Genomic DNA, 143204 nt, shown 5'->3' on the forward strand with positions numbered 1-143204 from the left:
TCTAAAAAGGTCAATTAGTTCACCAGATACAGAGTGTTTTGCACACCATGTTTTCAATTTTTTGAAAAATTTCAATTTTCAAAAGGCATTTCAGGGCACTTTCAGTAGGGCTGGAAGACCGAAAGGGTATGCATCGTGTAGGGAGACTTTCGAACTTTAAAATAACGGTGACAAACTTTAAAAAAGACAGTTAGTTTTAGAGATACAGGGTGTTTTGCGCGCCATATTATTAATTTTTTTGAAAATTTTTATAGAAAGTTTTGGGGCACTTCTAAAAGAGCTAGAAGATTGACAAGATATGCATCGTGTAGAGGAACTCTCGAACTTTAATATGGTGGTGACAAACTTTAAAAATGTCAATTTGTTTACTAGATACAGGGTGTTTTCTACACCATACTTACATACTTTACGAAGAATGCTACTTTTTAAAAACCCCTTTAGCATTTTCAGTGTTAGGAGGTTGATAAAGCTCTGTCAAAAGCAACGTGCCGAAACCAGGGATTGAACCAGTGACCTTTAGATCTTCAACCTAACGTTATTCCATACAAATCAGAAATTTCAAATTTTGAAATACATTTTAAATCAAAGACATTCAAATCATTTTGGTGTAATGCAGGATGGCACAAGGGTACAGCATGCTTTAAAATTTTTTTGAAAAATGCTGACTTTAGAAAGAAATATTAGGGCACTTTCAAAGGGTTTTGAAGGTTTTATGAATCTTGGAGAAAGTCTCTTAATGGACAATTGGAGGCTGAAAAACTGCAATATAATATAAGTGAATTAGTGGAAAGTGTATGCATTGTGTAGAAGAGGTCTCTAAAACAAAGATTATGAAACTGAAAGTAAATGTTTTCAAATTTTTTGAATAATACTATTTTTAATAGGTATTGTAGTACACTTCCAGAGGGTTTAGGGAGTTGAATGGCAGAATAATAAATGTAATACAGTGGAATCCCGGTAATCCGGACCCGGCTTGATCCGACTTGTAATTTGTCGGATTACAAGGTACTCTACTGTAAAAAATTCCGGACTGTAAGGGGTCTTAGTTCTCTATAATTAGACAAATTCGCTCAACCGACACACAAGATATATGATGTTTTCCACACCATATTCTTAGTTTAAACAATATAATCATTACTATCATCTCTACGTAAGGGTTTAGGTATTTTTGACTATCCGAAGTGTAGAAGGTTCTTCAAAGTACAATAAAGAAACTACCATGAAACACCTTAAATTGTCTAATTGGTTTAGGAGCTAAAAAGTGAATTGCACCAGTAGTTCCTAATATTTGCAAGAAGTAGCAATTTTGACATAAATGTTGAGTTTTTTTCATCCGTGCTTTCAAGACAGTCTAAAACTGTTACATTCTACGTACCTTCAAAGGTGTAAATCACGTTTTGCACACGCATTATCGTTTGCTTGTGCTTTCAGCGCATGCCTCCCTACAGACGCGCTTTTAAGGGTTGTAAATGACGTCATGGATGCTAAAATCAATATCGGTTTTCTGCTTCCACGCTTAAAGCGTAGGTGTCGCGCTTACGCAAGATCCGTGTCACTCGCGCGTGCATACAAACACCACCTCCATCGCAAGAGGGTGGCCGCGACGCAACGAGGACCTCGCCAGCGCGCAACAACCCCGCCCGCGCGCGCGCTCTCCAACTCTCACTCACACGCTGAAATTTCCCGTCATGTCCGTCGCGCATACAATCCGTGTGGTATCTTTCATAAAATAGTGCTGCAAAAAACTGTTTAATCGCAACATACAAACATTGTCTATAAATCGGTTCACGGGGGTGATTTAGTGCAAAGCATATCTGTGCGAATTTTGCGATGCCGGCGCCCTGGATTGCGGCGGGTGGCAATTGCGAGGTAATTCTGACATATTTACACACATACAGTCGCGTATTGTTTCAGTAGCAGAAATATTAAGTCCTGGCAAAATGGTTATGTGTTGTGTAGGTATAATAGTATATATGATATGGATTATCCTGCCAACGTTATGCCGAAAAATGTAAAACTGTTGCGTCTGAAGTGTTTCCTAAAGGTTAAACGATGTTTAATAATGTCAAATGTTACGCTTTATCATTACCAAATCCAAAATCATAATAATTGGCTACGGGTATACTTGACGCATCTTATTTTGATTGTCCTGAGGTTGAATCAGTAAACAAGGATTGTAAATGACAGCTACATATCCGTTTGACCTAGATATTTGCAGAAAAACAATGAACATATTAGCATAACTATATTTTATGTAAATTTTACGTTGTAACATGAATGTAACATGAAAATTTGTTTTAGGTGTTTTAATATGGAACATTTCGACGATGGTTAAGCATTTCAAACCAAAGTAAATACAAATCTAAAATATAACAATATGGAGGATAATTGTAAAGGACCTTTAATAATTGGTAAGTTTATTTATGATAATATTTTGCAAAGGTGATTATTCTCAAGATTTCAAACATATCTAAATCTTTATTTGTGCCTCAAGGCCAATTTTCTCCATCAAGTCTCTAATTCAGTTAGTTCAATGTATATCAACCATTTGCGTTGGCAGAAAATTTCTATTAACACATCAAATATGAAAAGAAAATTGTTGCGAGGTCAAACCTGATTAAACGGCAGATTGCTTGTTTTTTACAAATTCAATTTGAGTGAATGAAAAAATACGTTTTCTTAATATTTGTTGGCAAATGATGAAAATGATTAGAAACACGCCAAGTCTTTATAGTTATATAAATAAATGTAATTTACACGCACTTTTCATTTTGATTACACTTTGTTAATAATTCAAACATTCGGTTGTTAGCTTGAGGCAAGTTGCAAACATTGCGAAACACTCGTAATCAAAAGCCGTAAATTATAAATATACCCTCGCATGGGTCTAAATTAGTATAGAACATGCCACTAATGAAATGGCAGGTTTTATAAATTACTTCATTAGATTATTTTGCTGTAAGTGTTTTTCGCAAAAAAAAAACTAAAAAGAAAATTATGGTGTAATTTTACATATTTCTATACTGTTGGATTTAATTTTTGAAAGCATTCCGCATGAAGCACAAACTATGGCATCTCATTGCCATTGGTCTGTTTTATTTTCTGTCACATATCTAATTTTATAATGCATATCCGTGCACTTACTTCTTATACCAAAGGTCCTCACATCACAGCTAGACTGTTGTCTCCTTCCAACTTGAATACTTACGTTGCTACGATGAATATACACTGCATCAATAGCAGCACAACTCACAACATTAAGCCCAAGATATTTCAAACAAACATTCAACTCTTCACTCTCGCTGGTTTCTTTTGCCCCTGGAGTGTTCCCAGCAAGATCTATACATCTACACACATATACTATAGCCATGCATTGCTGCGTTTATATTTATATTACGTATCGTCGTGCGTATTACAACGAACATGCTGCATTTATATAATGTGTGTAGTTGGAAAACGCTGTTGGCGTTTGGTTAATCCACTGCACTTCGTATAAACATATTAAACATACTCAAGTAGAAAATATGTGATTGAGACGCTGTGAGAGTTGGTTATGATGCAATAGCATGCTTACCATGACGTCATATTTCATAACAAACGTCAAACATTCAACGCTGCCAGCAACTAAAATTTGAGTTTTTGAATGTTTGTCATAATTTAAACTCTCATCAAAGCAAAGTACATGAGAACAAAAGTAGTAGTAATAAATTGCTGTAATTGCTACAAGAGCATAAATAAATTGAATATTTTTAGAAGCTTCTGACAATTTTGATGGAATTACTAGTCTCATGTTTCATAATATACTTTTACTAGCTAACTAAAAGCTTTCTCTATCCAAGTTGATAAAATCAAGAAAGTTTTCTCAATGAAAAAAGCATTCCATTCAAGAAAATTTCCATCACACTAATCCACGCTTTTGTTCTTCTATTATTCTACACGCTCTATCTAACACTCCTTCTTGTTCCTGCCTCTCGACGTTTTTGTTTGTCACGAAGCAACGTACTACAGGCACATAGGATGCGCACGCGGTCATTAGAATGGATGAAACCGTAGACCTCCCACAATAACGTCCATTAGCACGCGCCTCAAAAATCTAAATTGATGCACGCGACGATGCAAGCTGCACCGCCATGCAACATGTAACATTTGTAACTTTTATAACCATCACTGAACGCCCATATGCGCAGAGATGGCATTCAAACGCGTTCATATTATCGCCCGTACACGCAGCTGACACAAAGATGGCACGAAGATGCAAAAGGAAACAAAAGAGTTGAATGTGAATTGATGAGCATGTAGCTTCATGCATGGAACATCAAATAAAAGTCACGCTTCACAAACTGTACGCGGATGCTTCTTAGGCAAATGTCACCAGTATTTGAAAAAGAAAAAACGTCATTATTATATTTTCGTAAAAGTTCAGCAGGATACAGAAAAGATCATAGAAAAACAAAAGCAGACGCATCTGTTCAGCTTTCATTTTCATTCATAACATTAGCAGCGCTATCTAAACAGACTTGAAACATTTATCTCTTCTTTTTAAAAGCTGTGCTTTCCTGCACTATGAAATTGATAAATGAAGTGGCACTTAGGAGCGATCATACAAAGTATTTTCTAAGGGTTTGCGATTGTTGCTGCAGAGAGAAAAGTGTTCGAAAACTCTCGCGCAGGAGTTTTCAAAAGCAGAATGTGGTGCTGATAAAAGTTGAGAAATCATTCCAGCATCCGCTTTGAGACTGCTCCCTTTTTTTGTCTAACACAAAACTGATGCGGTTTGAATGATTCAGTTTTTATCATCAAACGAACCAGCATCGACATAGGCATCCGACTGACGGATGTCTGTAAAGTTAAAATTGAGTTTGCTTCATTCGCTGAAAGTGAAAAATATTTCTGAACCATCGTGGGTGATGTGTTGTTGTTGAACTTGTGAATATATTTTTGCGACTCTATTTTCGTGAATTTTGACCTCCTCGCGACGCTTTGCTCTTTGCAACCACAAACTAAGCTTACGCGCTGCGGCTTCAAATGTGACTTCTCCGACTTCTGAAAGTTGTGCACATGTCGCTGCGCATGTTGGTGGACACATGCGAACATGAAATATAATTAGACTGCCTCTGCTGCGGCGGTTGCGGAGGCAGAAGGGAGCACGCAGCACTCGCTACTCGCCGGTCGAGCGCAATGAGAAGCAAAACGAAATAAAAGCGATGAAACTTATTTTAAGCCGCCGGCGAGCGCGCGCAAACGTGCCTCGCGACGAAAAGCTTCTCCACACGTTTCAGTAATGCGTGGGCAACCGCCATATTCGCGCATCATATCCCCAATTGCGTATAAATCATCAAAGCGTGCAAATCAATCAGAAAATTGATCGGAAAAAGTGTTCAGTGTGTGATACTGTGAGTTTAAGGTGACAGAGTGTAACCGATGTGCATTTGAAGGATTAAATCTGAATGTTTGAAAGTTGTTTGGATATTGTTTGTTTGGCGTCTCGCGTTGAGCGCGAGCGGCCATTTTGAAAACACCATGTTGTCTCCATTATACCAAACAAGCTACCATTCAGAGAAAACTCAGAATTCAAGATCCAAATTCAAGAATAACCCTTGCATAATCGATTTTGTCTGTAAAAATACAAAGGGAATTAAAAGTAAACAAGCGTTATGCAAGAGCTAATTTTGGAGGGACGCGAAGAAAGCAAAAGAAACAAAGACATACCCCACGCTTTCCCATAACTGCTATTAATATCTGTGTGAAAGAAGCGTGGAAAGTATGAACGCCGCCGGCAACAACCAATAACAACCCCAAATAACTTTTAACTACATTCCATATACACCATACAGCTATGCAGTCGTTCTAATTTAATCAGATCGCAGCAAACTTTCTCGAGCTTTCGACGACAAACGTTTGAGACGTGAATAATGCGCAACGTTTCGTCACCTTGTCAACCGACTAATCACATTACCGCATGTTCTTCATAACATTAAAAAACAACTCGACTTCCTTCTGCATTGAACTGACAACTCAATTTTTCAACTTTTTTATTTATGTCCGAATTAACTTGAAACATTTGTTAGAGGAATTAAAGTTATTAACTGCACTTTCTGTGCATCCCAAGTTCAGATGCTAGTTGACTCTTGTGACGTCATCACATTTATTGTCGGAATTATGACTCAAATCTCAAATTCCCATTTTCCTTGTCATGCAACCGCAATTCGGCAGTGTTTGCTTGTGAATGTTTGAATTTGATAGATGCAATGGGAGTGTGAGACTGATTATTGCGCATTGTTATATTATCAAGGGTTTCTGATAAGTTTTGCCGGTTGACACAGTTCCGTCACGCGAGGAAACCATAACCGCAGGAAGTGTTGCGTTGATGTGCGGCACTGAGAAACATTCGAGACATTCAAAACAGGCGACCATCGCAAAGACGGATACGGAGCGTAAGCGGTCCCCAACCGGACAGCTATGTCCTAGCGCCAGAGACATGCTCGTGGTGCTTTTGTGCTGCATGTTGAAGATCGCCGAAATGTCGGGCGGCATGGGCGGCGGCGGTGGAGACGCAGGTGTCGCCGCCACTGCTGCCTCCGTCGTCCGACAGAAAAGACGGTACAGACAGCGGAGGAGATTCCGAGGTGAGATATGATCAAATAATATTCTGTTAAAGCTAGTATAGAGCGGTATAATAGAGTTATATAAATGGGTAAATCCAAAATGGCGGAATAATTGAAGTAGAAAATTGCTAAATTTGCTAGAAAATCGTTTTTGCCAAAAACATTGCTCTGTGCTCGTATTTTACTTCGGATTTAGCTTATTTTCGACTCACTCGTGTGCTCGTAAATTTATTTTTCGTTTTTTGAAAGCTCGAAGTATTCGTTTGTTTACGCTGCCAACATTTATATTTTTTGCGGTACTCTGTGGGTTGGTTTTGCCTGCAAACTGCTTCTACAGTTTTGCGATGAGGCAGCAGTGGGAGCAAACGAGCAAAAATGCGTTTTGGCAATTCTCCTGCTTCATAAGTCGCATGCGGTTTGATATGGTATAGCAAATAAAACATGGCGGGTGAGAAGTAACGATGCTAGAGCCAAAACAAGCAAATTATTGCCGTATTTATCCCACTCGCTTGCCATCAGTGCGGGCAAGTGCTCAATGAGTGAGCAATTTATTTAATGGAAGCTAATTCGTGGGGCGCGTACCGCGATTACTCTAAAAGACCGCGTCAATCGTATAAAACCGGCAATAAACAACTGATTACGATAAAAAAACGCTCAAAATAGATGCTATAAAAATTACCAAAACAATTAATTATAGCAATACAAAACATCTGCAGCGAGGCGCAGGAAAACAAAGAAATGAATGAACGAAGAAGGAAATTTATGCAGTTTGTTTCAATTCATTTTCATCAGCGACATGGCGTCGCGCCTGTGAGTCTGCAACTTGTATTACGAGTCGTAAACATGCTTGCCTATAGTCGTGCCCAAGTTGTGGCGAAGTTAAATTTAAAATCATGCCGACTAGGAGGGAAATGCTCGAGTAGCGAACTTGGTAAACTGTAAACTAGAGAAAATCGTAAAGAAACTTGGCATGCGGCATATTTGCGCCGTTTTTTAAAGGTTTATCTTCGGTTCGGCGAATACGGCTCGTTACGTACTGTCGTTGTCGTAAATTCTCGAGCAACAATTGTGTGCAATTGTCGTTTCGCTTTTGTGCAGGTTTTCGGTAGGTATTGTCAGAAAATTCCACGTATTTACTCACTTTGTCACCGCATACAATCGTAAAAAATAAAATTCCAAAACCATAATTACTAATCTAAGAAACGGAACAGTTATTCAATTCTATATTCAATTCGTTGTCGAATTTTATAGTCGTGACTACTATCGGCACACGGAATAATTGATAAAATTTATGCGGATTAATTGAGGACAGCAACAGCTACTTGTACATGAATCGTCGGTCACGCTGCGAGGACACTAAAAACTATTATTGTTATTGTCTTTTCACTTGCGTTGTTATTAAATTTTTACTACTCTACCGGCGTCACCAATATGGAGCCTATTCCTAAGTCTAGACATTCAATAAAAAAGTGTTTAAACCCTGAAAACGGATACCGTTGATGGCCAAATTTTAATTCCAAAGGATTACCATATGCAGTGGTCTTACATAGACAAAGGGACAAAGAAGTTGAGATTTATTACCATTCGCCCACATGTCGTTCTTCGAAAGAAAATTAACGTATCGGCAACCCTCATTTGGTGATCAGTCTCACGAAGCAATCTTACATGAGAAAATCAAAAAAAGTAGTGTGGTAATGAGAAGTTCCTCCCACAGTTACAAGGGATCAACCCTTGTCGATGTTCAAGTTAAAATTTCACATGCTGCTAATGATTGTCGTGATGTCCCGACATAAGTCATTTATTTCGCGTAGGATTTATGGATTTGGAATGGCTTAACAAAGCCCTTTAACTTAGGGAAGTCGTTTATATTCTAGACTAATGATGAAAGTATTAATAGAAAAGTTAAAGTTAAAATTCGCGGATTGGGACAAAGTAAGGGGCCAAAAATTATTGATATTTTAAGTTTTCAGATATAAGATATGCGAAAAATATGTTTTCTTGGGAAAATACCCAATAAAGATTGATAAATTATGATGCAGATGTTTCTTTTTTACAACTTTTTGAATGTTGAGCAGTAAACTCCCCCAATCTTAATCTAAATCTAAACTAAACACTCGTTCTGCCACAGTATGCTGGTCATATGCTCTCACCCCTCGTTTAAAACGCACATTTCCAACCACTCTCCCCCATTATATTCAAGAACCCAGCATCAAACGCGCGATCGCACTTTTCTAAACCGCGCGTCTGTGCAAGCCATCATCACTAGGTGTGAATCGGCGGCTGCCGTTTCGCTTCTCCCCGTTTTTCGATCACTTTTGCAGGAGTCGCCGGCTCGCACCGCACTCTACGCTCGGCAACTCAGTCTGTCGGCGTCGTCGTCAGCAGTCGCACTCGCGTGTGGCGTGGGTGCAGGCGGAGCGCGTGTGTGCGCGCACTATCAAATTTAATTCGCCGATATGCCCAACTGATTCAACTACTCACGTCGTTATCGTGTTACGTGTGTGTCTCTGTGTGCGTCTACCTTACACCGAGTGCTTATTATTGTTATTATGTGTATTAGATTTCCCAACGTGAGTGTACACGTGCATTATTGTTAATAAACTACATTCATCGCGCAGTGGATTACAAAATTTGCGAGCACGAAACTAAAGTTTTCATTACGAACGACCACGAAGGATAATACCATCAGCCGAAGATGCTTTACAGTCGCAAATAGCGACGACGGTAAAATTTCATATTCGTAAAATTCGATGATTGTGAAACACGATAACAACTAGGTACTTAACATGCTAGAATAAAATTATTACTAATTCTCATTCGGATGATAAGTTAAGTTTTAGTTGTGACTAACATCATTATCAGTAGAATTTAAATTACACTAACGCGTTGGTAAAGTATAATGAAGATTTACATGATGCACAATTGTTATTTTCAACGGAAATTGATCAAATTAAAAGTTTAATCAGATTTTATCTGAAATTACCAGCGGAAATTGGGGATTAAGAATGACAGCACAATTTAATACTTAACGCAAAAATTAACAGTTGAATAAACCATGGTATCTATGTCAAAAATTACTGCTACAATTATGTAAGAATCAAATGACTTCGCTGAGTCATAAATTCCATAGAGCACATCGATTAACATCTTGCAAATGTTGCGGATTCCATTGTAGATGCATCATTATAATCGACAATAAAATATAAATAAACTCACGTACAGCGCAATGCAAAATGAAATTTGTGCGAATTTAAATCGTAATAAATGACGCAAATTCCCACAATTACTGCTCTAATTGCTTTTATAATTGGGCTTTAAAAACATATATAGTTTAAATTAATTCTGAAATGTATATAGATCTAGAAATGGAAAATAATTTATTTTATCATACGTGTCCATCTTGGATTTAATGAAATCCGTTAGAAAGCAATAAAATTATCTATTGTGGTTTTTCGTGTTATAAAAAAATATAACGATCGCAGTTGTGCGTATCACGAATTAGTCGTCGAGTAAAGCTAATTTGATTGCTTAAACAAAGGACACCGCACGTTGTAGTTAGTATAATTCGAGGAGAGCCAAAACGTTCCAAGCCTCCCAGGGCCAGACCAGACGATTATAAAAAGGCGAGCTGCTTACAGCTTATACGAGTACATACGCCGCAATGTCGAAAACTCATACGAGAAGCACGACAAAAGGGACGCCCGCTTTTATTTCGCGCGCATGTCGTGCATGTGTAAAAAGCTCACGTAATACGCGCATAATGTAAAATCTACAAGCCACATCTGCATGATGAGTTTTAGAAATAAAAGATGAAACTAGTATAAAAATCTTACAATTGAGAAACAAAAAATGCAATTTTTATTTGACTATGATTAACAAGTTTTGAGAAATTCGGCGAATAGGGTTGAAAAAGTGCCGTAAAACAGCAACCTAGTAAAACTGCTCAAGCGGCGAAACCTAAAACACTGTTTCAACACTGATACGAGATATGATGGGTTATGCAAATGCTGGACAAACGAAAACCGCGACGAAAGCGAACCTAGGCACAAAGCGCAGACAGAGTTGATACTGATGCTGCATTTTATTTTGCTGCGCAAATTTGCTAACACACACAATGGAATAACCGGGCACTACTATTGTGCACACATGTGTAAGTCCTTTGTATTTGACCCCTATGAAACGAACCCCAACGGAATTGAACACAATCGAAACACATGACTACAAGAAAGTTTTACTCCATCTTGTATCCATCCAATAAATTTTCTAAATTAATTTTTAAATTTTTAATTTTTAAATTGATTTTAAATCATTTTTTCGACAAAATATGAAGTGTTATTGAGAAAACAGAAAAGTGATGTGAGGATTATGTATGTAAATATATGGAGTTCAGAGGGTCGTCCACTCTTCTCATTATTCTTATTTTCTTTATCCCTTTATACCAAACCTTGTTCATCTTGAAAGCATTACTTTCAACATATTCCAATACTCAAGTGCCAGTGATATATTAACATTGAAGCCACCCTTGGCTCCGGCGCCCACTTGCGGCGAAGTCCGGAACGCACACAACATCCGCGACCTACAGCCCCCAGCGGAAGAGGCCGCATCCCAAGCCGACTAGCCACGAACACCGCCGACCAGACCGCGCTGAGGGTGCTCAGCAAGGGATGCTGAGCGACTCGGTCTCTTTACCATCAACATCGCTCGACGCCGCACGCACTTATCGACCTCTTCCGAGCATCATCAACAACCAAGCACAACCTACGCATCATTTTGGCGCAGCCGGTAGGATTCGAAGAGGTATGCAAAAATTCCATTATTGACCTACGATCCGGTAGAAGTACGCGCCCCAAGATGGCCGCTCTCGAAAAGTACGCGGGACGTAGAACCATGCAAGCCGAGTTATGGCTGAACCTGTTCGAAGTGGTTGTCTGCGGCAAAACAGATAACGAGAGGGTAGCCATGCTCATGGGCTATCTCGCGCACGACGCGCTATACTGGTACGCAGCGGACGTGGCCCCACGAATGGGCTCCATCACATGGGCGGAGGTCCGACACCAGTTAATCGCGCGGTTTGGCCGTCCAGTGCCCGTCCCGCTGGTGCAGGCTCAACGCCGCGTCCTAGAGCTCGCAGAATCACGCGAGTCGTGTTACAACAACAAGATGGGCTTTGGCGGCACGCCGCCGTCGCCGATGTCGCTCACCCCTGGTCCGCCGACCAATTTTCACATGTACCCACCACCGGTCGGCCACCACCTCAGCGACATGGGTCCGCCGCCCAGTATGGGCCCGCCTAACATGCCGCCGGCGACCAGCCCCCTTTTACAAAGTAACCATCCGCATGACGGTGGGCCGATGCCACCGCCTACCGCTACGCCCAACCCGCATCATCCGCTCACCGCTGGCCCGCCGCCACATGAGATGATGGATAACGACAGCCACCCTGTCGATGTCGACTCTCGCCAGCTCACGGTCCATCGACGGGCCCCTGGCCACCCTCGCCAGCTCACGGTCCATCGACGGGCCCCTGGCCACTCTCGCCAGCTCACGGTCCACCGTCGGACCCCTGGCCGACTACAACAAACCCACGACGTCGACGTCGGCCGCATCCCCGATGTGGCTCACCATATCCGCCTCGAGCCGGGTACCGTACCCGTCGCCCGCAGACCCTTCCGGCACTCCCAGCCAGATGCCGAAGCCGTCCGCGCCCAGGACACCACGGGCCCCATTAGGAGGTCCACGTCTCCACCCCACAATGTCGTCACCACTGGCTCCGATGGCACGCCGTTTGACGAGGGCTCACAGCCGTCGACCCTCCCCAGTGCTTCTGCGGCGTCCGGCGAGGATCCGCAGTGCACGACGCCCAAGCCCCGCAAGAACGACATGAGCCACTACAACCATCCCACGACGCCTCAGAGTACCGTGCCTTCTCTAGGTGTCGCGGGCATGAACTCGATGCACGAAGAATACGAGATCAGCAGTCCCAGCTGGTCGCGTACTCCTACATGTCCAGTATTTAAAACTCATCGGCCACCTCAGGAAACGTACCGTTCGAAGAAAACGGTTAGTCACGACAAGTTCTATGGAATGGACGACAATCCGGATCGCCGAAGATGGCTAGACAAGCTGCTCGCCTTTATGGAGGAGCGCCGCACGCCGATCACAACGTGTCCGACGGTCTCGAAGAACCCGCTCGACCTCTTCCGGCTGTACATGTTTGTGAAGCGACGTGTCCCCTGGCACCAACCCACGCGCCATAAGCTCACGGCTACGAGTAGTGGCCCCTACGTGGTTCTTCGGTCCCTAGGACCCACGCAATATCAATTGGAGAGGTTCTGCGTACGGACCTCACTTCGAGAGGGGGGAATGAAGCCACCCTTGGCTCCGGCGCCCACTTGCGGCGAAGTCCGGAACGCACACAACATCCGCGACCTACAGCCCCCAGCGGAAGAGGCCGCATCCCAAGCCGACTAGCCACGAACACCGCCGACCAGACCGCGCTGAGGGTGCTCAGCAAGGGATGCTGAGCGACTCGGTCTCTTTACCATCAACATCGCTCGACGCCGCACGCACTTATCGACCTCTTCCGAGCATCATCAACAACCAAGCACAACCTACGCATCAACATCATATAGGTTGATCGAATATCATCTTTCATAACATTCCATAACAAAAAAAAAAGAAGAATAGAAAAAGAATAATAAATGTATATAAACGTGAGCAACCATGACCCATGGCCACAAACGTGACATCGAGTTGTGTAACCAGTTTTAGATAAAATTCAAAGAATCACATCGATATGATGAAAGTGAACACATTCAGTATCTAAAATTTACATGCTCCGTATTGATATTGTTGATATATTGAATTAGTTCCGTTTTTTTATTGGATTCGATTCTGTATAACGTGATGCTATACCCAAAGAAAAACTTAAACTCGTTGATATGCATCGTTTGCTTTTCCGTTCGTTTTGCGCTGGCGCTTTCGAGTTTCCGCACGTTGAAGGAATCTTCCAGAATCGTGGGTGGAACTTTATCGTCTGGCCCAAACTAGGTCTGCCGGATTCAAGACGCTTCTAATAAAGCAAATTTTTGGCGAGAAACGTTTCGGGAATTTCTATCAACTATGTATCAATATGCGAAAAATACCCGAGAATAATAATACTTTTACTATGACAATTGCAATTCAACGAGTTGGTTTGTTGTTGAATTATTGGCAACATTTGGGAGAAGCTTAGATCACTTGGGAGATGCTTGCAAGCAAGGAAAAACATCAAAAATTCAACAGAGTTGGGATACAGGAAACCGACCTGAAGGGGCACATTCATTTCAATTTGCAACTAAGTTTCTACCAACATCCCACACGTTTTTTTTTTTCTACATAGGGGTTGATAATATGAGGCGAACAATTTATGACCTCTCCATTGCGATGAATCACTTGTCCAAATCTCAAGTTTGAATAATTTCTCGTTTTGTTTCTGCAATGCACAAAAAAAAAACACTCAGATAACCGAATGAGAAATTATTAGTGCGTAGCTGCAACTAATTGCCTGCGTTTTGTTCAATTTGTAAGCCTAGCATGCGCTAGAGTCTGCAGTCGAACATAAAATCAACAATACGATTATTTTTATACGTGCTTCCTCAACAATCAGCAATTAAACTGCTTTTAATGAATACCTATTTATAAATCGCAATCGTAGAATCTAAAACATAAAAAGAAAAAAAAAACAGTTCACGTTGTTGTACATATTCAATGTTTTATTACAGTTGCATATCAGTAGCAAAAATGGATGTAATTCGAAGCGTGACAAGACAAGTGTGCCACCGATCCTTCACTTTCTATATTCCAGCGCGCAAAAAATTATTTTTACTTTTTTGCCTTGGCTTTAACATTTTTGTGGCTCAACGCGAGTGTTTTCAGAATGACTCACAACGAAACCGAATTCTATTCTATTGTTGTAAACGCAACAAGATGTTAAGTCGAATAAATATGTTTCAGCATTAGTATTATAAATTCAACGAATGTAAAAGTGACTTTGAGCAATTAATCATTCCGCATTACAATATTAAAATTTTTATTTATAATTAAAATGATAAATTGACTTTACAAGCTTCTTGGGCTGTTTATTAGCGTAACTAATTTGACAAACAATATTTGAATGAGTATTATATATTCAAATCTATTTTCTATTTCTCTATTTTACTGATCAATTGCACGATTGAACTTTCTAAACATAAACGTAACAGATTTCGGAAGTGTAGGCAAATTTTTTTAAAGTAAATAATTAAAAATGACGTAAATGTGGTTAATGAGACGTTGTTATTACTTATAATTAAAATTATGTACTTATACCGCAAACGCCGTCTGCATTACAGTTACATGAGTTTACCATCGTTAGTGTCTATTTTCCGTTATCGGTATTTTTTGGTTTAGTTGGCAACTACCAAGCGGAATGCATTTATTAGCACAACAATGAGTTGGAATCAACGTGCGACCAGCGGCGCTCGCATTTAATAAATTTCTTCCTGGCCTTTCCATTCCGGTGCAATGAATCTCGGCAGCGCACGTGAACATTAATTACACTTTGTACGATGGTGCAACGGGCTTCCATTTTCCACCTCACCTGGAAATCGCCGCCAACGAGTCAAACGTGACGCTGATTAAACTAGAGCGTCTTGTAATTGAATAACGCTGCAATCTAACCTAGAATTGCAACTGCGAGCGGTGAATTTTCGCGACAACCTAACCTATACTGAACGTACAAGTACATGTACATGTACATTGTCCATACTAATTGACTTAACTGATTGCACTTAACGAAATAAAGCCGTAGATAATAAAATAAAGAAATCATGTTTAATGTTATTTATGCGCGAGTGTCGCATGTTGCGTATGGTGGAAAATGTTGGCAAGGAAATATAAATAAGCGTCACCTTAACGTTAGGTGCCGCTGGCACTTTGGTCTTATTATTTTACATACATTGTACATGAACGCGTATGCGTCGCGTAACTAATGTCAAGTTGCAGAGTTCGGGACGAATATAGAATCAGTCAACGGGGCGCATCCAACTTAGCTGTCAAATAAATTCGCAAATCAAGAAGAACATTTGTAGTTTGAGCAAAGTTGACGCGTAATTAAATAACAAACCAAAATGTTGAAAATACGTCAATGCTTTGAGTTGCGATACAAGTACCGAACATGTAAATAACAATAAAAAATAATAATTGATTAAACACTCGCTAATTACGTGTTAATAAATTAATTTTACATATTTAGAACTCGACACATAAAAGATCTATTTATCAAGGACGTTGTCGCGTCGTTTATAAACATTTAACGCGTGCGGACTTTCGTTGGAATTCTAACTGCCGCATAAATATACCGACATAACATATCCTCACTATTAGAACGACCGACAACAGACCACTGCCACATGATGGCGATGTTTCGAACAAGTTAAAGTGTATTTATTTTATCTTTTTACTTGGTATACCAGCAATCTGTTGGCGCCACCATTAGCAACATATCGATGTCTCTAAATTGCATGCTTCGTGCAGTTTAACGACGAACCGCTGGCGATTATCGGGACATGACTGATGTGATCAAACCCACGTGGGTATTGGTATTTAATTGTATCTTGAATCATGATTCGATTTTTTGACATTTAAATTATTAATAACCCATCGTACCCATCGTAAAATGTCGATGAAATGGCATACGAAAGAAAATGACTCGTCAAATGCCATTTTTGCTAATAATTTTCTATTGAAATGGCAAAATATGATCTAAAACTGCCTGGATTGAACTTTCCAATAATACAGGTGCACTTTATTATTGACATTTAACGACAAACCTAAAAATAGTTTTGTTACGCTCTAAATGCGGCACTTTCATTGTCTGTACAAAAACTTTTAATGACCTGAACAAACTGTCACTTATGTTTTGTGCGTTGTTGTATAAATATAGAAATTATCGACTAATTTTCGTGCAAATTATGCGTCAAATTTGGTACAAAATAAAAAATTGAGCAAATTTTCTTACGAAATATTAAACCAGCTCGCGTGCAACATTTTTGTGCCCATATTAAGAATCCCAGTACTCGTATAGCAGCTTGTTATGTTTAATTGTGTTGCGGTTTGGTGTTTCTGTGCCGGCAATGCCGTATTGGAACACTACACCGAAATAAACGCATGTGATGCAACCGATAGCATATCGATAATTTAAATTCTCATTTCGATCCGCTAACAGGACTTTGGCCGCTCGAAATCGTTCCAGGTTAATTTTGATTTGAACTGATTTTGTACGTAATAAACCGATTATAGCCTCGCTACTTATAAATAAATTTGTGGTTATGCTGTTTAACTACCTTTGCATGTACAAATAATATGAGCTACCGGCATTATTATTTGCTGAACAGCGTCGAAAAGGTAAAATTTACGAAAATAAAGTAAACGTGAAAAAAACACCGAATAGATGAACGAACGGTCATTGCCTCGAATGTTAACTAACTGGCATAACTTCTCATGTGAACTCACGTCAAACGTTTCTTTTGCTTCACTTTTAAAATTTAAATTTCAGGCAAAGCCGCACCGAGGATGAGTAGAGATGAGTGGAAGATTTTATAAATAGGTCGCGCCGGAATTTCGTTAATTATAGAAATTTATGTTAATCCACAACGCGCCGCAGCGTGCTTATTAGTGAACGTTGGAATAGGCAACAGGAAATTACTGCATTTTTTTGGCAAACAATATGCCGCTTGAAACACAAAAACTTCCAAAATTAAAACTTGTGTTTACTCTGCTATAAAGTTTAGATTGGGAATATTTTACATTTTCTGGTGGGTGATTTTTGTGTGGTTTAATTATAAATAAAGCCGCGAGCTTAATATCTGGTGTATCTTTGGCAAAGCTTATTAATTTGTTAATTCCAGCATGTGCGTGGAAATTTCGATGGGAACTCGAGCTAAATTTAACGTACTCAATCATCGACACGGGAAAATTTAACAAACTTTACATAACCTCGTTTGGAACACGTTCTGCTTTTGATTAATTTCATTTTAATTTCATTAAACCCTGCCTGAATAAATAAAAAGAAATTTATAACATTGGTTTTCACGTTGTAGTAAAATTACATATTTCGAAAACACGTCATTAATGTTTGTTTATTTTTTTGGCTACTGGGAAAAAATAAGAATCTAAAAATGTGAAAATATAAGCGTTGAAAAATTATACTTTGGCACTTTATCTTCGACGTTGGTTCATGCATTAAAAACATGATATATCTCACGTCAAGCTACAATTCTTGGCTGTAAAATGTAGTTTTTGGCAAAGCCTATACGCTCAGTGAAATTTGATTTACTTTTCGCCTCCGCTGCATTTTCATAAATTTATTTATTTTTATCCGTTTGCAAGCAAAACAATCACAAAAAATCAATAAATTTTTAAGTAGGTACACAAATTGTGTTATTTTCTGTTTCATAATTGCAATTAAACTTTATATGCTTTATTAAAATGTTCGATGATGGCAATGCGGCAACGCTTATTAAGTCGATTCAGCGACATTTACATATTTTTAAAGGCGCCGTAATGAGAGCCATGTCGACTCATTCGAACAGACAGACGCATTCGTTTAGTTAAATTTTAATCGAGCGCAAGTGCTCACATACGTATCATATACTCATGCGTATTCATTTCGTAAATTAATTTAATGTCCGAGCTAAAGTGGTGAAAAATACAGACGCACTCGAAGGATACGTACGGCATATGTTCACGAGACCATCGTAAATAAATGCAATTATACGCCGCATTTATTCGAATGCATAATTTATACGAATTTAATGTGTAATTATAAACAAGTAGGGGAAGGGATGGTATTATGGCCGGTTTTATTTCTTTACATTAAGTAAAACGTGCTTTTTTCGGAAAAATTAATTAAATTGGACGATAACTTTCGCTAGAGCAATAATATCATTAAAATATAAAGATATTTATATGTGAAATTAAATACTTCAGAGATTTATGGCAAAATAATCCATTTAAATTGATTAGTTTTCGAGAAATTCAATAAAATCTAAGAGTAAAACTGAATTTAGCTACGCGACTATAGAAAATCATCGATTCGCAACATTATTTTTCTGTGACTTATAAATTTTACTGTTCCTCGATATCATATAATTGTGAGAATTATTTATAGTCCATTTGGGAAGATTATTCACCGGATGCGACACCAAAATGAGACAAGAAGATGAACAATAATCTTTCCGGTGTAATTATAATTAATTTGTCACAGCTGAATATTACTCATGCCAAAGGTATAAATTTATACAAAGTGGTGATACGAATTTCAACAAAACTTTACAAAGCCGTAGATATTCTGCGATTTAATGAACACTTTGTACCTAAAACAGATTACAAAGATAGATCCCAAACAACATAAAACGCGGTTATAATAAATTCGTCCCGAGTTGTTAGAAGTTCGTAGTTGAACGATGTTCGGCATTGAAAGTGGCACTTTGTTAATGAAACGAAGCGCATACGCCAGCAGTGCGAATGTAATAAAACCAACGAAAATTAATGTGTAAATTCGTACCAAAAGTTTGTAACAATAACATCTGACCACTATAATTAAATATAAAAATATTTGTAATACTGTAAAAGTGCGAAAATAAAGATTTTTTATCTTTACTTCTTATTCACGCCGATGACTTCATGTTTCTCCTCATCGTGCGAAGTAATAAAAACAAGTTACGAGTTAAAACCACAAAAAAACGAGAACTGTCGAAAAAGAAACGATAAGACTTTCAAATATCCCAGCGATGCATCGATAAACCCGCGTATCCATTATTACAGTACACTTTTAATTAATATATCAATTCGTAATGACCACTTTTTGCCGTTGCTTCGAGCTCTGGCCAAGCTGGACCGGCAACTGGTTAGTAAGCAATTATCGTGGCGAGTTTTTTCGTCTTTTTTACAACCTCGCGGATAATTCAGTGATATTTTTACGGCGTCCAACGACTTTTTTTCACTTTATGCGGATGCTTCAAGTGATACGGTTTAAAGCGTGCAAGATAAAGCTGTTACTTGTTACCATCGTGAAAAAAAAGACACAAAATCATAAAATGTATGACCATAAAAATAATTTACCAAATTCTTAACGCGATCATTTTATTGACGTAATCGGTATTCATTTTTCTCAGTTTTGTAAAAAAAATAATTTTTGTTATATTACGACATGAGAAATTCCTAAAATGCTTGAGATTATTGTAGAAATCCAAAACACGCACGTGATAATACACGAAGAAGTTTATCTCATGAAATAACTGCATTATAATTTCTCCTCCTGCGTTTATTTCGTTGCGGATGGATTAGAACACGCCATAACTGAATATCGCAGCGAAATATCATATTAGATTGCTTTATATGGGTGTCTTAATTTATTGTTCCTTTATGAATTTAACAGTCGGGTGCTTAAGTGCCCGCCAGCTGCAGACGCGCGAGAGATGCTGATAAGATGTTTAAATACGGAAAAGGAATGCCATGCCTGACACATCACGAAAGCGAGAAAATACACATACTTGACTTACTAGGATTACAATCATCTAATATTTACTAAAGTGTGTATTACTTCTAGATAAGACAGTTTTGTTATCATGCATCAAGAGGTTTTCTATGAATTACGAATAAACTATTCATAAGAAATGATTTAATTCCAAGTTTAATTAACTCTATACGCAGATGTTGTTTGTTATTTAATCCGTTATATAAAGTATGATAATCGTTGAATTTTGGTGAATTAGGTAATTCAAAATTGGCCCATCGATACGCCCATGCAGAAAACTACCAGACGCAAATTACCTACTGAGAAGTCTTAGAGCGTGGGCAGGAAATTCGGCGAAGCAAAATGAATCGGCCCACAATGCGCACAAACAAAGCCGATTTAATTACACGCTGACAGCGAATGTAACGTTATTTTGGTTGTTTTATATAATACGTTTCTCTGGGGAACTAGTAAGATTTGTATCATGATTTTGCTTACGACAACGATCGCGTTTAATTAATGATAATGACAAAAAAAGTTGGTATTGTTATTCATCACTCGTCGGAAATGATGATGAAAAGAATATAATCGCGAAAAGTTGTTCGGTATCTTGATAATGAAGTCTTCCTGTGTGTTGGGTTGGTATTCGTGTGGCGCCAGACACAACATTCCTCGTTTTCATCAAAAACGCTCCAGGGAGACGTGCATCGAACAACGCCCTGATGCATTTTCGTCGTCTGCATTCTTTTTCACAGCCGGAAAGCCCCCCGAACAGAACAGCTTGATGTTTACTCTCCCTTTGGTCTTTTCCATGCCTATAGAAGGATATAACCAGTGATGGAAGAGCTTGTATAGTGCGAAAAATGCAGTTGAGGCGGCTGCGGCGGCGGCTTTGGCAAAAACACGCCTAGTGAGCTGTGCACACGAGAGAAATGCTGTGGTTGCCCCAGGCAACCATTGGGGGGCGGGTATCGATTTCGCTCTCTGTCTAGTCGGGGTGCATAACCGCCGCAGCCGCCTCCCATATTCTGGTTAGGCTAGGACCTAGAAAACTCATCTTAGACACGTCGCATGAGTCAACCTACTAAAATGCACTAATTTTATGACCAAGGGGGGAAAAAGACAAAACTCTCTTAATCGAGATTGAAAGTGTATGGAGACGTATAGGGGCGGCATACTCATGAATTAGATTACCAAGTGACTCGGTGATGACTCATCGGCGTTTCCAAATCGAGGGGTGGCGGATAAAACTTGACAAATTGCGAAATATTATATTAGATTGATGGATTTTTTGATTAATTAAAATGTCTAACAAGAGATTATTAAAAATATTTTTGTTAAAAATAGAACAAACCTTGAGAAATGTATACTTTAAAAACATTAATCCTACTAAAAACAAAACTTATAAATATTTATTGTTTTAACTTAAACTAAAAACCTATTTTCCACATTTTTTTCAATGCTACACATGTTAAAATCGAGAATAGCCAGAAACAAAACATCGTAAACATGATTACACAAATTGATCTCCAACACAATCAGAATTATTCGTAAAATAAACCGTTTTAAGTTCACACATTTCGTGTTTTTACGATTAGATTCGCCTTTAAGCACCGCGAAAACCATAAAGCAAACATGTAAACAACGCACGTATAACGCGACTATAGGAAAAGTCATCGAACACATATTACATCGTCCCGCAAATCGTCAACGTGCGAACAGCCGTGTGCGAAGAAAAAGCTTTTCCCCGTCGGCGAAAACAGTTCATTACGTGTTTATTGCACGTGCGCCGCGTGCGTCACGTCCATGTTTATGATCACAATACAAATTTATTTACTGGCCGCCAGGTCGCAAGAAACAATGTTCCTTGGGCGAGCGTGCGCATGCGCGTTGCGCCTATGGCTATATTAGGCGCATACGAAAGTCGTATCGGTCGTATCGTTCATTATCGAAAGCATCGACGGTCGCACATATAGGACAACACCTATGGACGTGTGTAATTGACGCATTATTTATTACGACTCGTCGTCGCTCACACGACGCGCGGAGATATCTCGTATCTGAACGTTTAATTTTCGCCCGCGTCGCGTGTTATTACGTGCGATACTTGTTTATTTCTTTTTACATTTACATACTCACATACTATTATTATCTTCGGTTGTAATTCGAGGTTTTGATAGGGTACAATTATGGTAAGCAGCCAAAGTTTTGAAAATTACAATTATACTGAGAAAATGTTAATAAATCTTTTTTATGGTGTTCTAAAAATAGAGATCAATAATTTAATATTATGAAAATATGCTTTTAAAAGTAAGAAAGTTCCAAAAGCAATTTTCTTCACGCAAACTGCAATAAAACGCGAGTGATAATAATGAAAAACAGCAGACAATAGCGGTGATCATAAAACCAGGATCAAACTCACATTAAACTACATTCAGACAAATACAATAAGCGTCTTTAACGCATATTTTCGCCGAGTTTTGCGTGAAAACCCAACGATAAGATATTACGGAAGATATTAAATTAACATTTCTATACACGAGCAGTTATTATATTACCGCACTCGCTTTTATATGAATTTATTGAGAATAAAAAAACACCGGAATAAAAAATGAACGATATCCATCAAGGTTGAATCAATTAAACCATAACACATAGTCAAGTTTTCATCAATTCATCAATAATTCGCCGTCGACAGGCTGAATGAAACCTATAAAAGTGCATATTCACGCGCGAATCATTACACACATCAAGCGTATCCATGACCTTCACAAAGTCAACTTAACTGTTTTTATATAGCTATTGAAACAAGCGACTGCACCTTAAATTGTGCGGTGTTAATCATCGTTTTCAAAACGAAATTGTGGAAAAGTGTATTCACGATTTTAACACGCAAGACCAAATTTGTAGTTGCCACATCCAATAATTATAAATCATTCGTTTCGATGCGGAATGATACAAGCGATTCCGAAGTGATTTAAAGCCCCATCTCTCGAAGAGATAAATGAGAAATGTATACCTAAAAGCAGCAAACAAAACGATCCAAACAAATGTATTCCTCGGCTGTGGTCATAAAGTTCGTAAACGAAATTTGGTCGCAACAAACAGCGCTTTATTATGATAATTTTATTTTTCCGATGCATAGAGCAACACAGGCGACCGCCTGCCTGCGCCTCCAAAAAGGGTTTAGGAGGTCAAGTGTTCCAACCATTCCTGTTATCCGTTCAAAGTTCAATTCTATACTCAACTATCAACAACAAAAATTCAAGTTTCAATTAGTTGCAATGAAATACTTGCACGTGCTACAACTTAACCAAGATAAAAATAAAATTGTGCATCATGTGAAACTATTCATTAAACAAACATAAACATAACTTATCTCTAGATTTATGCTTCTCGTGCTTTAGTGCTAATTAAATTGATCAAGTAGACTAACAAATTAATTACTTGCAGATTGCAGAGTGTGCTAACCGCGCATGACGTGTGCCCGCGATGCACACGTCGTAGAATTGACTAACAATCAACTAATTGTTGACGTTTAAACTACGCAAAATATTAAAACATAACGCAACACGCCATAAGCCGCGAAAGGAGTTGCAAAGCACAAACACTGCGCGCACGTTTTGCATATCAATGCGGTTATATGCTGGCTCATTGCGAAAAGCGCATCTGAATAAACATAAAGATGAAGGTGTTCGTTGGCGTCAAGGCGCCCCCGCATCCCTTTTACATCAAGGGCTTGGACAATTACAATTACAAGCATTATTACATGTTGAAAAAGCTGCGACGCATAGGTAACTATTAATATTGACAAGTTATTCTTCTATAAACTTCTATTTCCTATTTTTTTCGAGTGTATATTTTCTTTTATATTTTTATACCGCACAAAGATTATGTTATATTTTATTCATCCTGCTGATCTAGTTTCTTGATTCATGCACAAATAGCTGTTTTTATAATTTATGATCACGATTGTTATTTTTTCATATTGTTGAATTAGTTTACAGCTGCATATATCTTGATTTTCTGATGTTTTTATTGTGAATACTCATAATTATGTTGTATAATGTTGTATAAAACAGGCTCGGTGGGAATGTGATAGTGACACATTTTTATTTCCAACAATATAATATTGAATTGTGCATGTAAAGTAGGTTATTAATTGCAAATATGCATCGGTTGAGTTGCGGTACAAATACCGAACAACGCAATAACTTCAATTAACTCTTAAACACTACAAGCGGAAGTTTAATTTGCAATTATAATACTCTATTATGAAAATGTAACCCAGAGGAAGACAATGTAAATGTAGGCCTTTCTTCGGCGCTAAATTATCATACATTGCACTTGCACGATTTCAACATCAGCATCAGCATCAAAGTACCGATATCTCCGTTGCATGTAATTTAGAACATGTGTAATTTAAAAAAAACCAAACGGTGCAATTTAAATGTGACTATAAGTGTCATTGCTTACTTCCAATTTAAAAACTAACGACATCTAACGCAATATACTGTTATTCTATTACTTTCGATGATATACGGTGCAATTTGACCAAATTGAATTTCCGCGCTGCTTAAATTTAACGTCTTGTAAGTCCTTGTGAGTCGCGATCGCGTGAAACAACTGCATTCTTGCAATAAAGACGTGTTTTAAGTTATTTAAAGCTTTAAAAGCCGCACATACGCAGTAATAAGGTCGCTCGACGCGATGCGGTAACACGACAAGGATGTTTTATATTGCATCTGATATGTGCGTGTGTTCTTCGAATTCTTCGAGTTCTTTGCGACCCTTGCGTGCTTCATTTACGAGTTACGCCCGTACGTGTAATGTGCGTTGCGTGCCATTATTTACGTGAACAAATGAAATGTTTTAACCGAAAATTTAAACCAAAAATAAAAATTTTCAAAAACACTAAGACCACACATGTTACAAACAAAACGAATTTAATCTGTAAATAATAACATACGCGTGTCATTACGATTTGTAACTGTGGTAAGGCGTAAACTATCAGATTTCCATGCCAGATAATGCAATAACGCGAAAGTTTCAAGTTTTTAATCCGCGTGCACAACACCGCAAGAGGCAATCGTGGTTATTATGATGGTGATAATAATCGTAATCGCGAAATTGCTAAAGGCATGCACGCAAATTATGCATATTATGCACGCGACATGCGCAAGATTATGCGCAATGTGCAACTTTGTTATTTTTGACCAGTAAACTTTTTCTGCATTGCAGTTATTGCTGATATTCGATACTTTAATTGACACTTAATGTCAATTTATAAAAAAACACTAATCATCACTAATTTTAGTTGTTTTAAGTCCGAAATAAACGTTGTGGAAGTTTATACTCGACACAAATGTTCACAACGGACGTGAATAATTCGCAAATGACATCATTGTACTTCACGCAGAGGGTCAAACCATATTTAAAAAACAACGTCGATTAAATGTAGCCGGCAATTGACGAATGACGAGTGATAAAGGGAAGCAAAACGTGCAATAAACATTAATATCATAATAGCACGTCATAAATATCGTGCCCTATCGACATCGATGAACCGAAAGCAGTCCAACTAAAACTAGGATCATATCTCTATTCTTCAATTCTTCTAGCTTGTATCTATCTTCATTCTTTGTGCGATTCAATTCATTTTCTTGTCGCCTCTATTCTCGGCTACTCAACCGACGCCATTGTGCGCGCGCGCCCATTCAATTCAATTCAATATTTCATTTCGTCGTCGAATAAATTACACGCGTTAATGCCGTCTTGCGACTTACTTAAATTTACGCCGTCTTCCTGTCTACTGTTTCAGCCACGTGAGGAAGCACTCGAATAATAAGAGTAAGACATTTTTATTGTTTGCGCCGCGATTTGAATGCGTTTATAATGCGTGCGTTATGCATAATTACACATTGCACATGTGACTCATAAGTTGAACACACAATAAAAACGTTTCTTATATGACGAGCAAAGGTTCTGAACAAAAGATGTAAAGAATCACGTGGGTGCCGCCGAGTGCGACAATAATTGACTCATTAAATGTTACGACAAACGCGGCACACGACAACGGTGACAAAACAGGACAACAAATGACCGCCATTTTGTTTTTTTGTTGTGACTAGTTTCTTCTGAATAAAGATATGTTATGAAATCTTGGAGAATAATTTGGTTTGGGTGGTTGTTGATACAATATGTTGATGTTTTGTATCTTTATTAAAGTGTATGTGTGTTCTTCTAGGCAAAGGAGGCATGAACGATGTCGGATTGGGTCGGGGTCTGGCGCATAGCCCGGACTCCGACTGCAATAGCAACCATCCGGGCAGCGGGAGTGTGCTCAGCAACACCTCCTCACAGGACATCGACTTCATTCAGGACAACTCAGATTACCAATGGTTTATCGACTTTAGGTACATTTACTACTCACATAAAAATAAAATGGCAACAATCTTATTTTTGTGTTATTAGTTATAGGGATAATCACCATACAAGCATACTCTCATTGCCTGAGTCCTACGATGCAGGTGATATTGCCAACTATGAAGCCTTGGCGAAAAACATGGACGCCAATCTGGCCGAGGCGGATATTGAGTCCTTTCGAACTGAGGATATTCATGCCCTCCTCACGAACCTTCCGCCCATGTGCAGTGAACAACTAAGTCAAGAAGTACTACTTCCTTTTTATTACAAAACTGAAATAATAATTTTATTATTTTCTTATTTAGAGCCATAGACAAGGCGAAAGCTTTGCTAGCGTGTCCGGTTCCATGATGGGCAAATTTGATTTCGACAGTTCAAGCCCACATAGCAGTAGCCAGGACGATTCGGCCAACTCCACGTCGATGTCAATCTGCAAATCTGAATTACTCTTCTCGCCGGTGAAGGAAACACCCATGCCCGGAGCGAATTTCAGCGTAGATTCGCTGGATTGCGAGTATAATGATCACGACATCATGCTCACGTGCCAGGCGAATAAGGACAACTACACCATTGCCTTCGAGGGATCGATGACTATGTACTCAGAGGATAGCGACTATCATTTCGCAGATAAGAGTGATACGTCGGGAGGTGGTAGCACTCATTGGGCTGAATTAAAGCATCCGCTGCGCCATCTTAAGACCCAGGATGTTTCCATGACGCAATCGGACACTGGCTTCACGACGTGGAGTAAACTCAAGAAGCGCTGTTGTGAGAATCAACTAAGGCGTCATCCCTCCGGTAATAATAATCAGTCCGTGGACGCCCAACATGGCTTCTCTGATGCTGGCTTTAAGTCACAGAGTATGCCCAACTTGTATAAGCAAAAACTGCGTAGTAGTATCACCGCGCAGTACCAGCAATATGAACAGCAGCGACAGCAAAGAAGTCAGCATCTGAGTAACAGCTCGGTGAGTGTTTTGTATGTGCCTGTGGTGTTGACATAACTTAGTTTGTTTACGAAGAGATAAGTTCGCTTAATGACCAATTGAGTCAACAATGCGCGTTGTGCGTTTGCGCTGTGGCCGCAGAAATGAATTAAGTTTAATAAATATTTCATTTTAGGTGGAATGTTGCACGATTAAGCGTCGGCCGGTTAAAGTCTTCGATATTCAACATCAGGTGCACTCTAGCAGTGGCAACAGCATGTCGGATATGGCGACGAGTATCGACGCCAGCAGCAGTGCTGAATGTAAAGCTCCCAACTTTAATCTGGTCAAACTGTTTATGAAACAGAAGAGCATCAGTGCTGAAGGTACGTATTATTAAATTAAATTTTGTTTAAATTCCTTTGTATTTTATTATTGGTGTTGGTAAATATTGGGTGGATGATTGAATGTCTGATTTCGAATATTTAGGAATGTCGACAGGTTTAGATCATTCCTCATCGCAGAGTGACAACTGGCCGGCAAGTCAATCGGACGAGAGCAACATATCAAACGCTAATCATGCGCCTGGACCACCCAAAGAATGTTTTGAAGATAGTCTGCTGATGGACCAACGCCCACCGGAACCATTGCGAACGTATGAATCTATCTTAGAAGAAGAAGAATCTCGAACGGATGCTACTGATGCAATTGATGGTTCCATGCTAAGCAACAATAATGGTAGCATGGAATATGAGAAACGATTGAGGTCGAGATCAACTAGCACCAATGGTAATCCTCGTCGCAATAATTCAATATCCTCCTCTGGAGGTTCTGGCAGTTTCACAAAATCTGCCAAACTGAAGGTGCCCATTCATTTGATGAACAAGAGCATTCAAACCTCACAATTTGAAACAAAATCAGCCCCGTACAAATTAAACACCACTACAGCCCATGGTAAAGAACCCTACAGAGTTGTAGAGCCTTCATTTTTGAATAAGCTCAAACAAGAAGGTGAAGTCCATAAACCGGTATACATTTTGTATCCGAATTATGTATTGCCTGATTTGGACTTTCTGGAGAAGGAAGAAGTTGCAAAAGTGTTCTTGATGCCGCATAAGATGCAAAAGCCAGCACCCAAGTCGCGTCCATTCAGTTGCAATGACCTGGAAACATTGAAACGCAAAGGTTTTAATCATGTCCAAGATTGGGATTCGTTGAATTTCCTTCTGCCTGCTGAATGCAAACAGATCTTAAGCGACGTTCCCGAGATTGCTCATCATTTACGAACCCATGGAGCTCGTCCTGAAAAACCATCTTTTGCGAAATTGAAGCGTTCTTCAAGACCCGTGAGCTGCGATTGCACTGGCTATGAAAGAGCTGGGAGTGCTGAACGCACCAATATTTCCTCCAGTAGTAGTACTGGCACTGGCCCGAGTTCGGGATACAGAGGTTCGTCTTCTCAACTCAGCGAAAGCCAAAACTCTCCAGCGCCTCAGAATAATTTCAATCCCTTGTTTGTCTATCGTTACGATTCAGTGACGAGCAGCGAGGCGAGTTTGATGGGAAGTGAAAAGCGTTCGATAACCACTACAGCACCGTCTACCGCTCCTCCTCTACCAAAACGAGGCATCAGCCTCCCGGAGACGAAAGAAGTTGCCCCACCTAGACCTCCACTCCCAAGAGGAATACTCCGAAAAGGAATCGAGAATAAGTTGAAAGCCGGCCAGACTAAGCGTTACTCTATGTTTGAGATGAACGAGGACGATATCCTGAATGAAGTGCAAAATAAACGCCACTCACTGCAGGATGCGTACCTGCCTAGACACAAACGCCTCAGTGAGACGGAAGATGAAGGAGTGGATGCAGGCACCTCTAGTAGTAGTCTAGACGAACCCACGGCGTTCAGATCGCAATCGCCTCTGATTAAACACGACGTGCTTTTCCAAAATATCAGCACTGAGGAACTAGTGCAATTGGAGGAATTCCTGAAGATGAGTGGCATTTCAACGTCCGATTCTGATGATATTAATGAAGAATCCATGCTTCAACTGAGATCATACGTGAGCAAATTCCTCTCACTGAAGATCAACCAAGATCCAAACAGGAAATGTGTAAGTTTCGCTGAGAAAGTGAATGTCCTCCCGAAAGCGGTGCCCAACAATTCACCGAATGTTTCTGCTTTGCTGCAACAACGACATCAACATGGCAAGGCATTGGTTGATATGCCAATTTGTGAGGAAGGTGAATCAACACCGGAAATGTCCAACAGCCCAGCGCGTAAAAACTCCAAAGCAAGTTTAATTCAAGGCGTCTCCGATGCTGTCGAGAAAGTTATCCAACACTTTTCCGCAGCGACAAATCAGACCGAATTGAATCAGTTGGGTGACTCCCAGGTTAACCCGCAATGTGCGAAGGCTGCGTTAAATTACTTATGCCCCGCTCTTTATGCGGTGTTAAGCGATGGGTTGAAGCCCAACTTGGAGACATCATTTGGCGCAATTGGAAACTCTGTCTGGCAGGTAGTGGAAGCATCCGCGCAGCAAGGCCCGCTTACCAAAGCGCTCAATGAACTGGTAATGCGGATCAATGGCGAGGATGTCATCACTGAGGGTGTGGTCAAGTTCAATGCATTTGTGTTTGGCTTGCTGAATGTACGCTCCTTGGATGCTTGGTTTAGCTACATGAGGACACGAGAGAGTGTATTGAAGAAGCATTACGAAGCGGATTCGCTACTGTTGATGTCACATACTGGTGGGGCTAGTATCAGGCAGTTGCTTGATAGTTTGATCACTTCTCTGCAACCATTGGCACTGTTTCCGTTCCAGTTTGATTTACTGTTTGAGTATCGGCAATTACATGAGAGTCTGAAACGTATGGATTCGTATCATCAACCAACCAGTCCTGTACACAAATCATGGAAGCAAAACTCTTCTGAGTCTGATGAGTTGTCCACGGCGACAGCAATTCGTAAATATTCCTTTGACGGAAACAGCACAGATCCATCAGTGCCGGATTTACTCAACAACTCGGCAAATCACCGCTCGCGATCTGACAAACCTCGTCCACGGTCATGTATAGACCCTGGACTCCTATCAGCGAAACCCACATTCAAACTTGGTGAAGATGTGAATAGTGCTTTGAAAAAACGTTGGTCCGGTATCAACTTCTCATCAAAACTGTATGCTGCATACAATCGTTTGGGTAGTTTAGCAGCAGAGAATTCCGAAGATGAATACACCGACAGTTTGGAACAAAATGGAGGACAAGCAGCGGATGAGGTTACATTACCGCTTGATGGGCCAGAATCACTCGATTCGAATATTTCTGATGATAAACCGTTGAACGGGCGCAAGTTTAAGAAACTGCAGCGTCGTTGGGAGATGCTCAGTACGAAGGAGGTGTCACCGCCAGAAAGCCCCACACATACACCCAAATCCAAAATACCACGTCCGGTTATTTCACCGATTAAACCCTCTGGGATTCCTGTACCTGTATCACCAACTTACAAGGGTATCAAGGGTGTGGCAAAGAAGGTAACTTCTCCCAACGGGGCTGCCGCAGTGAAATCAAAACCTTTCGCACAAGCGAAAATCAACACGAATCTAGTCACAAGGAGTCCAGCTAAAAAGGGAATTAACCCTAGGTAAGCTTTCTGAATCACTCTATGATTTGCTTTTTAATTATGGGTTTATTAGGACGAGTAGGCTGGATCAAGTGGAAACAACCGAAGCAAGGAACATCACAAGGCCCAGCAGTTTGCCGTACAAACCAGCAACGGCAGTTGGCAAAAACAGCAAAATCACACCCCCAAGACGCGCGGTTTCTACATCAGTGAACCGAAAATCTGCGCAGAGTCACACACCAAAGTAAGCACACAAAAATAATCACGCTTGGATTGTTTTATATTTGGATTTACCATCTAGGGTCGTGCGAACGTTGTCGCACCGCCTGCCATCCGAAAGCGGGCACTTGTCATACAACGAGGGCGAAAAACTAAAAGTGGTGCTCGAAGTGGACGAGAAATGGCTGCTGTGCTGTCGCGGCACACAAAAAGGTCTCGTTCCGAAGGCGGCAGTGATAGCTGCCGATACGGGCCGCTTCTAATCGCCGCCCCAAGTAACAACCACCCATCGGATACGCCAAGTGCAAGTAAGTGCGCGACGTGTGCACGTGCGCGAACAGACTGGGAATTGTGATTCGCTAAGTTTAGGTTGTAGGTGACGTTTCGGTATTATCGATATAGATGATGCAGGAAAACCAACTACAGTTATTTAGCTCGTAAGCATGTACAACTTACTTCAACTAATCCATAAGTGAGCAAACAGCAAGTAATCGCTAACCACATAGTAGTCCATTGTATTTGAGCGACTGGTGCATTTTGCTTTTGTCGATAAGATACAAGGTATGACATTGTAATTCGTTGTAAAATATTTCAAACGAGAGAGCGGTCGATGGCGCACACGATTTTCAACAATTGATTATTTATTCTGGGTTCGTTTCATCACGACTTTTATTTATTTTACTGGTGGTGGTTTTTTCATGCACATTTTCAATCGCGGGCATTGCAAAAGCAAAACAAAATTGAAACAAATCACTCTTAATCAATCATGTCATATCGCCTTCATTCCTCATTAACTAGTGCAAACATCCTGGTGGTTTGTTTCAATTTTAATTGGATATTTGGTGCACTTTTTAGTATTATTATGGTACAAAAACGTGATAGCTGCTATTAACTAACACTCACCTTATCATTGATTACCATCCGGTTAGGTTGTACATATCTGCATGCTTTGAATACTAACATCTATGCGGCACTTCTATTTTATTATTTTGCACCGAATATTTGATTCCGGTATTTGTGTAGCGATACCGTTGGATTAAGTATGTGACACGTTGAAACCACCGTTCGCACAGAGCTGGAGACTCGATATTCTAGTAAATATCGTAGTATTCCTAAATCAGATTGTTTAAAACTCAAAATTGATCAAAGGCTCTAACAGCACTCACGTATTTCGTTAAAAACCGTTACAATAATGCAGGTTATATTTTGTTGAAAGTTGTTAAATGTTAAAATCGTGTTTATCGTGTTAATATCGGCAACTCTCCGTGCTTCTTGACTTAAAACATTTATATTTGGACATAATTGTGATAATTTATTCATTTCTATTATGATATTGATATTAATTGATATGTAAACTAAATATTCTAATGTATATTACCTCCTAAATCAGCCATTTACGACACTATTGTAACATTTGTGTAAAACTTGTATCATTTCTCGATCGACAAACTAAAAGGGCACATGAGTTGAAAGATTTGTGTGTGTATTTATGTAAATGAGGCCTTATTATTAAGTTTGGTCAGCGCAAACAGAGCAAACGAGCAGAAACCTGTGGTGAATAATGGAAGCAGATTTGTCTCGGCGACGGTCGACATTATTAGCTAATGCATACAAATTTTAGATAATCGTACTTTTAGCCTTATACAATAGATAGTAAAAACCTCTCTCTGACTGTGTGGGCTACCACGGATTACCAGCACACAATATACTACTGCTTAGTTTATTATTTATTGTGTACACTCGTAGTTTTGTTTGATTATTTCGTACTTCTGTTTGCGATTACAGACGTATTCTTGAGTTTTATCAATTGAATCATACAAATACCAATGGAACATTAAGATTATGACGAAAATGACTAATGTTATTATAAATAAATGTGTAAATAATTGCTTCAAACCATTATTGCATTGATAACTAATAAAATGATTAAAAAATCACCAGCATAATTTTTTTCCACAAATATTTGATTCTTTTTAGTGATTCAACGAAAAATAAAAAGCAATAAATTTATTTTCGTACATATTTGCTCCAATAAACGATTTTTAAATATATAAAACATCTGAAATAAAAACTAATGTCATAAATCAGGGGATATAAACTCTACATCCGAATTTGGAATCGACCGGCCTTGGTAATGTACTTGACGCCTTTAAAAGGTTTGTACTTCTCCCCGTACATATCCAATCGATGAACCTTAAGTCCACTTACAGCCATTTGATTGATCGTAAAGTGAACATTGATTGACGGATTGATTTCTGAAGTATTACTGCCGATCGCAATCGCCACACTGCCACGGATATTCGGCAGCTTCGTCACGTCGATTTTACCAATATCCCAGTGCAGAATTCTCGCAACCGGATCAAAGTTATACTTGCCCTGATTTGCGACGAGATTGCAGTTTAAAATCGCCTTTGGCATGAGTACTTCCAACTTAACACCTGACAAATTAAAAATAATCATTTAAAACGATAATTAATATATTTATAATTCGGTTTTACCTTCAACTGTTCTTCCCAATGTATGTTTGGGTCCCACTGTAATGTCAATACGCCCTTGCTCGCCAGTTTTAACGACAAAATTATGTCGTACGTAGATTGGTATTGCCACAACACTTTGGCTACTAATGTGATACGAAATAAGTCGGAAGTTACCATCGGGTGGAATAAACGAGAGGATTTTCTCGCCTTCCCAACGCTTGAACCTTACACATGGATGAAAACTAATGTCGTCAAATAATCGAGGGTTTATGAAAGACAAGGTGAGGTCAGGCATTCCACTCAATTTAATACAACAGTCAATATATCCTTGAATTTCGGCAAAGACTGTTGATCCTGTTTTATCAATAATGGCCTCAACTTCTTCAACAACATCGAAATAAGCCTCATTGTTGGTGTATTTTACACCAGTGCGACGCCATGGAATGTTAGACAGTTGCCCAGTTGGCAATGTACCACTTACACTGAAAATAATTGAATCACAATCCATGGAAACCTACTATTCACAACCAAAAGACAAAATAAACTTACTTTGATTTTCCAGTAACTGTATTAGCAATAGTTCTAAGCAAATTGGGTGGTTTTATCAGTTCCTTCAGAATATTACTTTCTGTAGCTAATGGATATCCATTATCTAACATTTCATCCAGCAACTCATAAACAACAACGTAATTTTCTTTGATAATAGTCTCAGTACAGTCATTAAAATAATCCTGTAAATAAATTATTAAAAAAACTACTGTTTAGTAGCTATAAATAGTGTCTTACTTGGAATGTATCTACAATACGATGTAAAAACTCCACTACAAATAGTGGTGGCATCTCCTCCATGCACACAGCAACAAAATGTACACCATTTCTTCTAATACTAATTAAATAGTGATGTGGTGTAGCAATAACCGGCGGGATATCTTGAGGATTCGCAATTTGTGCCTCCAGATAATAATCACATACTGATCTTGAGACTACACTCTTCCAATGTTTTTCAAGAAAAACATCTCTAAAATTTATTATGAAGAAATTTAATTAAAAATTAAAATTACTTATTTAGTAGGTAACTTACCCAGATGAATTGATCATAAATAAACTGTGTATCATCTTGATACAACTCAAAGCTTGATTTGTTTTAGACCGAATGAAGAGTTTGTCTTGTTTCTGTTCACTTATGGTTCACTTCAGTTCATTTCTTCCACGTACTGTAAGTTTAACCATAAATTGAAAATATCAAGTATTCGGGGGTATCCAACGTTGCCAGTTAATCAACAAGTTTTGAAATAATTCTCAAATACGTGACATTTATTATTATTACATAAATATAAATAGTTCATGCCAAAATGATGAAAAAATATCCCTTCGAAGAAAAATCAGAGGTAAATATTGGTTTTTGTAATAAATTTACTATATTTATATAAATAAATTCGCATTACTTACAGATATCATATCCGCAATTGTTTAGTGTTGAGGAAGGACGCCTAAAACTTCATTTTATTGCGTTCAATTTGCACTTTATTTTATTCGTTATACTTTGCAATCTATTAGCACTTTTCATCGCGTCATTCACTGTAAGCTAAATATTATAACTCACTTTATACTATAACCTCACAAATGAGCTTTTTAGTTGTTTTTTGAAGTGAATTCAACGTGGGTTTTATTCATAATTGAACTGGTTTGTTTCTTGGTAGCTGCAGGTGATGTAACACTAAGTCTGGTACACTATGTTACAAAGTCTTTAATAAGTTACCACTGTTATCAACGAGTCTCAATTGGTATAAAATTTATATAAAAACTTACTTTATAATATTATATGTTAATTGATTATTGTATTATTTGTATTGCAGTGTATTTAATTTGCATGATTATTATACTTCTGGCAACACTTGTGACTTTGGTAATTCCTAAAACAATTGTGCTTCTAAAATGGCTCCATTTGACCTTTACTATAGCACGCAGTATTTTAAAAAATGGATACATATTAAGTAATTTGACATAATAAGTAAAATACATTTAGAATACACTAAAAGTATATTAACAATTTAAGGGTTTTTTCTTCATAGTGGTGAAGCCATTGATTCACACATTCGAGTCATTATGGGAATATATATAGTGTGTGTCATTATGCTTATTCAATGGTTTGCTGCTTTGTGGTTCGAACAATGTGAAGTATGATTAATTTAGATTACTACTCTCTACGTTTTATTTACAATTATTTACAATTTTTAGCAATGTGTTGACTACTACATAACTACTGATACAGCACAATTCTCAAAATGGGAGAATTACATCACCAGTATATTCTTTGTGTTTGGGGGAATTACAAACGTAAGCTACGGTGGTGCACCGCTGACCAAAACAATCGAAAAGATCGTTTTAATCCTATTGGGTGTTATATCAATTGGCTTACTCAAAGGTGGAGCATATGCTAGCTTAACAGTGTTGCAAATCAATGCATTTTATTTGGATCGCTTAACCAAACATCACAGTAATTTTATAAGACACAATTTGGTGGGACCATCAGCAGTTATTGAAAACCTAAAATAATTATTCATTATGCTCCACAGACACGCAACCCTAATATATATTCCAATGATCTACAAGAGGAAGTCGAATTGTTTTTTGTAACTTATCTTCCGAAGATGATTTGTAGACAAGAACCGGAGTTACTCTTGCAGTTACCACGTGGTATCAAACTGCATATGAAGAAAGATATCTATCGAATGTATTTTAAGAACTCGTTTGTATTCAAACACATGCCGATAGAAATGATTGCTGAAATAGCTGATTCGATTACCATTCAAAGTTATCCGATTGGTTCAAAAATATGCGATGCTAATGGTATCTTGGGTAGAATGGTGTTTATCGCAGAAGGTAGCGTACGCATAATGGCGGCCAACGATGACGAGAACATTATTATGATATTATGTGTTGGATCATGTCTTGGTGGTTCTTTCTTATTTCTGCCTCGTAAACCAATTGTGTCAATGTATGCTGTGAGCTTTTGCACGGTGCACTGCATCACTTTTCGAGACTTCTGGCTAAAAAATGCTAAAATGCAGAATAGGAATAATTCTCTACATAAACACTTTCAAGATCAGCTACGTCTAGCTAGAAGAGATATTGAGTTTCGCAAACAGTTCAATTTGTAAGTATGATTTTAATTTAAGCTGTATTTAAGCAGAAAAACGACCAAAATTATGTAAAAAGTTAGCATTTATTGTTTGCGTTTTATAGGTTATGTATTATAGGTTATCTAATATATTCCGACGCCTTTTTAAAAAAAACAAACTCGTTTCTCTTCATATTTCTTCATAATCTTGTTTTTCCTGAAGTTAAAAGCAAAAATGTTATTTATTTAAATTGTTTCAGGCCGCAAGTGTCATTTCATGAAATTAAATCGAAGATACCGACTGAAATGCTCGTTTGGAATTGTAAACACGATGTACATTTAAAGGGCAACTACTTTTTAAATACGATAAAGATACGTTATGAAGACCGCACATTTTTGAAAACAACCGGATTAATGCGATTCCGTCCTGGTTCAGAGCTACTTAAATTCTGGACCATATTCATGATTGGATTAGTTCTAACTGTCATGCTTGTCTATCCAATTCTCATTATTTTTAATCCGTATCTCCACTATCCACCTTTGTTCCTAACTTTACAACTACTCGTTTTGATCTGTTACGCGTTGGATTTGTTTGTGGAATGCACAACTGGAATAATATCAGAACGCGGATACGAACTTGACATGAAACTGATTCTAAGGAAGAAATTTTCCTCCAAAATTTTTATTATAGACATTGTTGCAGCTATACCATTCGGATTCTGTCTATATATTTTGTTTCACACTGGTTTTTTGAAGATGAATATACTAATTTTCAAGTTATTGCAATGCCAGTGCCTTATCAAGGCTGTTAAGGTAGACACAATAAATTTATTTATTAATAATAATTAATAAGAATAATAACTTGGGATTGTTTTAGCTTCCATGTTATTTTCGCCGTTTGGGAAGGAATGGAAATTGTGACAGTATTTTTAAAATGGTGGTCTTACTTTTGTACTTGAATTATATCTGGATGTGTATTTACTATTTTATATTTTATGATAGGTATGTATTTTCAATCTTTTTGTGGAAATGGAAATTAATTTAGTAAATTATTTTTTAGCAAGGAAAGTAGTTGGATAACAGTCCTTCCGGGAAACTTAAAGGATTACCATAGACTGTTTATCATTTACACTTATACTCTAACTGTTTCTACTCTCTCCGATTGTTATCATCTCTCAAGCGTGACTGAAATGTATTTTATATTGTGGCTACAATTATTTGGTATTGTTTTCTACATTTATTTCTGGTCGTATGTCACTAGCTCCATTATTTTAAACACTAAATCCAGGTAAATAGAAAAAATCATGGTTTGAGTTGCCGTACAAGTATCGAGCATAATACAACAGTTCAATCCAAACTATTGATTATCTTTGTTTTTAGATTTGAATATTTTGAGCAAATCTATAACCTGAAAAAATATCTATCTATTTTAAAAGTCCCAAATATGATACAAAATCAAGTAAAATACTTCCTCACACAACAATGGTATTATTATTCAGGCAATGTGGAAAACCAATCCTTTGATTATCTATCAAGTAGGATCATTTATCAAGCAAAAACTCAAAGATACTTTGACATTCTAAAACAACAAGTAATTTTCTCACCTTTGCCAAAGCGAGCAATCAATGAACTAGCTGTGAAGTGTAAGCCTATTTTCTGTCCGACAAACAACAATTTTCTGACAAGAGGCGCTGTAGTTGAGCACATGTACATTATCGAAGAAGGAACCCTTGAAGAATCAATGTCTTATAAAGACTGGGTACGATACATCTGCTCGGGTGTTAACTTTTGTCTCATAGAAATGTTCCTGGAAAAACGCTCTCACTTGACTTACAAAGCAGTAACTGACGCGATAATTATATCAATCTCTAAAAAAGATATTGATGATGTTTTTTATAAGTGGAACAAGCCGTTGAGCCACCATCTGAAAACAACCGTGAATAAATTCGCGCAAAGTACAGAGGTATTCCGAATATTTAATGAAACATTCAAAGAAAAAGAAGAAAAAGTGGCAAAGACAAAGTTCAAGTCCTGGAAAACTTTTTCCAAACACAAAAAGAATAAAAGCTGCATTGATTACAATCGATCGTTAAAAAAGTCGTACCAATTGAGGATATGCAAATATTTCATGATGAGACGAACAATTTTACCGGATGGACAGTTTATAAAAAAGTACGAAATATGTTTCTCAGTTATCCTAATCTTTTCGATAATCGCGCATTCGTCAATGTTGCTAATAATGGACCTATCTCACTATTCGTTGTTTTTGTATATATTTTTCTTTATATTTGGACTGGTGGATATGTTCCTTAGATTTCACATGGCTTACTATAACGAACAAGGAATTCTTGTTACACATCCATGGTGCACGGCAAAAAATTACATTACAACAAGCTTTTTGATTGAATTAATCGCTCTGGCACCGGTTGATATCATTTTGCACTCTAGATCAACGATTCTTGATGAAGATAGAAGTCTATCAACAGATCATTACCTGAAGTTTATATTTTCGTTTAATAAACTGCTGTACCTTTATCGGTACAAAGGAATTTATTATCTAAGCAGTGGAAGTATACATTTGTTAGATGCTTATCGTATAGCAATGTGGGTGATTCCTTTGCTGGTAGTTTTCCTAAACGTTTTGACAATGACGTACTTCTATGTGAATTTGGATTTGAAGTTAAACTATAATGAAATAGAACGATCCTCGTGGTATTTTGATTACGACATACTGGAGTTAGGCAATATGTATATTGATGGCTTCTTTTGGGTTACTATGACAACATTGGGTTGCCTGCCTTTGCGTGCTGATACTTATCCCTGGATATTGCCCGAAATAATTATGATGTTTATTTGTCTTTTATTCGGACACATTGTACTGATGAAGGTTTTAATTCTGATTGTGAAAATTTACAATTGCAAGCACAGTGCCCTCTGGAATAATCTAGTACATTCTCAAGAATTAATAAAATATATGAAGAAAGCCAAGTTGAAAAGTATACTTGTAAAGTAAGAACTACACTTACACCAACAAGAAATGATCTTTAAAATAACCTTATTTGATATTTTTAGATGGACTATTGCCCATCTTGAGTATAACTGGAATCAAAAAGTTGGTGCGAAAGTTTCATTGATGAATAATTGTCATGGTGCCCTTCGAAATGCGTGCATGAATCACATCTATAGCAAGCTTTTCTTTAAAATGGACATTTTTAACGCTTATGCAAATACATTATCCAGTATACTTGGACCACACTTTAAATCTGAATATTTTGCCACCCAGGAAGCGATCATTGATTTCAGTGATATAATTCCCGATCTGTATATTGTTTATAGCGGTGAAATTTATGCTATGAACGCAACACGCACAATTCAAGAAGTTTTGCCCGCTGGAAGCATTTTTGGCAATTTTGATAACTGCAAGGCAACACGTTGTATGATGTATTTTATATCCAAGAATCCTGTCCACATTTTAAAAATTGACACTTTGCTGTTTTATCAGTTAATCGAGAATTGTGGCGGTCTTAAACAAGTAATACAACGACGCCTTGTCCAAGGCAATTTGGTAATGTACAAATATATTTTATTTGAAATAATGTAACTGTTGGTTATATTTTAGTCATACATCAAAAATGCACTAGATTCCGAATGTTTGCAAGAAGTGGTGCATGCATTAATAGAGAGCAACGTGCGAGAGTTGGTACAATTCGCATGGCAAAAGTATAATGTAAAAGTTATGCAACCAATTCGATGGTTTCTGGAATTTTGCTCATTTGCATCCGTATATTGGGTACTATATATTTATAGTTTCTCAAAGGATTCTCTGAAGTACATAATAATATTTTACACGTTTGACGCCCTATTTGCGCTCAATTGTATCCTGGTAAATTTAGAGAAAAGATTCAGTCATGGAGCTTCTAAACAGATTTTCCTACATTATATCCGTTATCATTTATTTTATATTGTCTTGGAATACTTCCACTTGAATTAATTCCGTACCTCACTGAAAATTACTACTGGATGAATTTATTCCGACTAAATCGTGTTCTGAGGTTAATCCAGTACCATTTTTTTATGAAGGAAGTGTTCAAATCTCTAAGAATTGACTTCTCACTATTAATTGTTGTGAGCAGCATTGCCAATATCTCTTTGTTTGTGCACATTTGCAGTTGTGTGGTGTATTTTTTCGCATGTCCGGATGGTATATGTACTCCAGAGTCCTGGTTGGTGATTAACGTTGACTCCGATGAGAACGAATATATAAGTTGTGTGTTTTATGCAATTTCGATTGTCACTCAATCTGGATTCTCGACATTATTTCCAATTTTGACGAAAGATCGATTGGCATGCGCTCTGATTGCTTTAATTGGTCGAATGTTGTTGTTTATAACAATTGGACAAATGTTTATGTCTTTTAGATTCCTCAAACAAAGTTATTTATTCTTCAGCTATAAATACATGCATTTAAAGAAATACCTTCAGTTTACAACAATATCATCTTCCATGATAAAAAATCTTTGCACGTACTTTAAAAATTTATACACACATCAGCACGGAAATCAGATACCAATTTTAATACCACAATTGCCATCGTACATGCAATGTGCATTGAAGAGTTTAATCTATGGTCAATATATATTTAATAATGTGGTAAGTATAATGAAAATGATATTGGTAAATATTGCTAATTTCAATTATTATTGTTTTAATAGATCTTTCAAGATTGTCATCATGATTTTCTCCGACAAATGATGTTATTCGCACGTCTTCAAACTTGTTTTCCAAATGATGTAATATGCCATGCTGGGGAGATTAACGAGACGATGTACTTTATAAAGGAAGGAATTGTTCAGATTTTCAATATATCTAAACCAAATGAAGAAACGTTAATTGATGAGTTAATTGCAGATGACTCTTTTGGTATTGTAAGTGTTTACAAAAGCGTTTAGTATCATTTTAATATAAATTGTATTTTATAGGTGCAAGGTTTGTTTAAGAACAAACCGCATTTGTTTACGTGTAAAGCAAAAACAGTTACAACTTTGCTTACGTTAGAAAAAAGAAAATGGGATCATTTACTAGTATTTTTTCCGTCGTCATCTTACGCTATTTATCACCAGTTTAATGTAAAATAAATCCCAAATGTATATTGTCAAATTGAATTATAACTGGCAACATTGTATAACTGAGCAAATAAATACAAACTCCCACTCTTGTGTCTAGATTTTGTTCTGATGTGGCTACACTCACCTACGTCAAATGTTAACCCGTTTATCAAAGCTGATAAGCTTGTAAACACCAGTAAATATTACATACGTGTATATTTTGGTATCGCAATGACATAAACCCCTCAAATTCTCACCAAAGACACGAAATCATTCGAAATGAAGCACGCGAGCTACGTATTTGCAATATTTGCAACGCTCTCATTTATTTTTATATCGGTAACGTGCCGGGATGGAAGCGTATTCCAAGACTCGGTGATGTATAACATCAATTGGCCAGGTGATAAAATCGACAACCTAGAGCTAGGCGATGAGTACATGACAGTGGTAAGCTCGCATCAAGAGCAGTACAAGTGTTACCTGCCCAATGTGAAGAGAAACTCTCACAGTGATGTAAAATATGAAGGTCCCAGTGTGGTAGATCTGCTGGAGCCACTACTCTTTGCCAAATTACCTTGTTCCTTCAGAATTGAGAGTTATTGGTCCTATGAAGTATGTCATGGCAGGTATGTGAGGCAGTATCACGAAGCTAGAGAGGGTAAAACAGTCAGGGTTCAAGAATTCAATCTTGGTAAATGGGATCCACCACAAATGCTTCATGTTCTGAATGAACTCAAGAAGAAAGAACCCACTGAAAATACACAAATTCCAACCAAGAAGATTGATGGATATAATCTGCCCTATATTGAGGTGACCATGGGCAATGGCACATTGTGTGAGTTGAATGATAATAAACCAAGGCAGACAACCATCTTTTATGTTTGCTATGTGCATGGCAGGAATGAGATATTTTCTTTCAAAGAGTCTTCAATTTGTACTTATGAAGTCATTGTACTCACACCATTACTATGTGCCCATCCTAAGTACAAGTCCTATGAGACTGGTGAGAATAACATCCATTGTATACCAGATGGCGACAGTCCAAAAAAACCACGCAATCTTTTGAAACTTAACTACGACAGCCGCAAGTTACGTGCGGCCGCGTTACAAGAACAAGTTCAGGTGGAATTCACGCCATTTGTACCAAAAGCCAGCGAGAAACTTCCACCGGAGACACCCGTGGATACTTCACCAGTTGAAAGCTTTCTTTCCGGGCGTAACTGTCTCGTAGGCGGTGCTGGTTGGTGGAAGTACGAGTTCTGCTACGGAAAGTCCGTGGAACAATATCATATTGAAAAAGATGGCAGCAAGACCTCGATTAACCTCGGTATATTCAACCTGGAGAAACACCTGGAGTGGATTGAAAGTCATCCACATAAGAGACCCAAACCTGTGGCGCAGCGCACACAACTGTCACATCATTACAGTGGTGGAAGCATTTGTGACAAGACCGGCAATGCCAGACAAACCGAAGTAAAACTAAAATGTCTTGAAAAAGCAAGCAGTCAGAACACAGTGTCGTTGTATTTATTGGAACCACGTTACTGCGAGTATATTTTGGGCGTTGAATCGCCTTTGATTTGTGATATTCTAGCCAGAGCTGATGAGAATGGACTCGTTGAAAGCGCCAATGATGAGGAAGTCACGATTAGAGTCTAGGGGGCATCATCATGTGATTTGGAACAAGTTTTGTTGAACATTATCTAGATTAATTCATCTTGATTTGAATCGTTATACTTGCGCAGAGAACGATTCTTTTTCAAATATGAGTAGGTAACTGTAATATTGTAATAAATTTATAATTTGAATCAATTTGTCCTAAATTTGTAGTATACCTGCATAATCTTCATCTGCTGAGTTGCTTTGACTTTCTTCATCCATTTTAACAATGTCCAAGTGTTGTTTGGTATTATAATGAGCTCCAGAATCCTTTTCATTGTAATTTAAAATAATTATTCGAGTATATTAACTAATATAATACCATTTACTTACCGATGGCGTGGAAAATATTTCTTTACCACTTTTATATGACTTCTTAGATATTACCTCTCCTTCCTCTGCAGTATCCTCCAGCTGCTTTATAAAATCTGCCTCTTGTGCATCCGCATTCGGAATAATGAGCAAACGTGTCTGGATAGTTTCAGACAATGATAACTTTTGAAGAGTTCTTGGTATCAACAACGGCGCAACAAACAATTCCTGCGTGGTGTAATCAGCAACAACACCTTCGATCAGAACAACATTGTCCATCATATCAGTGACATTGAAGACATTGCGACCGCATAAATTTGGAACAAAAGCACGTTCCAGATGTAATTTGATTTGTTGTGTGGTGTAAGACACATGCAATGGGAATTCCATTAAGATGGCGATTGCTAGATGAATAACCGAACTCTTCCACATGCGAGATGCCAAACCATTAATGGGATTGTTGTCTGATAACATTGCGTTCTTAATTACTTCTGCTGATAAAAAGTAAACGGAACTTGATGACACTGCGTGTATACGACAGTCACTGGGTCTGTTTGTGAGCATACACAGCTCACCAAGTGTGTTTCCCACAACAAGATCGTCTTCGAATGCAGTGTCAAAGCGTGTTGTATTCAAATTATCCACAATAGGTATGCACCCAAGAGGACTGGTAACAAAATCTTTAGGTGGTTTATATTTCAATCTTAGGACGCCGGCGACAACGATGTAAATGCCTAAATAGTGGCGGCCATGTTTGACTATAACTTCATCCGGTTCTAATTTGATGAGATGTGCTTTCTGGAGAAGCGAATCTACTACCGATTCATCGTCACTCATCCAAATAACTTCTTTAAAAATTGTTTTCGGTGAAGTTGTCTGAATAAACTTGATTCCGCGTAAGATTTTCTGCTTTATGAAAATTTCATCGTAGATAAAGGTGTATTCAATGTTATCAATGACACCGGTTACTTTGTATTCGTTTAGAGAGTCTTCCAATGCTGTTAGCGTCGTTCGAATTGCCTGTTTTGTTCTAACTGTGATTGCAATCCAAGGACGTTCTTTTTGTACAATCGCCATTTTTTGCATTAAGATAGTTTTTTCTGCGTTAATGCTCTTCCTGTATAGATCTCTGATAATCTTCAACTCGATTAATGTCGGCAAACTATCCAATATCTCATCGGCTGAATTTAGTACTGCTATGGCCAGATCATAATCCCAACAGAGCGAAGTGTCAATTTTACTATCAATACATTTAATGAGATATGGACAAACAAAAATCAATTTACTTGGAAGTTGCACCAAACGAATCACGGCCAAGAGTCTTAGCGGTGGAATGACATAATAGTACCACCAGTCATAAATATTAGACAAAGTCGCCAGTCTTAGATTGAATAACATCATGAGAAGAAGAAAAAAATCCACAATGTTGCGTTTACGCTTAAAATACGGCATGATTCCAGAGATTACTAGCCACACGACCGACAATCCAATCAGTTTAAATATTAAATCACATAGGAACAGCATAGTTATCAACACATGCATGGTGTGAATATTTTCTCTTGATTCTTCACTCTCGACTGCAATGGATACAACCGCATAGATGATAGTGACTACAAGCAGGACAGAGTCGTAGCAGATATGCATAGTCACGTAGAAGCAAAAGGTACCGCAGTTACTTTGCGATTGCTGATAAGGTTTATGAGCGTAGAACTTCGCCAATGCTTTGCGGAGGAACATCAACACTTTGTTCTTGTTTAGAAATCGATTTACGCTTAGCATTTGATTTTCCTTACTTGACTCAAACATTATATCGAGATAATGAATAAGTACCTCGAGGCTGTATTTATTGATGACGCCATTTTCATATTGTTTAACCATCGATATTTTTTTCGCTTTCAATATGTTGAAATCAGTCTCCCTTTGGGAAAAAAGTGAACATATATCTAATTATGCTTTAAATAAAATACTTACTTAAGTAAAATAACTAAATCCTCTTCAGTTGTATCTACAGCAAAGTCAACAACACAAGCGGGACATTTTTTACCATCAATCCAAATACTCTCATCGCGTGCTTTTTTTATTTCTTCGTATTGTGTCCGCTTTAATTTTTGATATGGATCCGGCAAAAACGTGTCTTCTTTCACCCGGTGCCAATTGCCCAACGCAAAAAATCGATTTTGCTTCAATATTTTCATCAACTCTGTGCGCTTCTCCATAATGAACCCCATGCAATTATTCATATTGTGTTTTCTCATGGAACTCATCTCCATGAACCCCAAAGAACGGACAATCACTCTTACTAAACCAGTGTTTACAAAGATACTCAAGAAACAGTACATCAGCAGTTCCATCATGCATCTCTTCGTATAGTCTTCTTTCATTCCGTTCGTGGCGCGAAGTAACTTCAACAAAAGATTTATGTTGATGCAGCCTTTAATGTCGCACCATCCCAAAACCAGCAAACATTTGATGTTCAATTCGTATGTCATCAGATTCAGCAAAGGACTCAAAACCAAAAACCTAAGCAGTCTTAAAAGTAATCCAGCGAAATAAATCAAAATAGTGCCGTATATGTCTTGGATTTGTAAATTATTGATGATATAGATTGTTAAAGTGACTGTGCAAACCATTAGCATTCCAACCTCCGCCGTATAATTCAAATAACCCCAGAAATATTTCAAACTTGCGATAACATCATCTGTGAACCGATGGCTTGACAACATAATAAAACAATTCAAGATTATAATGGCTATTGGTCCCGAACAACCTAATAACTTTTCACACAGAAAATATACAAAATAATTCATTCCCAATGTGGTGACAACTACATTCGCTGGATCATTGTACAACCATTTAAGAAGTGTCACCACAAATCTGCCGATAATGACTCCTACTGAACATCCGCCTCCGACTTGTCGCAGTGAAATGAATAGTACCTGTTTCCAGGAAATGACATATTTTCCTTGAATGCCAAGTAAAATATCGAACAGTCCACATACTGGCATCAGCAGCATGACTGATTCAGCCTCGAGCATTGTCCCAAGAATGCGGTGTTTGGTCATGTCCCGAAGGTGTAGGATTGCGGGCAGGGGATGAATTGGTATTGTTACCAAAGCCACGAGAATGCCATGGGTTAAGTTCCATTCTTTGTGCAGGATGTACGACAAAATGGAGCCGAGAGCCACCGAGCTGATTAGGGTTCCCAGAATAACTGAGGTAAGAACTTGCGGCAGGGACCGCAAGTAGGTGTAATGGTGGACACGAATCACCGTCGACGCAATAAATATGGGAATGTAAATGTGGAAGCACATGTCCGGGTTTAAATTCATTATGTCTTTCCACGAGTTCATGCCATCGATGGTAGTAAATATGGCGCCGATGAAGATGCCGATTACCAGCAGGAAAGCATTCTGTGAGACGTGAAGATTAAGTTGTCTTACCACGATGCGAACAGGAATGCTTAGCAACATGCAGCCTATGATCACAGGTATGATGAAAGATAATTCTTCTTCAGGATGATTCGTTGATTCAAACGATTTCTTAGACTCGGTCATTTTGAAAAATTTGTCAAATTGACATTGCGTATTTTATTATTCACGAGCGTGTATAATAGACAACTTGATGTCGAATGAAGGCGAAAAAGTACGAGGTTTTTAAACGCATGCGCAGCTCAGTTGTAGACAGCAGGCAATCGGAGAGAAGCTGCTGTGAAAGCTGCTGTAAATTTCTGTGGGTGATTTGCAGATTTACACATCTATGGATTCATAATACTCATGACACGGAGCATTGTTAGGTTTACGTGCTCGTAGACGGGTTTTAATGTAAAAAGCTTGTTATTTTGGGAAGTTATAAACGCGTCGCTTGTGCGTAGCTCGATCGTGATCCAAAATTAGCCCACGGAGGTTATGTGTGGTTTTAATGTCAAATTTGAATGTCATCCTTGCACGGTGAGATTGGCTTCGTGCAGCAGGATGATGATCTGCGGGCGGCAGTTTTGATGTGCCAGGGCTGCGATGGATCTCTGCGACCGTAGCGGTGATCCGGCGGCCTCATCGAGTGACGCGCGTGAGGACGAGATGAAACGCGCCACTGCGAAGTCGCTCATTGAGCGTTATTTCTATCAGCTGACGGACGGCTGCGGCAATCCGACCTGCGACAACAAACATTGCGCCTCCAGCGGTCAAGTGAGTGATGCCTTTGTGTCCTTAAATTGGTCCTGTTTATTCTATACGATTTTGTTTCAAGGTAACTACCCTTTCGCCAAATGAAGCGGCCGCTAAGGCGATTCAGTTATTCTCGGAAGAGGCACGCCTCTGCGACCCTCACCGTAACAAAATGCCGCGAACCAACTTTCTGTCCGCTGGCGATAACTCCGTGATCAGTTCTATACCATGTAATGATATGGCAGCTCCTATCAGCTTGAATGATTCAGCCAGAAGTAGTCAGACCAAACAGGACATCACCATGGGTATAAAATTTTTTGTTTATTTATTTACTATTAGTGATCTGTACAACTTTTACAGCTGAAGCAATTCCCTACCTTACTGAAGACTCCCTATATGAGATAATATCTGAGTGTGAATCAAGTGAAAACTATTCAAAACTAATAAGGACATTGGGAGAGGTGTTTAGTAGTATTGAATCCTTGGTGCGCAGTTTTCGACAGAGGGTTCTAAGCTCACCAATTGACGCGATACTAGACAAAACGGCCGGCGACCTAACAACACTTAAAAAGGAGGACGTGCGTTCACTGGAGGGCGAAAAAGACAAAGACGAAGATAGTTGTGTAAGCGCGATGTCTCCAGACTCGGCGGAGAATCAGCGCTTGCCTTTGGATTATGCCGGACTGCGTAGGTCCTACTCTGCGCTACTCGAACGTCTGCCGAGTAATATCACTGAGAGCGCAATGGTAAATGCGCTTGTCACACTCGCCGGATACTTGCAAATGGAACTGCAGAATCGCAACACAAAACTGTACTCAAATGACGACATTGTGCATGTGCTCACGATTATCTACGAAATTCCCGTGCTGGGTAACGGGGATTTCTTGGAGACGGCATTTCCGGCGCTATGCAGGGCTACAAAGTGGATAAATGTTGAAGTGCAAGCAAAACTTGCACAAATGTGGTCCAGCAGCAGGAATTCATCGTGTTTAAGTCTACTTTTGGAAAATTTGCAACAATTGGTCACGTTACGTGTTATTTTGACGCAATTTCATCCGGACTTTTGTGTTCAGGAGGAAAATGTTGTTACTGCTGCAACGAAACTTATGAAAGTAAGTGTTTGATGAATTATATGAGCTAGGATCAATTTATCTTTTGTTCTAGGTTGTGTACTATGCGAATATTCTAGCTGGTGTTTTAGAATCACCAATCCTACGCCAAAAACCGGACAAAAATTTATGGACTGACCCGGAAGATGAATTAGGTACGCATTATTTACATGATAATAAAAATTGTATTAACACTAACAAAATTTAAAATTATTAGCATTAGAGTTAGGCGTGCATCCATTGGACTGTCGCAAACCACTGATACCACTCACAGAGTTCTACAACGAGCCGCTCAGCGACGCCGTCGAAGTAGACAAAGACTTCTCCAACTACAAATCGCCCTCACCTAACAAGTTCAGTTTCCTTCTATATCCGTTCATATTAACGCCGGCCACAAAAGCACTCGGGCTTTACTACGACAACAGAATACGAATGTTTTCCGAGCGACGTTTCAGTTTCCTACAGAGTGTCTCTGGCAATCCTAGTAATCCATATCTAAAACTATGCGTCCGCCGGGATCATATCGTCGATGACGCGTTGGTGGAGCTAGAGATGGTCTCGATGGTAAATCCAATTGATTTAAAAAAGCAACTCGTTGTCGAGTTTCAAGGCGAGCAGGGTATCGACGAGGGTGGCGTCTCCAAGGAGTTCTTTCAGCTAGTCATCGAAGAAATTTTTAATCCTGATTACGGTATGTTTGTAACACAGCCGGAATCGCAAACCATGTGGTTCAATCCGATGAGCTTTGAAACCGAAGCACAGTTTACACTCATCGGCATCGTGCTCGGCCTGGCGATTTACAATAATGTTATTTTGGCTGTCAACTTTCCGTTGGTGCTGTATCGAAAGTTGATGGGAATCCTGGGCTCGTTTGAAGATTTACAAGACTGGAATCCAGTAAGTATAAAACCATGTTTCTAAGATATACAGATGTACATTCTTATTTTAATTTTTTTAACTAGACGTTATACAATAGTCTTAAACAATTGTTGGAATACCCCGATCCTGATTTGGAAGAGGTGTTCATGCAAACGTTTCGCGTCAGTTATCAAGACGTCTTCGGTAACTTGATGCACCATGATCTGGTAGAGTGTGGCGATTCAGTCAGCGTCACGCCGGAGAACAAATACGAGTTTGTTAAACTGTACGCGGACTACTTGCTGAACAAATCGGTTGACAAACAGTTTACAGCGTTCTACAAGGGCTTCCAAATGGTTACAGGCGAATCGCCGTTGGAGCAATTCTTCCGGCCTGAAGAAGTCGAGCTATTAATTTGTGGCAGCAAAGTAAGTAAAACGTAGTAATTTTTAAATCTCTTATTCTATTCAATTGTGTTTATGTCTAGAACTTCAACTTTGACGAATTGGAAGACGCAACCGAGTATGACGGCGGTTACACGCGTTTCACGATGATTGTCCGTAACTTTTGGCAGATTGTGCACGCATTTTCGAATGAAGACAAACGTAAACTACTGCAGTTTGCCACTGGCAGTGATCGCGTACCGATTGGCGGGCTCAGTAAGCTGAAACTGGTGATCGCGCGAAATGGCCCAGATTCGGATCGCCTACCAACGGCGCATACCTGCTTCAACGTACTACTCCTGCCGGAATACCTCACCAAACAGAAACTGAAAGACCGCCTGCTCAAAGCGATCAACTACTCGAAGGGCTTCGGAATGCTGTAGACTCCCTGGCCGGAAACAAGTAAGCTAAGCAAACCACAATGGAGAACAATGATTGCATCTTAAATAATTTTACTGAAAACAGAGAATTTATCAGCTGCAAATAAAACAAATTGGAATTCATCTATTTGCGAGGTGAGCAAATAAAGAACAAATCAAAACGATTTTGTGCGTCTACTTGCGCTTGTGTATAATATGTTTAGATAATTTAATAAAGATGTGTATGTAATTCATACGTTTCTAACATGGTGCGTGTACACGAGTTTACTTTCGCCTCTGCGCTGATCTGCCACCGCCGCCGCCACCGGATTTCTTACCCTTTTTACCTCTCTTGCCGTTTTGGCGAGACTTTTTCTTTTCTGCCAACTGACGCGCTTTGAGAATTTGATCAGTCGATTTCAGATCAGAGCGTTTATTCTTCATCATTTGTTTTTCATTGTGTCGAGCCCAATGTGTATTTGGCCTGCCTTTTAAGAAATCTAAAATAGTTCTTTAACCATAGTAATTAAATTAAATTTATTATTAAATATCTACCTTTAGGTTTCCTCACAGCCTGTTCAGTATTATCACCGTCATCATCTGAAGCTGCTTCACCTTGTTTAGTTTTATCCTTCCATTGTGAATACCTGTTGCTCTTATATGTAGCAGGAATCCACACGCCGGACTCTGTCTTGATTTTGCCTACCTTCGACTTGGACTGGTCCACAACAAACTTTTTCTTCTTTCTATCCCAGACTTTTGTTTGATTCGAGCGGCGCATTGCATCTTTTGTATCGGCGGTCAAGTCTAATTGGGCTTTTGATGCTTCTTGTTGGAAATTCACCGATAATCTACTCAAACCGTTAATAATTTAATAAAAACACTTATTTATCTTACACTCATTTTAATAACATACCCTTCTTCTGTATGTCGATCAGCAGGCTGATATGGAATATAATTATCATCCTTCTGCACTTCTTTTCTAGGTTTCTTAGCTTTCTGTTTATATAAATCATCGATTTTTCGTTTCTTAGGCACTACTATAGTCGCAAATGTATCTTCAATCTCTTCAGCATTACTTCCCTGCAGTGTAGACTCTGGTTTAATCTGTTGAGTTTTCTTTAGGTCACGTTTCTGATGATGAATTTCGATCTTTTCTTTATGAAACGCACGTTTTTTCTTCATCACTTGATAATCTTGCGATGTATTTTTACCACAAATTTCAAATATCGTCTAAAATATAGTTTAAAATAATATTTTAAATTTAAATTTATTTAAATCACTTACACCTTGTGGTCTGTATACTTTCATTCTATCAATAATATTTTCTCGATCGTTTTCTTCGTCATTACCATCTGATTGCCGAAAGATTGAATGCACTCCAACCGAATTAAGCGGTAATTCTTTAATACGTTTATTACTATCAGAAGACGCAGCAGGTCTCGAGCGTAAATATTGCTGATACGCATTTTCTGTAACTTTTTTCATGCTTGCAATGTCCATTCGCGTTTCGTGCAAAGTCAACAGCGCACTATGCTGTTCTTCAATCAAACTCTGTGGCATACGCCCGACTGACCCTTCTTTATTCGTGGGTAAAGTTAGTGATAATTCCTTATCCAAAAACAAGTGCAAATCTAGTAGGTAAGCATGTTCATCAGGTGAAACGAGTGAATAAGCTGTACCAGAACGACCAGCACGAGCACATCGACCTAAAATTCAACAAAAATTATAAAAGTTATATTTATTTTTAGTTCACTTCAAGTTATTTACCAACTCTATGAAGAAATAGTTTCGATTTGGCTGGAAAATTGAAGTTTATAACATTATCCAGCTGTGGGATGTCAATTCCTCTGGCTGCGACGTCTGTTACGACTAAAACTTGGCACTTCCCTTGACTAAACTTCGCTGCGTTAATTTTTCTAGCCGATGGATCCAAATTTGAGTAAATATATGTGTTACTAATGCCAAAATGATCAAGAATCATGTGCACATATTCAACATGATGTTTTGTAGCAGCAAAAACTAAAGTTTGTTGTTGTTCTTCAATATGTGACTTTAGTAATACTATAAGTGCGGCTAATTTTTCCTCTGGCCGACAAGTGATAAACCAAAGTTGTAAACCAGTAGGTAATTTACTCTCAACGTCCAATCTATCAATAAATAATTGTTATTTTTTAATTTATTAATAAAAACAATACAAAAGTGAAATTACCTGATTAAGACTGGATCATTAAGACCAGCTTTGGCGAATTCAACTAAAACTTTAGGCAAAGTTGCAGAAAACAGCACAGTTTGGCGTGAATCAGGCAAACGGTTAACAATTTCGTTCAACTGCTCACCGAAACCCATCTCAAATAAACGATCGGCTTCATCAAAAACAATATACTCGATGTTTTTAAGTTTGAGGTCCATTTCAACGCAAACGTGAAGGAAACGACCCGGAGTTGCAACGAGAATATCAGGATTGCCATGAATAGCAGAAAATTGATCCTCCATGGAATCACCGCCGAGAATAACGGATGCTTTTAAGTCGGAAAAACGACCGAGTTCTTTTATGAAACGCAATGTCTATCAAAAATAATTTACAATGATTAATAACATCTGTTTATACTAGTTTATAATATATAATTTACCTGTAATGCTAATTCTCTTGTAGGTGATAAAATCAAAGCTCTTGCGCCGGTTTTTGCCGAACGTATTTTAAGTCGTTCAAACATGGGAATCAAGAAACAAGCAGTTTTACCACTTCCTGTTCGAGCCATAGCAACAACATCTCTACCTTCTAGTACTAAAGGTATAGCCTTTTAACATATTAATAGTTTAAAATTATTTAATTAGTTGAGAAACATTTTATTTATAAAAAAAACTTACTTTTCTTTGAATTGGTGTGGGTATTTTGTATCCTCTTTTAGTGATACCTTTCAAAAGATTGAAACTTAATCCCATTGACTGGAAACCACCACTTTTCTTAGTGCTTTTCTTCTTGACTTCTTCATTTTCATCCGGGGATAAATTAGGATCATCAAATCCTTGTAATTCAACCATTTTTGTGTCGTTTCAACTTGCACACTTTTGAAAACATAAGCACATGAACTGCTTCATAAAAAGTGTGGTTATACTACACGTGCATGGTGTAAGATAGAAGTGTAGAATGTGTTGCCTAGGTCATAAGTGCGTAATATTTTCAATAAGTCTTTGCTGAGACTTAAATTGAAATGCATGAAATAATAATGATTATTGTGCAGTATTTAACACAGCAAACAGTGAATACGATCCTCGCCCAATCTATAAATCACAGCGTTATTAACTGATTAGGTTGGAATTACCGTATTACCGTAACAAATGTTGCTAATGTCATAGCCGTAAATTTTCCAGCAGTTAAATGAATTGGTTTCGTCATACGCATCATTGTAAAAATGATATTTCTTCGATATCTGGTACTCGTTGTGATTAACCAATCACTACTATATATTGCATTTGGAATTTCCGCTGCCTATAAAAATTTGATATGCATTTTAAGAGTTTTCAGTCGCCATTTTGTCTTTCCCAGAAACAGGCCATTGAAACGAGCAATAAAATGATGAAATTCAATTATCGCACATTGATTTTAATTACCCATTGAAGCAACAAGTTTATTTCTACTCAGTAGTTGATAATTAAGAGGTAATTAAAACTTTTGCGGTTTCATCAACGTGCAAAACTGCATTTTTTTTATACCTAACCTAGTCTAACCTATTCTAATAAATATACATACGCGCGTGGTGAGTTTGTTTCCGGCGTAACAATACAGCGCGAGCTGATTCTCGATTGCAAGCATGTAGGTGATTTCGTTGCCGGGAATGTTGCTACCGATGGGAATCTGCGAACGTGTGCTAATTAGCAATTTGTTTAAAATTACTATCTTGTAGCTGCCATGTTTGGCTAGAAATGGCATTCAAATTAGTTTGTGTTTAATTCGCCAATAAGTTTCTAAAGTTGTTTAAATTATTTAAAGTGGCAATAAAATGTGCTATTTTGCACGAAACTGACAAATTGATGGGAATTGGTGAAATTTATTAGAAGAAATTAGTTGGTTTACATACCGTTGAAATAATGAAGAGGCAAGTGCAAAATACCACAAGAGAGACTAATGTTTGAAGTAGAATTAGGAGATTGAAGATGGATTCTAATTTTTCACAAATTCTATAAAAACAAAATATGAAAACGGAAATTTACAGAAACCTGTTAACCGAATTACTCAAGAATAAGCTGCAGGTGTCGAATGCAGGATCTCAGCTCATCGTACATTCTCTCCTGCAATTCACCAGGAATAATTTCTCGCACACCGCCCGTCTGGGCGATCGCTTTCTCCTTGATTGTCGCGAACGCGCCTTGCAGCAGTTTGAAGTGCGTGCTGGTGAAGCACACCAGACTGTAGAAGAGCATATCGAAACCTTGAAACAGAAAATTGCACCAAAACCACACACACTCACACCACCAATCCAACCCAAAAAAAAAAAAACTGTTGTAGGTCATGAAGTTATCGCTTTCGAAAATGTAAGTTATTACTTACACTATCGGCTTAAGTTGATATATTAAGTAAAATGTTAAGTCAAAGAAATAAAAGAGAAACATACCCACCGTAATCATACCGCAACTCAAAAGTGCCAAGCATTGATAAACGACAGCGGCACTATAATTGAACACAGACGATCTGTATTCGAACGGCACGTAACTGTGATATGGCAGTTTTAACTCGGACAGGTTCTGCGCACGCGCGCTAGCGCTAAAAAAGCTCGCCAATGTCAGCAGGCACGCCGAAGTCGGCACGAGAAACGACAGCGTGAAAAAGGTAAATGTCAACCGGTTCTTAATACGCCGATCTGATTTAATAATCAGTTCTGGGTCAAAATCATCGATTTTCGTGAATTGCTTTGATGCCAATTGTAAAATCTCCATTGTAGTTATCAACTCTTTGTAATTACAAAACCAAACAAGTACTTTGAAGAATGTTAATATGAATGACATCGACATGTTGAGATTCTTCACCAGATCGTTAATATTCGCAGATGATTCTTTTAATGATGCTAATTCAGCAATAGTGAAGAATATTATCGAATAAAACACGCAGACGATGTTAAAAATCCAAATTAATATGATTTTTAACGTCGATGTTGTCTGCGGCGGGTAGATACCAGAGCCTTTCATTATTTTTATGTTTAGGTCAAAGAAATTGTCGTTTTGCATCTTGACAAAAATCTTGTTGAATTCGCACACCGCACGCTCAACAATGTGAAAGCAAGTGCAGTAATAAGCAAAATTCGAAAATTAACTATTTAACTGGATAGAGAAGATAGTTGGATGCGAAGGTAAAAGTAAATAATTATTGTGTTAGCGCATAATTGGTGGTTTATGTGACATGCGTATAATCAGTGTTTGTGATTTGTGAATTTTCTGCCGAATAAATAAATGAATACATATTGTGTGACTGATTAGTATGTTATGCTTGTGATAGTGTTGTGGGATAACGCGCAGGTACACGTTTCTTTGGATATGGTAATTTCATAATTTGCACTGACTGCAAAGAAATTATATGATATATTTACATTTATACTGATTATTGGGCAGCGACTGGTGAATAATCACAATTATTTATTTATTACATTATTATGACAGTTTATGTATGTTTGAATTGAGATTATTTGAATAATATTTGCAAATTTATTAAAAACTTGCTTTTGCCCGCGACTTCGAGCCGGTAGTGTTTAATAAAAATTAGAGTCCGACCGAAACTGGATTTTAGCCGAAACCGAAACCGAAACCGAAATTTCGAGCCGGTAGTGTTTAAAATAAAAATGTAATTCGTTTTTACTCTCTTTTTCTAGACATAGTATGTGTCAATTTTATCAATAAGATTTGCAATTTTATTTTAAAGAAATTAATTATATAAAGAATTGCTAATAATGCATTTCAGCGCGTCATCTCGGATTCAACTATTTAACTATAACTATGATTGAATCTCAATGCCAACTTTTATTCTATAGAAAAGGGCTGTCTTTGGGGTTTTCCTGGCAATTATTCGATTTTTTCTCGCCGTAAAAACCATCCTTGGACTTTAACGAATATTTAAAAAAAGAATTGGCCAAATTGGTCAAAGCGTTGATGAGTTATGCGCTTACCAACAGATTCTGCGATTCATTTTTATACTACAGATATAATAATACCTATTAATGTATATAGTTTAATTTAGTTTTTGTTCTATTTATAACTATTTATTGCCTTAGTTTTAACTATTTGTTTATGTTTAATAAAAGTGGGGTTGTGTTGTTTGATTGCAAATCCAATGCAAAAAAGTTGACAGTTACTAGGAGTTGCAAGTTGCGGTTATGTAGGGACAAAATAAAAAATAAGTATTTATAGGTTATATTAGTATAAACTACTATAAAACTGTTTAAATATTAATTTTGCATCCTTTTTCAATATATTTAGCTGATAAAACATAGAAAAAAAGCAAAATTATAAGAAAAATCGAAATGAATAAAAAGAAAATATTTGAAACAACAATTACTGTAACTAAAATAGAAAAAAAAACTTTGACAACACGCAGAAAATACAAGTAAAAATACACCCATTCGCATATTCGCTCAATATAATTTATTGTATATTATTTGATGTTTATTTATGTTCCACATATTCATATTATTCATCTGAACTTGTGAAATTTGAATTCATTCAATCCAACAATGCGTATGAATAAATTTCGTTTGGCTGTTTCTCCGTAAAATTTCGTTTGTTCGACTTGACTCGACATCGCCGAGTACACCTCCTTTGCCTTTCACCTCAAGTGTTGCTCACGCCGATTGAAAAGGCAGAAGATCACCGCCGAACTTCCTACTCGCGAAGATGTTTGAACTTAAGCATTAAGCGTTACGACTGAAGCGTAAAGCGTTAAGCGCAAACTCACTGCCAGCAAGTTTGTTGCATGTGTTTTACATGCTCTAACATTTTCCAGTATTATGTAGTTTGTACCTACTCGAAGTAGGCAGAGAAGATGCCCCGATGAATCCGACTTAGGAGTAAGCAATATCATGCATCTTGATTGTTGTACTCTCGTGCATTATTACACGTACGCAGATGACTGATTATTATGAGGAGGCCATTAGCGCGGCTGAGGTGGTTGTGTGGATGTAGCGGAACCGGAAAACTTACTGCTCGCACGAGTTGCATGTGTGGAGGATTTTATTGCGTTATATTTCAATGCACTATGGATCTTATGACATGTTATGCGTGTTTCCTCTTCACAACAAAAAAATCAAATGAAAATTTTTACTTTTTTTGAAATAACTTTAAAACTAATTACGACAGAGCTATAATTGATTCAAAAATTTATTCAGAATTAAATACTACATATCTGTATATTAAAAATATTTAAATAAAGTTATTACATTTAAAGTTATAAACAATAAATTTTTTTTTTACTTTTTAGTGTGTAACTATTGTTAAACAAATTTTAATAATAAAATACTTTTATATTTCGAAACAGAATTTAAGCCCAAAAAAATTTATGAAGAAATAATGACAATATAATTATTATTTTAGGAATAATTGCCAAAAAACTAAATCAGTAGTTTCCTATTAAATAAACCATAAGTCTATACTTTTCTGTAGACATTTTGACGATTTCATGTAAAAATGAATGTGCATTCATTTAAATTCACATAAATTATGCGGCAACATGTACATTTTTTACATGCCGTGTATTTATTATTACACATCATATACGTTATCTGGTCCTTTCTACGTACCACTCGTACATTCATAGTAATTGCCAAGTCTGAGAAGCGTTTTGCCTCTTTTATTATTCTTACCTCTAATATATTGTATTGTATTTTATTTCGTCGTTATTTCATTTTACTGCTCTCTAAATATTCTAATGTGTGCAGAGAAAATTAAGCACGCTTCATTTTTCCCACATGCAGAAATCAAAGAAAAAGAATGGCTCGTAACAAATATTACATATTTTCCATTATTTACAGTGTTCAACAAAAAGTGTATTATAATAAAACGTGTTGGTAATTGTTTTTATGTATTACTGTTTAATTAAGCAATGGATTTGCATTGTATAAACAATTACTATTACATGCATAATTAGCTGTCAATAAAATTGGTGATTTATGAAACAATTAGTTTTGATGTGCTGAACATTTAATGTACGGAAGTTTAATATTAATGTGCTGCTGATATAACAACATGGATTGGTCTAAATTGGGTGTTAAAAGTGAGGTTATGTTGTTTGCTGATATCCAAAAGAACAAAATTTATATAAAACTAGTTTTTGCCCGCGACTTCGTCCCCGTAGTGTTTAATAAAATTTTACTCTCTTTTTCTAGACATTGTATGTGTCAATTCTATCAATAAGATTCCCAATGTTATTTGAAAGAAATTAATTATATAAAGAATTGCTAATAATAATGAATTATTTATCTATAACTATGATTGAATCTCAATGCCAACTTTTATTCTTTAGAAAAGAGCTATCTTTAGGGTTTTCCCGACAATTATTCGAATTTTTCTCGCCGTAAAAACCATCCTTGGACTCTAACAAACATTAAAACAAAGAAATGGCCAAATTGGTAGAAGCGTTGTTGAGTTATGCGCTTACCAACAGATTTTGCGATTTATTTGTATATTATAGACAAGTTGACTGTGTTTTTTTGTTAGGTTTTAGTTTAATTGTTGCAAAAAAATAAAATTTAGTCGTCTTATTAAATAAGCTGTCAAGGTATGATTAATTTTCTCAAAAGTACAACGAGACTATTATTATTTACTTTAATTCCTTTATAATTTTATTTCAATAAATTTTTTTCTTCTTTATTTTCTCATTGACATTATTCCTTTATTTTCTAACCTTCACTAAATATTTGTACACAATTCGCAACCGAAATGAGTAAGTCAAATAATGTAAAATGACCAAAATGCTTAATATTTACAAATCCGCTGCTAACCTAAACTATAAAACCTTAAAGATGCGTTAGTATTACGTAAAAATGTCTAAATCACGCATTCAAGTATTCAGACCACGTATTTCGGGTTTATTTGTTGTATTTACATGCCAATTTATAAGTCCACACACACTCTTGGCCAGCTTGTTCTCTGGCGCTTGTTTGTGAACTTAATATTTATACAGCGCTCTTCTTGTTTAAATCGCTGCGTGTCGATGCGTGCTGTTTGCGGAGCGCGTGCTGCCTGGTAATAATAAACAAATATGAACAACATTAAAATTCATCGCATGTAACACCTTGGTTTTATTGCTGAAAATTGCAAAAAATAAATAAAATAAAAGTAATTGCATGTACTCGTATAAATCGTTTGATTTGGTTTTATAATCTTGCGCGTGGAGGTTATAAAACGTTAAAAATAGTGCGTTTATTTACTGAGTGGCGATACTGGATTTAATTGCGTAAGTGTGAATGTAAAAATCTATGAAGATGGTCAAGTAAAAGTGTGGGTAAAAGTAAGAGTGATATGTGTTTTATGAATTTTGTTGTATCATAGATGTTTATGTGAGAAAAAAACTTTTAATGATCACTTATGTAAAAATATGTTTTTATTTGACATAATTATAATTAATATTGCAGCAGAGGTAAAATTATATTGATAGCATTAATAATCTTTCAAATTAGGTGATAATTTTGCATCATTTGCTTGTCTAAAGCTTGTTATAATAGAATGGACAACGTCATAAAACAGTATTCATGAGGAGTATTTCCTTATGGGCGTCCAGAACTGAAGCGAAGGCCCGAATTTAGAGCGGAGAGAAAGGAAACCTATGAGACTACTGGAAGACTTAAGTATCGGGCTACCCGCAAGAAATGGTGGGGGTAACACGCAGCCATTGATGGCGCATGAACCTATTGGTGGTTGAACAGGAAGAACTAACCTTAAAATTAATTTCTCCTTACACCTAATATATAATACTACTCTTTTAAAACTAAAATTAACATAAAACATGAAATTGAACTAAAAATAAATAAGCATAGAAAGTAAAACATCTCGACCCACATTGCGATTGCGAATAGTTAATTAAATTGTCTCAGAAAACAATGCAATAACGTGATTAATCGAAATTGCGCGCAGGCGCAACAATTAAAGCGACACAAAACTGCGTTTGCTCACCGTTGCACTTGTACCACATTACATCTCGAATTACATCACCACATGCCTCTACTCATTGTGAGCGCTTTAATAGGATTAAACCAAACTTTGCATTGTTCAAATGCTCAATTCAACTATCGCAAGAAAAACGTTCTGAGCATTAAAGTTACGACAACGCCAGCAAACAACAACTAGAATTATGTGTCTAACTATTACCGTCTACTATTTATCTTTAAGTTGTAGTAGTTGTAATTTTTTTGGGAAAAGCACATAGAAATTATCACATTTTGGAGTAAAGATAATTATCACGAAATTCCAAGCTGACGAAATCCGGCTCGTACTCGTTGATTGTGTGTTGATGAATGAAGCATGCTGGAGAAATAGAAGATGAAACAATGTGTAATAAAAGGCCTCGAATGCCGCCGGATCAGGAGAAGCAATTTTAATGCTTCTGACGCTTCCGAGACGCATCTCCAACATCTTGTTAGGCTATCGGGTTGCGCAAGAGACGCCGAGAGGAAAGTAAATAGCACCCGACCGCTAATTTCCAGCTGACAGCTAAATATTATGACGTCACAATTTAAAAAACAGCGCCATCTGTTTTTAAACCAAAATCTATATACATCTATACCTCAATTAGTATTGCGGCGTATGACGCAAACACAAATTGTTTATGAGCGGAGTCGTTACGCGTAATTTAATGATATTCGAAATTAATAAATAACACACACACACACACACACATACACACCGAGCGTGAAGATTTTCATCTTCATCGCCATCCGCATCTTCATCATCAGCGCTCGTTTACACATTTTACATTTGTTGCGTCGCGATGTAGCTTTCACATTTCTTTGCAATATTCATTTATTAAATTTATCTCCAACATAAATATATTAATTTTTTCTCACTTATTTAAATTATCACCAATGCTGTTACTGCCTAGGCAGTAAAGTAAAAGTGCAACAACTGCTAATTATCAATATAATGAAAGCGTGAGTCAACAAATTCAACGTAGAAGTTAGTAAATGCAAAATGTATTGTGAATACATTCTCGTATTGATGTGTGCTCTATGAGAAAGCTAGTTAGTGATGGGAAAGTACTTGCAATTCATCATTTTATTGACTATCTGCACGCTGAAGAATGCATCATTAAAGTTATAATAAGTATTTAAATGTTTGCTGTTTATGATGAGGTTAGGGTTAATACAACTGCTTTACATATAAGGTTAAACAACCTAACCTCAAAAATGTTCATCTTTGACCGGTCGAGGCGAATCGATTGAATATCAGCCGCCGCTGTGGTGGAAATAAAGGTGAAAGTGATTTATACCTGATGCTCGTATTGCATACATATTGCATACGCGCACATTTGCCATTATATTACGTTGGTCCGAGCTTAAGAGTCTAGCTTAAGTCCTGCTAACATTTGTTTACTGAGCTGCCGAGTAACAACAACGTGAGTTCAATAGAAATTGCTGCGAAGTCGCGGAAGCAGCGCGCTCAGATGCATTTTGTTTATTTGTCCATTTCGTTTTCGTTTCGTGCGTTACCGTGGATATTCGGAAGGAAATTCCAAACTTTCACTCATCGCGATATAAAATTGTGTATTGCCCGTACATGGAAGGAACAACTTCAACTTCAACGAATATTATTTCAACAAGTCCCATCTTCGCCTTCGATTGCCGTAATAAATTCTTTGTAATTAATTAATTGGAATGGCAGCGATGCGATGTCATTTCGATGCACTATCGCTGCAGTATTCGTGTAATGTGTTGTGGAGCGCTTTTATTGCTTCTTTTAACGACTGGAAGCTAACCACAAACCTCAAAAACCGCTACAAGTTCACATCGCATCGAATCTCGACTTTGATCTTGTTTCTTTGTACGTGTTTCTTTTCATTGGCTAACGAAAAGTGAAAGAGTAGCTGTTGAAACAAAATGGCGGAAAGGTTAGGGGTCGCTAGCGTCGCAGGCCACCGGATGTGCGCTGATCGATCACGCTATCCACGCGCACAATAAACGAAATATAAGAAGCGTCGATGTGATCGAAGAAAGCGCCGCATTCATAAATAAGAAAGCAAGCAAAAGTTTCATGACACCGCACGACTAATAAAATGTCCAAATCAAAATGTCGGCCTATGTAAAATATCCACTCGATGAAAACGATTATTATATATAAAAAATAATAATTTATTAATGGTATTGTTTCCATCAGGCTACTGTTTCACCTTTAGCGCATCCAATTTGTTAAATTTGCAGCGCTGAATTAATTTAAATATAAATTTGAATATAAATCGACTTCGGTGTGCATCTTAGCATCATCAGCTATAAACCACATAATAAAATATGAATATTTAATAAATCATCAACTATGGATAATATAATGTTACACTAACTTCTTTATAATAGTATTCTGTTACGTCGTTTAAATTTTAAGTGAATCCGTTTAGCTGGATCTAGATTTATTATTTGCTGCGTTAAAATTTCATGTTAGTAGCATCGTAAACTTTTAACTGCTTCTCAAAAGCGCTTAAAGTCAGGAAGTTAAATTTTGAGGTTATAACATGAATTAGTGTTTAATATTGCAGATAGATGGCGATGTGTTGTGTTGTTGATGTGACTGTTGATTAATCAAATGAATTAAACGCTGAATACGCTTGAATACTTGTTGAATAGTGAAAGGACACCCAGGGCAATGTTTCCAATTAGACGCGGTCAATCGGACAATATTACACATATATTACATGCGCGTTTCTACCAACAACGTCTTCGTTGAAGACGCGCTGTGCCAAAGATTCGAGTTACAGCAACTAACGAGTGAACCATTAATATGTTTCATGCTTAGAGTTTAATGTTTCGAATATAATTTCGCAGAGTTGGCATTTTCATAATCAATAAAATGAATTATTACTGTTACTAGCGACATCTGTTGGAGCACTGTCTACAATTCATAGCACTGCTTATATGAGTTTTTTAGGTTAGAAAACCAAGTTTACTGGATGATTGGATAAATTTGTAATATGAAATATTAATGCGATGCTGTGGTGAGTACAAAACTAGACAAATAATATTATAGCAGTTATGGGCAAGCAAAAGCCCATTAAATATCTCAACGTATCTGGCGCGCACGATGCGTTAAAAGATGTTATTGTTGCGCAATGCCAAACGATATTACCGTGTGCGCTTTGTGCGCGCCGAGAGTTTCTTCGATTCCTCATTCGGCGCGCTAAGTGAAGCGCCGCATTGGAAATCCATTTGAAGATTGTATCGTTTATCGAAACATAATTGATGCCCCAAACCTACCAACCTACACGCGGCGGATACAAATTGATTATTTAAATTATTATCTTTAAGTGGGTAAGTACACTCAGCAATATTCTATTTCTTCAAGCGCTGAAATTCAATGTTGCTGGGTACTTAAGTATAGTTTTCTGTTATCTGGTGTGCTTGATTTATTTATTAAATATATTTTTTCTATTATGCTGCAGGCGCTACATTACAAGTTGCTTAATTTAGGAAGAAGGCGCCGCTGCTTTGAGCATCTTGTGAGATGAAAGATTACTTTCCATTTCCTTCGCTGTGCCGCTAGAGGAAGAAGACATAAATTATTCAATAATACCAGATTGTTTAGCAATGAGAAATGATTGTTGTAAGTGCCGAAGCTTGTAACAACGAATGCGCCAGGATTCAAACCACTTCATTATAAATACGCGATGTGCTGCGTTTTGGCTGGGGGAGTGGTGATGCGAGAGGATGTCAAAGGAGGAGGATTAATGATTTACACACTTAGATTTATGCCACACTTATCTCAAAAAATTTATTTTTATTTTATTTGTGTACTAGCGTTTGCCCGCGATAGTGTTTAATAATAATGTAATTTGTTTTTACTCTCTTGTTCTAAACATTAATATGTGTCAATTATATCAATAAGATTCGCAATTTTATTTAAAATTAATTATAGAAAGAATAACTAATAATGCACTTCAGCGCGCCATCTCAGACTCAATTATTTAACTATAACTATGATTGAATCTCAATGCCAACTTTTATCCTATAGAAAAGGGCTGTCTTTAGGGTTTTCCCGGCAATTATTCGAATTTTTCTTGACGTAAAAACCATCCTTGGACTTTAACAAACATTAAAAAAAAAAGAATTGGCCAAATTGATTTCGGCGTTGTTGAGTTATACGCTTACAAAACAGATTTTGCGATTCATTATTTTATTGATTGTGGTAAATTTTTTAAAACTTTTATTTCACGAACGAAACATTTTTCATTTTAGTGAATGTATTGTATTTTTATTATTTTAAATCAATGTTAACTGTATAATAACAAAAAAAAATCATAGTTTTGTTTATCTAGGACAACACAACCTAGCTAGCGTATCAAAAATAGAAGAAAAAAGCAACAGGTACCTTTTACTTTGTTCCTAAATCAACATTAATAATATTTGTAAATAATCTCGTAAATTGCCACAATAATCGAGTGCTAATGACACCATTTACGCTCTCTATATCGTGAGTCAAACAATTTGATATTATGTAGGTACCTAAATGTATAAAAAACATATTGTAGTTGCAGCATCGCATGTCTAATCTATCATTATCTGCACACAAAGCTCGCTTGGCTTCTTCGAATCAATAACATGTCCCAATATTAGTTGTATTAATACGCTGTGCGCTCGTGTTTTGGCAATTAACCATTTTTGAAAGTGCTCGTCTTGTCTCTTGTCTCGTGTCTCTTCTCACCTCGGCTTAAATTTCGAGAAGCTCTAAACTGTCCGACACATAAATTGAAGGCGACGCCGAAAATTTGCGGTCAAGAGGTCGCACAGTCACACAGCTGGGGACGTTAATTAAGCAGATTCATCATTACATCGATTTTGAACGTGCATGTAAACACAAACATCAAAATAAAACTACTTTCAAATTTTTACTTCAAGAATGTAAATCAATGCCTCTTAGATGTTGAATGTTCCTCATGAACCTCATGAATGTTCAAATGACTAATGATATTAATAACTCTTGTGATTTATGATTTTTTCACGATTAGAAACTCTTCAAATCTGTGAACAATCACAAAGGATTTATCATCTCATGTGCATTGCGGTCATCTTATGTCATCATCCGTTGTTCTTCTTTTACGTTTTTTTTTTCTTCGTGTTTTTGTGTGTTTCAAGGTTGATTCAACGCACTTACACTTGATTTCGTTTTCAGGTATTATTACAACACATAACTACGTTTTCTGTCGCTGCTCGTTCTGGTTATGCGCACGTCGAGAGGAAAACACAGTTTGATGAGCATTGGATTACTGCTCACTGGTCCAGATCGACCAGTCCGCGGTGCACTTTCGATTTTAAATATCATCTTGGTAAGCCGCGTGGAAATTCTCGATTCGTACGTGATTCAACGCAACGCGTCGAGATCTCATCATCAGCATCGAAATAGATTTCAAACTTCAATCGATCTGAACTAATAAGAGAAAGAAATCAGAAAAAAAGCGTCGTGTCAATTGATGTCGAAAACCAACATAGCATGAAAACCATTAGGACACGATTATTATTATTATGATTATAAGAAGAAAGAAAGAAATTCACACAAAAACATTAGTTTTGACATTCAATTGTTAGCGTGCGAGTTTCGCAAATGAATTAATTGAGCACATTGGAGTTTTTGGTTTACGCATTGTATGTTTATGTGTTTAACATAAAACTACAAATTGAGATGTTCTATAAAGCGTGACGTAATGGTTTTAGACAATGCGTAATTTATTTCTTTTAAAATGTAAATGCGTGATTGGTTTGTAAAAGTGTGTCACTGGTGAGTTTCCCATTTTATCCTCGATTTTCAAACGTTTTATAGCGCGCTTGTGTTTTCTCGCCGTTTTCTGCGCCATCGTCCTTTGTTATTTCCATGTTTTCTTGCGTTTCTTGTCGGCCGGCCGCAACTTTCTCATGAGTAACTCATATGTTACGAGGCGTTGTTTACGTTTATAATCCTGTTAACAACATCGATAGCTTGGCTCTTTACGCGCCTTTGTGGTTTACATTTATTTGCGCTTAACAATGCATGTTTAGGCTATTGTGTGTGGTTGCGAAGCTCATTTTTTGCATATTTGCGTTGTTTTGCTTCTTTAAGCTAATAAATAAACTTCAGAAAACAATTAACGTTTATGTACGTACGCAAAATAATCTTGCAATGTGTGTGGCCTATATGCAAACGTTTTTTATGTATACAAACATTAATAAATAATAATTCTTTTTATTTTAAGTTTCAGAGTTAATATTTCATCTTTTGGCATAGAATTATAACATGCGTGATGTCAAGACAAGAAGCCGTGTCACGAAACGACCATAATATGTTATTGTGGAACATTAGAGCATAAGCTCGGATAAAGTTTAATAAAAAGACCATCGAACACGAAGACTTAACGGTCCTCAGCATAAGCATGCTGCTGGCCTGCTGCACAGGAAGCGGATAAAAGCGAGTTTGAAATTAAAAGTGAAAAAGTTTCTTTTGCCTTCTGGGCATCGCTGGCCATTCAATTCACGTACCTTACAAAACTCAAAGAAACGTTCAAAAATGACGAGAAAAATTTCGTCATGCCTACACCTACCATTTAAATTTTACATTTTTCTATTGTTCTGGATAAATGTCTGTAATCAACTAACAATCGTAAAAAGACAACTTAAAATAAAGACATCTGTACAAAAATTAGTTCCAATTTAAAACGGTCTGTAGAATATTATAATATTTTAAGCATGTGTCAAGTTATATAATATTTTTGTTGTTATTCAAATTAACATTTCCCCTAAAATATAAATTTTATCGTTTGGCAGAAATAATTAATTTAGCCGAAAATTACATAAGTTTTGCTCACGTACTTTAAATTAAAATATTTAGCAACTTTTTCATTAATTTGTTCATTTATACAACTTAATTCACATTAACTCGTTCTAGACCGGAACTTGCACTAATTTCAAATCAATTTTGACTTGTTTAAGTACTTTATTTTTTTCGAATAAACAAAATTATTATGTGAACATCCGGTATTAGACTTTTAGGTTTTAATTTCTAAGATTTAAGAGACTTCGAACTGCATTTGATGGTTTTACAATTTATAAACCTGTAATTGCTTCCGTTCGTAGCTCAATCATAATGAATTTAATTCATTTCACGTATGACATAACCTACTTGATTATATCTGGTATTATTATCAGTCATTCATCAATATTTTCCTTCGGAGACAATATAATCGGGATAATATGTTTGTAGTAACTTTCTATAATGACTTGCGCACTTGTTGCTAATTAAACATAATTCAATTAGATTTAACAACTGTTAGAACAACAATTCGGTACATTGATTATGTTTTGATGTTGTTTGATGATGGAAAGTGTCATCGATTTCACGCGCAAGGGAAACACGTCTGAAAACTTGATATTGGGCGGACCAGAAATTGGACGTTCGAAAGCAGCCGAATTTTGAGAGCATTTTTTTTCGCCAACTTTCCTCAGCCACATTGTGCCATCATCATTCTTGGTTATTCTCCGAAGGTGACCACTTGTAATATTTAAGAATTCAAGAACATGAGTTTGGAGTTTCACTTTTTAAATGTTCAAATTGGACGAACAAAAGATCTATTTTTGACATTTTAACATTTTACTTTACATATTGTTAGCCATAAATAACTCTAGTATAGAGAAATTTTAGATAAAGACAAATTCCATTAAATTTAATGTTGAATTAAGTCATTTGTAAATTTGTAGGTAGATCTAACCTCATTTTCATTTAAAAAAAACTGTCAAATTAGTTGAACATAACCATACTTTTATAACTTATCACAAATGTCTTCTTTTGATAGCTGAAAGTGTTAAACTTGATCAAATATGGTGGTCCTGAACGCGATCGCGTTTCTAACCCGATCGGGCTGATGCATGTCCATTCGCAGGCTTAAAACAACGTACGCGATATTGCTCAAGAATTAAATGCCTAGGTTGCCAATGCACTTGCCATTTGCACTGCTTATAGTAACTAGTTTCGAGCTTGCAATGCACCGCACGCATCGGCACGATGACCGCAACCATGTTATATTGCATCTATTGCATCTTCTCTCACATCTGCCAGCTTATTCGTTATACTGGAACATATTTTGCGGTAACAATAAAATTTGTTTGCATATTGCGCACTTCAACTTGTCCCGCATGGCCTTGTACCGTTTACAAGACGATATTCAAGTGTTTGCGCAAATTACATTACATTCGTTTCTAATGCAAATTGCGCGCACAATTTTTACGTGATACACCGAATCGAAGAAAAACGTGGGACGCTCTTTGCATACGCAAACAATTTTTGTCCATTCAATCGTTGACAGAAGCAAAAACCAAAATAAAAGTACTGTTAAGTAAGAGATTTATGGACCAATAGTTTCTAAAAAATGTACTTTTACGATTGTGCCAGAAATTATTAATTCGCTGTGGCGAATGTCTGCTGAGAATTTAATAATTTTTAGTTTAATAACCAAATATGGCGTTTTTTTTTCTTGTGCTTCATGAAGATGCAAATTCGTGTGGGTTTCTTTTTTTTGTAACGCTCGGCAGACGAGCGAAGAAGCGAAGAGAGCATGTCAAATGAAGATGATGTCGGCTGGATCCTCGTGAAAGTGCGCGGACCCATCCTAGCCTCCCGAAGAGCTGGTGCCCCTCTTCGACGCACAGCAGCGCACTCCGGCCCGTATAAAAACGTCGCGTTCATCCCGAAACGGTACAGTCACCACTCGACGTCAACACAAGCATCATGAACACTTACACCGTGGTAAGACATTTCACTTTCTACATTCTCCATCAATCATCATCATCATCAGCATCGCTAGTGTGGATTACCGCATCGTATAATTTAAGTGCTATCAAAATGGCGGATGTTACATTGGATTACGTTGCATTGCCTTGCATTGCGGGTGCGGGTGTATGTATGTAAGTCTACATATTGTCTGTTTGTCTGTTTGTAGTTTGCGGCCTTCGTACTGGCCGTGGCCGTAGTGGCCGAGCCCCCATCCGGCTACAACTACAACCGTCCCAGTGGCGGTGGCGGTTTCGGCGGTGGCGGCGGTTTCGGCGGTGGATTCGGCGGCGGACACGGCGGTGGACTGTCAGGCGGCGGCGGCGGCTACACAGCTGTCTCATCCGGCTACCAAACGTCGGAGGGCGCCTCCGTTGACCAGGCCCTGCTCGAGCAGGTGCGTCAGATCCTCCTCAAGGAGGAGCAGAACAGCGGCCACTCGAGCGGCGGCGGCGGCGGCGGCGGATTCGGCGGTGGAGTCAGCTCCTCGTACGGCGTGCCATCGCCCCAATACGGAGTGCCATCGTACAGCAGCGGCCGCGTTGTCGGTATCGACCTCGAGGGCATCAAACAAGCCATCCAGGTGGCGCAGTACAACCAAGTCTCTCAACAAGCCGGCGGTGGCTTCTCCGGTTACCCAAGCGGACCATCCGGCGGCGGTTACCCAAGCGGCCCCAGCCGCCCATCCGGCTCGTACGGCGCGCCATTCTAAGCGCCCCGCGCCTAAAACCAACATTCACCACCATCAGTACCACCATCAGTACGAACTACGAAGCGAACATCACAGCGCTCCGCATGCAAACACGGACGCAACACACACGGGTCCATGATGCTGACACAACAACACTCATGTGTACATTACCATTAATTTTATTTTGTATAAAGCTTTTGTAGGTTATTTTTATAAAAAAAATACATTTGTCACCGTAATTCGATGATTTTTCTTTCAATTCCTCCACATGCTTAATTCCACGGCTATTATTATGTAAAAATAGTAAAAGAATGAAGAAAGAAAAAACCGATTACATGATGCACTCACTTACTGCTGGCTTCTTCGCGCGCTTACAAAACACAATATTGCATTGTCCGACGATGGGATTTTCCACGAGCAAAGAGCGCGATCGCGCTGAGATTATTAAGAGAAAGGTAATAATGTGGGACGCATCTGTTGCGAGACGAGACAAGATGTGTGAACTGCGAATTTAATGCGAGAGTTTCGAATCGTCGTGAAACAAACACCGCGCGCAAACGAATCAAAACGCAGCATCATCCTCGCGGTGAATTTACTTCCGGAACGTATATTACAATGCTCACGAATTACATCATCATCCGCACACCGAGAAAGTATATAATGGTCAAGAATACAAAAAAAATTAAATTTTAAAAATTCAAGTACCTGTACCTGTACCAATTACCTGTAATTTAATTATTGGTAATCATTGGGTACCAATTGGCAATGCAGTGTTACCAACAGAAAAACAAACTTTGAACCTTTGAACTCTTCCCGAACACTTTCAGTTTTAAGTTTCCGATACGTTCACCGCCCGCATCTTTTGTTTCGTGTGACTTTATGATTTCTTCCTCTCTGCGATTACGCATGAGTGGACAAACAGTAGCGTACTTCATCTTCGCTCAACTTAAACTTTACTCTTTACTCTTAACTTGTTCTACGGCAATGTGTTTTTTGTTAATTCTTTGTTTGTGTGCGTTTGTCCGGCTAGTATATACTTTCACTCGCTTCATTTTGTTCGATTGCGTATTATTTGATTTTATTGCCTGCTTAAATTTGGCACATCGTACATGACACGATAAAACGTTTCCAGTGCATTGTACACAATGCACATAATGCACACAATTCGCAATGGTTACACACACGACTCTTCATTTCCTCCTTCGGTGTTTACGATGCAGCCGTGTTACTATTTCTTAGCAATTAACCTAATTTCTATGTGCATATACTTGCATGAACAAAATGGCGTCAAAGCAACGCCATTTTAAACAAATATTAACGAAATTATGCTGTTAATGTTGTTTGCATTGTAATCGAAGAGTTATTGACTGCGCAATTTCAATCGTAATTAGGATTTAAGTTAATCAAATCTCAACGGTCCGGGTTATTATTAGTCAGTTACGTGACGAGCGCGCGCGCGCGCGATGCGAAAAACCATTTTCTGTATTTCTATAATTACGTGTGGCATTATGTGCGCCAGACATGTATGAATGACTACATTTATATAACATAATTGTATATTATAAGTTTCCAAACTGGCATTACATCTACGAATCAACGATTTACGATCATCGTCTTGATTCGTGGCGAGAGCATTAACTTTTTCTTTTGCATCGCGAATATGTTTGTGTTATGTTTCTACAAACCTACTTTTACTCATATAAGTTTACGTTTAATTGAAGTCACACATATCACAATATGTTTCAATATTTACTGTTTATTATAATACACTTTGATTGTATGTCTTCTTAATAATTAACAATTTTAAAAATGATGTATAATTGGTTGCCTAGCATGTTTACTTTATGGAGAGTTGTTTCAACCTGCATAGAAGAAGTTGCCTACAGTTAATGCCCAGCTTTTGGTAATATTTCACAGTTCGCTGTCATTGTGTGATCATAGAAATTATTTTATAAATTTTAAAAGGGCACAACATGACTTTTACCTTGTGGAATTTATTCGAAGCTTCCTTACTGTGCTTGAATGCTGTATGCATCCTGCATGAAGAGCGCTTCCTGGTGAAAAGTAAGTAGACGTGTCCTAACCTATAACACGTTGGGACTTTTAATTTATATTGTATATTTTTAATAAAAATATAACATTTTATTTTATGTTCTTGTTTAACAGTTGGATGGAGTGCCAAATCACCGACTCAGGGTTTTGGTGAACCACCTACAGCAAAGGCACAGATATTAAATTTAATTCATTCCATTCGAACTGTTGCTCGGAGTAAGTATATAAAATAGAAAATAAGTTTTTCTTGGACTATATTTGAACTATATTGGATTATATTTGTTACAGTTCCTCTGATATTGTTAAACATATTAACAATTATATTTAAATTACTACTTGGCTAACACTTTATATTGGCATAAGTTTTCTGTTGGTCAATGAAATTCAATATTTTATAAATAAAACTTAATTTATAGAAAAATAATGAAAGATGCATTTGAAGAACAATTGGTTTATATTACGGAGTGTGTTAAATTTAGTTTAGAATATCTTTATGAAGTTTTTGCGGATGTATTTCTTGAAACTTAAAAATAATTTAACTATTAGCTAGCAGATGTCACTCAAGACCTACTTTGGCTATTTTATTAATTTCTCTATACCTATATGATTTGCTCTATAACTCTTAGATTTTTATTTCAAGTTTTGTGTCTTGTATGTTATTTATTTTTATTTGCAAAATATAATTGCAAAGCAATTACTTTTTAGTCACGTTATTCATTGACTTAATTTGTAATTAATTCTTGCCTCACGTTCGCTTAGTCTTCGTGCACCTGAATCGAATTCTTCCTCAGCGATGCGCGCTGTCAATGACCGACGAGCTACATAATCATGATAAAGATGAGTTTAGGAAGTTATAACATTGTGGCTGTAAGAAATTCCAAATACAGATGGTGCTTATTTAACTACAGGCACAAATGATTAAAATAAAATTAAAATTAAAAATCGGATTTATACTTGCAAACAAAAAATAATAGAGAATCAGTTTTATGATTGTATAACATTAACGCATTGATCGTAGTGAATTAACTGACCTTGATAGTAATGCTCTCATTCCTCAGATATCTCAACTAATCCCTGTCGTACAACCTACAGCACACAGTACAGCATAGTATCTGATTAAATTGAAAGCAAATAAAAAGCTTAAACTCTGAAATCAGTAACATCCGGCAGATTATTTTGGGAACTTTACTGTTGTCATCGTCTGGTCTTTTTGTGACTAAAGTTCTAAATCCAAACTTGATACACACCTTTGCGGTTTGTCCAATCGTTGAGTCAACAATATAAAATCAAAAATCATTGTAATCTTTAAACATTTCTCATAAACTTCTCATAAATTATATATTACGTATTAAATTAGTTTAATAATTATTACATCAATTTATAATTTATTCAATTTTATGTTGAGTGTTCATGAACTTCTATATTAAAATGAAAGTTATTTTTTTGTTACAAGGTGTAAATCAACTCTTTAACTGCTATAGATTATGAATATCGAGTACAATTCTTTTTCCACTGAATAAATCTTACTTTATACTCGTATAGCTCTTGGAATAACCAAACAACCTTGGATAAACACTTTACAGCAGTTATAAACTTTCTTTCTAAATCTAAAATATATTAACATTATCCATTCATTCCGGATGTGAATTCGTACAATTTGCGCCCATGCTCCATTTACACACTTTTCCAAGTTTTATTATAAACATCTTAATTTTATAAATAAAAATATTAAAACTTCTGTAGGTATATAGAGTATTGAGCGCGGTGCCGATTCATTTCCGGTATGCATCGCTTGCATCAAAAGTTGTTTGCTCGTTGCTATAGAAATACTCCCCGCAATCGCAACGGGTTGGCCTTGTGCGTGCACTTTATAGATTTTCTCGTGGAACGGGATGCAACCCAGCCCACCGAAGGGCAATGTACCCGTAAACCGACCAGGAACAACACCAGTTCCCGATTTCTGCCACTCACGGGGGGAAGAAACGTGCGTAGCGCGCACGAGCGGGAATATTTCAATGTCACGCCGCGCGTGCGAAGGGGTGCAACGTGTGCAACGCACCCCAAACAACTAAATTCATCACAACTTCCACGGGAACCACACAATTTGATAAGTAAATAAATTTAAATTATATTACGTGTTAAAATTTATGTCAAAATAGTTTAATTTGTTTATATTTATATTTTATAATGTGTTTAATGTTAAGTTTAGTGATTATGTGAAGCACGTGTTTGAGTGATGTCGGGAGTGCCGGGAGCAATCGTGGCATGTGTGTGGTATCCGTATGCAAATGTGTAAACTTTCGGTATGGGTCGCGATTAGAGTCAACGGTCGAACGTTTGAAGTACAAGTACAAGTACAATCTATATAAACCGGTACAACCGACGCTGGGTTTTTAAACGTTTCTCCAAGTTTCAAACTTTTAAAATTAACTTTAAATAGTGTTATAAGTTTTCCACGTGGATGTACACTCAGCACGATATTCAAAATGTGTTGATTCTGCATTGTGCACACACACACACACACCGATACGATTGCTTCAGCCTGTCCTGCGTTATTAAACACGTTTCTCAACGGCTTGCCAGCGCGCCTGCGACTCCTGCGAGTGCTGTTTTTATTTATCATTCAACATTCAGCTGCCGGCCAAGTGGCACGGCGTTTTCGCGTCCGCGTGTTTTTGAAACAAAAACAAAATACAAACATACTAATAATAACACGGGTTAAGTTTATATCGCAAGTGTTTTTAATTAATTAATTACCAAATAGTTGATATTTTGATTTTGAGTGATCGGTAATGTAACGTGATTGTTGGTGTGTAAATTATTAGTAATATTTTCTAACGCGTGAAAATGTCAGAGAAAAAGGGTAGCGTTAAGGAGTTCGCGCCGTTGTACCAGCCGCTGGCGAAGAACAACGACGATATGGAGATGGATCCGATTGACCACGACGGTGGAGATGATAAACGGACGAGGTTTCAAGTGAATCGGGTGAGGAATGAGACGCCGGAGAGGTCGAATGGTGGTGATGCTGTCGTGGACGTCGGGCGCGAGGAAGACGAAGAGGATGATGAGCTGCACGAGGCGAATGATCGCACCAGGCTTAATTCGGAGACTTATGACACGAAATATGTCAAAAGTTTCAGGTAACGTTTCAAATTTTGAGAATTTTGTTTTTGTACGCATGCGCAGACACAATCAATGCTTATCTTAACAGTTTATGATAATAACCAGACTGCATATTTAACTTTTGCGGTGTATTTATCAGCTTGAGTAAAATCACACATTGCATTTATATTTTTTATTTATTTTTGTTTATTGCAATCAAGCACACATTAGAAATTTAATCTCGGTTGCTATGCATAATACAAACTTCTTAGAAATACTTCTTGTAATTTACGCTATATTTCATGACACGTGCATCATTATAATCGTGACTAAACTTATGAATGTATTGCTATGTTTGTATCGTGGAATTGTAGTGACGATGCCAAGTGTGAACAAATAGAAAACTAATTTGAATTATTTGAATTTTATTGACTATATGAATGCTTTTATACTGTTAGTTTGGTTAGTCATCGTGTATTCATTAATATGTATAGGTATGAATTGAATCGCTTCGAGAAGGCCAAAAATTTCCTAAGTGTACTAGCCTTTAGCGAATTTCAAATTTCTTTTGAGTTCTATTTATATTTCACAGAATTTATCGTAGTAGAGTTAATTATAGTTGACTATATATAGATTTGTGTTATTTATAATTATCATCACTTAAATAAACCGTGGTTCCGCAGTTAAATTTAGATTTACTAAAATGATAATTTTTTACATTCAAAAACAATTTTTTGTTGTTAAAAATGAAAAACATTCGAATTCAAATGTAATAATCTAAATTCGAGAGATTTTAATACGTCGTACTTTAAATTTAATCCTAAGTAAATGATTAATGATATTTTTGGAAATTTTATTGCATTAAATATGATTGATTGATTTTATAGACTTTGACTCATAGGTATTATGTAATATTTTATTATCGACCCATATGATATAAAAAGATGTGATAATTTTTATTAAATAACAAGCAATTAACAGTTTTAAAAATATTTTGTCCTAGTAGCAAAATATAAAATAAGTTGAATAAAATTTCCTTCGAAAAAAAAATCACAAAAACAACTTCTCCAACTTTGTATTCATTTTTTTATCAGCACTCAATTCTTTTAAATTTAATGCCAATGCGATTATAGCTCTATTGTTCACCGTAGTTAATCATGAAAGAAACGTCTGAATCATAGCTGATATTGTCAAGTTTATTACGTTACTTAACTTGAGTATTTTTTACTATAATAAGGTCAAGATTATACTCGTTCTGTTGGCGCTAGTTTTTTATTTTGCACTCTACACATAACCACACATAGCTTGCATAACAACAACTTGTTTAGAATGTTTAAATTAAAAAAAAACAAGTCGATGGTGTCGACCGATTACTCGTATAATTGAAAAAGAAACAGATGAATGATATTTTATTTTTATTCGTATAATGCAAGATTGCATTTGCTATTTATATAAATACCAATTCCACGTGCCGTTTCTGCTATCAATATTGATTTACTAAATTTGGCCTGCAGTGCTTTATTTATTTAACTATACAGTACCTATACATGGATGTTTAATGGATTTTCTGTAATTGGACACGTTGATATTTTACTATTCGAGATGCTATCTTTATATAGGTTAGTAATGTTGTTTGCATATTCTGCATGCGCCAAGAAAGTGCGAATGTTCTGGTTAGTACATAAGCATGTACCTAGTACGATTGGTTTGAATATAGCGCAACGCATTGAACTTGAAGCACACAGTTGATCACGGCCAGTATGGCTATTTGTTCGTACTGATTGCACGCCTGGTGTGTTTGTATTTACGGGTTTGTCATTGAAATACGAGATGGCAACAAGTTTTATAGCAGGTCGTAATAAGATATATTTGTCATCGGATTCAATCATGTGGAACTACAATTTTGATACTTAGAGGAATTGATTGAAGAAAAATATTGAAAAATTAAAGTTTGCAGATTGTTGATTGTTGATGAATTCTATTTTATATTAAAAGGAATCTGATGTTTATGAATAAATTTTATTTAGTTTTCCAAGTTGAATTATTTTCAGTTTGTTTTTGGCTTCCGAAAAACGTTTATTTTGGCTAGTATTTATTGTCTGTCTACCACATAAAACTTTTTTCTGAAAATAACATTTTGCACTTAAGTAAATTGCATGTGTATATATATGTACTGTGTATATACCTACGAGTAATTTTTCAACTTTTAAATTTTTGGTGAAAATAATTTTCGGTTATATTGACAGAAACGAATAAATATTAATCTTTCAATCCAAAATAAACATGTGATTCAAATGTAGAGTTTATAACAGAAAATTTAAATCCTCATCTTATGGGTTTTATAAAATTGTTGCTTTGAATGCGGCTTTGAAAATGTATACATTTTAGAATCAATTACATTGATGCGAGTCATTTTAATTACATTAAGCGCTGCAGCGTGTCCAATTTATTTTATTCTGAAATTGTATTTAAAATAAAAATTAAATCCCATTGATGACAAAAATTAATAAAGTTCTCTCTATCTGTTTCCAGACACTTGACGCGGGAAGCTCTTCCACGTTTAGACAATTACAGAAACATTATGTCCTTACAGGCGGCGAACAGGCCGACGCTGGACGAATTACATAATGCCACGCTGCCCAATAAGGTAATAAACGTGCTGCGAATGTTACGATTCGAGTTTACGTTTTATTGTACATTAACATCACACGTACACTGGTCATGACAAATCGTCTACACTTATTTATTTTAATTTATTTTCAGTAATATGTTTTCTTATAATAATGCAACATAACCTAGTTTAGTGGCCTCTTTATTTTTACTTTGGCAGATTGATTTAAATAATGATCTGCGTCTGCTTTTGTTCTTCTTTTATGGTCTGCCAGGATGATGCGTACAGTCACGCACTTATCTTATTCAATTTGATTGCGCTAGTTTCTCTTTATTATGTCAGCGTATCGGTCCGTGTGGCTGACCGGCGGTGTTTCAAAGTCATATTTCGGTAGTTCCTGTTTGCTATTTTTGGAACGACTACGTTATCATTGTGTTTGATAGTCGCCGGGGCTTTTAAAGTACAGAAACCGATAAAACGTGACTTTGAAATAATCGTGGTAAAGTTATAGCCAATTATAAAAGTAACAATAACAAGACAACAACAGTCGTGTTTCTAACTATGTTCCACAATAGGATGTAATAGTTATCTGTAATTTTAATTGAAACATAAAGTATTGAATTCAACGTTCCATTAATGCTCAATTAAGAAACGTAATTAAGAATGCACTCGCATGACGGTTTAAATCATTATTTTTCCATGGTGACTTGTTGATTAGCCTTCTGCAATCCTAATAACAAAGTTTCTATGAACTAAAGACGTTAATTAATCTTGATACGTATATTGAATTTTAGTTAAACACGTTTTAAGTAATTTTTGTCAATGTATTTGACGATTACTCATTTGATCTTTTGTATTAACAATTTGCTCTCCCGCCAAAGGTTAATTCAATAAAGCTGTCGCATGACATGCATTCTGCATCTCAGCACTGGTCATCTTTGATCAGTTCGTTAAAAAGCAGTTAAAACATTTATTAATCACTTTCGACTCTTGAAATTGCACCTCTGCGCATGTGACATGCGACGAATAGACGACTCATTCTTATAATTATCCCGTACTGCTACTTGGGTCGTCGGCAATGACCCATCAGGTCAATTTGACAATAAATTATTATTCTTCTTGTCAATCTTGTGTACAATATAAAATTCTCTTCAAAAAAGTTCACTTTGCGGTTTGCCGCGCGTGCGAAAGAAAAGCGATAGAAAAAATTGAGGAAGTCCTAATGGTTTTGCTAGATTATGCAACGGCTTCTCGAGGAGAGCACTCGAGATGCGCGCACACAATCCGTGTCGAATGTTTTCGTTCAATTTTTCACTTAAGCTAACGACGCGCCGTCAACGACGACGATTGCGCCTACGTTTTGCCATGCGGCTTGCGAATATCGCGTATGACTATGCTAAGCAATATTCCTCGGATATACTTGGCGTTAAGTTACCGAGAATATAAACAGCATCAATCAGTTTATGGTTAAATATTTTGTAAACACCTAGTAGAAATCACGTCGTTTTGTTTGATCTTTTAGTATTGTGTGAACAAGAATAAGCTCTTTGTACTTCCTGGTACCGAGTCTTTTTTTAATAGTTTAAACCTTTGTCTGTGTTTACTAAATGAGTAGGTAATATTTACTGGGAATTTTCTCAGCGGGAAACACCCAGATTTCAGCACACATTCAAAGAAAATATACAGAGTATAAATGTATGATATTTTTGGAATATCCTGATATAAATACTAGTTTTTATTGCACTCTTCTGTTATAAAGAGATAAATTTACTGCAAGTCCGCTCCTTTATTACTGTTTTTCTTATAGACAAAAAAATTATATAAAAAATTAGGTGTTCATGATGCTTATTTGCTTAATTTATATTAGTTTATTGTTTTAGTGCACTTTTGTGTGCAGATTGTCGATTTTATCCTGAAAAGATAAAGTTTACATCTTGTTTGCTTGATATCACATCATCTTGCCAAATTCTAGCTAATTTCTTATCGAAAACAATTGGTTTTATGTAAACTTAGCTTTACTTATTCCTATGATAAAAATCATAAACGCGAATGAAAGAATAATGTTTTTTGTTCACGATAGGGATAAAATAAGTAATTCATTGGGAATGAATGCCTAATTCACATTAATCTATACAAGTAATACTTTTTTGAATATTATTTATGTTGGTTTTTTCCTAAGCGCATTTCTAATTTTCTTTATCAGTAAATTTAACTCGTGTGCCATACCAGGATGGATTTCTGGTCTGTATTTACATAAAAATATAATGTGAAATAGAAATATTCATATTATTAGTGCCTTTGAATAATCATAACCATGCTTATGCAAATGTGTAGTATTGTAGTATAAACTTAAAGTGTTATTGTCGTATTTTAACATTGTTTAACACTCATTACGCATTAATTCCAACCGTAAACACAGAAAACAAACAACAACGTCTTTGTAGACCGAATAAACTTGTGTAAACATGATTTACTGGCATAACTTTCCATTGATTAATACAATTGCTTATTGATTTTACCTCTGTCAAGCGTTGTTAATCACTAACAAAACGTACCTCCGAGTAAAACCTAATTAAAATTGTAGGATGTGCAAAAAAAGGTTTCACGCATCACGCAAGTTTGCCAAGGTGTCGACCTCGATTATTTACGCTTCTCTTTTCGCTGAGTGCTTCTTTTTTTTTTGCACGACGCATTCGGCCGACGCATTTGGAATTGTGAAGGCACGGTCGGATTATTATTAAAGTTCACCTACACGCTCGTGCCTCAATTACCTATTGATCCAGATAATGGCCGATGGGCTTGCCGTTTTCATGCGGTTCGTCACGAATAAACAAGTACCAGCAGCTTGGTGCGTATTTACGTGATGTTATTAATCAACGTATAAAACCAGCAAAAAACCTTGTTGGCAAAGCTTGTTTCCAGTTGACATTCGTTGACTTTTGTGTGCTCTTTCTTTTCGCTCGTTACGGTGAACATTCGGTTCATCAAGATAATTACTGACTTTTGTCATTTCTGCTCGAGTTTGGCCAACAATGGCTTGTATGCCAATGGCCTAAGGTGGTCTTATTAAGAAGATTATTAAGTGGAACAAGATGAAATCATAACAAGTTCTATTCCGTTAAAAATATGTAATTTAGTTTTCTTTCGTTTCTGGTTATAAGTTTGGTGCCTACTTTATTTAGCAAATAAAAGGCGAAGAACTCCAATGACCTTTTGCTAAATATCTTGAGCTTAATGAGGAAGTATGCCATTTTGATTATATGAAACTTTATTTTCAGATGCAACAATCTCCTTTGCATGGGTTAAACGGCAAAGATCCAAACGGAGAGGGTCAATTAAAGTTTGGCTGGATACAGGGTGTGCTGGTAAGATGTCTCCTGAACATTTGGGGTGTGATGCTCTTCCTGCGGCTGTCCTGGGTCGTAGGTCAAGCCGGGGTCGGACAAGCAGTATTATTAATTTTAACTACGACGGCCGTCACCTCAATAACGGCACTTTCGATGTCAGCTATCAGCACAAATGGTGTCATCAAAGGAGGTACAAGACTTTGACTTCTTTGTATTCAAAATATTTTAACTATTTTTGTTTACTTCAGGTGGGACTTATTACATGATATCAAGAAGTCTTGGTCCGGAGTTTGGCGGTTCCATTGGTCTTATATTCTCGTTGGCGAATGCCGTCGCCTGCGCCATGTACGTGGTGGGCTTTTGCGAGTCAATATTAGCTCTTCTACATGATTACGGCTTGTACATCATTGACGGTGGTGTACAGGATGTACGGATCATCGGATCGATCACCATATTAATTCTATTGATCATTGTTGTTGTTGGCATGGAATGGGAGGCTAAAGTAATGCGTACAACGCAAATGCAAAACAGATTGTTTGAACGTAACGTTTTTAGGCACAAATGGGTCTCCTGGTCATTTTGTTAGTCGCCATCCTTGATTTCATCATTGGTAGCCTGATTCCACCTAAAGATGAGTACAAAGCAAAGGGTTTTATTGGCTATAATGGTAAATATTATGATTTCTCGTGCAAATTTCAATATAATCAACAATAATATTGTTTTTAGCAACGTTATTTATGGAGAATTTATCACCGGATTATCGGGAAGCAGATGGAGTCCAACACAATTTCTTTTCAGTGTTTGCCATTTTCTTTCCGGCTGCGACAGGCATTTTAGCTGGGGCCAATATTTCTGGTGATTTACGTGTATGTATAAAAAGATAAAGTGTTTAATTTTTTATGCTTTGTTTTAATTTGGATTTTATCTGTTGTAGGATCCACAAAAATCTATTCCTAAGGGAACAATTTTGGCAATCTTGATAACTACAGCGAGTTATATCGTAATGGCGATTATTGTGGGAGCTACAGTCGTCCGAGATGCAACTGGAAATGTTACCGATTTATACAATGGTACATTCAGGGACTGCGCAAATATAACTTGTGAATTTGGAAGCCAAAATAGCTTCCAAGTCATTGAACTCGTCTCCTGGATTGGCCCTGTTATATACGCTGGTTGCTTTGCGGCCACTTTGTCTTCCGCGCTAGCATCACTTGTTTCCGCACCCAAGGTCTTCCAAGCACTTTGTAAGGATAAACTTTACCCGAAGATTGAATGGTTTGCGAAGGGTTATGGGCAGAACAACGAACCAGTTCGCGGCTATATCTTAACCTTCGTGATCGCTGTCGCTTTTATTCTAATTGGTATGTACTAACGGATTACGGCAAGATGATGATGATGATGACGGGTAAAGTGGTGTAATTATTTGCAGGCGAATTGAACTTGATCGCACCGCTCATTTCCAACTTCTTCCTTGCTGCGTATACGCTCATCAACTTCTCGACGTTCCACGCCTCGCTGGCGAAACCAGTGGGCTGGCGACCGACGTTTAAGTACTACAACATGTGGCTGAGTCTTCTCGGCGCCATATTATGTATTTTGGTGATGTTCTTGATCTCCTGGGGAACGGCGCTTTTAACACTGGCTGTTGTGTTGGCTTTATATCTTATTGTGGCTTATAGAAAACCGGATGTTAACTGGGGATCAACGACTCAGGCGCAGATCTATAAGAATGCTTTACAAAGCGTGCATCAATTAAACAATGTAGAGGAACACGTTAAGAATTACCGACCACAAATATTAGTGTTGTCTGGTATGCCAAACACTAGGCCAGCTATAGTGGATTTCGCAAATTTAATCACAAAGAATACATCGATGCTTGTTTGTGGTCACATTAATAACGTATGTTATATTTTTGCTTAAATTAGTTCAATCATATTAAAATAGGGATATTTTGTATTTACAGAGCATTTCCGCTCAAAAGTGGCGGAAACAAGCACAACAGAATGAGCAGGCACAACAAGCGCAGTCCTGGTTTAAAATGCACAAAATGAAATCTTTTTATATGGCAGTAGATGGATATGGCTTTGAAGATGGTTCTAGAGCATTGATGAAAGCTTGCGGCATTGGCAAGTTACGCCCGAATATTTTAATGGTTGGACACAAGGGCGATTGGCAAAAATGCGCAAGTAGTGATTTGGATGCATATTTTGAAGTTTTACAGTAAGTAAAAACATACGCAAATACAAAGTGGTGGTATAATACTCATTTATTTTCTTATATAGTCAAGCATTCGATATGTACATGGGCGTGGGCATCCTCCGTCTTCAAAACGGCTTAGATATAAGTGATCAAATAACCGACGAACATCAAAATGGATCTATCACAAGGAATCAATCGTACAGTCATTTATCACATTCGAGTAGTTGTAGTGATGTTTCCGTGCCAGCTACACCAATTGCTAAAAACAAGAACACAGTTAATAACAGCCCAAATGCCGACGATGAATCCCTTTCAAAGAAGAAAGTTAGATCCGTTTCGGATGATGCACTTGCTGATGGAAACACCGAATTACCCAGGGGAGATCAAAGAGAGTATGTTACCATTCCAGAAAAAGCAGAAACGCGGCGGTACCATTGATGTGTGGTGGTTGTACGACGATGGAGGTTTGACTCTTCTGTTGCCGTATATTATCAGTACAAGAAGAAATTGGGGTAATTGCAAATTGAGAGTGTTTGCATTGGCAAACAAACGCGATGAGTTAGAATTTGAACATCGCAATATGGCGAGTTTGCTGGCAAAATTCCGTATTGATTATTCTGACCTCAATGTTGTACCTGATATTTCCTCTAAAGCCAGCGATTCAACTCAGGACTTCTTCGAGTCCCTTATCTCAGGATTCAGAGTGCCTTTAGATAAGGATGATCCTGATTCAAGTACGCATAAGCCAATTCAACTTATAGATCAAATTTAACATTATATTATTTCAGTGGCTATTTCTGATGCTGAATTGCTCGCGGTGAAGGACAAGACGAATCGTCATATGCGTCTTCGTGAATTGTTGCTGGAACAATCTCGCGACTCGAGTTTGGTTGTTATGACTCTTCCCATGCCAAGGAAGAACATCGTCTCCGCTCCATTATATATGGCATGGCTGGAACTTCTCACGAAAGACATGCCGCCAATTCTACTCGTGCGGGGGAATCAAACATCCGTTCTCACATTTTATTCCTAAACATGCGCATTTTATCTATACGAAATTTATTCCAATTTTATAAGAATTTTTGAATTGATTTTTATTGCTGATTTTACACGTTATTTATACAATTGTAAGGCAGCACGCTGCTGCTTTTTTACCACACGACAAAAGAACAAAATTTGACATTTATTTACAATTAAGTTATACTACATTTGTATTAGAAAATTAAGAGTTATTTATGTTTTCAACCGAGCGTTCATAATTTGATTATGCGTTGATTGGTAGGCTAATTTATTTAAAATGTAAAACTAACTTAAAACGGCCTGTTTAATTTAGCTTGCAAAGCTTTGTCACATTCGTGAATGCCGCACGGAAATAAGATGGATCTGATTAAAGATAATGTAAACTAAATTTTAACAATAGATTACCTGTGAGTTCTAGTTGTAAGGTTTACTGCTGAATTTGATTTAAGTTTATAATAATTTATATTGTCGTTTTTTGTTATTTCAATCATCATCTATGATTTTAAAAACAGCATTAATAAAATAAAGTAAAGTATTTTTATTTAGTTTAGGTCATTTATTTATTATTTACCTATTATTATTTGGAATATACCACAATAAAAACAAAATTGTGGTCTGCAAAATAACACCCAGTATTTCCCGAACTATAGTTTCTCACCGTCATGTTAGAGATGAAGACTTCCCCTACACGATGCATACATTTTCAACCCCCTAGCACTTCTGAAAATGCTCAAAAGTATTTTTTTAGAAAGTAGCGTTTTTCATAAAGTATGTAAAGATGGTGCAGAAAACACCCTGTATCTCGTGAACAAATTGACATTGTTAAAGTTTGTCACCCCCATATTATAGCTCGAGATTTCTTTTACACGATGCATACCTTGTCAATCATCTCATAGAACTTTTAAAAGTGCCCCAAAACTCTCTTTAAAAATTGACATTTTTCAAAATTGAAATTGCTTTTTTTTTCTTAAAATTTTCCCTTAATATTTTAACAGCTTCACAAATTTTAATTTAAATATTTAAGAGTAATATTGATCTACCACTTATCATTTAGGCCCTATTAATAATTTTAAAGTAATTTAAATATTGATAAAACTAGACATAGTTAGAGTGATTATTATTATAACTCGTTATTTTAGTGCAAAATTTTATTAAGATAAAGTATGTAGATTCACATGATTTGACCTGATAGAGGTAGTTTCCGACGGTAAATAATATGAATTAATGAATATTTAGATGATTTTTATTAATTAAAATGAAATAGGTATTTAATTTCAAGAGTAAATTACTAAAGAAGTAAAATTTGAATGTTTTTATGCTTTTTTTGTAGTTTTTGAAGAGATTTGAAGCATTTTTAAAGAAAATATGTGATTTTATGACAAATATATATTTTCATTGACTATTTATGCAGTGTATTATGTTTATTTATTGCTAAATTGGCGAATATTTGCATTAAAATTGCAAAATTTAGTTAATTTATTTTGAATTGATACATTCCAGCGACAACTACATTCGAAGCTTTGAGTTATGTGAAAAAGTGCTATACCGTTCGGACTCCTTTTATCTATACTTCGTGATATAAGGAGTCCGAACGGCATAGGCTTTTTTGTTGTAGTCATGGTACACAATTATAAACACCACTCATAGTTCCCTTTTCTGCCACTGGCTGCGCTTGAAACCTTAGAGAATCGATGTACGTTGGTTCGTGTCCATAGCAACTTTGAGACAATCCGTTTACATGACGTTCCTGTGTTTCTATTATTCGTGATTATTATTGTTTCATGTTGAATTTTTTTCCGGTAGTTTCCATAGCAAAGTAAGCATTTAAACGAGTACTCTAAGGTATAGTGGCGCCCTCTATTGTCGAATGTTCTGTTCCCAAGATCAAGACCATTCATTTAACATGACGTTCGGTCTCCTATGTATCTATACTTCGTGAACGATATGATCGCACGAAATTTTTAGTTACAACGGACATTCTAGCGACATCTCGGAAAGTTTTTAAGAGTTCATTATTAAATTAAACACCAGAAAATAAACATAGTACTATATAGTAATGGATTATATATTACATAATATCTGTTGATAAATTATAAAAAAATAAATTATTTAAATATGTTTTACTTTTATGAATTAATTTCAAGCGTAAAATAATATAAAGTCAGTGCAAACTGATAAAATGCGCTGCTGCTGCTAAAATACTTTACAACAATAATATGATAAAAACGCGAGAAGATTTTTAGTCGAAAAGGACATCTTAGCGACATCTCGGAATGACCTTAAAAGTACCATTTGAATTCGACTCTTTGTTTATTGAATCCACGAAGTATAGATATAAGGAGTCCGAACGGTATAGGTTTTTTCGTCGTAGCCATGGTTTACAAATACAGTAGAATCTTGATAACTCGAATGTCAAGGGAAACCAAAAAAAATTCGAGATAGCAAGTGTTCGACTTAACAAGAATTTCGAGATATGAAGAGTTAACTCATCAAATTTCGACATAAAAAGGCACAATTTCATAGAACATTTATAACGACAAATTACATTAGGTAATATAAAATGAAAGTCAAGTACATAATTATAATGAATGAACTTACACTGTATGTTTTAAATAATTGATAAAAAATCTGTTATCTTCGTTTGATTCAAGCCATTTACAGATTTTTTATCAATTATTTTTTCTAGTTCATATAGTGAACCGAATATATGATACTCGATATCATTACATCTTTCAATCTAAGTTCGTAGTGTATCAATTGCTGTATTGTACTCATGTTGTTGCTTGTTAACAGCCAAACAAATATGTACTGACTGAGCCAAGTAACCAAAAGTGACCAAAAATGAAGAAACATAACATCTGTGTTTCTTAGAAATTAGAAAGTTTATTGAATGAATTCATTCCTTGCACGTGTGCAAAACAAAAACAATAGATAAGAGGCCCCGAGCCCCGAACAGTCCTTTTTGATTTTATTGCCACGAGTTTTAAGCTCCGGGAATCCCGAGTTTTGAGCTCCGGGAATCTCGAGTAAGAAATCATAAAATTTTATGAACTTCGACTTACTGAGGTAGTATTTGCAGTTCGAGTTACTGAGTATTAAAATGTACGAGTAATGCCTCACAGGGAAATAGCTTATTGTTCGAGTTACTGAGTCTAAAAAATTCGAGTTAGTGCGTCGTTCGGGGTTCAGCGGAAGGGAATAGCATATCTTTTCGAGTTACTGAGGATTACGACTTAACAAGGTTCGAGTTATCAAGATTCTACTGTATATACAAAGCTAATAGTTCTCTATTCTGCCACTGGCTGGCATGGTTTGCGAGTGAACCGATGTACGTTGGTTCGTGTTCATAGCAACATTGAGACAATTTCTTTACATGACGTTCCTGCGTTTAGATACTTCGTGATTATTATTACACGTGAACACGTGCTGGTTTGTGAATGTTTAATTGAATTCAATTAAATTTCAAAATACATATTTTTTAACTTTGTCGAATGCGTTATCCATATTGTTAACTTTTATATGTATGTATACATTAATTTGAATTGGAACGTGATAGTAATATTTTTTTGAACTAATTTATTTATTGAAAATTAGTAGTGTTCAAAAAATGGGAAGGTGTTGTGCTATTCCAAGATGTTTTAGTGGCCGAAAGACTAGTGAACGGCGATGTCCATAGTAATGTAAGTATATAAACGAGTACACTAACGCATAGTGGCGCGCTCTATTGGCGAATGTTTGGTCACCTAGATCGTGACCATTAATTTAACATTACGTTCGGACTCCTTATATCTATACTTCGTGATATCGTTGTTGCAATGTTTTGTAAACACGGGCCATCGCAGCGGATTTTATCAACACACATCCACTTTATCTCATTTCGCGCATAAAATGTTAGGCAAAATATATTTCAAACTAGCTGTTGCCCGCGACTTCGTTCCGGCAGTGTTTAATAAAAATGTAATTCGTTTTTACTCTCTTGTTCTAGACATACTCGTAGTAAGAGTCAATTCTATCAATAAGATTAGCAATTTTAATTTAAAGAAATTAATTATATAAAGTTTTGTCAATAATGCACTTCAGCGCGCCATCTCGAATTCAACTATTTAACTATAACTATGATGAATCTCAATGTCAAATTATTCGGTAATTATTTGAATTTTTCTCACGTTTTAAACCTTCCCTAGACCTCCACGAATAATTCAAGACCAAGATAAGATAAATCCGTTCAGCCGTTCTCGAGTTTTAGAGAGACTAACGAACAGCAATTCATTTTTATACATATATAACTAGCGGCCCTGTCAAACGACTTATCTTTCACAAATATTTTCAAAATTCCTGAAAGACTTTTTTAGCTATATGTGCCACAATCATTATTAAAACTCACAGTTTCTATTTCTAAATTTACAAATTTATTCAGTTTTATAATTATTGTCAAAATGAGTTTCTATCTGTCAACTAATAATAATAACAGTCGAAAGGTATCGACATCTGTTAGAATCATTTGGAGTTAACAGATAATTGTGACTGTCAAATAATAACAGACAAATAATTAGCAATAAATTAAAATTCCGACTATAATTTGAGATTTAAACTATCCTATCTCTCAAGTTGGATCGAACTGTACATGGCATGCGAATTTTATTATAATCGATTAAGTTGTTTAGGAGTCCATTGTGACACGACAAACATTGTGACACGAGATTTATATATATTAAGAAGATAAGATAGATAAAAAAAAATGTAAAGAATATGTAAATGGATCTACTACTTTATCACAAACTACCTCATCTTTTGCGATTTGCATTCTGTCACTACCCCAATAGTAGTTATTATCAATTTACATTGACTTTATCTTACTCTACGCTTGAAATAAATCCATAAAGGGAAAGAATATTTAAATACTCATCAAGTTGTATGATTAATTAACAGATATTAGTAGTTTACGTTGCGCTTTACATGCAAATAATATAATAGCTAGTAGAGTAAGAGCCAGTGACGGCCAGACTTTCGTCATTTTAGGAAAGATGAAAATGTTTCTATGTGTGTACCCAACACAGCAAACAACGATCCCCAATTATGAAACCTGGATCGCAGTTAACAGCCAACAAAGATGTACCAATTATGTTGTCAAATTCGTTCTTTTATAGCAACAGTTTCAGCATATGAAACTGTTTAAAGATCAAATAAACTTTATGGTATGCGCATAATTCCTTCTAAACGCTGATTTTGAGCGCCGCTCTCCTGCTGAACTTTGAGTCCTTAAAGTAAGGAACACTAAATTAACTACACAAAGTTATGTCACTTGCATTGTGGAAACTTTATTGAATCGTTTTAAAATTATGATAATTATCACAAATAAAATATGTATCCATCATCAGGGTGATGGCGAGGACGGTTACAATTGTTAGTTTAAATCAGGCGCAAGAATTACATTCGAGTGTAGAGTATAAAATATATACCTACGCGTACATATTAAGTCAGGGGAGAAGAAAGAAAGCCAACGTGTTCCTAAACTATTAATATCGCCTTTCATTTATCAAATTTAACTGGGCGATCTAGCTTCTCCGCTTCGCAATTCTATTGCCATACACTGTTTTACACTGCTTTACTTGCTCGTGCTTCCCCGACGTTATCGTCATCATCGCTCGCTCCGATTAATCGCAATTGGTAAAAGTATGACGGCGCATGTTTTGCATAAAAATCGAAAATTTTTATTGCCGAATGAAACAACTTGATGAAAATTAAACGCGCTGCGCATTCATTCCACACGAAATGCTCTCTTTACGTTGAAAGTTACTCAAATTAGCACTAATTAATAAATTACTTTATAAGTACTAACTTATACACTCATATAACACTCTATATTTAATATTAAAAAGAGTAGCAACGAAAAACCGAACTAAAGTACTTAATTGCCACTGTCGTTAATTTGGTTTAATTATTTGTTTGTGTATTATTATTATAAATGGAGTGAAAGACGACGCCTTTAATAATAATATATTTTATCACGGGCCGATTGCCATTTGGAGCGTGACGAAACTAAAAATCATAATTGTATTTATAAGAAATTTAAATGTTCCTTGAACGATAAAAGTTTTAATTTAATTTTTAAGCACTAACGGTTAAGTTCTTAGTTAAAGTTAAAAGTTTCAGCAATAAAATTGACAATTTATAGTTCTGTTTCCGCTAAATCGACTATTTTGTTGATTTGAATGTTTCCGCCATCCTTTTCCGCTGTTTATTAAGATGTACAGCAATTAAAATTCAAGAGAAATAAAATTTAGAATAATTATTCCTTGCGGCAAAACGAGCGTGAGCATTTACATTAAAATATCTTAGACGTAAACATTTTCGACACCTTGGGAGTAAACAATTTATATGTTTTTTTTCTGCTTTAGAACTGTTTACAGCTAATATATTAATTACATTAGTGTATATAAAACATGCCATGCATTAATAATCCTAAACTTAAACTAATAATTTAATTTTCGGTAATTTTTGTATCAGTAATTTATAAAATTTAATAATAAACTTTCTAACTTTTGTAATTTGATACATAGGTACATGTAATTTCAATAAATTAGTATTGCTAATTCAACATTCGCTTAAAATAATAATGAAAAAACGTAATCATCAAATAACCGTAGGTAAACAACAGTTTATGTAAATTGCACGATTGCGTGTTAAATGCACACGAATGAATTCCGGAGTGAAATAAAGACATAATCAACATGTTGGAATGGCGAGATAAACACATTTTCAAACTCGCGCAGAGGCGGAAATAGTAAAAAAACGGCAGCCGAACGGCGGAAAATGAAGTTACGTGCGCGCCTAATGGTGGATGATTTAATTAAACACGTCGCTTGATTGCCGTTCGCATGCACTCGTTTCTTTATTCATTTACTTGCACGCACGCGATTATCTCACCTTGCGGGCGTTAATGAATAACGCAACAACAAAAAATTAATTATTTTTTTTATTATAATACAGTTTACTTTCATAAGGGGAATTTGTATAATATTTTAGGAATCTGAACTATGTATTAAAATCAAATCCAGCAGACAAGCAGTTTGCAATAAAATAAATTTGAAAATCATCAAAAATTCTATATTCCGAAGAAAACTTAAAACCGTTTGTATGCTTACAAGTTAAAACAAGCAAATATGCGCACATAATCAAAAAGTACCTCAATGTAACTTCAATCTGTCCACTGATTTAAAAATTCTTTGAAGCGAGCAATTTGAAAATCCAATATAAACTTAAAATATTATAGATATGCGTAACTATTGCAAGAGCATCTGCAGATGATGCTTTTAATGCATCTGTACTAATGATTCTGTAGGCATAAAACACAGTTACTTTTACCTGCTATTGCCTCCTAATTAGTGCATAATTATTAATTAACTGCAAGTAACTGTAGATTATACCTGCGCACGAAAACTTAATAATCCAATAAAGTGCTGCATATACATACCGCTAAAAAATAAATAAGCATTATTGCAAATAATGCAACGAATGCCGACATAACGGAGAACCAACCGAGTGGAAAATGAACATCGGCACTGTTTTTCCACATGCTTAGAAATTTCATGCTTCGGTTTCGCACTTTTCTTTCAACTGCCACACAAAAAAAACTTTCATCTATCTATCCTTGTATCGTATGGAATATACGCTTAAATATTATGATTAAGTGCGACGTCAAATATCTAGATAGAATTATGTACGTGACTTGAAGCAGTTTAATTAATAATTATTTGAATTTACGTGCCTGTTGGCCAAAAACATTTATTACTTCTCTTCAACTTCAACACAATCATCGCCGAATAACCCAATCGTGATTAATGAATGAGTCCGTCATTGTGTTGTTACGTTCGCAATTTCTTCATTCTTTATTCACTAATTAATTAATTTATTCTGTAAACAAATAGAGTAACACTAATAACCAAAATGTGTATCAATAAAGAGACTTAATGATGATCATAATAACGGCGGCGTGAATGTACGTGCATTGTACAATTCTAATTAACGTATTAATTAATTATTACAATGATTTTCTTACGTAGCGTAATATTGTGAAATTTACTAAATATTTACTTTTTTAATATTAAAATATGACGTGAAAATAACTACGGTATTGCGATTTCGATATCTGACGTCGATGTTATTTTGTTTTTTTGGATTTGCTGCGCTTTTACGCATAAAATATTGAACCAATTTTATTAAAGACCCTGAAACATTACATACCTATGTAGCTTTTTGATGCAAAAATTTAAATTGATGCCTGCAAAATTAGGGAAAAATTTCTACAGGAGCAGAATTCAGGGAATGTTTTGCTTTCATGTTACTTGCAACGTAAAATTGTGTATAGCTTAGCGTATTGCAACTCTAAGTTGCTTCGATGTTGAGTTGTTGATCTTGTTCCGCGTCCAGCATCGGAACGACCGACTTATTCCGAGCCAACGCGCGAATATTCACAACTTATTCAATTTGTGCACGACGGTGTGAACCGTAAGCGGCGCGAATGCGAACGTAAATTGCCCAACCGACCGTACCAACATCGCCCGTGTGGATCTCTAATTTATAATTAAACTTATTATCGCGAATGTAATCGTAATTCATGTTTAATTTATGTGCGCATTAATCATATCGTTTCGGTTGAATTCAATTAGTTCGTAAAGAAGTTCATGCAAAACAATTATAATCATAGGAAACGCAAAAAGAAATGAAAATACTACGTCTAAATGAAAATTCATAAGGTAGTTATCTATAAATTGATATGTTATATTGTAATATAAATAATTATTATCATTAATTTGAATAAACTTAAAATTAGAAATTGGAAAAGTAAAATTTTTATGTTGTGCAATCATCATCAAAATATTTTAATGATAATTTCGACAGTAATTTGAGGGTTACTACAAACTTACTATCAAATTAAAGTCAAGAAAATTCTCTATAATTTTGTTTTATCAGTTTTATGTTTTTAATCAATTTGATAAAAATATAAGCAGTTAAAGTTGCACCATCTTCATATCTTTATATCTTATAATCATCCTTCGTCAGTCGAATGTATTTCGTTAATAATGTTGTACAATAATTTTCGAAACTTAACATTCCAATATACGAACCAAATTACAAAACAACATAAAAACACAAATAAATAATTGTTAATAGTTCAAGCACGACTTTTCCTCGTCCAAATGTTGTGATAACGTTGATTTATACGTTTTGGAAGTCCCAATTCAATGCGCAGTGGAAACGAGGGCACATTACTAATAAAAATTAATTTAAAACATGAATGCGGGGGCAATTTTGACCGCTCAATTGCATGCGTCACACACGTAAATCCATTCGCAAACACTCGCTACTTGCGCACGCCTCGCCGATACGCCTCATCTTATTGAAACAGAATGAACAAAAAAAATCACCGGCGCGATAGTTGCGATACCTGTGCACGAGCACGGCGAACGTAAGTAAACACGGATTGCAGGATCGCGGCGCACAGAAGCAATTCGGAAGCATGCACGATGCGTCCGCAGTCGGCAGACGTTTACTACCTGCTCAACAGTAAAGGCGCTAACTAGTGCGCGCGCGATAGAAACACAACTCGGTAGTGTTGAACAGTTTGCAGGAACAAACGTATCACATCGCAGTATTATCATCCAGAGTTAAGTTTAGTTCGGAACAAGTTCTAAACGTTCCTGTGGTTTTATATAAATTTTTGTGTATGTATATGTGTGGAAATTAAACTTGACTTGAGTGTACACCCGGAAACGCAATGGGATATGCACTTGAAAGGTCCGAAGTGCGCGATGTATTAGTTTTTGTAGGGAACATGTGAAAATGTTTGTCGTTTGATATTGCGATGTGAACTTTTCAACGCCCACGTTGTTGTATTGTGTTTTTGCTATCGTTTGCATTGGATTCGCGCGTTTGCGCGTCGTGGACTCGAAGCCGTACGAGTTTAACTCGCTGTTTAATCTTATTGCACCGACTTGCAGCTAGTTGCCCATCGTTACTTACAGGTGTTTTATACATCCAACTCACATTAAACTATTAAATATTTATTCAATAGACTCACCTGCAAAATGCATGGTTTAAAACAGTGAATTAACAGTGATAACATTGGCAATTGTGTTTGTTTTATAAATGTGGATTACGTTAAGTGGAACTTGGATTGTGAAGTAAACTTATTGTTTAGTTTATTTTATTTGGACTGGCTTGATTAAAAGAACACTTGAATGACAGACCCTACAATTGCAGGTAAGATAAAACACAAAATAATATAAAATAATAAATGAAATAATAAAAAAAGTTATCAACGAAGATAAAAGGATAAAATATTTAATTAAAAAATATATTACTGTACATCTAAACTGTTTATTTGTATACTTATTTGGTTTAATCATCAATAACGCCAATTACAATTTCTTTCAACAATTCTATTTTTATTGTTCTCAAAGTAAACAAATTCAATGCAATTCTACAAAAAAAGTCGTAGGCACCTTATGTGGTTGTTAGGCAGGTGGGCTTTTTATTGCCTGTTAATAGATGTATTAACATTAATATTTATTAACCAAACGAGGTGTATAATAAATAATACGCCGATATAATTTATAATTGCAAAAAGCAGACGATGATGAGCAAGAATTTCCGAAAAGATTTGCCTCAACATTAAATTACATTATAAATTTCTCTTTTATATTCTTGAAATGTCAGGAAATGTAAATATTATCCGAACGGACGGCACGTGAAAGCTCATCTTGCTTAAATATTACATAAATATTGAAATTCATTATAGCGAACGGCATGAAACAACGGTTAAGACCGCCGAAAAGCATAATTAAGATAAAACATCATCATTTCATATTTTTTTATTTGAAAACGTATTACGCTATAATTATTTAAACGCGCAAGATGGTAAAATTGCGTTGCTTTCCTATTTAAAAATACATCAATTAGTTTTTACCGCTTTATGTAATTTTTTAAGATATACTGCGTGTTTATTAAAACGAAGATTAAGCATCCAAATAATTCGATGATGATTGATTTAATTGATAGTAATGTTCGTATGGTATTGTGTAAGCGTGAAGTGAAACAAATTGGAGGTCAAGTTGAAGCACAATGTATGAGTTATAAATTATCTTGACGGTGCTAATCGCGGCGGCGATGATTGTGATTGCAATAATTTAATGTTACCTAATAATTCATGTTTAGTAAGAAACACAGTCGAGATGGTAATTTAATTATAAAAATACGTTTCGGACTGGTAACTGGTATGACACAGTATATCTATTCAACAAAAGTCTTAAATTCTAGACGTATTTGCTGACAATTAGTAAAACACACACTCGTTTTTATTTTTTAGTATACGTAAGTCGTTTATTGTACTTATAATCATACATTATCACATTATTTGTCAGCCTTGGGATCTATTCTTCTGTTTCACGTACTTGTCTTACAAACATTTGTTTAGGCATAATAATGGGTAGAAAGAATAAAAAAAGGAAAAAGAAATATTTAAAAGTTTTACTTTTTACATTTGAATTAATGATAAATAATTTTAACAGCAATTTATTTCTGTACCTGTTCTATTATCTATCAAAAAATTGGGTAAATGCTTTTATTTTATCAAAAATCACTGCAAATTAAAGCAATTAAGATAGGCAAATTTTCCCAGCGGCAGTCCAGCAAGGTCTAAGCCCTTTTACGCATACATTTCACTGCGTTCCGTATGAAGATAGTAACGGAATACTGCAAATGGCTAAGTTCCAAACGGAAACCCTCCCGGAAAGCAATCATTAACGATTTTGTTGCTTCGTATTTGCATTCTACACCAGCATTTGATAAAAGAACTTATTGAACAGTTCTAGTTTAAATCAAAAATATGTTATTTACTTTAATGATTCATCAAATGTACTCCACTTCAACGTGTTGCATCTTTGCAACCTCTTTCACTGCATTCACAAGCACTTCTTACATCTGTCATCCAATCCAGTTGATAGTGCGCTGACGGTGCAGATTGATGACGGTAATGCTCGAATTACGATCACTATCTCACTTTGCCAGAATGCGGAAAAGCTGTGAGCTTTGCAGAGTTTACCGTTCGACCATAATTTGCAATCGTAATTGAATATCGTTTACTTTGGACGGCTATAAACTATCATCGCGGTGTTCACACATGCGAAAAGATAACGAACATCAGCTGCAACGACAAATTACATCATCGTCTCAACGTGCACTTCATTATTTCTACATATCATCACTTTTTACTATCATAATTATGATTTGTACAAGGTGCAAAAGTAAAAAATAATTTTTTGTCTTGATAAAATTATCTTGTCGAAAATTGAAGACAGAATCTCTCGGTACCTATATTATTAGTTAGATGATGGAATGTGTAATGTGCATTCTGTTACATAGCTATACGTTTGGCTCGGCGGAAACTGTAGCCGACGGCCACGATATTGCTAAACTTGTTGAAAAGGCACGACGAGTGCTACTCAACTCCTGGTGCGAAAGTGCAAAACTGAATGAATGCATCACGCATTTGCTGTGCTCGGCGTGCTACGGCCTACGTGCACTTCAATTTCCTGCGCAAAACGACGCTAGTTTTCCAACATTGTCGATTGAGAAGTGCATAGTGCATTAATAAAAATTAACAAAACGAAGGAAGAGTCGTCTAATGCATCTAAGCATCGGCAACTTCAACTGCCTTCAGGCTTTTGTTCACACAATTGATATTTAGTATGTTTATTTCAAGTTTATCAATACGTACATTTATATAAGTGGAAAACTAATGATGGTAATTAAAAGGTGCTGCTTGTAACTTCATATTAATTCCGGGAAATATTTCTATACAATTATAAATCCGACATAAATCAAAGAAAACAATAATTTTACCTTTGAAACGTAAAAACAACAGTTTTATAACAATAACATGAGGGTTTATTATTATTTTCAAATATTATTTCCTGACCTATGTTGAGTAGAAAAGTTATCTTAACAAGGCAAAACTCATTTAAAGACAAAAACGTCGAAAAATGAAAAAAAAAAAATCAACAATAATATACGTGTATAAACGTTTCGAAAACTCTTTTTTTTATTTTCTAGTTAGTATCTCAGGCAAAACAAAACAAAAATTGAATAGAAAGAAAGTCGCATTGAATGTATGCAACAATCAACACAATACTCTCCAATCAATACTACCATTATTACAATTTGCAAAGCATTGCAAACTACATTTCAACATTTCATAAACGATACAGTCTCATTTGCATCTTAATGAAGCTCTCTGCATCATCCCATCCGATTGCAACAAATCTCAGCGTGAATATAAAGCGAAAACATATGTGCTCCAATTTTTTTTCTTTGCGCTGCGCTCGCCACAATTAAACGCTTGCCTCGCATTCTCATTAATTATGCAAAGTACATCTTAAAAGAGGTAATTAACAAAACTGTACAACATGTACAACATGTGCAACGGTGTACATGAACAGAAAAGTGAAGATAAAAGATGATATGCTCGGCATAGATTATAAATAATTACGGATAATTGCTCAACACAAACTCAAGGCAGTTTTTTATACTCGGAAGTAATTGATGTGCATTCCTAGAGGAATGTTTAAGTTTTTAGTTTTAACTTTTGAGATGTTTGAAATGTGCGTGAGCGGTTTTAGACGCACATTACACGAATCGTTAATTATTATTTATGCGTACAAATTAAGATTGTTCATCGCTGCTTAATCGAACGTGCGTTAATTAGAAGCCAAGCGAAGTGAACTGAAGGCACTTCTAATGCCCACATTCACATACACACACCATCCTCATATAATGTGCTTTTGATTTTCTTTGCTTTCTGCTTTTCTGCTTTTTACTGCGTTAGGAATATTCCCAGTTCTTATTTATGAGACTTTGCGTTTGACTTTGCGTTTGAATTGTTGGTCGTTGTTGGCTTTATGTCGCTGATGCCTCTGGGGCTTCGGTATGGAATGCTTCGTTTTAGTCGCTTGCTTGCTGTTTGATTTAGATGCAACAACGCGGACGTCAGGCACGCGCCATGCTCGCATTCCTTCGCGCTTTAATATTAACACAGAAAGAATTCTCGTAAAGCTATATATTACCTCGCGGTAAAATTATTTAGCACTAATTAAAATTATCCGCGGTGTAAAATGGTTCTATTTCTGTTTTCATTACAACCTAAATTTTAATCTTATTGTATTCGTAATATACGAGTAGTGTGAAGTAAAAATAATCGTCGTCAGTTTTAATAATGTTTTATTGACGTTTTAATGGTTTTTCAAACCTAGGCGCCGGATGCGCCCGGTTATTAGAATAGCGATCGGTCTAATAATTACAAGTTAGAAATCGATTTTGGATTTGCTTTACATTTACATTCGTAATTTGCATTGAATTAAATTTCGCGCCGCGCGGATGTCGCTAGCAATTAGCCAATAATCAACGACAAGCGACGCCAAATTGAAAACATAATCGAATTAATGTAATTTAATATTAGCCACCTGTGATTATGGTTTTATTCTGATTTACATATTCTACATACCAATATACAGAGATTAAAAAATACATTTTTACGCTATTTTTGCTTCAATTAAGTAAATTATTAAAATAGATAATATAAACATGAAATGATAAGAGTTTAGAATGTATACTTTATCTTTTCTAGTGTTTATTGTCCTTATCAGTGATAACTATCTAGATTTTTTAGGCCAATACTTGGCTACACGTTATTGCGACTTAAATCCGCTTAATTATTGCACGTCTACAGTGAAGTTGTCTGTTTATCGCTGATAACGCTCAGGAATGCAAAAATACTTCTACTAGTAATTTTAGTACTTCTAACATTATGGAGGTGAACAGTTCTGACATGAAAGTTTTGAGTTTATAATTGCTACCTGTTTAATATTAACACCGATATTTAAAGAACAAAGGGAAACTTTGCTGTGAGTATTGCGCAGTGCCATTTGTGTTAAGTGTGCGCTATCACATGAATGCGACTGATAAGAAGAGCAAGGCGGCGGCTACCACTGCCGCCCCTCAGCATGAGAAGAGTACCCATACGGACGGTCTGGGTAATGACGGTATGGTTATTCTTATTTTTCTGTACGTAAATTTAGATTATATTATTGTATAGCTTTTTTTTATTTTATTTTACTGCCAAGGTAGTAAAAAGGTATTTTACGTTGTTTAGCGTTGTTTTCTTAAAAAAAACCTCCAAGGATTTTTGGTTAGAATTTAAATTTGCCTGTAAACTACAGGATTATTGGTTTATGAGCTCTAATCGAGCGGGATTTCCGGGATTATATATAAAAAAACAGCTAATTTCTGTCCACCGCAATCTGCGCTTGCCCAAAGTGAGATAAAATACAGAATGCTGATTGATCTACAGAATCGAACGTTTAACTGTCCATGCAATAAGAACGCCGGGTAGCATACAAATCTATAACGAAATACAAACATTAATTAATACCTTATTAAGTCATTGGATAAAAACCCAGATAAATAAATATACAAATAAGTAAACAGATAAATTAATATCAAATGCTCTTTACATCTCGTCATTATCGACTGTGCGACTACATCTGCCGGTGCAAATAAGAAAATGGGAAAACAACGTATTAGCAGTATAAATAAATGATGATTACATCATCGGCATTGTGAGGGGAACCAAAAAATAATAACGAGCAAATCCCAAAGTCTGGAGATAGCTGCTGCACCCAAAACAAAGAAAGTATTGCATTTTCATGTGTTTTGTTTTTGTTGCAGATGAGTCGCGCGTGAGCGAAGAGCCCGCACAGCGACTATGGTCAGACGGGTTGATTCTTCTGCTCCATATAATCCTACCGATCGCCATTACTGGAGCAATTATAGGTCGAAAAGCGATCTTTGCCAGAGTGTGTACCCACTTAGATAAATCATTTATTGCTGGTAAGTTTGTAACCAAAGTCATTTTAATATAAATAACCTGCCGACTTGATTTCTGTGTACTCTTTATCAAATTGATGCTGAAATGTGTATTGTAGTCTTTTGCCCGTCGTTCAGTAAGCGAGAAAAATTAAAGAAATGGATGATCGACTATCTGCCCAACGTCGACGGAGGATTGGCGGCGATGTGGAAGGATGGCTCCCTCATGTGTACACTCATCAATTCCGTCGTGCCGGGAGCTTGTCCAAATCCGCATCGACACTGGAAGAAACCACCGATACATGGCCAAGCTTTAGCTTACAAATACCTTGGAGTTATCCCAGTAAGATTTATTTCTGTAAAAAAATGTCTATTTTATATTTTCATCTATTTACTTTTTTGTAGGTGTTTAGCGAAACGGATTTTCACTCGTTGAAACCAACAACAACTCAAGAAAAGCTTCTCATTGACTATGTGTGTAATCTCCAAGCGGCTATTGAGAAGATGACGCCTCAAACCGACATCACTTTCTCAACGCGATATATTGCACGTGGTATGGGTTTGGTCACCGGCGAACAACATCGTAAGACCGTCATTTACATCTACCCTAACTTTAAAGGTCAAACACTCGATGATCTGCTGGTTAATATCAGAGGGCCTTATAATACCTACGGAAGTACTACGTTGAAAGCGCTATCTTTTACAAGAGATAAAAACACCAAATTGCCCGATAAAAGGCAATCGTTCTTGAAAAGTTTGTCTGCTGATTTTTCGAACTTATTAAAACCAAAGGATAAAGGCCCCGCGTGTGACATTGAAATTAAAACTGAGTTTGAGAAGGAGCGAGCGAAACTTGTGTTCGTCCCAAACAATTCAGGCGTTTACGAAATCTGTTTGACAACAAATGGTGAGCACATTGCTGGATCACCATTCAATTTAAGCATTGAAAAGAACCGCAGTGGGATTACACAGAATTTAAACGATGAAGATGTTAAGCCGAGAACTGATTCTAAAAGTATTAAAAAGAAAGTTTTGAATACTGTTATATACTATGAGAAGCTTAGGAAAAGCGGAGAAGATGCTCAAACTGGGTCTAAGGAGTCTTTAACCAACGATAATACTACCAAAGACAATAATAAAATTGAAGAAAAGTGTCAAATATCCTTAAGTACCGACAAAAATTTCAACACAACCGAACCAAAATTGCTAGATCTTGCTTTAGAAACTAAAACAAATGAAGTTGTTCAAATATTGAATACAAATGAAGTCCAAGAAACTGTTGCAGATCCTAAAGCTACCAATGAAGAAGAATACACACTTCCTATTTTAGAAACATTGGAAAAACTTAATGAATTATTAGAGAGCACAGAGAAATTAGACGTTATGGATATTCCCGAATCACAAGAAAATTATGGCCTAAACATCATAGACACTTTAAGAAATATTCCTGAATTGAAGAATGTTAACTTTGAAATAGATGAATCTGGAGTTGAAATGAATAATGAAATTAATGAGATGGCTACTAATGATCAAAACAGGATTAAAGAAATTGAAACAATTCACGAAACTAAAAACATCAAACAAGTTTGTAGTTATAATGATATCAATGCAGAGAGAACAAATAATCATGACATGAGTATGGCAAACAAGGAACCAGCTTTCTACTATAATGAATTACTTGCCAATCAAAATAAACCTGCAACAGAAATAAACAAGGAAATTACAGAAATTGAAACTAACAATGAAAACAATTATTCTAAATTGTCCAAAACAGAGAAATCATGTTTAGAAGACTCTGGGACGTATGTCAATGACGATATAGATCCAGACAGTTTATCTTCAAGCGTTGAGCTGCAAGGTAGTAGTGAAGAAATCAGTTTCTCTGGCGGTAGTGGCACCGGAAGTGATTTAAACGAAAACGAAGTCAATAACAACGATATTATGGTGAAAAGCAACGAAGATATCTGTTATCTTATTCTTAACCAAAACACGACTGATCGCCATAAGAGGGTCTACAGTAAAGACTTTATAAGTTGTAAAGATGAGCAAAGCAAAGATGATCTTTCTAAATCCGACCCGAACTTGCATAGCGAGCAGGCAACCAGCAATGACTCCGTGACTGCTTCCGCGTTATCACAAGATAACGTCCAAGAAGCACACGACGCCACGATGGCTTCCAGGATGTTTAAGCAACACCCTCAAGAAGGACAATGCATCGCCGGTACTCGGAGTCATAGTTATTCACATGGTAGTCTATTAGATACTTCAAGTACCTGCACTGAGGGTTATGAATTCAAGGAGCACTTCTTGAGGAGGAAAGCCTTCTGGGCAAATATGTCGATGTCCAACATGAGTCTTGCTGAGAGTGCTGATAGTTGTAGAAATTCAAGACATACAAGTTGTAGTAAACTGGATGCAAATGACGTTAAAAAGTTAAGCGTTCAGCACCCAATTGTTAGAAACTTGACGAGAAGCGAAAGTGCCAAAAACTTGGAGTTAAGATCAAGATCTTTGGATTTCGTACGCCAAAGAAAAAAGGTTGCCACTCCCACGAGGGAGGCAGGAAGATTTGGATCTGTAGACGATCTGAATTTCCCTAGTGTTCGACATCGCCGCGAAATGTATCTAAACGAGCAAAGAAACCAAACGCCCAGTAAATCCCTCGACAAGCAAGAATTGTATGCAGTCAGAGGAGAGAAATATACATGGTCAATACATGAGAAAATAAAAAGTAAGTGAAAACAACAAATATTTCATTTTTTTTTCTATTAAAATATATAATCTTATCTTTATGATTAGGTTTTGAGATGGGATCAAGTGCATCGACTCAGGTACCGAATGAAAAATTACCGACGCTGCCTGAAAACATCACGATTACTTCAAAAATTAAACAACGTTTTGAAAAGGCACATACTTATTTTAAAGACTTGGAGAGCAACACAGACGACACACGCCGATATTCGTTAGATGCTGAAAGTATTCAGTTATTTGATTCGGAAACAACGAGACCCAATCGAAGAGCTGCTTCTCATGGTAATACTATAGTTGGGTTGACTTCTTTTGACGGACAAAATGATCCTGCAATTATTAAAAACAACGAATTGCAAATGTTTCTAAAGGAACGCAGACGAAGAAGACAAGCGCATATATTAGCAGCAGACATTTTTAACTGATGGATCATTATTTCTATGTGCACCGTACTATTATATTACATATCAAATGCTTTTGTTATTTATTCTTTTATTTATTTAAATGGACAAAACTAAATAAATTTATATACAATACGTTTTATGTATTTGTTAAGTACGGCCTTGTGGCGTAGTCGGCTGAACTGCGCGCAAGCGCTGCGAGTGAAGGGGGATGGATACTGAAGCGGTGCGAGAGACGACAGACCAGTGAGGGGTCGACGAGAGAACGCGGCAGAGAGACGACCGTGTAACAGGAGAGAAGTCGAGATCGTGAGTCATAGAGATTGTATAATTAGTGAAATAAATAAGAGACTTTGAATTCGAGACCACATGCGGAGTTATTTCTTAACATATTCTTTGCCCAAAGATCTGTAAAAGTGCCTGATCTATTTTTGAATTTTTTCCATTTTATGTTAGAAGAAAAGTTATTCTAAACAATAAAATTTTGTCGCCCCTTGAAATTAAGGAAAAATTCGAAATTACCTTCAAAAGTCGACACTTTGTATTCTTTTGACATTTTGATAGAAAAGCAACTGTTGCAACTGTACGGTTGCTCAGTTTGTTAAATGTTATGATTTCTAAGACAAAATAATATATTTTGATATATGTGATGCCAGCCCAATCAGCTAGCGGATTTTATCCTGCAGGCGCATAACGCGTCCTTATTCCGGCAAATACATCCGGTGCGGAATAATGTCAATAAACGAATTTTGTTTATTACTTGAAAATTTAAAAAAACATTTGACTGAATAATATAATGTAAAAAATATTCGTTTGTTTCGATTTTGACCTTGAATTATGTTTTATCAGATGATAATTGATAAGCACTTTTGCGTTTTTATTTGTACAAGTATGTCCACTATTTTTCCACAATTTGTGTAACTTTTATTGTTAATATTAGGGTTCTGCGAAGTTTATGATTTACGTGGTAGTATGACATAACAACAAATAGGTATTTCTGAAGATGCTATAAGCTTTGATGATGCAAAACATTCTTAACGTTTGAAGCGTTTAGAGTATTCCTGAAATCATTCCATTATACTCGTATACTAAGAAAAGCGCAGCTTATATGCGAATACATTGTGCTTTCCTATAATATTTGTTTCGAATAAAATACAAACTTTTATTTTATTTTGATTTCAATCATTTTCAATTTACTTATATATTTGTAAAATTATTTTAATTTTGTTTAGTGTCTCTGGACAAATATCGACTACCTACAATTTGCGACGATAGCGAATATTACCTACCATGCGCGAGCGCCGTTGCCAGGGCGCCGTGGGCAGCTGCACCGGTGCAGCAATACGAGTAGAGTGTTCACAGTAGAACTTCGGTGTACCAGCGGAGCGCACTTCCTAGTTCAGCCGCCGCAGGAAGAAGTAGTCCAGAACCGAAAATAGTGCTTTGTGCGAAAAATAGGTAAGCATAATATACATTTAATAAAGTGTGCATTATGCAATTGTCTTTGGTCTCACAGACATCAAAGATACAAAAAGTTAGTATCAAGTTAAATAACAGAAACAAGCACAAAATGTAGTAATTGTTTTGATAATTCAAAGTTGAATCGAGAAACACTTTATCATGCGGTTGTTTGCTGAATTTGAATTGAACTAATCATTTCTAGTACCTAATTATTGCTGAATGGACTTCCTTTGAAAGTTGAAAGAAACGTGAAAATTTATGAGTTAAATATTTAAAATTTGCCGCCCGATTCAATTTTTTTTTTTAATTTTTAAATACATCTATGTACCCAAATATGAACAATTTAAATTACAAATTACATTTTGTAAATTTTTTATTAATTATAAAAGTTTCTGTGATGTAGAACATGAAACTAGAAACAATAATTGTTAAAAGTTACTCAAATTGTTCATAATGACAACATTAACTTGTTACATCAGTACACAACTGCATTTTAACTATATTAACAAAAATTTTCCTTTTTATTCAACCAGCAAAGTTACCTCAATCAAAGTTGCTAGGTTAATTTCCCTTCGTCCGGATTCAATTTACCAGCCACTATAGTTTAAGCCAGAATGCTTTATGTTGTTGATGTGGTATCAATTTCACCTTGTCAACGGATAGTTAACGCAGGAATATTCGTGATATTGACATGACTTGCTGTAGTCCATCGAACACTCCCAATTTGTGTTCACTATATAGTCAAAAACGACTCACTGGCAGCAATCCACCTTTGATGTGTTGGTCGTAAAGGGACAATTAACTAGATTGTGTGTTCCAATAAAGGTGGAAATGCAGTTGGTTGTAGAGCAGGCTAGAACGGGGATATGTTGCGGATATGAACTAACTTTATTCGGGTAATATTTGCAGTTTATATACTTTTGCATTTGACGCTTGTGACGTTATAAGGGTACAAAACTACCATTATAATAATGTGTTTGCTTGATAGAAATACTAACTACTTCAAATAGTAAAAAGTGCATTTTTTATATAAATAGTGTTTTATATAATTTGGCTCAAAGAAACTCCAATATTTGTCGCTCTTGGAAAAATGCAGCAGGCATATCTTTGTTTCACAACTAATTCATAACTAATTTTCCGAATTAGCGTTACTATAAAAATAAATTTAAAATTTATTAAAAAATTTAAAAAATATTGATTAAACCCTGACTATGTTTAATTTTATTTTAGTTATTCTAAGATCTACTACTTTTTAGCTACTTCTGACGCATTCGGTCAGGGCAGGCATCCCTGATATCAGTTCCCGGCAACTAGGCACTTTGATCTCACGTAAGTATCAATTTTTTTGTCAGTTAATTTTTGGTTTAATTTATGATAATTGAGGAGGATGTTAGGAGGATACAGGAGATAATTTTTCTAAAAATTGATTCAATTCAATTGTTCACCACTACTATAAACGTTCAATACAACACAGCATGGCGATAATAGTTAAATACTGAGAATAAATATTTATGGCGCATTTAATTTTAATACCGCCAAATTTAATTTTAAAATTAGCGTATACACTGTTTTTTGAGAGTGATGTCCGGCCATTGTTGAAAGCAATCTATGAAATATGAAATTCATCCGCGCACTGTTGGATAGTTCAGACATTCCAATCTAGGTATTCTATTGAATGTTGGATTTCCTGTTTGGCCGGTATGTACATACATACAGAGGATATTCAAAGGAAGTTGGAATTCATTTGCTTCGATAAAAATGAAATATTAAATTTGTCAAATCATTTTGTTCATCATGTTTACAACAATTACATCTCACAAATGCTAGTAAAACGCATTGGCTTTACATTGTTTTATCCGTACATGTTGTTTTAGCTTGGAAGAAAAATCCGACGTATTGTTCCTCGATGACTTCTTACGACTCGATCAATAAGACAAGCGAGTGTCTCCAGCCGTTAATGGTATGCGAATTTGATTTATAGCTGTAAAATATTCTCTCGCATTTAGGACATGAAAGCCTCAACAAATTGAGCAATAACAAACGAATGGCATTTATTTATCAATATTACGCCAAATTCCAAATCAAGAACCAATACGGCTTGTATTAAATTACCAAGTTTGATTATCAAATACTCGGTAGTATTAATTTGAATGCATTCCAAATTGCATCTATGTCTATGTTCCTATATTCGGAACATAACTGAGGCGGTGATACCCAAAACTCTTGAACGGCTCTATCATATGTGTATGTATGATGTAATGACGTTTTTTTAGACGTTGACGATGCTTGTTTGTGCAGGGCGACAAAGTAAAGGAATCTCAATCCATCTCGATTGAGACCTTCCCAACAACCAACAGACGTACTGAGGTAATTATTTTTTTTTATCTCAAATGATATTGCCTTGAATCTGTTATGTATAATAAATAATAAGTCTTGTTTCCCGATTGTGATTTGATAGTAAGTCCAACTTTACATGGGCCACATGTTTAACTCATGTCTATCATGTATTAGACACATTTTGTTCAATTATCAGTCATAATCAAACATATCAAATACAAGACAAAATAGATCAAATTTCAAACAATATGTATATTGCAGATGCCAATCGCAGTGCGAACCCATCCGCTTCGCAATCCATACGTCGTTGGATTCCTGATCGCATTTTTGATCTTTGTAATCATTTTAATTTATTTTGTCGCTAATATCGATGATACCGGCTGTAATGAATATGGTAATGACATTAATTACTATTACTATTGGAAGGCAACATGCGTAACCGAAATAAAATAAATACTATGAAAAATAAAGCGCAAACATAAAAAAATGCAAAAAAGAATATATTTTGTTTTTAAAACATATTTATTTATTAATAGTTATACGTGATTTACAAGTATCAAGTATAAAGTTATTTAAAACTTGTACCAAATTTAAATTTGAATTTAATTCAATGGTCTTTGATTATAACCAAAGAAATTGATTATGACAATAAAAATCTATACAATGAGATACCATAAAAAATATTTGATAAATGTTTAAATTTATTCGTAATTAATTTGCAATAATAATTTATTCATAATTTTAATTATTATATTAAATGAATTTAAACTTATGCTAAAAAAAATGAATTTATAGGAACATACCTGCAAAACAATACCGCTATTGCTTAAAAGTTTGCTGTTGCTTAAGATATATGTGATTACATGGAAAGAAAATTGTCAGTTGTTAACCAAATGAAAATGAGTAATTTACAAACAGTAAATTGCGGTTTCTGGTATGATGTTGCAAAGAAAGAAAGAAATATAATAAATGTTAATGGTAAAAATATTTATTATCTTTCATAAATAAATATATATATATATATATATATATATATATATATATATATATATATATATATAATACCCACATATAATAACGTATTAGCATTTTGTATGGAGTTGTCAGAGTTGCCGATAATTTAACAATAACGCATGAAGTTCTGCATATCACACTTTTATGAAAAAAAAAAAGAATTTAATTTTTTATTTAATAAATAATTACAACGTATTAAAACTTACAGTGTAATTAGCAATAATTATCTAAAAATGAAACTGGCAAAATAAACACATTTTGTTCAGCAAGAAATTATGCTATTCCAAACTCAAAATTTAGAATAAAATCAATGTGTTGTTGTATTGTTAATTATAGTCCGACTATTTACTTCGATGTATTCCGTCTTATCTTTGCCACATTAAATTATATAAATCTAAAAAACGCATAAATTATATTACAAAATTTGTTAATGCAGTACAAGTAGATAATAGACAGCAAAAATAATTGATTTAAATGAGCAAATGAACAGGACTGCTTTATGAAATGTGAAGTAAATGAAATTGAAAGTTTTGAAGAGTTTAAACAACGTGATATTTTTACGATGGCTGTTATAAAGTGGAAATTGTTAACATAATAGAAAGAGAATTTTGTATTCAAAAGTATAAAGAAACAAATATTATTACAAAGTTGAATACTTGTATCACATGACTTCAAACCAATTAAAGTATATTTTAATATAAGAATATTTTTGTAACGAGATTTGTTAAAAAACGCAAGTACTCAACGACAAATTGAGTAATGAGATTACAATAACTTTTAAAATGGACTATATTTTATTATTATGTTATACTAAATATGTATATCTATTTTTGTTAAGGCAAAGTACATGTTATATAAAATAATGTTAACATAATTGTTTTGATGTGTTAAAAAATTAATAAATATTTAATGTTAAAGTCTCAATTGCAAATGTCTATTTATCACTATTACAGATATTTTTATTCGAAATGTTTCATATTTACGATTCTGTAAACGATAAACTAACTAAAAATTAAGACACATTGAAAACACATACTAGGTACACTTAAGAATTTTTACGGTTTCAAGTCAGGCCACAGGCTAAAGAAGAATGAGTTGAAATTCATTTGTATTCAAGAAAGTTTCAACGCAAATTTAATTCAAGTAAGTGCATCTCAGGCGCCATCTCTTTTAGTATTAAGCAACCGTGATTGATTTGCTATACAACTTTCATCTTCTGTTCTAGTTGCTTCAAAACTTTAAATTTCAAAATTATGTTCCAGATTGTAGCTCACTGAACGAATATATTTTAATATTAATTCAAAAAATGCTTCCCTCGTAGGAAGAAAAAAACAAACATTTGAAATTGGATGTTAAAAACTTATTTATTTAATGCTTATCAGGTTTCATATTTCAATAGTATAAAATCTCAAATATCATATAATAACATTTTTCATAAATGGATTTGTTCATTCAGTTTGCATTCCTTTTGCTCGAATTACAAGAAATCAGCAGGCAATTCTTGTAGTACCTATTTGTAAAGCCACTCACCCCTTTGAAGATGTCGGTAGTAGGCATACATTTTGGCCAAAAATCAAGATTAAGTAGATTTAATAAAATTAAATACACTTGTATATTTTAAATAAATAATATAGTAAAATATGTAGAGTATAAAATCTGATTTTAAATCAAGTATGTCCCATCTCAAACCGCTCTTTAATTTTGAAGTGGTATTTTACGCAACGGTGGTAATTTTAATTTATCATTCGATGTTAATCCAGTATTTTCAAACAGTAATATCAATTGAAATAAATTTATTGTTTTTACTTACGTTTTATTTCCTCATGTATTGACCATGTGTATTTCTCTTTCCACACAGCATACAATTCTTGCCTGTCAAGGGATTTACTGGGCGTTTGGTTTCTTTGCTCATTTAGATACATTTCGTGGCGATGTCGAACGCTAGGGAAATTCAGATCGTCCACAGATCCAAATCTTCCCTCATGTTTCCCTCATGTTTCCCTCAGGGGAGTATCAGCCTTTTTTCGTTTGCGTAGGTAATCTAAAGATCTTGATCGTAACTCTAAGTTTTTGGCACTACCGCGTCTTGTCAGGTTCCTAACAATTGAATACTGAACGCTTAACCTTCTAGTATGAGTTACATTTAGTGTGCTACCACTTGTATGTATTGAATTATCAGTGCCCTCGGCAAGACTCATGTTGGCCATCGACATATTTGTCCACAAAGCAATTCTGCTCAGAAATGCTCCTTGAACTCATGACTGCTTTTGCAAATATGGAAGGATTCTAGGAGACTACAATATGAATTATTATGATTCCAAGTATCCGCGATGCATTGTCCTTCCGGTAAGTACTTCTTGAACATTCTAGGATTCATCGAAGCGTTGTATGTTTTTTGGAAGTTTTCTTGAGATTACGCTTAAACAGTCTCCGAGTAGCACGCCCCATATATTTTTGCATTATTGCATCAATTATTGCATATTTTATTGTTATTCACATACTTTCGTCGACATTCGACATTATTCTTCATATTTAATATTGTCTTTGTTAGTATGATCCTGAGTTAAATACTCCTTAGACCAAATTTGAGCATCTTGTCCGCCTTCCTTAAGCTTCTCATAGTACCTATATAACAGTATTCAAAACTTTCTTTTTAATACTTTCGGAATCAGCTCTCGGTTTAACATCTTCATCGTTTAAATTCTTTGTAATCCCACTGCGGTTCTCTTCAATTCTTAAATTGAATGGCGATCCTGCAACGTGCTCACCATTTGTGGTCAAACAGATTTCATAAACCCTGAATTGTTTGGGACAAAGACAAGTTCATTTTCAAACTCAGTTTTCATCTCAATAACACGCATTTGTCTCAAAGCTTTAATAATTTCAAAAAACCAGCAATCAAAATTTTTCAGACAAATTCTGTTTGATTGGGTCATTTACTTCTATTAGGCCCTCTGATCTGTATTAACTCACAAATCATCAAGTGCTTGATCTATAAGATAGGTGCAAATGACGATGTTGCAAATAAGGTGTTGAGAAAGGAACTACAACCAAATAACAAAATATCATTTTTTACAGAAATAAATCTTACTGATATAAACTCCAAAATAATTGTAGGTCAAAGCTTGGCCATGTATCGATGATTTCTTCCAGAGTCGATGCGGATTTGGACAAGCTCCCGGCACGACCGAATTGATGAGTGTACACATGAGGGAGCCATCCTTCCTCATCGCTGCCAGTCTTTCGTCGACATTGGGCAGATAGTCGATCATCCATTTCTTTAATTTCTCTCGCTCACAAAACGACGGCCAAAACACGGCAACAAACATTTCAGCTTCGATTAGTTGAACAATGCACAGCAACCAAAGTCTGTAGGTTATTTCTATTATATTTTAAGGTTTCCTTTGTTTCGCTTTGAGGCGAAGTGGTTGAAGCAAGCACGTCGCGCATTTGGAACGTGCGCCAAGGGATTATTATCTCTTCCGGAAGAAGCGTGCTTGTATGTTTTAGCATTATAGTCGAATAACAAGGGTTGCCAAAGCCAATTATCACGTAACACAAAAAATATCATTAATTATCGTCTATACGATTTCAAAAACAATTAATATAAATATAGTTATTTTATTACACATTATTATACGTGGAAATGTTTGTGTTTCTTGGTTGGTCGTCCCTGTTTTCGGTTAGAAAACAAATGCTCTTAGACAATGAGACAATGCGCCCGGAGGACGCACGCTCTTCGCTCGTTTAGTCACTGCGAGCTCGCTATAAAATCCCAAAATAATGCCACCGCCATAGAAGCAGCACGTCCCCGTCGCCGGTCGAGCGCCCGGGCACTTAGTGAAAAATAAGTTCGAAGCGCGCATGGCAAAGACCAAGCAAAGACATGCAGTGAATTTTAAAACGCAGCGTTGATACGTGCTCGCCCTACATGCACTCCTTGCAAGACTTGCATAACTCTTTCCACGCCAAATCCGTGCTCCTGCAACTCGCAGCGAACGTTAAACGTTGATAACTGCTAAAGTAGCAGATCCTCATGGAAATCTCTTCAAATTTCAGCTGAAAGTAGTATGCAAAGCTCCATTTACTTGCTATTCGTGTAATTGAAAAACATAAAACCAAATCGACGAAACTAAATAAAATAAACTGGAGAATTGAATGAAAAAAACATTTTTATTTAATTCGGTTCAATATTCTTTCCACTTTTATGTGTGGATCAACGATTAAGCCGCTATCGAAACGAAGCACTACCGTAAAACGCACAAAAACTTGGGGAGTTCTTTTACAAATCAAGTCGAAATTAAAAAAGTTTTCTTCCCTGCCCACTGACCGAAAACAACTTTTCCTAATGTTTCGTAGGGAATGTTCCAGTGGTTATCAAACAATCACTTTTAAATTGTTATTTTTTTAAATTCGTGATTGTGAATTCAGTGTCAATGTGGGTTGACACCCCATGCACAAATCGCCTTCCAACCAATGATTGCCCCAGTAATGTCGATCGGTAGGATTATATGGAGCAGAAGGATCAACCCGTCTGACCATAGTCGCTCTGCGACCTCTTTGCTCACGCCCGACTCATCTGCAACGAAAACAAAGTCATGTGAAAATTGATTAAAACCATCTCGACCCAACAAACCCAAAACATCGCGATAAGGGACCAAGTAAACAATATCGACGCAACTAGGTAGAGATACCTTTTGTATCAGAACATAAGATAACAAGATAACCAAACAACAAGACACAGGAAACTGCTTTTAATTGAAAAATAAAAAGCACTATAGATCCGGGAGCGTTTTAAAGTGATTTGCTACCGGCGTCGGTGGACGGAAATAATTGCATTGTCCTAATACGATTTTCCGGGGATTTCCTTGTTATAACTAGTGCATTTTTCGGAAAGACTAATGGGAAACTCTAATAGAGCGTTGCAACCCAACCGGTTCGAATCAATCCTACAAAGGTTGCACAACAAACCAGAAGAAAGCAAAAAATAAACTCGTACAAATGGATTTACAGACAGATGGTATGAGAAGGGTGATTACGTGAAATAGTTAACAAGCCGCGTTTTGTTTGTTTCTGTTCAATTAATTTTCTTGTTCCGCACAAATTCCTTGCCAAGAAATCTCGTACCCACCACAAAATAACATAAAATTACCAACATTTTGTTTTGTTTTTTTATAGAATTTACCTACTTTAATATAAGTGAAAAACTTGCGAATTCAAGGTGCATTAAATTAATTGCAAATTGAAATAGGAAAATGCGAAGAGACGCAGCAAGAAGTTTGTTTGGAGCTTTGGCGCTTGTCGTTTGATTGAATTAAAATTCTGGAGGATGCTCCGCGCTGCAAAACTTTCTTTGTACCTTCGAAGCTGCGGCCGTGTGTTTTGTGTACAGCAGCTATCTCCAGGCTTTGGGATTTGCTCGTTTTTGTTGTTTGGCTTTCCGCACGATGCCGGCGGTGTAATCATCATTTGTTTGCGCTGCTAATGCATTGTTTTTCCGTTTTCTTTGCGATGTTTTCGACCCGCCGAACGGGGAAACAAAGCGCGCATGGAATTTCGACTTCGTTTGAGATTTTTACTGGGACTGGCTGGGACATTATCGCCGAGTGAAAATGGAATGCGATTTGCGCATTGGCACAGTCAGTCGGAGTCCTACAACCGACGATGGCGAGATGTAAAGTGCATTTGATATTTATTTATCTGTTTACTTATTTAGAGCGATAGTGTAGTGCATGGTGGTGCGCTCGCGAATGTGTTTTTTGTGTTTTTGGATCCGACGACTTTATACGTTATTCTTTGTCGTTTCCTGCGCCGCGACTGCGACGCTTTTATGCCTTTGTATTTCGTCATAGACGTAGAAGCTTTCCGGCGCTAGTTCTTTTCGGCCGGAGCCAGACGCGCGCAGCGAGCGACAATAAAACGTTTCAATTATTCAGGTCGATCCGCTTCCTGTTTTTTATGTCACTTTTGGCGAGCACCGAGCGAGTCAAACTACGTTTGAAAATCTCTCTATACATCTCACAATGCAACAACAGTATTTTATTAAAATATGGGGTTGAATTAAGCGGTGGACAGAAATAGGCCGCTTTTTATTCGAAAATAATCTGGGGTATAAATCCGACGCTTAGAGTTCTATTAGGTTTAATCCGATAGTTTACAAACTGTGGCTAACAAATTTGAACGTTAACCAAAAATCCTCTTTATGCTTTTTTACTAAACAAACAAAATTAACTTTTTACTAAAAAATAACATAAAATTACCATCATCACCCAAAATGTTCGGTACACTTATCAAGTTGAGTGGCGGCAGTGTAAACCGTCGACTTGTTCTTCTTATCAGTCGCATGCATGTGATAGCGCGCACTTAAACAAATGACACTGAGTAGTACTTGCTGAAAAGTTTAGCTTTGTTCTTTTATTATCGGTGTTAATATTAAACAGAGAGCAATTAAAAAGTTGAAACTTTCATGCGAGAACTTTTCACCGATAAGAAGTAAAACTGTAATTGCTGACGAAATTATTATTGCATTTCTGAGCGTTATCAGTAGGAAACACGCAACTTCACTGTAGAACTGCAATAATTATACGGATTTACAGAAGATACGAGGGATAATCATTAAATTACATAAAGTATAGATTCTTGACTAGCATCATTCTCAGTTGATTTTATTTATTTTAAAAATAGGACTTAATAAACCTTGAATTAAAATATAATTGCTTTTTTAAATTCTGCTGATATTGATATGTAGTGTAAATCGGAATAAAAGTATAATCACAGTTGGCTAATATTAAATTACATTAATTCGATTATGTTTTCAATTTGGCGTCGCTTTGTCGTTTATTATTGGCTAATTGCTAGCGATATCCGCGCGGCGCGGAATTCAATTCAGCGCAAATTACGAATGTAAATGTAATGCAAATCCGAAATCGATTTTTGGCTGGTAATTATAACGTCGATCGCTATTATATGACCGAGCGCATCCGTTGCCTATGCTTGAAAGAACATTAAAACGTTAATAAAACATTATTAAAATTGACAACGATTATTATTGCTTCAAGGTATATTACAATTAGATTAGCATTTAGCACTACGTTGAAATTGAACATTTCCGATATATTTAAGTATTTCTATAGTATTTCAATTATGAACATAATGATTGTTTGCTATTCACATATATGTTGTTTACTGTTTCTTCTGAAGTGACTTATTATGAAATTCTTGGAGGAAACTTCGAAGAGTCTTCGAGGTACAAGATAAATTAGCATCGCATAGGGGAACACAAGAATTTACACTCGCATATTTGTTGCGCACAGACTAAATACAAAAACAAACAACAAACAGAAAATTTAAGCGTTCCAAAGGTAGCAATACTTTGTTTTCTTGATGCTAAACCCATCGCAAACAGAATATTGCAAAAGGGTTCAAAATTCTCTTTGAAACATTCACTTAACTTTTACTTCAGTGTCAGTTTTCAGCAAAAACAAACAAAACAAAATCAGTTTTCTTAAAAGTTAAATTTCCTAAAAATAAAAAAAAAATAAAAACAAGAAGAAATGAAAACATTTTACACAGCAGGTAATTTTAATTAGTGTTAAATAATTTTACCGAGAGTTAATATAAGGCTTTACGAGAATTCTTTCCGGGCAAGTTTTTAATGAATATTAAAGCGGCAAGGAATGCGACCATGGCGCGTGCCTGACGACCATGTCGTTGCATCTAAATCAAACAGCAAGTAAGCGAGTAAAACGTAGGCATTCCATACCGAAGCCCCAGAGGCCACCCCGGCATAAAGCCAACAACGACCAACAATTCAAACGCGAAGTCATAAGCGAAGACTCATAAGTTAGAACTGGGAATATTCCCAACGCAGTAAAAACGAGAAAAACAGAAAGAAAAGAATATCAAAAGCACATTATATGAGGATGGTGTGTGTATGCATACAGTAGAAGTAGAAGTTCCTTCAGTTCACTTCGGTTAGCTTCTAATTAACGCACGCTTAATTACGCAGCTATAAACAATCTTAATTTGTACGCATAAATAATAATTAACGATTCGTGTAATGTGCGTCTGAAACTGCTCAAGCATATTTCAAACATTTCAAAATTAAAACTTTCTATCTACACTATAAATAAATAAATTGCAATTATTATTTCCATCTAAATAAATATGCGTATTGATAAACTTCAATTAAGTGCACTAATTATCAATTGTAAGAACAAAAGCCGGAATGCAGCTGAAGTTGCCGGTGCATGTATTCATTAGACGACTCTTCTGACGTTTTGTTCATTTTCATTAATGCACTATGCACTTCTGCATCGAAAATGTTGTAAAACTAGCGTCGTTTTAGCACAGGAAATTGAAGTGCACGAAAGGCCATAGCGCACCGAGAACAGCAAATGCGTGATGCATTCATTCAGTTTTGTACTTTCGCACCAGGAGTTGAGTAGCACTCGTCGAGCCTTTTCAACAAGTTTAGCAATATCGTGGCCGTCGGCTACAGTTTCCGTCTAGGCAAACGTAGAGCTACGTAACAGAGTGCACATTACACATCCCATCATCTAACTAATAATATACTGAGAGATTCTGCTTTCAATCTAGGACAAGATCATTTTATCAAGTAGAAAAAATTACTTTTTTACTGTTGCACCTTGTACAAATCATAATTATGATAGTATAAACTGATGATATGTAGAAATGATGAAGCGCACGTGGAGACGATGATGTAATTTGTCGTTGCAGCTGATGTTCGTTATCTTTTCGCATGTGTGAACACAGCGATGATAGTTTATTGCCGTGCAAAGTAAACGATATTCAATTGCGATTGCAAATTGTGGTCGAACGGTAAACTCTGCAGAGCTCACAGATTTCCGCTTTCCAGCAAAGTGAAATAGTGATTGTAATTCGAGCATTACCATCATCCATCTGCACCGTCAGCGCACTATCAACTGGATTGGATGACAGATGCTAGAAGTGCATGTGAATGCAGTGAAAGAAGTTGCAAGGATCCAACAAGTTGAAATGGAGCACATTTGTCGAATCATTGAAGTAAATAACATATTTGTGATTTAAACATTAGCTTTCTTTCTTTTATCAAATGCTGGAGTAAAATGCAAATATGTGGTAACGTAATCGTTAATGTTTGCTTTCCGGTAGGGTTTCCGTTTGGAACTTGGCCATTTGCAGTATTCCGTCGTTATCTTCATACGAAACGCAGTGAAATGCATGCGCAAAAGAGCTTAGACCTCGCAGGAAATTTGCCTATCTTAATTGCTCTAATTCGCACTGATATTTTAGTACCACCAAAAATCAATCTACTAAGTACAATCACACAATGTTTAGACAGATTTTCAATAAATAAGAGAACATGTATAGAAAGAAATTTCATTTGTCATTAACTCAAATGTAGCATTTACTATATTAACATATTCCTAATTATCGCACAAAGCTTTATTGAGTTTACAGTATCATATCACAGTATACAATATCTTAGTATCAAATAAATCAATTATCATCATGTTATATACCTAGAACATACCCTAAAAATTACGAAAAGAGAGTAAAAGAAATTTTGTATTTTTAAACATGAGAGAATGGCAATTTTCCCATTGTGCACGTTTAAATAATTATAGCAAAATACGTTTGCAAATAAAAAAATGAAATGATGTTGTTTTATCTTAATTATGCTTTTCGGCGGTCTTCGCTGCTGTTTCATGCCGTTCGCTTTAATGAATTTCAATATTTATGTAATATTTAAGCGAGATGAGCTTTCACGTGCCGTCCGTTCGAATAATATTTACATTTCCTGACATTTCAAGAATATAAAAGAGAAATTTATAATGTAATTTAATGTTGAGACAAATCTTTTCGGAAATTCTTCTTCATTATTGTCTGTTATTTACAATTATAAATTTTATATCGTTTAGCTAATAAACATTAGTGTTAATACATTTATTAATAGGTAATTAAAAATACATTTTTGTGAACTTGATTTCAATTAATAAATTAAAAAGACAAAAAATTAAATTTTCTTGAATGTAACTTCAAAAATATATAGTTGTGATGGATTGTCAGATAAAATTACAATTTGAGTTATATTGCAAGTTACGATGCTTAACTAGCTACAAAGTCAGTGAAAAAAAATTAAACCACGAGTTAAAACTAAGCGTCAATAAGTTTTCATCGTAATATCGAACGACAAACATTTTTGCATACTCCATACAAAAACTAATACATCGTGCACTTTAGACCTATCAAATGCCCATCCCATTGCGTTTCCGGGTGCATACTCGAGTCAAGTTTAACTTCCACACATAAACACACACACACACACACACTCGTCATGATATAGAGACGCAGGAACATCTACAACTTGTTCCGAACACAACTCAACCCAGGATGATAATAATGCGATGTGATACGTTTGTTCCTGCAAACTTTTCAACACTACCGAGTTCAGTTTCTATCGCGAACACTAGTGAGCGCCTTTACTGTTGAGCAGGTAGTATACGTCTGTCGACTGCCGACGCATCGTGCATGCTTCCGAATTACTTCTGTGCTCGCCATGATCATGCAATCCGTGCTTACTTTTCGTATTTTTCTATTTATTCTGTTTTAAAGCGATGGTACTTTCTGTTTTTAATTAATTTTTATTAACTGCGCATTGAATTGAAACTTTCAAACAATTGAAATAAATGAACGTTATCATATGTGGACGAGCAGAAGTTGTGCTTACAATATAAATAATTAGCCATTTATATTTCTATTTCCTTTTATTGTTATGGAAGAACAATAAATTGTTCAACATTACATATTTGCAAAACTGAGTTAATGTTGATCTAGTTTAAAATTGTCTCCTATTGTTAATTCAATTTTCCGAAATAATTATTTTGTTAAATCAATTAAATAAATTTTCATAAAAACGTAGTATTTTTATTTCCTTTTTTGAGTTCCTTATGATTTTAATTGGTTTGCATGAACTTCTTCATGAACCAATTGAATTCAACCGAAACGATATGATTAATGCGCACATAAATTAAACATGAATTACGATTACATTCGCGATAATAAGTTTAATTATAAATTAGAGATCCACACGGGCTATGTAGGTACGGTCGGTTGGGCAATTTACGTTCGCATTCGCGCCGCTTGCGGTTCACACCGTCGTGCACAAATTGAATAAGTTGTGAATATTCGCGCGTTGGCTCGGAATAAGTCGGTCGTTCCGATGCTGGACGCGGAACAAGATCAACAACTCAACGGCGATCCAACTTAGAGGTGCAATAAGCTAAACTATACACAATTTATGAATGTTGCAAACAGCCGAAAGCAAAACATTTCTTGATTTCTGCACCCTAGTGACATCTCTATTTAATTTATATAGCTATAACTACGATTGAATCACCATACTAACTTTGCTTTATTTTTATTTTAAATAATTTTTATTTAAGTCATATTTTTGACAAAGTTTAGCTTATATGCTTCCCCAAAATAAAAGATGTAACTGTATGAAAAGTTTTAAACATTGTAACAATGTACAGATATATTACGTGTTATTTTAATTTAAACATTAGTATTATACGAGTACAATGTACGTACATTCACACAATCGTTATTATGATCATCATTAATTCACCTTATTGAGACACGTTTATATTAATTATTAGTGTTACTCTACTTGTTTACAGTATAAATTAATTAATTGGTGAATAAAGAATAGAAAATTGCGAACGCAACAACACAAAAAGCCACGGGCACGTAATGTCATTAATAAAGCAGCTTATAGCTTAGTGACGTATCCAATCATTAATCACCATCGGGATATTCAGCGATGATTGTGTTGAAGAGAGGTAATATATGTATTTAGCCAACTGGCACGCAAATCCAAATAATTATTAATTAAACCGCTTCAAGTCACATATATAGTTCTCTCTTGATTTTTGACGTGACACTCAATTACAATATTTGGAAGTTGATTATATTCTTGCTTTAGAGGATCTACCAGTTTATAGTTTTAGTAATTTAGAGTTTCCTGGTTTAGTAATTAATCGTGTGCACGTATAAACTAAAATTAGTTGCAGTTAATTAATAATTAAACAGTACCTATTAAGACAGCAATAGCGGGTACAAAATAAACTGTGTTTTATGCATTCAGTGTAAAAAAGTCATTTGGAGTTCTTATTGATGTAGAAACCAACATACCTACATTTCGGATCTTTTTAATATTTTGTGTCATTTTTATGATTGTATTGAATTTTTGACTGATGCCTACATATTTGATCATTGGTAACACAACAGCTCCGTGACAATTGGTTTTAATAGTTTAAGTTCCTAAAACATTAACGAGAAACTTTTAATTTCTAATCGTGAAAAAAATACAATTATTAAACAATGAATTCATATACTAATTCTGCCTTATGAAAGTAAATAGTACTATAACAAAAATTAATTATTATTTTTTGTTATTACTTCCTTCATTAACGCCCGTAAGGTGAGCAAATCGTGTGCGTGCAGGAAAATGAATAAAGAAACGAATGCATGCAAACGGCAATCAACTGACGTGTTTAATTAAATCATCCACCATTAGGCGCGAGCGTAATCGCCAACTTCATTTTCCGCCGTTCGGCTGCGGTTTTTTTCTCTCTCACTATTTTCACTTGTGCGCGAGTTTGAAAATGTGTTTATCTCGCCATTCCAACATGTTGATTATGTCTTTATTTTACTCAGGAATCGCTTTATTTGCGTGCATTTAACACGCAATCGTGCAATTTACATAAACTGTTGTTTACCTATGGTTATTTGATGTTTTTAATTGCTATTGTAAGTAATATTGAATTAATAATACTAATTTATTAAAATTATACCAAATTACAAAACTTGAAAAATTTATTATTAAATTTTACATTATACCATAACAAAAATGAACAAAAATTAAATTTTTAGATTCGGTAATGTTATGTAGTGTTATATAAGTGTATAAATCAGTACTAATCAAGTAATTTATTACCGAGTGCTAATTAGAGTAACTTTCAACGCAAAGAGAGCATTTCGTGTGGAATTAAAGCGCAGCGCGTTTAATTTTCATCAAGTTGTCTCAGTCGGCAATTAAAATTTTCGATTTTTATGCAAAGCGTGCGCTGTAATATTTTTACCAATTGCTATGTATTGAAGGGAGCGATGGCGACGATAACGTTGGAAAAGCACGAGTATGTAAAGTAGGTAAATTCTGACGGCGTACAGCAATAAAATTGCGGAGCGTAGATGCTAGATCGCCCAGTTAAATTTGATAAATGAAAGGCGATATTAATATTTCAGAAACACTCCGACTTTCTTTTTTGCTTCCCTGAGTTGCCATACATTTAATACCGTACATACGAAATTGATACATTTTTGGTTTGCTTAAGATAAATGCCAGCATTTGGGAAATTTATATTGCTGAGATTTTAATATATACAATTTTAAAGAAACAAATCTGCACTAAAGCAAAAAAATGCACAACATTCACATCTATATACCACATATACATTTGTAAATCTACTCGTATAATATAAAAATGAATCGTAAAATCTGTTGGTAAGCGCATAACTCAACAACGCCAAGGCCAATTTGGCCAATTCAATTTTTAAATGTTTGTTAAAGTCCCAGGACGGTTTTTACGGCGAGAAAATTTGAATAATTGCCGGGAAAACTCTAAAGCTTTTTCAATAGGATAAAAATTGGATTGGATTGGATTGAATTTCAATCATAGTTATAGTAAAATAGTTGAATCCGAGATGGCGCGCTGAAGTGCATTATTAACAATTCTTTATATAATTAATTTCTTTAAAATAAAATTGCAAATTTTATTGATAGAATTGACACATACTATGTTTACAACAAGAAAGTAAAAACAAATAACATTTTTATTGAACGCTACCGGGACGAAGTCGCGGGCAAAAGCTAGTATCCGACTAATTTTATGATTTGTATGTATGTAACTAAACTCCTTCTAAACTATTGATCAAATTTTACTAAAATTTTTTAATGTGTATTTAAATAATTAATTTAAGACAACACTGATTGATGATGGTGTAGAAAGTTGACAAAATACGTAGGTTCAAATAAAAATTGCAAAAAGTTAAAAATATTAAATATTTAAATTATTAAGATTAATAGTACCTTCTTTTATTAATAATTCAATACATATTCAATTTAATAAACTCACCTTGCCTCCTATTACTTAATCGTTCCACCCTTGTAACATATTTTTCTATCCAAAAACAAATGATTTATATATCTACATCATCCCAATTCTGTATCATAACTTTACGGCAACCGCTGGCGCTTCCTTTAGCATCGGCGACCAAAAGGGCCGAGATCCTGGCAGCCACATGCCGCCCCTAATTTATACGATTAGACACGATAGGTGCCCTCGCCACACTTGCTCCCTTTTAGCGATCCGTTTATATTCGAATTGGTCTAACCGCATACACGCACACTACAACATCGAAGAGGATGTTCGCAAATATAGGATGATGAAGGATATGGGGTAGATAAGCACGCGCCCTTCGAATATTTCGCGTTCGTGTCCTTTGCAACGGAAGCGATCTTAATGTATAACAAATGTCGCTTATCGGATCACGCACCGATAGTGCGATGGTGTGATCTTCTATTGTACGAATGTGAGAAGGGGCGGCGATCGGATGATGCGCAATTTAACAAATACGTATATCACACACGCCTGATGTGTGCGCCTTGAAAATCGATAACGTCCCATCGGGCGCTACGCGTTCATCGCTTAATCGGCTGATTAACGGTTGGTATTTCGTTAAAGTCGTGCGCGATTGCAATCGCTGATTAATCTTAATTCGACGTCAATTGATTACGCGTAATTTGCGCGCACACTCTGCTAAACACACAAATTATATTAACTTAGTTTTAAAACACAGTGAAACATCACTTAACCTACTTCTGATGCTTTATTTGTGTAATATTGGTTGCCTATAGTTATTAAATCTTCTGCTTTAATTCAAACTCCAGGCATGAACCTGCAATAACTTCGATAAATTAAGGATATGTGCATGTATGCAACCGTGAGTGCAAGACGCAAGTTGAATTCTGGTTCGCATCGTTAGACCGCCTCCTAAGAGATGTGTAGTTTCTACCAACGGACATAGATAGATTGCGCACGTGAAGCGGCATTATTCAGGTTTAATTCGATCCGCCGGGAGTTGAGGCGAGAGTTTTGTTGCCGCCGCCGTCGCCAAGGAGAGGGCTATGGCGACAACGCACTTTATTAACTAACAGACGAGCTCCAGCCGCCGGAATACAAAATTGCAGTTTCAAACTCTGCCAACGCTCATTTGTCATACTTAAAATGTGGTCAAATATTTGAATTCCGTTAGTCACAAACTTTAACAAATTAAAAAATATACTTGATGTAAAAAAGACACTTAATTCGTAATTCAAAAACTTAAAATCAAATTTCGTTAAAATTTTATGAAATAGTACTCGTTTTAGCCCGCGACTTCCATCCGGTAGTGTTTAATAAAAATGTAATTTGTTTTTCTCTCTTGTTCTAGACATAGTATGTGTCAATTCTATCAATAAGATTCGCTATTTTATTTTAAAGAAATTAATTATGTAAAAACTGCTAATAATGCACTTCTGCGCGCCATCTCGAATTTAACTATTTAACTATAACTATGATTGAATCTCAATGCCAACTTTTATCCTATAGAAAAGGGCTGTCTTTAGGGTTTTCCCGGCAATTATTTGATTTTTCTCGCCATAAAAACCATCCTTGGTCTTTAACAAACATTTTAAAAAAAGGATTGGCCAAATTGGTCGAGGGGTTGTGGAGTTATGCGCTTACCAACTGATTTTGCGATTAATTTTTATAATAAAGATTAAATTCAGTTTTTAATTTTGCGATTTTGTTACAATTTTCTAATTTTCTTAAATAAAAAGTTATAATCTACAGTTTATATCTTGAGATTTAAATTTATACCACTTATAGTTTTAGTGTAATCAATTTATTACCCATTACTATAAAAGCAATATTCGTCCGTCAGTAGCAAAAATTGTCTGAAAAATATTTTCACTCGAGCGAAAACTTAAGAACTCTCACGCTTGACGCGGAACTTTATAAAATTTCATAAAATATATTTAAGTTTCGCAGTAGATGTCGCCCATATTACGAGCAGTGTGTATATATGTCTTCCGCTTTAAAGGTTTATTTTATCACAGTTGGGAAAGTTTGCGACAGGCGCTGCCGCTATGCGCTTGCTCGACTTCTTTGCTTTGGTGCAGCCAACTTTTCTACATGTCGTACGTACGATGTGGCTCGGGTCCACTTTTACGCCTTGAAATATAAATTATTAACTTTTTTCATATATAAAATAGGACCCTAACTCTACATTTATTTGTAGTACTCCTCTTTCACAAGGACACGACTTTGCCACGTCTAGTCCAAAAGGATAAAAGTTGAAAACGTGGTGAATTTGTTATTTTATTTGTATTTTTATTGAAAGTAATAAAAAATTTGTAATATTTTGTAAATTTTGTAAAATTTTTGGTATTTTGCTCCAATTTAACACATGTAAGCATATAATTCATATCCGGATGAGCGATGGCGACTAATTTACGGTTAATATTGCTGTCATGTTTAATCCGTCGTAAATGATACGCTTTTCAGTGGAATTTAATAAATAATAATAAAAAGCCGCTGCCGTTTTGACGCAAAACAGATGAAACGGCGAGCGGGCAGGCCACAGTTATCGCAATTAATAAATCTACGTCAAGACGACATAATGGTGTATCCTGTGTAATCGCTTGTCGCGCGTCCTGCCCCCACAGGGAGGCGGCGAAACTGTCCGTCAGCGGCGTCCGAAACGCATCATCAATCAAACGCCTTCGCGTGGCTAGATTCCAACCCGCGAGCGGACAATTCGCGTGGCTTTTTATGGACATTCATTGATTTTTTGCTCTGTCATTTTTTAAAATCAATTCGGTTGAAATACGAGTATATCTTATTAAAACCAGCTAGGTTTAAATCAAATTAAAGTCACATTTTTTTATATAAATCAAGGTTATGTTTAATATTTTTGTATTTTCCATTGACCTGCACTTTGTTTTAAAAGTCATGGTATTAAAATTTGTTTTTCAATTCCTGCTCTTAAACTAATCAGCTTTTCTTAACCTATTTTACACCATTTTTTAATTAGAGCTTGCTTAATTTGTATCTCATACAATTAACTGCATTTAAAAGGCGTAGTTTAAATTTTTGTAATATTTTGTATTTTGTTTGAGTATTTTTGCCTTTATGTTAGTTACAGTTTGACCTAGATTCAGATGTTAACTCATATCTTATGTATAAGAGTGGAGTTTTGGCCAAAAACGAGTCGTAGTCTTTTTTATCGCCAGAATATTAGAAAATACGAGCCGTTTGTTCTCTTTTTCCTCTCGCAGGCTCGAGTTTTACTTTTCATGCTTTGCGCTCGTGCGACATACGGGTCGACCTCTTTTATTTAAAGGGATTACTTAAAGTTACCACCGCTTGATATTACACTCCCCGAAGAAAGCGACACACAAAACAACGTATTAAACTTTCAATGCACAAGCCCCTTCTATCAAGACACTCGTGTTTTTATGTTGCTTTCACGGCATGAATTATATAATTATTACTTTGAGTTTTATTCATCTATAGTAAAACAAATAGGATTAAATTTAAGTTTGCAGCTTTTTTGCGTAGACATGAAGTTGTAATCTTTGAAGCAGAAAAACCCAACAAAAAGTGGATAAAACCCGGATGGAAAGCAGAGTCGGACAAAAAACAGTCGCCCCACGATTTGCCTTAGATTTGTAACGTTTCTGTTTCAGCCGCCTCGCCGCCGCCAAACCGCGCCAGCGGATAAAGTGATCTCCGCTAGCGGTAAGCTTCTGGAAGTCCTGCCGGACGTAGCTGGACTGAATTAAGTGGAAAAACGTTGCGAATGGAAATGTGTCTGCGGTTTTAAGACAAAAACAAACACATTTTAAAATTAAATTTATTTCCACGACGAGTTTTGTATTATTATAAATAATTATTAATATTTTATTATTAGTCATCTGTTAAAACACTGTGTATAGAAGAAAAAACATGAAGGACTAAAAGGACGATAGGACGAAAGAACGTTGCGATCCTCACCGGCTTCGGGTGACAAATGCGTCTCCAGATTACCGGCTCTGTTTGACCCGAACCGTCTACGCTTCCCTTCCGCGCTACCGTTTTTCCGGGTGTGGTTTTTTTTTTCTCGGCTCGTCGCCGCACGTCCGCACCGTTTCCTTCCGCATCCTTCCGAACCTAATTTGCATTTTTTCACTCTTTTATTTAGTTTTTTTAAAACATATTATAAAAACTACAGAATATAAAATATGATGCTTTGGTTAATGTTAGTTTTTTGTTTGTGAATGTTGTTTTTTTGTAATCGTAAAATTTAACCCGGTGGGAGATATGCTAGTGGTTGGGTAAAAAGGATAATAAAGGTGTCAGGTATTGCGCTGCGCAGGTAACACTTTGAGCAGGTCGTAAAACTTATGTTTCTCAATTTTTGGTTGTGCCACGCTGAAAAAGTCAAAGTTTGTTTTAAAACTTTTTTTATGAAATGCTAAAACCCAATTTTTCCTTCGCGTATTTTGGTAAAAAGTTTAGTTTCTTACAAAAAAATAGAACATTTTAGAGATGAAAGTTTTTCCCGGGTTGGATTTTTGCTAGAGGCACAACTCAAACTCAGGATGCGGTGCAATTTTAGTGGATGCAACGTATGCAACCAGGGAGACATAAAGCAGGCGCGAGTTGAATGTGCGCTTGCATTGCGCCTCAGAGTCGTAAATAACGAGGCCCAACCACAACGCCGCCGCCACCATTGCCGCTCCGCGTTAGATTGCATTTTCCATACGCCTCGGTACTAAATTTTTCATTTCGTACCGCGGGCTCACAAAAAAATGCTCGCAATCTGCTTGCGTATGCACATAACCGCTATTTTGGACTAGGAGCACGGTAGGCAACCAAATTAACGAAACAAAAGCGTTTCATCATTTTAACGTGATGATTGCATTCGGTATTCTGCGATTGTGAGGTTATAGGGGGGAAAAGTTAAGAAGGTGCGACTTGATGTATGGTCCCCAGTGTTGGTGGCGCGTACAACGACCACCGATACCTCACCTGATTCCCTCGAGAAGGGATGAACGACGACATCCCTACGAATGCTTTTTTTCAGCATGCAAACCGGTTTTTCTCTGCTTTTAACCACTTTTATCACATCCCTTTTGCACGCAACAAAAGACGACGCGCTCCTTTTCCATTAGAAAATTGAATTTTTTGCAAATCAGTCAAGAACTATGCCAACAGTGCATGTTTTATAGAAATAAGGAAATGCTTCACTGAATCAAAAGATATCGAGTAGAAAAGTCCACTTCTACAAATTAAAAACCGACTGGATTAAAAATAAGGGACACGCCCAGGATTCAACTATATGTACACTCCTTTATTTGCTCGTTTATTTTCATTTATTCAAGAATAACTGTAGCCGAGTGTGTGTGCAAGTGTCAAGCTGGGTGCATTATTTCAATTTCACCCTGCCATGCAGAACGTAATAAAAACATACAGTGTGTTTTAGTAAAGATATATTTATAGGCGTCCTGATAATAATAATAGGCTTGGAAGAGGGAACACTTCGTGTATGAAAGGAAGAGAAAATTTGCATTCGCATTAGGAATCGCAATCGTCAGCACTCCCATCGAATATTCTGGAGTTTCAGGCTAAAATTGCAAATCAGGAATCGTCAATTTGCCTACTTTGCGAAATTTTTCAACTTTTTTTTATGCAAATATTCAATCATCTAAGTAATAGAGATCCATGGGTTGCAGAACCAACAGTACTAATTTTTTAGTTATGTAGTGTTGGTTGCATAACGTAAAAATAATTCATACATTATTTACAAAGTAATGTATTACGTAAAATTATTACACGCAATTCTTAAGAGTAGATTTTTAATGATGCACTTTATGATGGCTGTTGGAAGAATAACTGCAATAAAGCCGCTGTTTTTTCTTTTTTCTTTTGCTTGCCGGTATAAATTTCTTTTTCTTAATATTTATGTAGCATTGCAGGAGCGGCGGCGCAATCGTCCCACTTTGCGACTCGACTTTATTGCGCGTTTCGGCGGAATTGATGTCGCCGGCGCTTTTGACTAACGACTGTCCTACATGACCGAACTGCTGCGCGCCCAGAACCAACGCGGAAAACTCGTGAATACGAAACTAAGTTGTTTTCTCCCGGGTGCGACTAATCTGCGCACCGATACATCATAACTGTTTTGGAAAATACCAGAAATTCCATACAGTGGGTTTAAAATTACCACGTAAAACTTAAATTAATTATTTGTGTATTTAATATGAGTAATAATATTGTTTCAAAATAAAATTTTTGAGGTTTGGTGGCTTTTTAGTTATAAAAACGTATAATCTATGGACACACTGTATAATATCATAAAAAAAGTTGTAACTACGTGCCTCACCTTTAAAATTACACCCTCGAATGAAATACGAGCACGAAATATGAAAATCGAAGCAGCTATTTATTACAAACTTTAAAAATTATTGCCCACCACGTGTGCGTTGACGACAGGAAAAAATCAAGTTTGAAAGTGATAATGTCTGCTCGAAAGTTTAATCAATCCATGTCGATGGCGCATAAATCATCACCGATCGATAATTTTGACCAACAAATTGAATTTTGTGTTCGATGCCACACATTACCTCATTCTACTCAACCGCCCCCCGTCACCTGAAGGGTGCACAATAATTAGGTTACGAATTGCTCGGGGAGACGAGGCGTACACCTACGTCTACCGATAAACGTCGCTAATGCGAAATTACCAATTACGACAGAGACGTGGGCGTGCGGTGGGATCATGGAAATTAATCGCCGTTTACCTAATCGGATCACGGACGCAGAGAGCCGACAGTGCATAGATGTTATTACGCTGTTTCATGCTGAATTACATTCTAATCATTTACACGTCTAAACATAACAGATAAATTTTTGTTTAAGTGGCGTAAATTTATGTAAAAGAAGTGTTTTACATGATTGATTTGTTAAAAGTTAAAAAAAATAGGTGCTAGTTTAAAATTTGTAACAAAATGGACGCATTGCATGACATAACATAACCTCAAATTGATTTTTATTAGTTTTGTTTTGTAAAATTCTAAATCGGTATTTTTAACCAATACTACATTAGTTAATACCATTTGATTTGAAAGTAGGGAATAGCGTGTTTTACGAGGGCAAGCATGCAGACGAATTTGGGGTGGCTGGCACGGTATGGAATTTTCTACGTGAAAAGGGCGCGTCGAAAACAATTGAGCCTTTCGAAATCGAGCGTACGAATAAATCGCGCACTCCGTGCTCACGCGCTCATAAATATCATCTATTATCATCGCCCTTTTGCCACCTCCAATTCTCTCCCTTTTCACTACCGCATGATATACTACATTATGACATGCGTTTCGTGTTTTCTTTACTCATTCTAATAAAAAATATCAAGCAAAACATTCTTAAAAAAACTTCAAGCAAAATTGATTTTAGAAAAAGCTATATTGTAAATATTTTATAAATATTTGACGTGAAGACTAAAAAACACAATTTTTAAGCTGAAAACTATGTCAAACTTGTTTATAGAATATTTCCTGAGGCGACGTTGCGTAAATGCATTTCTGACAGTGTTTTCACAACTACTTTGCGTCACATTTTCCCCCGAGGAGACAAAAATTGACGAGTGCATTTGCGCATTTTTCCGGCGTGCGCGATGCAAGCGCAGCATGTCGGATTTTGTAAAAGCATCATACAAACTTCCCCAACAATCGGATGCGCAAAAAGACGCAAACATCATTTATCGACCGATGGCGATTTGTCTTGTCCCGGCGCATCGTTGGTCGCCTGCCATATTCTTTGCGTGGTCTTCATCTTCGACAAGGGATGTTTTTTTCGTCGTCTGTTGTCTGGAAAGTCAGCAAGACGTGACTTGAAAAACCAAGTTAAAAAACACGCTAAGAAAAACACAGCTAATTAAATTATATACTTAAATATAAAAAAAACACATGGGGTTGTTTTTATAAAATGTGACGTCATAATAAAATATTAAATTTATTTTAGAGTGTTTTTTTGGTTGAAAAATGATGCATTGCAGATGTCCTCCTATTGTTTTCGCACCATTTCGTATGAAATCCACTCCCAATGTTTTTTGTTCCACGCAGCCTTTCAATTTCAATGCCTTGTCATAAGTGGTGCATATTTGAAAAACGCCTCACTTCTTCTACATAAAGTGGGAGGTATATCTACACACCCCGCGAAGATTTATAACCCATTTCAATATTTCAGCGCGCTGCGGCACCTCCACATCGACGTGTTTGTTTGCCGTCGTTCTACTTCAACATCCTTTTCTTCCAACTTTTCATTCGCTTCCTGTCTTCGAGATTCACTGCTTTTTCTTCGTGTGAAATGTGTCAGTACGATGAATATTTCGTTCGGAACACTTCAATTCCGCCACGTCCTTGAAACATGCGCCGCAAACTTGGAAAACAAACGAAGGATGTGAGCATTACATTCGCAGGAGAACGCGTACTTCGGAATAACTTCATTTATATGCAAATGTCACATTAAAACTTTACGATTTTCGTGCGGCGCAACGACGCGAGCACCTTGGCGCAGACAATAAGTCATCGGCGTCACAGGACGAATGAAGTTGCATACTAATGGGGCTGTATTAGTATGATATCCTTTCGAACGACGCGGAACACTCGCAAACTTCGATCATTTCTGGCAAATTATCTTATTCAACACCTATACACCGTGTTTAAAGTGATGGAAATAAAAGTATTCGAGGTTAAACTATATTAAACGGTTATTTCAGTGAAACAAGACTTAGATAAGTTGGTGTAAAAATAAAACTTAAGTAAAAGTTGATTAATTCGACGTCATTTATTAATTCTGCAACGTTTTCGTATTTTCTGTTGTGCCACTTGAAAAATGAATTACGGTCACGTTCGAATCAACGTACGTAAAGCTGATTTCCCTCCTGGCATCGAGCCGAACGAGAGTTACGCGCTGAAAATGTGAACTGAGCGTTAGAAAAGGCGAGGCGAAAATTACAGCTGGATTTTAAAATTATCCGCTTGTCTTATTCGCACTTCATTTCGCTAATAAATTTCGTTCCGACTGCTGGCCACGGCGACTGCTAGTTATCCGCTTCCTTTTTCACTTCTGTGCGTGAGAGTCTCGAGGAGGAAAAATTACGACGTCTACATTATGATTTCAATTAAGTCGCAAAATTTCGCCCGTTTTATTTTTTGCTCTTTTCGCTAATCTAAAGCAAAGTAAGACGAACAGTAAGACAAAAAAAATAATTATCTTGTAGCGAGTTGAGGAAGAAATTAACGAAATCGGCGTAATAAAAGAATTTAAAACGGAACGCAAATTTCCTTATTTGGAGCGACATTTTAAGATGATTGAAAAAGAGTATTGTTGTGCTAAAAAATTAACTCGCCTAATTAATTAAATCCTTGTTGGAAGTTTTTGTCGACGAGCGAAAAGAGGGCATTATGCTAAAACGCTAACGAAACAACGAATAGAGCGGAGAATTTAATTTAAATTTCCACCCGCTTTGTGCATATACACTAGTTACAGAAGTATTCCTGCTGGCAGCGAGTGAACGCCCTAAAATGGCTCGGCGGACAACAGGAATACGAGAAACACGAACAATTCCAGTCTTGAATGCGCAACGAGTGACTCTAATTTATTATACCGGGTGTTTATAGTTGTATCATTTCGGTAACATTCGGTATGAAGCATGTACTAACCTAAAAAGTTTGGCATTCCAGTCACATACGAAGCAGGTTACTACAATAAAGCAAGCGGTCGTCTCGTCGCATGAGGTCCTGCTGCTTGTGTTGTCCTGTTGGCATGTAGAAGGAGTAAACTTGGCATAAAACTGCGACCGATGGCAGCAATCGTACTTGTAGGTAGAATGCGCATTTGTACAATGTATTACATTTTGCCAGCGGTAGAATTACACTGCACTGTTAGTTTTACGAGTTTTATATTGTTATCCTGCGACCGGAACGGTGGCAAAGCCAAGAGAGAAGCGGAACCGAAAATAGGAAAGATACTGGAGAGCGCGCAGAGCTTAAGATCGGACGGGGTGCACGTGCCAAGCGTGCGAAAGCACGCAAATTCGCATAAAAATTTAACATGACGTAAACATACCTACAGAGTGTTTATCATTAATTTTATTTTTTAATTAAACACAAGTTTTTTGCTTCTGTCAGAATCAAACAGTGCAGATACAATTAAATTGTCATAATTTTACTTTTTTATTTTATACATGTTGACAGGTGTTAAATATTTTGCCATATATGACAAAATTATTATAATCATTATGATAATACCGTCAATGAGCCCGTGACGGCCAGACTTTCGTCATTTTAATGAAGATGAAAATGTTTCTATGTGTGTACCCAACAAAGCAAAGAACGATCCCCAATTATAAAACCTGGAACGTGGTTCCTTTGGCAGTTAACACGTTGCTTTTGACAGAGACATTTCGTTTTTATTGTGGTCTGCAAAATAACACCCAGTATCTCCCGAACTATATGACTTTTCTACAGTTTCTCACCGCCATGTTAGAGCTAGAGAGTTTCCCTACACGATGCAAACATTTGCAACATCCTATCACTTCTGAAAATGCTCAAAAATGTGTTTTCGAAAGTAGCATTTTTCATTAAGTACGTAAATATGGTGTAGCATACACCCTGTATCTCATGAACCAATTGACATTTTTATAGTTTGTCACCGTCATGTTAAAGCTCGAGAGTTTCTCTACACGATGCATATTATTTCAATTTTCTAGCCCTTTCGGAAGTGCTCTGAAATGCCTTTCAAAAATTGACATCTTTCAAAAAAATTGAAAACATGGAGTGAAAAACATCCTGTATTTTGATTACTATTTGATTTTCTTGAAGTTTTTTACCACTAGCTTAAAGTTCGAGAGTCTCTCTATAAAAAAGTCAAATAGTTCTCGAGATACAGGGTGTTTTTCACATTATGTTTTCAATTTTTTTTCAAAATGTCAATTTTTAAAGAACATTTTTGGGCACTTCTGAAAGGTCTCGAAGGTCGAAAAGGTATGCATCTTGTAGGGAGACTTTCGAACTTTTAAAATGTCAATTAATTCGCGAGATATAGGGTGTTTTGCGCGCCATGTTTTTAATTTTTTTTTTAAATGTCAATTTTTCAAGAGAGTTTTGGGGCACCTTTAAAAGAGCTCGTTGATTGGCAAGATATGCATCGTATAGAAAAACTCTCGAGCTTTAACATGGTGGTGACAAACTTTAAAAATGTCAATTGGTTCACGAGATACAGGGTGTTTTCTACACCATATTTACATACTTAATGACAATGATTGAATCTTTATGATAACTGTTATCTAAAAGAAAAGGGGTGTTTTTATGGTTTTTCCGGCAATTAATCAAATTTTTCCCACCGTAAAAACCATCCATGGACTGTAACGAACATTTAAAAAAAAAGAATTGGTCGAATTGGTCGAGGCGTTGTTGAGTTATACGCCTACCCGCAGCTTTTGCGGATCATTTTTATATTATCGATTTCTTTTTTCTGAGAAATTAAAATAATAAATCAAAACAAAGTAAAATTAGTCTTTATTTAATGCATGTACGTCATCACTTTACTTTGACCCCAGTTTAGATAACATCTGCAAACATATAACATAAGTTATTTACAATTGACAAGTCAAGTTAACAACATGAAGTTTATTTTAGCTTGTTTCGTACTGCTTAGTGTTCAATGTGCTGAAATATACGGAAAAAATTATTACATACAAAATACAACAACGGTAGGTTGAATATATTAATTGTTTATTATTAATTCATATGTAAATTAATTTTAAGCTTAACTGGCATGCAGCATTCCAAAATTGTGCACTCAAAGGATTGCAGATGGCAACTGTTATCACACAAAATGAACAAGCTACTATGGAAGCAACTATAAAAGCGGCAGGTATATTTTATAGAATATAATGACAAAAAATTAGATATAAAGTAATAGTGTTGGCACAGGTTTGGAAAAAACATCGTTTTGGATAGGTGGAACAGATATAGCTAAAGAAGGCAAGTTTGTTTGGATGGCATCCGGTGAACCATTCAGTTACACTAACTGGTTGCCAAATCAACCTGATAATAACTACTTTGATGTAGCAGAGAATTGCGTGGATCTTTGGCCAATGGCAAGAAACACACTGGAATGGAATGATGCACCGTGTAATTATCCAAAATTTTTTATTTGTGAAGATCAACCAAAGAATTGTTATAACAACGAAGATATTACAGTTGTTTGTGAAAGATTGAAATAAAATATTAAGTGAGAGAAATTATTTTATAGGCTTTTCTTCCTATGTTAAACGTTGACCTTAATTTAGATAAGATTATTAGAATACGACGTCAATCATAAACAGTTTGTTAGTCGAGTAGTCGAGATGAAGTTTATATTAGCGGGTTTTATATTGCTTAGTATCCTATGTGCGGAAATATATGGAAAAACTTATTATATACAAAATAAAACACAGGTAATTGTATTGGGAGTAATTTAATTATGGTAATTATATTTTAATTGGTTTTAAGCTTAATTGGCACGCAGCATTCGAAAACTGTGCCCTGCAAGGATGGCAGATGGCTACTATCCTGACCAAAAATGAACAGAATACTTTAGAGAAGACTATAAAAGCAGCTGGTATTGTTAATATATTATTACTATTCTTTTTTATTTCTTGAAAGTTTTATGGACTGACTGCATCAACAAGATTTTCAATTAAAGTGAAGAGCCATCTTTTGTCGATATATATAACTATAATTAACATTAAATTTTCATACTATAGTTGAAGTTTATAATATTAAACTTATTGAAATTATGTATAACTTTGTAGGGTTAGAAAAAACATCTTTCTGGATAGGTGGATCTGATTTGGCCAAAGAAGGTAGTTTTGTCTGGACAGCTTCCGGTGAACCCTTTAGTTACACAAATTGGCTGCCAGATCAACCAGACAACAAAAACATAAACGGAGTAGAAAACTGTGTGGATATTTGGCCATTCGCCAGAAACACATTTGAATGGAATGATGCCCCCTGCAATAACCCAAAATATTTTATATGTGAAGATCAACCAAAAAATTGTTATAACAATGAAGATATTACAGTTGTATGTGAGAGACTGACGTAAAAAAAATTATAACTTATCTGTCTTTCTTTTTACCCTCACAACAGAAACAAACCGACACTATATTTATTTTGAGATGTTTATAACCATCAACTTTAACCTTTGAAACGATAAGATTGCTGCATTTTTGCTGTTATGCGCAGTGTATAAGCCAAGGTGACAAGATGAAGTTCATTTTTCTGTGTTTAATAATACTAAGTTTTTATTCCTCTGAAATTTACGGAAAAAACTATTACATCCAAAACAGATTTTCGGTATGAAAATAACTAAAATTTTAACTTGATTCAGTAAATAATATTTTGTTTAATATTGAAGTCAAATTGGTATGGATCATTTGAAAACTGTGCCCAGCAAGGCTTACAATTGGCTACGGTGAATACCAGAAATGAACAAACTCATCTGGAAAGAACTATCAAAAAAGCAGGTATACGTTAATTTATTTTTATTAATAATGTGGTATGTATCAATGCAAAACTGAATAATTAAATAAAATAGGCATGGAGAAAGCATCGTTTTGGATAGGTGGATCAGACTTAACAAAAGAAGGCAAATTTGTATGGATGGCAACTGGTGAGCCATTTGCGTATACAAATTGGTTGCGACCAGGCCTGGTTGGTGGCCAACCAGACAACTATGACAACATTGAGCATTGCGTACATATTTGGCCAGATATAACAAACACAACAGTATGGAACGACGCCCCTTGCCTTCATGAAAAATTTTTTATATGCGAGGAACAACCGAAGAACTGTTATAACGATGAAGAACTCACAGTTATTTGCGAAGTGCAACCAAAATAAAAGTTTTGCAGTTAGCATAAGGATAAGCAACACATATCCTGTTTTATTAAATCAAATAAATTTTCTGCACATATCAGCTTTGTAAGGCAAATACAGTACCTAACCATACTTTTAACGTGTTTGGCGAGAAGGTAGGCAAACAATTTTACTTGTAATTTTAAAAACTTGCCAATCAATCATCTAGTTTAAACTACTTCAATGTTAAAATCTCTATCTGATTTCCTTTAATAAACTTTCTGATTACGATAAAACTAATATGATATTATGACAAATTTCAGTAAATGCAGCAACTGCAAATTATTTCCAATGTCATGTATAATTAAACTTGTAGAATATATAAAATGTTTTTATTATATTCTTGTTTGTAAGTAACTGACATACTTATATTACCATATTGGATTTCCCTATTTTTTCAACTTTGACCTCTTGAATGTTTAAATATTTGCACTCCAACATTAAACTTAAATAGTACACACTCATAGTTGCCAAGATGAAGTTTAGTTTTGCTTGTCTTGTATTGTTAAGTTGTTTGAGTACAGAAATTTTTGCAAAAAACTATTACCTTCAGAACAAATTATCAGTAAGAAAATAATCTCCACCTTATTATTTATTAATTAGTTATTATTAATTTTGTTAATACTTTGTTTAAATGTTAAGCTAAGTTGGTATGCATCATTCGAAAACTGTGCGAGGCAAGGACTGCAATTGGCAACTGTAAATACCAGAAATGAACAACATCTTCTTGAGAAAACAATCAAAAAAGCAGGTAAATATTTAGATATTTTTACTAGTTATGTTAGATGTTATTTTATAAAAATGAATAATTAATTAAAACAGGTATGGAGAGAGTGTCTTTTTGGTTAGGTGGAACAGATTTATCTCGAGAAGGCAGATTCGTTTGGATGGCAACTGGTGAGCCATTTGTTTACACGAACTGGTTGCTACCTAGTCAACCGGACAACAATGAAAACATCGAGCATTGCGTACATATTTGGCCAGATCTTACAAATACAACAGTTTGGAACGATGCACCGTGTCATCATGGCAAATATTTTATATGCGAGGAACAGCCGAAGAATTGTTACAACAATGAAGAACTTTCAGTTGTTTGCAAAGTGCGGCCAAAGAATTAAAGATGTTGCCATGTTTTATTATTAGATTTTAATAGTAAATAATTAGTTTAATTACATTAATTTGTAATAAAATTTCATCGTTGATTAGATTTGTAAAATTTTTATTTTGCTTGACAATAAATAGTCTTACATAAACTTTCATTAATTATTTAAGCCAATAATATTCCTAAATATTAATTTTAATAATATAGATACTATATAAACGAATATAATACCAAAAATTACCAAAAGTAAAATTATCATTATCATTATTTATTCAGAATGAAAAAATTGTTGTATAATTGCAAGGTAATAATTCTAAGATTATTCTCAGAGAAGATTCTTGCAATACACACGTACAATTTATATTATCTGCAAAAATGCACAGAAATACAGAAATTAGGGCTCTTCTAAACAGTGTTAATCTTCACTATCACTACATAGTATAAAGTAAAGTCGCTTTTTTTTCCGGTCCCGTTGAATGCTTAAATCTTTGAAACTGCGCAACGGATTTTGATGCCGTTTTTTTTAATAGATAGAGTAATTCAAGAGGAAGGTTTGTATGTATAATAACATCCATTAAATAGTGGGGAAGTACTGTTATTTTTGAGGTTTCTAATGTGATGTCGTAAATACAAAGTTTTCGATTATTCCCGTCTCCTCTTTGTGCGATGCTTCGTAGCTTCCCCCTCCAAGCATAGACGTGTGTATGTGTGTACGTATGGGTTGAAGTTGACCGGTTGATGTTTTTGTTTGGAGAAGGAAAGTCGCTTTCTCTGTCTGTCCCTTTGTATGCTTAAATCATTGAAACTACGCAACGAATTTTGATGCGGTTTTTTACTTCCGTGCGAAGCCGGGGCGGGTCGCTAGTTATTCAATATATTTAGGCTCAAACAACAATCATAAAATCAGAAATGCAGTGGGAAAAGTAATTTTTATGGCCTGGGCTATAATATTTTATACTGGAAGTATCGGTTATTTAATTCATGAGTTTCTAAACGGAACAAATTTGGCTAATGTTTGCTTCACTTTGTCAACTCTATTATCCTATACAAATGCACTCTTCACAATTAATTGTTTCAAATACAAATTTAAGGAGGCTCACATGTTATTCAGTATGATGGAAGAAAATCCTTATCTAAGCTTAAAAAATGTGAATGTACTACGTGACATTCATTGGAACAACAGATCACTGAGGTTCTTTTATTTTTATGCAGCAATATTTGTCTCTTTGGGTATGTTAATCGTTGAATTGCAAACATGTAATGATAAATCAAGGCAGTATTCATGCGGATATGCTTTTCCAAGTGTAAGTTATTAATTTATCCAAAATGTTTTCTTTTAAAATTTATTTATGTTTTAGTACTTTTTTATTAATAACATTTAACATTATCAGCGCCGTTCTTTACAATTTATATTCAGTTTGTTTCATTGCCGGCCTTTCATTAGGCTTGATGAAAACTGTGCTTATGATACACTGTTTGCTGATAATAACTACTTTAACGAAGCAGAGAATTGCATGGATCTTTGGCCAATTGCAAGAAAGACACTGGAATAGAATGATGCACCGTGTAATTATCCAAAGTTTTTTTTTTGTGAAGATCAACCAAAGAATTGTTATAACAACGAAGATATTACAGTTGTTTGTGAAAGATTGAAATAAAATATTAAATGAGAGAAATTATTTTATAGGCTTTTCTTCCTATGTTAAACGTTGACCTTAGTTTAAATAAGATTATTAGAATACGACGTCAATCATAAATAGTTTGCTAGTCGAGTAGTCGAGATGAAGTTTATATTAGCGGGTTTTATATTGCTTAGTATTCTATGTGCGGAAATATATGGAAAAACTTATTATATACAAAATAAAACACCGGTATTGTGTTGTATTGGAAGTAGGTAATTTAATTATGGTAATTGTATTTTAATTGGTTTTAAACATAATTGGCATGCGGCATTGGAAAACTGTGCCCTGCAAAGAAGGCAGATGGCTACTATCCTGACCAAAAATGAACAGAATACTTTAGAGAAGACTATAAAAGCAGCTGGTATTGTTAATATATTATTACTATTCTTTTTTATTTCATGAAAGTTTTATGAACTGACTGCATCAACAAGATTTTCAATTATAGTGAAGAGCCATCTTTTGTCGATATATATAACTATAATTAACATTAAATTTTCATACTATAGTTGAAGTTTATAATATTAAACTTATTGAAATTCTGTTTGTCTTTGTAGGGTTAGAAAAAACATCTTTCTGGACAGGTGGTTCTGACTTAGCCAAAGAAGGTAGTTTTGTCTGGACAGCTTCCGGGGAACCATTTGGTTACACGAATTGGCTGCCTGATCAACCAGACAACACCAACAGAAACGGAGTAGAAAACTGTGTGGATATTTGGCCATTCGCAAGAAACACATTTGAATGGAATGATGCTCCTTGCAATAACCCAAAATATTTTATTTGTGAAGATCAACCAAAAAATTGTTATAACAATGAAGATATTACAGTTGTATGTGAGAGACTGAGGTAAAAAATATATAATTTATGTGTCTTTCTCTTTACCCTCACAACAGAAACAAACCGACACTATCACTATTATAACCATCAGCTTTAACCTTTTACATGATAAGATTGTTTCATTTTTGCTGTTATACGCAGTGGTGACAAGATGAAGTTCATTTTTCTGTGTTTAATAATACTAAGTTTTTATTCCTCTGAAATTTACGGAAAAACCTATTACATCTAAAACAGATTTTCGGTATGGCAATAACTAAAATTTTAACTTGTTTGAGTAAATAATATTTTGTTTAATATTTAAGTCAATTTGGTATGGATCATTTGAAAACTGTGCCCAGCAAGGCTTACAATTGGCTACGGTGAATACCAGAAATGAACAAACTCATCTGGAAAGAACTATCAAAAAAGCAGGTAAATGTTTGTTTATTTCCATTAATTATTTAGAATATGGCAAAGCAAAACTGAATAATTAAATAAAACAGGTATGGAGAAAGCATCGTTTTGGATAGGTGGATCAGACTTAACAAAAGAAGGCAAATTTGTATGGATGGCAACTGGTGAGCCATTTGCGTATACAAATTGGTTGCGACCAGACCTGGTTGGTGGCCAATCTGACAACTATGACAACATTGAGCATTGCGTACATATTTGGCCAGATATAACAAACACAACAGTATGGAACGACGCTCCTTGCCTTCATGAAATTTTTTTTATATGCGAGGAACAACCGAAGAACTGTTATAACGATGAGGAATTCACAGTTATTTGCGAAGAGCAACCGAAATAAAAGTTTTGCAATTAGCATAACTTCAAGCAACACATATCCTGTTTTATTAAATCAAATAAATTTTCTGCACTTATCAGCTTTGGATGGCAAATACAGTACATAACCACACTTTTAACCGGTTTAGCGAGAAGATAGGCAAACAATTTTACTTGTAATTTTAAAAACTTGCCAATCAAACATCTAGTTTAAACTACTTCAATGTTGAAATCTCTAGCTGATTTCCTTTAATAAACTTTCTGATTACGAATATATAAAATGTTTTCATTATATTCTTGTTTGTAAGAAACTGACATATATTACTGACATACTTATATTACTATATTGGACTTTCCCATTGTTTCAACTTTGACCTCTTGAATGATTATATATTTGTTCTCCAACATTAATCTTAAATAGTACATACTCATAGTTGCCAAGATGAAGATTAGTTTTGCTTGTCTTGTATTGTTAAGTTGTTTGGGTACAGAAATTTTTGCAAAAAACTATTACCTTCAGAACACATTATCAGTAAGAAAATAATCTACACCTTATTATCTATTAATTAGTTATTATTAATTTTGTTAATACTTTGTTTAAATGTTAAGCTAAGTTGCAATTGGCAACTGTAAATACCAGAAATGAACAATATCTTCTTGAGAAAACAATCAAAAAAGCAGGTAAATATTTAGATATTTTTACTAGTTATGTTAGATATTATTTTATAAAAATGAATAATTCATTAAAACAGGTATGGAGAGAGTGTCTTTTTGGTTAGGTGGAACAGATTTATCTCTAGAAGGCAGATTTGTTTGGATGGCAACTGGTGAGCCATTTGTTTACACTAACTGGTTGCTACCTTATCAACCGGACAACAATGAAAACATCGAGCATTGCGTACATATTTGGCCAGATCTTACAAATACAACAGTTTGGAACGATGCACCGTGTCATCATGGCAAATATTTTATATGCGAGGAACAGCCAAAGAATTGTTACAACAATGAAGAACTTTCAGTTGTTTGCGAAGTGCTGCCAAAGAATTAAAGATGTTGTCATGTTTTATTATTAGATTTTAATAGTAAATAATTAGTTTAATTAGATTAATTTGTAATCAAAATTTCTTCGTTGATTAGATTTGTAAAATTTTTATTTTGCTTGACACTACATAAATTTTCATTAATTATTTAAGCCAATAATATTCCTAAATATTAATTTTAATTATGTAGATACTATATAAACGAATATAATACCAAAAATTTCCAAAAGTAAAATTATCATTATCATTATTTATTCAGAATGTAAAAATTGTTGTATAATTGCGAGGTAATTATTCCAAGATTATTCTCCAGAGAAGATTCTTGCAATACACACGTACAATTTATATTATCTGCAAAAATGCACAGAAACACAGAAATTAGGACTCTTTTAAACAGTGTTAATCTTTATTCAATATATTTTGGTTCTAACAACAATAATAAAATCAAAAATACAATGGGAAAAGTCATTTTTATGGCCTGTGCTATAATATTTTATACTGGAAATATGGGTTATTTAATTCATGAGTTTCAAAACGGAACAAATTTGGCTAATGTTTGCTTCACTTTGTCAACTCTATTATCTTATACAAATGCACTCTTCACAATTATCTGTTTAAAATACAAATTTAAGGAGGCTCACATGTTATTCAGTATGATGGAAGAAAATCCTTATCTAAGCTTAAAAAATGCGAATGTACTACGTGACATTCATTGGAACAACAGATCACTGAGGTTCATTTATTTTTATGCTGCAATATTTGTTTCCTTTGCTATGTTGATCTTCGAGTTGCAAACTTGCACTGATAAATCACGACAGTATTCGTGCGGATATGTTTTTCCCAGTGTAAGG

The 143204-nt window shown here is 35.9% G+C and overlaps 13 protein-coding genes and 2 long non-coding RNA genes across 28 annotated transcripts; 11 read left to right on the plus strand and 4 right to left on the minus strand.

Annotated features, from left to right (window-relative positions):
• The first annotated feature begins 1662 nt into the window (after positions 1–1662).
• LOC135800714 (uncharacterized) lies at positions 1663–33272 on the plus strand. 9 transcript variants are annotated; one of them, XM_065314029.1, is made up of 9 exons: positions 1663–1869; positions 2302–2411; positions 26390–26558; positions 26617–26815; positions 26874–27536; positions 27691–27880; positions 27984–31137; positions 31190–31360; positions 31418–33272. In XM_065314029.1, exons 2-9 carry the CDS (start codon positions 2378–2380, stop codon positions 31596–31598), a joined length of 4761 nt encoding a protein of 1586 aa, XP_065170101.1. In that variant the 5' UTR covers positions 1663–1869; positions 2302–2377; the 3' UTR covers positions 31599–33272. The 9 variants fall into 9 exon arrangements, with proteins under 9 accessions (XP_065170101.1, XP_065170099.1, XP_065170097.1 ...); XM_065314027.1 differs by lacking the exons at positions 1663–1869; positions 2302–2411 and adding exons at positions 5238–5393; positions 6324–6626 and having other exon boundaries at positions 27996–31137; XM_065314025.1 differs by lacking the exons at positions 1663–1869; positions 2302–2411 and adding exons at positions 5239–5404; positions 6324–6626.
• Positions 33273–33327: 55 nt separating this feature from the next.
• On the minus strand, positions 33328–35036 carry cm (AP-3 complex subunit carmine). The gene is made up of 5 exons (XM_065314040.1): positions 34894–35036; positions 34599–34830; positions 34362–34543; positions 33834–34294; positions 33328–33773 (listed from the first exon to the last, which is right to left on the minus strand). Exons 1-5 carry the CDS (start codon positions 34926–34928, stop codon positions 33436–33438), a joined length of 1248 nt encoding a protein of 415 aa, XP_065170112.1. The 5' UTR covers positions 34929–35036; the 3' UTR covers positions 33328–33435.
• Positions 35037–35038: 2 nt separating this feature from the next.
• On the plus strand, positions 35039–42143 carry LOC135800716 (uncharacterized). 2 transcript variants are annotated; one of them, XM_065314033.1, is made up of 15 exons: positions 35039–35200; positions 35264–35392; positions 35449–35596; positions 35669–35806; positions 35869–35990; positions 36051–36332; positions 36389–36969; positions 37194–37746; positions 37811–37935; positions 37994–38221; positions 38314–39942; positions 40006–40498; positions 40553–41583; positions 41646–41858; positions 41913–42143. In XM_065314033.1, exons 1-13 carry the CDS (start codon positions 35165–35167, stop codon positions 40922–40924), a joined length of 4836 nt encoding a protein of 1611 aa, XP_065170105.1. In that variant the 5' UTR covers positions 35039–35164; the 3' UTR covers positions 40925–41583; positions 41646–41858; positions 41913–42143. The 2 variants fall into 2 exon arrangements, with proteins under 2 accessions (XP_065170105.1, XP_065170106.1); XM_065314034.1 differs by lacking the exons at positions 35039–35200; positions 35264–35392; positions 35449–35596; positions 35669–35806; positions 35869–35990 and having other exon boundaries at positions 36168–36309.
• A 174-nt stretch (positions 42144–42317) lies between these two features.
• LOC135800721 (endoplasmic reticulum lectin 1) lies at positions 42318–44033 on the plus strand. Its single transcript, XM_065314039.1, has 2 exons — positions 42318–43807; positions 43869–44033. Exon 1 carries the CDS (start codon positions 42318–42320, stop codon positions 43695–43697), a length of 1380 nt encoding a protein of 459 aa, XP_065170111.1. The 3' UTR covers positions 43698–43807; positions 43869–44033.
• Positions 43544–47609, minus strand: LOC135800717 (sperm-specific sodium:proton exchanger-like). The gene is made up of 4 exons (XM_065314035.1): positions 45981–47609; positions 44031–45927; positions 43874–43967; positions 43544–43815 (listed from the first exon to the last, which is right to left on the minus strand). Exons 1-4 carry the CDS (start codon positions 47561–47563, stop codon positions 43742–43744), a joined length of 3648 nt encoding a protein of 1215 aa, XP_065170107.1. The 5' UTR covers positions 47564–47609; the 3' UTR covers positions 43544–43741.
• Positions 47610–47670: 61 nt separating this feature from the next.
• Ube3a (ubiquitin protein ligase E3A) lies at positions 47671–51210 on the plus strand. 2 transcript variants are annotated; one of them, XM_065314037.1, is made up of 7 exons: positions 47671–48193; positions 48255–48477; positions 48539–49284; positions 49337–49436; positions 49499–50178; positions 50244–50567; positions 50627–51210. In XM_065314037.1, exons 1-7 carry the CDS (start codon positions 48023–48025, stop codon positions 50963–50965), a joined length of 2583 nt encoding a protein of 860 aa, XP_065170109.1. In that variant the 5' UTR covers positions 47671–48022; the 3' UTR covers positions 50966–51210. The 2 variants fall into 2 exon arrangements, with proteins under 2 accessions (XP_065170109.1, XP_065170108.1); XM_065314036.1 differs by having other exon boundaries at positions 47672–48193; positions 48533–49284.
• LOC135800719 (ATP-dependent RNA helicase DDX54) lies at positions 51123–54142 on the minus strand. Its single transcript, XM_065314038.1, has 8 exons — positions 53813–54142; positions 53575–53742; positions 53154–53509; positions 52712–53091; positions 52229–52650; positions 51858–52174; positions 51497–51792; positions 51123–51441 (listed from the first exon to the last, which is right to left on the minus strand). The coding sequence occupies exons 1-8, from the start codon at positions 53984–53986 to the stop codon at positions 51227–51229; spliced, it is 2328 nt and encodes a 775-aa protein (XP_065170110.1). The 5' UTR covers positions 53987–54142; the 3' UTR covers positions 51123–51226.
• LOC135800723 (odorant receptor 49b-like) lies at positions 54097–55665 on the minus strand. The gene is made up of 6 exons (XM_065314041.1): positions 55558–55665; positions 55179–55374; positions 55024–55123; positions 54696–54800; positions 54276–54434; positions 54097–54226 (listed from the first exon to the last, which is right to left on the minus strand). Exons 1-6 carry the CDS (start codon positions 55568–55570, stop codon positions 54176–54178), a joined length of 624 nt encoding a protein of 207 aa, XP_065170113.1. The 5' UTR covers positions 55571–55665; the 3' UTR covers positions 54097–54175.
• A 14186-nt stretch (positions 55666–69851) lies between these two features.
• LOC135801100 (uncharacterized) lies at positions 69852–70843 on the plus strand. Its single transcript, XM_065314468.1, has 2 exons — positions 69852–69889; positions 70083–70843. The coding sequence occupies exons 1-2, from the start codon at positions 69872–69874 to the stop codon at positions 70623–70625; spliced, it is 561 nt and encodes a 186-aa protein (XP_065170540.1). The 5' UTR covers positions 69852–69871; the 3' UTR covers positions 70626–70843.
• Positions 70844–72488: 1645 nt separating this feature from the next.
• LOC135800347 (immediate early response 3-interacting protein 1) lies at positions 72489–73360 on the plus strand. The gene is made up of 3 exons (XM_065313560.1): positions 72489–72668; positions 72771–72872; positions 72945–73360. Exons 1-3 carry the CDS (start codon positions 72578–72580, stop codon positions 72998–73000), a joined length of 249 nt encoding a protein of 82 aa, XP_065169632.1. The 5' UTR covers positions 72489–72577; the 3' UTR covers positions 73001–73360.
• A 1446-nt stretch (positions 73361–74806) lies between these two features.
• On the plus strand, positions 74807–84500 carry LOC135800345 (solute carrier family 12 member 2-like). The gene is made up of 10 exons (XM_065313559.1): positions 74807–75796; positions 78291–78405; positions 81648–81906; positions 81965–82218; positions 82272–82383; positions 82443–82582; positions 82651–83077; positions 83146–83615; positions 83680–83936; positions 83999–84500. Exons 1-10 carry the CDS (start codon positions 75504–75506, stop codon positions 84351–84353), a joined length of 2682 nt encoding a protein of 893 aa, XP_065169631.1. The 5' UTR covers positions 74807–75503; the 3' UTR covers positions 84354–84500.
• A 9947-nt stretch (positions 84501–94447) lies between these two features.
• LOC135800807 (uncharacterized) lies at positions 94448–104140 on the plus strand. 4 transcript variants are annotated; one of them, XM_065314132.1, is made up of 5 exons: positions 94448–95198; positions 100719–100880; positions 100976–101199; positions 101262–103587; positions 103656–104140. In XM_065314132.1, the coding sequence occupies exons 1-5, from the start codon at positions 95177–95179 to the stop codon at positions 104027–104029; spliced, it is 3108 nt and encodes a 1035-aa protein (XP_065170204.1). In that variant the 5' UTR covers positions 94448–95176; the 3' UTR covers positions 104030–104140. The 4 variants fall into 4 exon arrangements, with proteins under 4 accessions (XP_065170204.1, XP_065170202.1, XP_065170203.1 ...); XM_065314130.1 differs by lacking the exon at positions 94448–95198 and adding an exon at positions 99710–100055; XM_065314131.1 differs by lacking the exon at positions 94448–95198 and adding an exon at positions 99710–100033.
• Positions 104141–134652: 30512 nt separating this feature from the next.
• On the plus strand, positions 134653–140564 carry LOC135800797 (C-type mannose receptor 2-like). Its single transcript, XM_065314119.1, has 9 exons — positions 134653–134742; positions 134798–134906; positions 134966–135166; positions 135543–135635; positions 135829–136100; positions 136434–136542; positions 136614–136771; positions 137576–137684; positions 140272–140564. The coding sequence occupies exons 1-9, from the start codon at positions 134653–134655 to the stop codon at positions 140562–140564; spliced, it is 1434 nt and encodes a 477-aa protein (XP_065170191.1).
• Positions 140565–140674: 110 nt separating this feature from the next.
• LOC135800518 (uncharacterized) lies at positions 140675–141594 on the plus strand. Its single transcript, XR_010550172.1, has 3 exons — positions 140675–140792; positions 140854–140962; positions 141034–141594. It is a non-coding gene; the product is annotated as an uncharacterized lncRNA (long non-coding RNA).
• A 130-nt stretch (positions 141595–141724) lies between these two features.
• On the plus strand, positions 141725–142588 carry LOC135801087 (uncharacterized). The gene is made up of 3 exons (XR_010550291.1): positions 141725–141845; positions 141923–141994; positions 142066–142588. It is a non-coding gene; the product is annotated as an uncharacterized lncRNA (long non-coding RNA).
• The last annotated feature ends 616 nt before the right edge of the window (positions 142589–143204 follow it).

This window comes from Atheta coriaria, unplaced genomic scaffold, assembly GCF_025399875.1.
Source record: "Atheta coriaria isolate IRGN ID8LTWV9N9 unplaced genomic scaffold, Caltech_Dcor_3.1 hic_scaffold_10_pilon, whole genome shotgun sequence".
Classification (NCBI taxonomy): Eukaryota; Metazoa; Arthropoda; class Insecta; order Coleoptera; family Staphylinidae; genus Dalotia; species Dalotia coriaria.

Bases quoted from the DNA above. Each gene is read 5' to 3' on its own strand.
- LOC135800714 (XM_065314025.1), top strand. From the start codon at position 6,368: ATGTGCGGCACTGAGAAACATTCGAGACATTCAAAACAGGCGACCATC. The intron at 26,559-26,616 runs GTACATTTACTA...TTGTGTTATTAG, and splicing joins CAATGGTTTATCGACTTTAG to TTATAGGGATAATCACCATA. The intron at 26,816-26,873 runs GTACTACTTCCT...TTTCTTATTTAG, and splicing joins GTGAACAACTAAGTCAAGAA to AGCCATAGACAAGGCGAAAG.
- cm (XM_065314040.1), bottom strand. From the start codon at position 34,928: ATGATACACAGTTTATTTATGATCAATTCATCTGG. The intron at 34,544-34,598 runs GTAAGACACTAT...ATTTATTTACAG, and splicing joins GTATTGTAGATACATTCCAA to GATTATTTTAATGACTGTAC. The intron at 34,295-34,361 runs GTAAGTTTATTT...AATTATTTTCAG, and splicing joins ACAGTTACTGGAAAATCAAA to TGTAAGTGGTACATTGCCAA.
- LOC135800716 (XM_065314033.1), top strand. From the start codon at position 35,165: ATGATGAAAAAATATCCCTTCGAAGAAAAATCAGAG. The intron at 35,597-35,668 runs GTATAAAATTTA...TTTGTATTGCAG, and splicing joins TTATCAACGAGTCTCAATTG to TGTATTTAATTTGCATGATT. The intron at 35,991-36,050 runs GTATGATTAATT...TACAATTTTTAG, and splicing joins TGTGGTTCGAACAATGTGAA to CAATGTGTTGACTACTACAT.
- LOC135800721 (XM_065314039.1), top strand. From the start codon at position 42,318: ATGAAGCACGCGAGCTACGTATTTGCAATATTTGCAACGCTCTCATTT.
- LOC135800717 (XM_065314035.1), bottom strand. From the start codon at position 47,563: ATGACCGAGTCTAAGAAATCGTTTGAATCAACGAATCATCCTGAAGAA. The intron at 45,928-45,980 runs GTAAGTATTTTA...TTTTTCCCAAAG, and splicing joins GATTTAGTTATTTTACTTAA to GGAGACTGATTTCAACATAT. The intron at 43,968-44,030 runs GTAAGTAAATGG...TACAATGAAAAG, and splicing joins AAATATTTTCCACGCCATCG to GATTCTGGAGCTCATTATAA.
- Ube3a (XM_065314036.1), top strand. From the start codon at position 48,023: ATGGATCTCTGCGACCGTAGCGGTGATCCGGCGGCCTCATCGAGTGAC. The intron at 49,437-49,498 runs GTACGCATTATT...TAAAATTATTAG, and splicing joins TGACCCGGAAGATGAATTAG to CATTAGAGTTAGGCGTGCAT. The intron at 50,179-50,243 runs GTAAGTATAAAA...TTTTTTAACTAG, and splicing joins ATTTACAAGACTGGAATCCA to ACGTTATACAATAGTCTTAA.
- LOC135800719 (XM_065314038.1), bottom strand. From the start codon at position 53,986: ATGGTTGAATTACAAGGATTTGATGATCCTAATTTATCCCCGGATGAA. The intron at 53,510-53,574 runs GTAAATTATATA...TATTTTTGATAG, and splicing joins CAAGAGAATTAGCATTACAG to ACATTGCGTTTCATAAAAGA. The intron at 53,092-53,153 runs GTAATTTCACTT...ATTTATTGATAG, and splicing joins AATGATCCAGTCTTAATCAG to ATTGGACGTTGAGAGTAAAT.
- LOC135800723 (XM_065314041.1), bottom strand. The intron at 55,124-55,178 runs GTAATTCGGTTA...TTGTTTTTATAG, and splicing joins CACCTGCAGCTTATTCTTGA to AATTTGTGAAAAATTAGAAT. The intron at 54,801-55,023 runs GTATGTAAACCA...ACACGTTCGCAG, and splicing joins GCCTCTTCATTATTTCAACG to ATTCCCATCGGTAGCAACAT.
- LOC135800347 (XM_065313560.1), top strand. From the start codon at position 72,578: ATGACTTTTACCTTGTGGAATTTATTCGAAGCTTCCTTACTGTGCTTG. The intron at 72,669-72,770 runs GTAAGTAGACGT...CTTGTTTAACAG, and splicing joins AGAGCGCTTCCTGGTGAAAA to TTGGATGGAGTGCCAAATCA. The intron at 72,873-72,944 runs GTAAGTATATAA...TATTTGTTACAG, and splicing joins CATTCGAACTGTTGCTCGGA to TTCCTCTGATATTGTTAAAC.
- LOC135800345 (XM_065313559.1), top strand. From the start codon at position 75,504: ATGTCAGAGAAAAAGGGTAGCGTTAAGGAGTTCGCGCCGTTGTACCAG. The intron at 75,797-78,290 runs GTAACGTTTCAA...ATCTGTTTCCAG, and splicing joins AAATATGTCAAAAGTTTCAG to ACACTTGACGCGGGAAGCTC. The intron at 81,907-81,964 runs GTACAAGACTTT...TGTTTACTTCAG, and splicing joins AAATGGTGTCATCAAAGGAG to GTGGGACTTATTACATGATA.
- LOC135800807 (XM_065314130.1), top strand. From the start codon at position 99,944: ATGCGACTGATAAGAAGAGCAAGGCGGCGGCTACCACTGCCGCCCCTC. The intron at 100,056-100,718 runs GTACGTAAATTT...TTTTTGTTGCAG, and splicing joins ATGGTTATTCTTATTTTTCT to ATGAGTCGCGCGTGAGCGAA. The intron at 103,588-103,655 runs GTAAGTGAAAAC...CTTTATGATTAG, and splicing joins AATACATGAGAAAATAAAAA to GTTTTGAGATGGGATCAAGT.
- LOC135800797 (XM_065314119.1), top strand. From the start codon at position 134,653: ATGAAGTTTATTTTAGCTTGTTTCGTACTGCTTAGTGTTCAATGTGCT. The intron at 134,907-134,965 runs GTATATTTTATA...GTGTTGGCACAG, and splicing joins AGCAACTATAAAAGCGGCAG to GTTTGGAAAAAACATCGTTT. The intron at 135,167-135,542 runs GTAATTATCCAA...ATTGGCACGCAG, and splicing joins GGAATGGAATGATGCACCGT to CATTCGAAAACTGTGCCCTG.